The sequence below is a fragment of the Archocentrus centrarchus genome, chromosome 1 (genome assembly GCF_007364275.1).
Source record: "Archocentrus centrarchus isolate MPI-CPG fArcCen1 chromosome 1, fArcCen1, whole genome shotgun sequence".
NCBI lineage: Eukaryota > Metazoa > Chordata > Actinopteri > Cichliformes > Cichlidae > Archocentrus > Archocentrus centrarchus.
The window spans coordinates 4540429-4666178 of NC_044346.1; the positions used below are offsets into that span (position 1 = coordinate 4540429).

The following is a 125750-nucleotide window of genomic DNA, read 5'->3' on the forward strand; positions in this document are numbered from 1 at the left end:
GGTCTCTGGGTGAAAATGTCTTGTTGATGCCAGAGGTCAGAGGAGAATGGCCAGACTGCTCTGAGTTGATAGGAAGAAAACAGTAAGTCAAAAACTGCTATTTGCAGTGACATTTGGATGGAATTTGGCATAAACAACATGAAAGTACCTTTATAACCGCAGTGTACTCATCTTCTGATGCACCATGTCACAAAACTCAAATCATCAGCCTGTTGAACACAACAACGAGTTCGCTGTACTACAATGGCCTCCACAGTCTCCAGATCTCAATCCAATCGAGCATCTGTGGGATGTGCTGGACAAACAAGTCTGATCCATGGAGGTCCCACCTCACAGCTTACAGGACTTAAAGGATCTGTTGTTAACATCTTGGTGCAGATACCACAGCACACCTTCAGGGCTCTGGTGGAGTCCATGCCTCAATGGGTCAGGGCTGTTTTGGCAGCAAAAAGGAGACCAGCACAATATTAGGCAGGTGGTGACAATGTTACACCTGAGTGGTGTATATCTTTTATCATCGCATTTATCATCCTTAGTGGGTTTTAGGGTGTGTTCCTTTGCAGCCTTCCAGGTGTAAAACATGCACTTCATAAAGCAGCTGGCACGTGGGGTGTCTGATGCTGCGACATCCCACACTGCCCACTGAATTTTGATTAATGCTGTTTATACCAATCAGTACAGTTATGTGAAGTGTGCCGTTATCTCCGTTTGCACGACCCGCAGGTGGAGCGTCACCGATGTAGAGATCAGAAACTCATCCCACATTCACACATCATCACCACACCATTTATCAAACTGAGGGAGCGAGCACGTTGGTCCAAATCTCTCCTCCTCCTATGTTTTTCATCCAAATACACTCATACACGGGTGACTGGCTGAGGGATTTGCAGAATGTGAGCTCGGTTTCAACCACCTCATTTGTCTTTTCATCTGCGCACACGCCTGATGTTGACCTTGGCTCGGACCAGACCTGCTGCCATGTGCCCGGAGTGTCCTCACTTGCAAAGACCTTCCTGTCCAACTTAAAAGATCCCCTTACATTTCAGAGCATTGATGCTGAAAAGGAACAACAGAGGGAGGAAAGGGATGGCAGGGGGTAAACTGAGACGAGAGACATGAAAAGACAACATTTTAGCTTGTAGGCCGCAGGGAATGACAACAAACACGGGGGGCTGGAGTGAAACAGGATCTGATCCAGAGGGAAGGCAGATGCACTGCTTTCTGTCAGTCAGCTTAATTAGGACCACCTCCTGCAGAAAGAAGGTTACTCAAAGTGGAGAGGTGCGACGCATAATACAGAGTGTTTACTTATGTAATTTATTTTTTATTATTTATTTTATATTTTGTAATGTTTTTGTTGGCCCTTGATTAGTTCTTTGTAACAAAATTTCCCACAACTCAAAGATCATGAAATGGGTTCAGAAAATAATGTTAAATACACAGTTTAAACACAGGAATTCAAAACACCATTTGCATCTGTTTAGTATGAATTGGTCTATGTCTTGGTTCAGCGTGTGCCAAATTATGTGCACAAAATCAAATTAAGATTTTTACTTTATATTGTAAACATCCAGAACACTAACAATATATCAGCCCCCCCCCACCACCACCACCACCACCACCACCACCACCACATCTTTACAACCCCACTTCCAAAGAAGTTGGGACACTGCTTAAAAGACATAATGCAATGATTTCCCAGAGACAACATATCACATGGTAACACTGACAAATTTTCCACCCATCTTCTTCTGCTTATCCTTTTCAGGGTCGCGGGGGTGGGTGGGGGTCATTTGGAATTAAACTGTAGTGAGAGCAGCACACAGTAATGTGTCATTTTTTTTTCCCTCTTGGTGTGTGGGTGGGGCTAAGAAGACCAACTGCTTTGCTTTTGAAAGCACTGTTTTCCTGTTTATTGTTGTTCAAAAATACGGGGGCTCCTGGGCCATATTTTTGTGGAAGACAGGCAGGTCAGGTTAGCACCCAGGAGGTTTTACTGCAGAGCCATATTCTTAGAATACGTGCAGAATGCAATTCAGCATTGTCTTGCTATAATAAGGAAGGTCTTGTGTGATAAAGACGTCCTCTGGCTGGCAGCTTGTGTATTTTTCCCTCAGATCATGACACCATATCACCCATGCAATGCGCACTAATACACCCCATATCAAATTTTGATTACATTTAAGGTTTTATGTTCAGGAATTCCTACAATTAATGATTCTAAGCCAGTCCAAATATTCGCACCCAATTTATAAAATGCATTTATAAAACATCTAAGGTGCTGAAAATGCAAGCTTTAATTTCCAGCAACTGCATTTAGCTTCTGAATTATGTCCTGTTATCAGGCCAGATGGTCCCACTCCTCTTTAACAAGGGGAGACTTGACAATGAAGGTTCCCAGAAAAAAACAACAAAAAAAAAAAAATCTGATTTTGATTTGTGAGACCACAGAGAAGATTCCCACTTTACCACAGTCCATCATAAATGAACTCTGAAGAGGCATTTGGATCATGTCTATATATGGTTTTTCTTCACATGGTTGCAGGGCCTTGACTCGGGGCATGAAAATGTCAAGCAGCTAAAAGTCTCGTATCAAGCAAGACTTGGAAAAGTTTGCTTTCAAAAACTGCAGCAACTGTTTTCCTCGGGTCCGAAATGTGAGCGGAGTGCTGTGAAAGAGGTGAGAAACTGATGAAAGAGAAGAGGCTGAGGAAAAGCAAGACCAGTAGACACGTTAATAGTCCAGCGCTTGGCGAGCCAGCACCAAGAGAAGACCCTGCTTCTGCGAGGAGCTGCCTTAGCGAGTTTATTTACAAGTCACAAATACAGGTGTCGCTTTAAAACAGCGTGCAAGCATTTCACATTAGTGTTGTCATTTGACAAACCAACAGTTCCTCCCCTCTGTTGCTCTCAGTCTTTGGGTTCCCAACTTTGAAACTTGAGAAACAATCCGGCAATCATTGTTAAATACTCAGATACATAAGGTGTCTCTGCTCTTAAAATAATAAAGTTTTTCCTTTTGGCTACCTTTCAGGTGAGGACTTTGGACACTACAAAAATCTGCATTTTTACAGCGCAGTTTAAATTTGTATCATTCAGCATACAAGTTAGCCTCATGTTTGGAGCTTTAATTATCTATATTTATATATATTATTACAATTTCTTTTAGTTTTATGGCTTCAAAAAAACATTAAATCTGTATCTCTGTAGTAGTTGTGCGTTGGCTGTTTGGCGGCTAACTGAAGGCATGTGTTTGTAGCTAAATCAGTTTGTTTATTTTTCAAAGCTGCTTTTGTTGTCCTGAATATGATTTAAAAAACTGAAGTGATAGAAAGCTGTGTGGTTTATTAATAATAATAATAATAATAATAATAAAAAAAACTTAAGTCAAATATGCCTGCTTTAAAATGAACACTCTTACCTTATTTGTACTCTCTGTAGTAAAAATATGGTTTTCCATATCGCCACATTTGCGCTAATGAGGGAAAGTTCCAAAATCCTACTGGTGACAACAGGAGCCCAGTCTCATGGATCCAATTAAAAGCCATACAGATGGGCTTGGAAAAAGCACTTTGCTAGTGCAAAGATACTGAAGTGACAATATAAAGCTATCATGAAGCAAAAAGAAAAGACTTTTTAAACAGTTACTGAGTGAATTCATACTTTTTTCTGCCCTGATTTAGTTCATGTTACTGTTTGGGTCTCAACAGTGTTGAGACCAAATAAGCTCAATCACAAATGTTCTCCATAAAACTGAACTTACACACACACGCGCGCGCACACACACACACACGCGCGCGCACACTGCACGTTCCACTCAAATGCTAACTCTTCAATCCAAAACCATGTTTGTCTCTGTTGGTGTCTCTGTTTTTCTGAAACAGAGACACTAACTTACAGGCTGTGTGACAAAGAGGGTTCAGTAAAATTCAGGTGATCCCACATTGAAAACATTTGTGTTGCTTGCTTTGAGCTGAGCCCTACTGTCTATTTGACAGCACTGATTCAGTAACTCCACATTGTGCAACAAGAGGAAGTAACAACATTGCACAGTGCCTCCTTTAAAAGGAACTCTGTGGACATTTGAAAACAGAGGAAACCTTTGATACAGAGGAATCAAACCTCTGCGTCTTAGACCTCCAAACACTCCTCTGCCCAAATGCCCTACAGAGTTTCTAAAGGCACTGAACTATGAAGCTTGTTTTAAAAGTTTCTCTAACCGCTAATTTTCCTTTAGGTTTTAGGACCACAAAAACTGCGATCCCCTGTGGTCAGAAGGTGTAATGGCAGTAGCACTTTCAACTCAACACCCAAACTGTGCAGTTAGGAGATGGGTCTTATCTAAGCCACAGTGCAGTTCTTCAGTAACTTCACAACTATGAGGTTTAACTTGCTGAAATTTAAGGCCATTCAAGCATTTTCCCATCAGTGTCGGACTTTTCATCCTTTCAGGGGTATGCATAAAATGTTACAGTTCATACAAAGTTCATTTGAAGCGAGTATATAAACACCCTTGAACGAAAGCTCAAAGTCAGCACTTCAACCTGAGTCATTTTTTACTACATACATAAGAGGGTGGAGGGAGTGGGGACAAATTGAGATTTAATTTTACTGTTAGCAGTGCTTCCCACACACAGATTATTTGAGCAGGCTGCCAGGCTTATCTGGTGACTCTAGCATTTTATTTATTCATTCATTTCCTGATGGTGTGAGAGAACGCCATAATGGCCCCTCGCTCTTAATTAGGAAGTTTATTTTCGGCTAACTAGCTAGTCCTAGCCCCTTCTGTCTCACGTTTGTCCCATCAGCTACCTTGTTGGCCAAGTTACCATTGTGCTGGTTATCAGTATCTTTCAGCTGCTTCTTCAGGGACACTCTCATCCCATGGATGGATGGATGGATGGATGGACGCCACTTTACTGGTTTTGGACTGCAGCTGTCGGCTCCAAAGACCAGTCAGGGCTGAGTTGGATTTTGTCCGCAAGATGAGAGACTCACTGGCGATGCAGCTGATGCACAATAATTTGTGACATGAATTACTGGACAAGTAAAATGGTATCATTTTATAACTCATTGTGTAAGTGTGACTCCTTTTGCGGTGTACACATCCTCTGCCACAAAGAGAATCTGCATCTGTGGGAAACACTGGTTAGCCACAACAAATGATTTCCTTTTTGGAAGCCAATGCTGGGAGTTTGTCGTGTTAAACACTAAGAAAAAAAAAAAAAAGTTGGAACCAGAACTTCCTGTTATTTCAAGGCAATCTTCTTACAGATGGACACTTTGTCAATCCCTAATCTAATGACAGACTAGTTATGTTTGTTGTAAATCTTACCACCTGCTTTGAACTACAACAGATATCATAACTGATATCAGTAAACAAGATTATTGATTTTCTGCTCAAAGAATCAGAAAGACCTTTTTTAACCTTCAGATGTTTAGAAACCAGCACCAATACTGGTGTTCACTATGGTGGAATAAACCTTTGAGATGCTGATAGCCAGTCGTGTTTCCAGGTGTTCATTTGTCCCCATCCCGATCCCCATGCAGCCGTCTCTCATGCTGCCGCTTGGTGATGATGTATTTGAAGAACTCGTAGACGGACCAGCTGATGGCAGTAGAGGGCATCTGGTAGATGACGCGGGCTTGGACGCCCTTAAAAAAGGCTGGAATGCCTCCCATCCTGTACACCATCCGAAAAGCCTCACCCAGGCCAGAGATGTGGCGGCTGCCGGGGGCCGATGCAACTGCTCCAGCTGCCGTTGCTGCCTCCGCCTGGATCATATGCACAGCCTGAGCCTCCTGCGTGTTAAGCAGGGTCTTGCAGACGTCGAGGGGGCTAGTGGCAGCTGCAGCCAGGGCTCCAGCAAGAGCACCGGATACAACGTGGGAGGAAGGGTTGTATTGTCTGTGGGGGTTGAGGAGCTCCTGGAGGTACTCGTAGGTCATGAAGTGCAGCGCCTGGAAGGGCACGTTCATCGTCAGCTGGGTGGTGTAGCTGCGGTAGAAAGCAGCTGGGCCCTCGTGTCTCAGCAGAGAGCCCACACAGTCCAACACACCACGATAAGGTGAGTTAAACATCTGCATACGCTGCTTCACAACTAAAAGAAAAGACAGGAAACAGCTTCCTAATTAATCACATTCAGTAAAACCTGATCAAGCACAAGTTTTCTATGATGTATGACCATCTCCTATCACATTCTGCACAGAATTGCAAAAATATGTTTACCTTCTCAAGTAAACGCACATCTCAATGTAACTGTCATTACCAGACTGATGTTGTAAAAGCTATTTTGTGCGCAGCTCTGCCTCTAGTACAGCTGAGCCTGTAGCTCCACCAAGTGTCCTAATTACGGAAACACTGCACGTCTGTAACAGTCTGAAGTAGGTTGAGCTTCTTTAAATAGGCCAACACTAAATCTTTACTGTGCAGAATGTACCACATGTGACTGCATGCACATCACGTGAGCTGACGTAAGCAGAGAAGAGAAGGTGGCGGTTTTACCTTCCGCTGGGTTCATGATGGCATCGTGCAGCAGTGTGGCCACGCAGCCTGCCACTCCTGCACAACACAGACAAAAAAAATGAATAAGAATAAAGTTAAAGGTGCAACCACAACAGCCTCCCATCCTAGAAGCAAGGTAAAACACTTGCATCCCCGGGTATCATTTTCTTTCAAAAATTGTGATGAAACTGTCAGTAAACACAGTCAGGGTCACTTCCTTCTATCAATTTCTACTGTATTCATTTTCTATTCTATTCAAAAGGTCGAAGGGGAAGAAAAAAAACAAAAAAAAATGAAAATATAATCAAACTTCAGCACCATTAATACAACGTAAAGGTTTGCTGGTTGTGAGGCATCTTACCATTTGCAAAGTGGCTGTTGGTGCCGGGATGAATAGCGTCACTGAGTGAGAACTTGATCTTCTCGTAGCAAGCGAAGTAGAGAGCGTGGGCAGGCCCCGCGCCCACCGCCAGCACGTTCACGCCTCTGATCGGCCGCCACACCCCCTCCGTCTGCACAATCTGCCGCAGGGCGTCCATCACGTTCCTGTAGCGTGCGCCCGGCTCTGGGTGCAGGCTCTGCATGCGAGTCTGAGGTCATGTGGGAAAACACAAACAATACTGAATTAGACAATAATCCAAATAATCTTTATATAAAATTTTACCATGGGCTCAAGATTAATTCTGTCCAGGGTTTTTTGAAACAGTGAACTTTTTTTAAATTAATATTACAATAAGAACAAAACAAACTGTATCACACCTTTTATAGTTCCTGGTGGGCATAAGAAGAATTAAGTAGAATTTTTAAAATCAACACAAACTTGTGGCTGTTAGCGTTAACCCCACTATATATTATAAACACTATATACACTGGACATTGTGATATCTTTAGAATAAAGTACCCCCACCCCACCCCCACAGAGGTACAGAGTTCCTGAACAGCTAATTTCTGATAGATGGAGCAGTAGAAAGGCTTTGATGCAAATGATCAACTTTAGGTTTGTGTTCACTAAACAGTGTGCCTATTCTGTGTGTGTTTCTTATTGTAACACTTTGTACTGTCTGGTTTCATGCTGCAGTTCTCGATTCAACCTTTAAAAGAGGTTCTTGCATTTTGACAATTGCACTTTTTTTTTTTAAGTGTTGCAGCTGCAAGTGATGACAGTATAGGAAGCCTGTGGTAAGAAAAAAAATTTAACTCCTATTATAGTAAAGAATCGAGACAAAATGATCACAGATGACAAAGACAGGGAGCAGTTTCACTGCTGTATGTGTCATTTTGAACGCTTTTTCACTGGAAATCATCCAGTGTTTAAGTGCATAATATTGCACAAAATGTGACTAAATTAGAGTCATTAACCATAAACAAGAACTGAGTGCCAGGACACAGAGCCAGACAAAACAGTCTACCATTGGCTTTGCTCATACATAAGCAGTACAGTTCATTGGACAACAAACGCTAATGAATCATGCATGGCTGATCAAAGTAACAGACTACCAGAGCAAAAAGAAAGATTCTTAAACTCCAAAAGATGTCGGTGTCACAATCCCTAAAACTTTCCCAGCTGATTACAGCTGATTTACAAGAACAGCCGGGAACATAGCCTTCTCCTGGCAAAATGTTTACTTGGACTTTCCGGGTTCGTGCTTCTGGGAAATGATAACTCACATGGAATGTGCTCAGTCATCCACAATGTGAGCAAGACTGCAGTTTTCTTTTTGTTTTTGTTTTTTTTAAAGAGCATCCATGTTCCCAGCACTGAGACTGGATTCAGGTTTGGTGGGTGCCAAAATCTTTTATATGCAGGAATAACCCTGCACTTACTTTGAAAGCTTAGATGCTGCTAATCAGCTTATTCTAAAATGGGCTTTCATCATGTTTAAGCAAGCCCTGGATCATAAAGCTAAAAACAGGGTCTAAGGGAAAAAAATTGGAATGCATTTAAACTAGACGCTGTAATGGTCAGAAAACCAGGAAGTAAAAGAGCAACTTGAACATCTTAGTGTAAACATTTATCCCTCATGAAGAAAGATGTATTCAGGGTGCACTGAGCACACATTACGGTCATTCTGAGTTCAAACTTTCAACTTTTCATAATTTCTACCAAAAACAGATTCGTGACATTATGCTTTCTGCCTGCCTTCAAGCAATGAGGAAACAAGACACTGAAAACAGTGGAAAGAATGAATTGAAGCATAATTGTCAGTGTTACATAAAGATGTTGATCAGCTGCATGTGATGCCAGCAGGAAACTGATTATGAAAATAAAAACGCATTGGCATGAAAGGAATTTGTCTTTTACAATAAATTAAATCCAAACTGACTTCCTTCAGAAGAAAGACTTTCAACCACAAAGTTTTGTTATGCACTTCCTCCTCTTACTTCAGCAAGAGACAGTCTTGAGACAAGTAAGGGGAAAAAGGCTTTAAAATCTCTTAATGTCTTCTTTATAGATATAGACAGGATTCTACAGCAGCTGATTGCATCTTTAAACACTTAGTGAATAAGAATTTGAAATAACCACACATTTGTGAGTCATGGTTTGACTCTGATGCAAAACCTTGTAATGAAAACTGTTTCTAAAAACAAGAGGACGATCAAGTTTGAGGTTGTTTTTCCTAAATCTTCAACTTGGAATTTATGATGAATGAGAGCTTTGTTTGACTGACCTTTGCTACAAGAAACCACAGAATTGCTGCTTCTTTATCTCCTGATACTAAATACATTTGACTAGTCAGTTCTCATCCTAACATGTACTCAGCTGAACGTTTCCCGTTAAAGCACGGTGAATACTAGAATGTGCTGAATCTTTGCAACTGTTTGCACTGAGCACAGATATTGATATGACAGGAAGACGTGGTTGGGTAATCCTAAAATTACCCAGTTATGGCATTCACAGAAGCAAAAGGTGTTGTAAAGTGTAGTGTGGTGCCACACCTCCCTCCGTCCGCTTCATTTAACCAGTGTGTTGACTTTTGGTCTAGTGCCGAATGACCCATTTGAGTTGCTCAACTGCTACACATTGGACTTTCACCATGGCTCTTGGACAATTTCTCCACAGTAAAGAATCAGTGATGCAGCCTACAACCATAAACGTAGCTCCGACTAATGTAAAGGAATCGAGGAAACGACTGTCCCCAGTGTCACTTTTTCTTCTCCCTCTGTGTTCATTTCTTTGGTATTAGACTTTGACAATCTGTAAACTTAAAGATAATCCTCAAATCTCAGCTGTTTCCTTTTTTCGGGCTCATTTTTACCAGTACCATCTATAATTATTTACACCACAGAGCAATAGGAGGCTTTGGGCATAGCCACACAAATGGCCATGGGGTTAAGTGATGTGTGTCTTCAGTTCACTGAATCTGACCTGTGTAAAGGTGCAGCAAAGTGTAATATCTGCGATTCCACTTCAGATCGAAAAAGCTACAAGATAAATAAAGAAATAAAAATACGGGTTTATAAACCTGTCCATACAGGATGCATGCTTGCTAGAAACTTGACCTAACCGGCAAGTTAACAAAGCGGCAACTCAGTGAGCAACTATCAAGCCTAACAGATCACTTATCCAGCCAAATAGAAGCTGGGTGAAGATTAACATACACACTAATATTGAGCTTTTCATTGCAGCCAAGTGAGCACCTTGTGTTTTGTAGTTTTACGTTTATGTAACGTTAGTTGGTTAACTGACCTCTGTTAGCAAGGTTACCCCCGTTAGCTTGTAAGCTAGCGACAATCGAGCTCAGGCTTGTAAAGAGGCCTGCGTCAGGCTCAGCTTTGTGCAACCAGTTGCTGCGCTCAAAGATGGACAAACAGGGCCCGACACAGTTTAAAACTCGCAGTCTATTATATGCCATTGCTCTTATACCTTGACGCAGTCGATGGGATACATAAGGCAGTGCTCCATGATTCCAGCCACGGCACCAGCTAGCATGTGTGTGCTGGTGGCCATTCCTTGAGGTAGTCCCTCATAGTCTATTTCTGTCTCGAGAGAAGTCGAAATGTCCGAAGTACTGCGATGCGACACCGGTGCAAAGTCCTGTTCTCCTGTCATTCTGGGTGAGATATGAAATCCTCCCGTGGTTCCCAGCAGTCTGCCGCCCAGCCATCGAATCTCTGCCCCGGCTGCAGCGCCACCGACCCGGCTGTCGACGCCCGCTGCTTCCACGGACGTTCGCCGGGACATGAAACCGTCCGCTTCCATTCAGATAAATCACGTTAGCCCTTCAGGCACGGTCAGATCGGCAAACCCAACGACCTGCCCGTTGAAGCGTTCTTCCCGGTAGCCTGTGAATACAGACCGGGAACAGAAAGTGCGCGGCAGCCAGCTGCACAGAGACCGGGAACAGGGAGGAAGCACGGGTGGGATCTTGGTTGGCTGTCAGTGTGCCGCAGCAATAGATGAATTTGACTCGCTAGGTTAGCTGTCAGTCAGGGACAACTCGCTTCAATTAGCCAATTTGGTCTGGGCGGATGGGAAAGTGGGCGGAGTTTAAACCTCGTCTTTCGTAACATCTCGTTATGAAACGAGCGTGGGCCTACGGCAATGGGACATCCCAAAGTGTTAAGCATAAAGTTTGTATAAAACTTGAACTACACCCAAAGTTAGGGCATGTGGGCAATTCAGTTAATATTCTTTAATTACAAGTAGAGTGTATTAATGTTTTTTCAACATCACAAAGTTAACTGTCTTGTGATAATTTCTCTTTTTTGTCTCGAGGAAACACAATACCAACTCATCAAAATAAAAGATTATCTATTATTATTATTATTTCAACTTCTGTAAAAAAAAGAATTTCCCAGATTTGAAATAAATAAATTATTTCCCATCTCATCGTTGTGTCGTTCGCGTGCTTAGTACTGATTATTCCCACAGTACTTGAAGGTAGCATAGTAAACGCCCGGCTTTCGTGATGATGACGTAGCCAAATGGGCTAACCGGAAATTTTGTTGGAAATTTCGGTCATTTCCTTTTCTACTCGTCGCGGTCTCTAAACTAATCTACCGATAAAACAGTAAGAGAAGAAAGCGTTTTATCATCTTTTCTGTCGAAGAACAAACAAGTATTATTAATGTACGTTATTGCTATGGCGGAGAGGAGCCTTCTGTAAGTACGTATAAGAGCGACTGATAGCATACGGGTGCTGATGGTTATCAGTAGTGCGTAAACGTAGCCGGTTTGTAACTGAACAGTTATTATCAGTGATAGCAACATCTGTAGCCAACGTAGATACTGTATAAAGATGTTTTCCCCCCTGTTACTTGGTTTCAGTTACAGTTACTGTGTTTTATGTAACGGTTTTAGCTTATATAACGGGGAGGTAGGCTTGTTAAATTGGGCTGTGAAAAAAAGCAAAGGTTGTGCTAAAATGGAGCTCCCCTGTTTTACAGGAATGTCTCACAAATACAGAACGGGAGTTAAAAATATCACAGATTTGAAGCACAGTATGCTTATTGCTCAGACAAGTTAGAATAACTGGTTAATTTGTAAGTCAAACAAATAAATTATATTATTTTATTTCTAGAATTTTGGGTTGTAGTAAATAAAACTCAACAGTGTAGAGACTGCCTGCTGATTGGAATAAAGAATTTATTGTGTGGTACAAGTTTTATTAAGTTGGGGAAAATAATGTGTTATTTTCATCCAGCATTAACTGCAGAATAAACAGCATGGCGCTGTTTAAATGGCTGAGCCTTTTTTTTCCTTCTCATTCCCTTACAGCAGAAGAAAAGTCTAAACCCTTGACAACAGCATAAACAGCCTGCAGCCGCCATGAGGTGACAATTGTGACATTTTGTACCTTTGCTGACGTGGACACATGGCAAGGTAAGAAACTGATAACAGCTTCTGCTATGAGAATATTCCCGTGAAGCCCTGATGTTTGGCACTCTGACCTTTTTTTTTTTTTTACAGCCATGGGAAAACACAGGCGTTACTAATCACAATAATAAGGGCTTGGTGCATAACAGAACAGATCTTTAATGTAATTCAGTGTTTTTCTTTTTTTTCCCCTACATTGTAAATTAACACTGAAGTCATCCAGACTATGAAGGAACACTTAAGGAATCATGTAGTAAACTTCAAAGTGTTAAACAAACCAAAATATGTTTTAGATTTTAGATTCTTCAAAGTCGGCTCCTTTTGCTTTGATTACAGCTTTGTGCACTCTTGGCTTTCTCTCAATCGGCTTCATGAGGTAATCACCTGAAATGGTTTCCCAACAGTCTTGAAGGAGTTCCCAGAGGTGCTGAGCACTTGTTGGCTGCTTTTCCTTCACTCTGCTGTCCAACTCATCCCAAACCATCTCAGTTGGGTTTAGATCAGGTGATTGTGGAGGCCAGGTCATCTGACACAACACCCCATCAGCCTCTTTCTTGGTCAAACAGCCCTAACATAGCCTGGAGGTGTGTTTGGGGTCATTGTCCTGTTGAAAAACAAATGATGGTCTCACTAAGCGCACACCAGTTGGGATGGCATGTCGCTGCAGAATGCTGTGGTAGCCATGCTGGTTTAGTGCGCCTTGGATTTTGAATAAATCACCACCAGTGTCACCAGCAAAGCACCCCCATACCATCACACTTCCTCCTCCGTACTTCACGGTGGGAACTACACATGTAGGAACCATCCGCTCACCTTTTCTGTGTCTTATCCTGTGCAACAGAGGAAACTCTTGGTCTTCCTTTCCTGTGGCGGTCCTGATGAGAACCAGTTTCATCATAACGTCTGATGGTCTCTGCGACTGCACTTGAGGATATTTTCATAGTTCTTGAAATTTTTTCAGATTGGCTGACCTTCATTTCTTAAAGTAATGATGGACAGTCGTTTTTCTTTACTTAGTTGAGTAGTTCTTGCCATAATATGGATCAGAACATTACTCAAATAGGGCTATTCACTGTATACCAACTCTACCTCTTCACAACACAAATGTTGGTCTCAAACACATTAAGAGGGCAAGAACTTCAAGAAATTAACTCTTGACAGGCGCAGCTGTTACTGAAAGACATTCCAGGAGACTGCTTCATAAAGCTGACTGAGAAAATCCAAAGCTGTTATCAAAGTAAGAGGTGCTTACTTTGAAGAATATAAAATATAAAACATATTCTGGTTTGTTTAACACTTTTTTGTCTATTAAATAATTCCATATGTACTTCTTCATAGTTTGGATGGCTTTAGTATTAATCTACAATGCAGACAATTTTTAAATAATGAAAAACCACTGAATTAAAAGGTGAGTCCAAACTTTTGACTGGTACCCTATATAACAGCATCTGCTGTGTTTTCTTCTTCCATAGGATCACTTTGTCCTGCCTGCCAGCCTCCTGGTACTGCAGTGTGTCCCTGCTGTCTCTGGGCTGCGCCCCAAGACAGAGGCTTCTTCTCCTGCTGCTGCTGCTCATCACGTCTGCCTTCCTCCTTCTGGAAACCTACCAAAGGCAGCTCTGGGGCACACGGCGACGGCCCCAAGTTAACAAGTGAGTGGACAGATATAGAAATGAAACAAGGTTGACAAAGTGGGGGTCTTACAAATCTGAAAGCTTTTGGTAACATATTTTCCACTTATATTCCACTCTGATATTTTTTCTTGTTAGAAATTTTCATTTCTAAAGTTCTAAAAGCCAAATATTTTCCAGTCAATGCTGTAGAAGCTAAGCATGGTTCTTAGGAATCAGCACAGTGACGCAGCATGAAAACACTGGTAATCGAGCATGTCAGGTTACAGGATGGTGAGGAGATGTGCCAAAACATGCCTTAAATGTAGGTGCATTTCATAATCAGCCACCATTAATCTAATAATGCAAGTCGTCCTCTCTTTCAAGCATGCTGGAGTGGAAAGCTAATGTAAACAGCTTTGTGAGCGCTGTTCAAAGCACTCAGTATGTGGGACTGACTGCAGGTGTTCTCTCCGGTAAACAAGGGAAGCTCTCAAAATACAGATAATTTATAAAAAAAAATATAAATGCACTCTGTGGTTTCTTTGTATGAATATTTAGAACATTTGGTTCAAATAGATTAAAGGAAAGAGCATGCTGGTGGAGCTAAAAAAAGACAGAAATAGTCTGTGTTTTAAGATAAATAGACTGGTTCTCATGTAGCGCTTTTAGTAGAGCGCTCAAAGTGCTTCATACAACATGCCTCATTCAGCCATTCATACACGCACCCTTTTTCTACACCTAAGTGCTTTCTATCTAACATTCACACTCAAAATGAGTGCATTTGGGGTTCAGTATCTTGCCCACGGTTACTTTGGCATGTAGACTGTAGCAGCCAAGGATCAAACCACTAACCTTCCAATTAGTAGATGACCTGCTCTACCTCCTGATCTCCAGCCAACCCAAAAGAGCTTGACAGCTTTGTCTGGTACACAAATACTGTTTTCTGTGCAGGCGTATATTCTTCATCTCCTAATGTTTCTGTTGGCTCTCCTCCAGATACCTCTCCATCGCTGAGTCCATGGAGGCTACTGACATCCTCAACTCTGCTCTGAATTATGGCATCGTGGTTGACTGTGGCAGCAGCGGCTCTAGGGTCTTCGTGTACTACTGGCCCCCCCACAACGGGAACCCCCACACCCTACTGGACATCAGACAAATGAGGGACCGGGACCACAACACTGTCGTCAAAAAGATCAAACCTGGTGAGGAAGCAGGGCTCGCTCTCAGCCCAGTTTGTCGCAGTGTTTCTTTGTACCAGGTTCAAGCTTGCTGAGGACTCAGATCTCTGTATGCATGCACAACAGTGCAGTGCTATTTGATTAAGTAGTGAGGCACAGCAGTAACACGTGCACTTGCGTATAAAGATAGTTAAGTTGTTAAGACTTGAAAAGCACTGAATTAATGCTGGTTCATTACATCTTCGTCTCTGCCTGTCTGTCCATCTTCATCATCCTACATGTTCCTAACATCTCGCTGCTTTCCCTCTCGTGTCTCCTCTTTTCTCTCTCCGTGTAGGTTGCATGTTCTTTCTTATTCTCTGGTGTTGTAGATTAACACGCGAGTTAATAACCAGTTTTCTGAGCCGCTGATAATTTTAAGTATGCATTTAATCAGAGGGAAACCAGTTTGAGTTTTTCACAACACATTCCAGCAAATGTTTCACTATAAAAGCCTTTTTTTTTTAAGATATGAAAGGTTTCTGTATATTGAAATGCCAAAACATATACAGGAAATGATGAAGTTGTATAAATGATGTAATGCAATAACCTTAACAGAACAAATTCTACTCAATAAGGAGGGAGGAAAGACCGGTTATGCTCAGCAGTTGAGGTAAATAAAAGTGAGGCAGTATGAGATGAATTACAGTGTTGCTGTAAATGAATGAGCAATTAGAAGAAACATTGTTCCTAGTTTTGCTGAACTGTAACCGTTTTAGCCTTTTCATGTTTACTGGCTAATGTGCAGACCAGAAACAAAATGACTCGACTCGCTGTGCTGTTTAAAGGCAACCAGCTGCTGGCAACTTTTAGGGTGAAATGTTTTCTTGCATGTTACTCAGTGGATGAGTTGACATCTTGTATCAATCAGCACATCCTAAACGTGGAATATACTTCAGTGATGATTGAATTTCAGCCAGGTCTATACCTGAAATATATAAATACTCTGTTTTCTCGCTACAAGGATAAAAGAGTGTCGGAGCGTCTTTGCACCGGTGCTGCACATATACTCATATTTCCACCATCTCCGTATAAATAATGCTGTTCATTTGAGAATTGCAGGTTTATTATTTCTTGTGCGACATGAGAAAGAATGTGGAGCAGTTTTGTAGCAAAAGCTCAAGACAAAAGTAGCAATTCTGTGTTAATTAATTTCATTTCAGTACTTTAATCATATAAAACCCCAACTTGTACGAGAGAGATGAAAATCTGTGGCGATCAAGAATCACCACTTCTACAGAGATGTGATCAAACTCAGTCATAAGCCTGGTGGAAGGGTCCGTCTCATGTTTTTTGTTTGTTTGTTTTTTTTCTTTTGTTTGTTCTTTTGTTTTCGTGAACTGACTCGAATGGTGCCACTGAGGCAGATGAGAGGATGACTGTCTGCCCTTTGGCTCAAAGCCAAAAAAGTGAAAGTCAGAGCCTGTGAGACTGGAGCTGATAAAGTGGGCTCACTGATATATTATGGGTCAAGTCATGTCAGTTGTATGGAACCTGCATTATAGGTCATAAGTACAAGGTTATGAGTCATTTTATGACCCAAATTAACCCCCGTCCAACCTTGTCTTATCTTGACAGCATCATATTTGTGTTCTACTTGTCTCTAGCTGTACTTTTATAACTAGCTGGAAATCTGTGAGTTTTGGTCTGTTTTTAATACCTGACTGTACTCTCTCTGTGTTTGTGTGTGTGTGTGTTCTCTCAGGCATCTCCACTCTGGCAAACAAACCAACACAGGCCAGTGATTACCTCTATCCTCTCCTCAGCTTTGCTGCTGCTCATGTCCCAAAGAACAAACACAAAGAAACGCCGCTCTACATCCTCTGTACTGCTGGCATGCGGCTGCTGCCTGAGAGGTAGACAGAACAGCACGCAACAACAACTTGTGCATCAGTTTTTAACCCAATGATTATTTTAAGGGAGACCTGTTGTGGTCGTTTCCGGGTCTACTGTGAATCATTTGGATTCTACTTGCCCAAATGATTAACAGTGGATGATTTATTGTTCAAAATAATATCGGTTTGTCCTGTAGTGTTAAGGCCCTTCAGTTCACCCTCTGTTGGAGACAAGCTGATATAGCCTCCCTCATTGTGAGGTCACCTTGCTGTTAGTCACCTTTCTTCCGAGTGGCTGCACCTTGTAAACAGAGGTTTGAACAGCGGGTGGTACAGCTCAGGCTGACCTGATTTGTTTAAAGCAGATCTGTTATTCTGCTCATTTCCAGCTTCATACTTTTATTCTTGGAGTCTTCTGAGCAGCTTTACATGATTCACAGTTCAAAATAAAGCTTATTTATGCTATACTGGGCCTTGTGCAGCTCCAGAGTTTATCCACTGTCTGCAACAAGCTGTTTTAGCTCCCCTCACCATGCCTTTAAGCCAATTGGTTGCCCTTTGCGCACAATTGAACAGCTGGTGGGTGTAGTTTCACCCAGAGAAGTGTGGCTGAGTTTATCCTATTTAAGATATCATCTCCATTCGTATCATTCGTCAGGAGTAAAAAAACAAAGAAAGAAACAGGCAGTTCGATCAGTCTGAAGCCTAAGCTTTGGCTCACAAGGATTACTTGTACATACGTTTAATATGAGCATCTGCCATTGTAAAAGGATAAATATGACAAAGTAAGGAAAGGTGAACAGAAAAAAGTGTATTTTGCACTGTGATTATTTTTTATCTGTAGAGTCTTGAAGTGGCGATACGATTTTCAAATCATGATTTAAGTCTTGCGTCTTTGATCTTCATGCACTCTCTGTTTATCTGAACTGTGTCTTTATAGTCTCAGTTTGGAAGAAAATTTGTTAAACTATTTAATTAGACTTTTCTGTTCTCTGATTCTCTGTGTATTGTTGTGTTGTGTTGTGTTGCGACTGGTTAAAACCTCCCACGTCTTGCCGTACCTCTCTGCATGTAGCCAGCAGGCAGACATTTTGGAGGACCTGGTCACTGATGTCCCCCTGGAGTTTGATTTCCTGTTTTCCCGTTCCCACGTTGAAGTCATCTCTGGGAAACAGGAAGGTGAGCTCCCAGGCTTGTTTACCCTCCTGATAGTGGCTTCAGTCCTTAAGTACAGAAAAAATGGAATTACAGAGTCTCTACATAAGGGGTCACACTTTAAATCTAACTGCTCTGCCTGTTTTTTTGTGTCTTCCTACTATGAAATGACACGTTCCTGTTACTTTAAAGGCGTGTATGCATGGATCGGCATTAACTTTGTCTTGGGACGCTTCGATCATGCTGACGAGGGTAAGTGTGAAGGAGCCATGATGTCAACCAAACTCACACTAATGTTTGTTACGTGTGTATTTTATCCAGAATCACTAAATGTTTGTTTGTTTTGGGGTTTTTTAGAGGATGCCACAGTTGAGGTGACAACAGGGTCTCAGAGCCAGCAGCCAATCAGCAGACGGCGCACAGTGGGCATCATGGATATGGGTGGAGCTTCACTACAAATTGCCTATGAGGTGCCCAGTGCCATCACCTTCAACTCACCTCAAGAAGTAAGGAAGTGCACTGAGACATCAGTCACTGCAACTGTAACAGCATGATTACTGGCCTGTCCTGCCTGTGTAATAGTCTGGAAGGCTGGTCTCATCTGCATTAGCGTAACACCTCAGTGTGGTTTTCAGGAGGAGGCAGGGAAGAGCGTCCTCGCAGAGTTTAATCTGGGCTGCGATGTTGAGCACACGCAGCACGTTTACCGAGTGTACGTCACCACGTTCCTGGGCTTTGGAGGAAACATGGCCAGGCAGCGCTACGAGGACCAGCTCTTCAACAGCACATTCACCAAGAACAGGTTACTCACACAAGTGTTTTATTTTAATGTTTGAAGTCCTGTGTGAAACACCTGAAAATATCTACCTTTTCCTTAAAGTTGGCATAGACAGCTGCACTGCCGCCTCTCCCCCCTGTGCCACTACATCCAGATCAAGTGCAGGAGTTCTCTCCACTGAGTGAATATTAATCTGACGTTCACTCTTCTTGTAACTTTATTCTTCTCTACCTCTTCACCCCCTTTGCCTCCTCCAACAATAGAGCCCTTCATTTTACCAGAGGTTCAAGGCGGTTCAGTGTCCAATATTTCAGCTATCTGAGGGCAGCTGCATTACAGCACTGTCCCTGCAGTCGAGTCTCATTTTTCCTGGGGACGGAGCAACGTACGGAAATTGATGTGTAGAGGCAGTTGGTGTTATTATTCTGTAGCTACTACATTATGAAATCAACATTTACTTTACATTTCATTTAATGTAACTACTTTAAAATTAAGTTAAAGCCAAAAAAAAAAAAAAAAACTTGCCTTTTTCCCGGTTATATTACCATAAGAGACCAGCGTCTGGATGATCGGTACCCTCTCGTCTCCTGTCATGCCATTCTGTTATCCAAAGTCAAATTAGTATTTCCCACAGCTGTGGCTGTTGTCTCTGTTTGCTTCTTGCTGCATTTTAGGTTTTGCTAAACTTTGTAAAAATACTGTCATTTTTCTGTCAGGTGTTATCAGAAACCTAAAAACAGCGCCCTCTACCTGCCACACAAACACACATCTTTGAAATCTAATCGGGGCATGTGATGTAAAATATAATGTACATGCAAGTCAGGACTGGAAACCTTTTAATATAATAATTATATTAATGACTTAATTTGACAATGCTGAGTCAGTCTTTTAAACATGTCATAACTGATCCAATATTTCATTCTAGTTCAGTGATTTCTCTAAATTGAAGACTCATGTTGTAACTTCTAAACCTCTTTCTCATGTTCTTTCAGTTTCATGCAGCTCAGTAATTAAAGTAAATGTAATTAAAAATGTTTTTTTTCCAGACTTCTAACCACACAGACAGGCCTGAGTGAGGACAAGCCTTACTTGGACCCCTGCCTGCCAGTCGGAGTGTCGGACACAGCAGTCCGGGACAATCACACGTTGCACCTGAGGGGTCAGGGCGACTGGGCCAAGTGTCAGGAGGCCGTGCGACCTTTCCTGGGCCTCCACAATGGCACCATGTCACCAGGAGGTGTCTATCAGGTACAGACCTTTATGATAGTACTAAGGTTTTGTACTGTATTCATAATTTCACACTGAAATCACTGCTCAGGGAACAGCTTTGCCTTTATTTTTCATAAAGTAGACACGCAAAGAAAAATTGTCATATAATATTTTTTCAGGCTCCCATCAACTTCAGCAACAGTGAGTTCTACGGTTTCTCCGAGTTTTACTACTGCATGGAGGACGTGCTGAGGATAGGAGGGCAGTACAACAGTGAGAAATTCTCCAGAGCTCTGATGGTACCAGACACACAGCACCAGTCACTCCATGAGACAAAGAGACAAGATTTTACCCTCTGCTGTTGGTTCAGTGAAAGTTCACGTGTTTGTTTTGGGTTATTTAACAGGACTACTGCTCCACCAAATGGTCGACACTGAAACAGCGTCTGGATGACCAGCTTTTCTCCCAGCAGGCAGACATCAGCAGACTGAAGTAAGTTCATTTTTCTGGCTGTCTTCATGCTGACACAAAGTATCTCCTACAGTAATATATAAATAAAGTGCATTTTTCATGTATTTTACATGAAAACGTGTGCATACACACACACACGGCTGTGGCATCCTTTGCGGATGTTTCAGTTCTATGTGTGAGTTTTTTCATAAGATCCTGTATAAAGTGAGATGGGAGATGCTCGCGCAGTCTAGATAGCTTGGTTAGTGTATTTGTAGTCCACTGCAGTATTAAATGGGATGCTAAATTTGCCTAGCCAAAAAAAAAAGAAAACAGGCTTAAACCTCCTGTCACCCAAAGCAGCTGCGCTCTCATATTCCATAAACTGTAATGTAAAAATTAGTGAATTATATAAAAATGTAATCTCTCATACAGTTGTCGTGAAGGAGATTATCAGCTATGGAGTCATTCGAGGAACTGCAGTTTTTGGCCACTTCTGTGTTTGCTGTTTTTTGGGGTTTTTTTGTTTGTTTTTAAGCACCTGTCAGCGCGCACCGCTCATAGGAGAGAAAGCAAAAGTATAAACAGACTCTGAGGTTTTTTTCCATGTAGGGTTTTTGACACAGGTATGCATATTTGTCTGTCAACAAACCAAATTTCTAAAACTGGACTTAAATCGCGTAAATTTCCAAATATTTAATATACACAAATATTTATTCAGTCTAGCGAACAGTAATAAAGTGCAGATTTTCAGGGTGATTTTTAAAAAAAAAAATTTTTTATGAGGCTCTCTTGGAACTTCTACCCGTGAACAGCAGTGGATTATTTCAGTAACACCAGGAGCCGCAGACACACCCAGACATTTTAGTCACTGCTGGGGACGGTCTAGACAAGAAACCAAAGCAAATAAATGTGAACTGCTCACTTGTTCTCAGTTCTTTACTTCACTAACTCCAAATTGCACACTTGAAGATCTCACAGCAAAGTCAGAATTCAGCCAAACTGCACAAGTACTAGATTTACTAAAACATACATTATAAAATTTCAAACATACACAGAAATTTAACATGTAACTCTTTATTATCTGTGAAATTACATCCCTAACATCTACTGTGGGTGGCAAATTTGCAAAAGTTATTCCCTTTTTTGCCTGCAGGTGGTGCACATTTGCATAGCTCTGTCTGCAGCTGTTAGTCTAAATGGCTGCTTTGTTTCTTCCTGCCCACAGATGCTGCAGGTTTGCCTTGAACCACTAGAGGTGTAGTGCTGGTCATTTACATGTGTCAGTTTGGCCCCCTCTGACCCATTACTGTGCTCTTTTTTTTTTTTTACTCCAGGTATCAGTGCTTCAAGTCAGCCTGGATGTATGAAGTGCTGCACTCAGGTTTCCGTTTCCCTACCGATTACCCGAACCTGAAAACAGCCCAACTGGTTTATGACAAGGAGGTCCAGTGGACTTTGGGGGCCATCCTGTACAAAACCCGTTTCCTGCCTCTCAGGTAACTGCAGGATGATATATCACACTTTTCCTGCAGCAACATTAGCTGGCTGTTAGTTTCACTCAGTGGCTCCTGTTGTCCCTGCAAATGTTTCAGAGGAATATTCAGTTGCTTGCTGTGAAAAACACAGTTTACATCTTTATTCTGTCATGGTCTAAAATCAGCTGGATGGCATGTACATTTTAGTTCATTACAGGACTGAAATGAAACTTGCAAAGTTAAACCAAATGAATTAAAGTGAATGAAGAAGCACACGGCATTATATGAATACAATGTTGATTACCTGAAATGTTTTCAAAACAAATCCCCTTTACATCCCCAAACAACTGAAGAAATCTTATTTTGAAAGTTACAACTTGACCCCCCCCCCCCCCCCCCCCCCACACACACACACACACACACACACACACCAGTTAAACAGAATGCTGTTCCTGCTGCTCTGCTCATTAGTAAGGATTTGTTTTGGATTAAACATGTGCTTCCTCTGCCCCGCGTGTTTCTCCAGGGACCTGCAGCAGGAAGCACTGCGGCAGAACCACCCCAGCTGGCTGCGCTCCTCTTTCGTCTACAACCACCACCTGTTCTCACTCTGCATCCTGGTGGTGGTGCTGGCCATCCTGCTCTACATCCTGCGCCTGCGGAGGATCCACCAGCGGGAGCAGCGGCAGGCCGAGGTCCTGAACCTCCTCTGGGTGGAAGAGGGCGAGGCCCTCCTCCCCTAAGAAATACATCTGGAACGGGAGGCTCCACACTGATCACATACAGGGTCTTATGTGTGCCTGACTGTGTCTGAAGAATGTGAGTATGGAGGACAGCTAAGGAAGGTGGAAATTACTCAGTGTGACTTGGTAGATTATGATGTAATAGGAGAGCAGACAAAAACATCACAGCATGGAGACAGTTTAATGAGCCCCGAAATCACACACCTCCCTGTATATCGTTTGATCGCACAGAGCCCGCCTCAGACTGGAAAGACGTACTCTGGGCTCTCTTTCCTCTCTTCACCACCACTTTGGATGACAAGAATCACCCCAGATTTACAGGATCAAACCATTCCTTTTTTTCCTACCATTCCTTCTAAGATCTTATTTCTAGGTTAAAGGCAGTGTGGACAGCTAACCTGGATGTGGTGTCATTGTTAATATTTCCACTGCTGGGTGAGGGAAAAACATGGCAGAGAAAATTTAGCTATATTGGTTCACTGAAGGCTTTCAAGATTGTTCAGCATCTTTTTAAGGAAAAGTCACCTAAAGGCAGCAGCGGGAAACATCAAAGTTTGCCCACAACTTCAGCTCTTAAAGGGGACCTAACGAGTTTTTTTTCCCCCTTGTTTTGTCATATGTGTACTGTTAAAATGGTCAGTGTTCACTTCAAATGTTTCAAATAATGAGGTCAGTAAGTGGGCAAGTAATCTCTGTGAGCCAAAAGCTCAGACTGATCTAAACACTCAGTTTAACCTTGGTGCTTTCTATCCTTGTATGATGTCAGTGAGAGGGGATAGCCCTAATATGGTCATCTCAGGCACATTACTCTGACTGTGGGGACAGAAGCCCCCATTGGCTTAAAGGGAAGGTGCTTCTCATTAGATAGTAAAGGAACTGAGGAGCTCCACCAAGGCCCAGTATAAGATAAATAAGGATTACTTTGAACTATGAATCATGCAGAGTTACTCTAATAGAGTCCATGAATACAAATTTAGAGCTTAAAATGAGCGTACTGGGTCCAGGCAGCCTGGGCTGTACTGTAAGATTAATGCGAGCATAGCTGAGAGTAGGCAGAAGTCAGTGTTGTTGTCTGCAGGCTGAATGAGTGCCAGATGTTTATATGGACCACCCATCATGAGAAATGGGTTGTGTACATATATGACTGGATGGTATATGGTGTGTGTCATTATAGAGCGACTTCCATTTTAACGCAAATCCTGTTTACGTGTTGTTTACATTTGAATCCAGATATTGCATAAACACATTAGAGAACGTGTTCTGGTCACCCGTTTCAGCGGCTGCTACAGATGAGAAGAACCAGGAAAAATCTGCCGGGTCATCAGAAGTTGCTATGCAGGCTTTTGTAGGCTTTCACACGCATGATTGGTCATCATTTCTTTTTGTCCAGATCCACCCCGTTGTTACCTTTCCTTTAACCTGACTGTGTTATCTGTGAAATGCCGTCCCTAACACGAACAAATGAGGAAAGCAAAGGTGAACAGGCTGCCTCCCACCTGAGGAGCTGTTTTTGTTTTAACCTAAATCTTACCCTCATGTTACAGCAGAAATGCTCACTACCCCAAACCTGACATGCCATTGCAAATTAGTGCAGGCTGATGTAACAGCGTGCTGTCGTCATTTCTCCACCACCAAAGATAGGGTTTCACCCACATCTCTGTTTGTCTCCATGGGAAGATTTCCTTGAAAGCAGTCCTGGAGACTGATGATGTCAGCTGCATCACTTTGGCCTCAGATTGCGCTTTGATACTTGAATGCCAGTGCTGGCCTGCCAAGACCCCCGTCCAGCGTAGATTCTAATCAGAGGGAAGCCAGGGCCAAGAGGCTTTTTAGCTGAAATAAGCAGGGAGGCCTAATCAGAGTCTGGATGGAGGCAGTGAAAACAGACAAAGCCCCTGGAGGCCTGATTTAAGCAGATTCTGTCTGTCTTTTGAATGCAATAACTCTGAGAAAGGGTTAAAAAAAAAACTTGTGCCTCAGGCCTAGATGGATACTGGACATGAAAAAAATGTACAGCACAGCTCTGTGTCAGTGTACCTAATATTAAGATGACTTTAAAGCCATTTTTTTTAATGAGAAGAGCGTAATCCAAACAAAAAGTTTATTCCATTTTGTGTCTACTGTATTTCATAGCTGCAAACTGAAGCCACTGTTTTGTTTTCTAGTGAGTCTTGGTGTAGTGATATGTGCTGACAGACTGACAGAGCTGTGCAGCAAACCATGAAGACAAAAATATGGTTCTGAACCGCACCTGGTGAAACTTCCTGAGAAGTTATATAATGCATAGTTCCTACAGCTGATTTTTTTTTAAATATCCAAATGGCTCAGAGTTTCTCATACTGGTTTCAGTCAGGTGGTATTTCATGATTCATCCAGCTGAATGATGATGACTCCATTGTTTTTAAAGAAAATGGTCCTTTGTAAGCTGTAAGTGGTGCTAATGGGAATGTTTTAAGAGAGAGTGAAGCTGTTTGAGGGCTTTGCATCATTTCAAAAAGCTCAATATGTTCTCTTGTTTTCCCTTTTGTGTTTGTCCTGACCTGGATGAGTTCTGACTTGTCTTCATCAAATCGTCATTGTTCATTTGGAACATTTCTCTCATCTGTATTTCACACGTTCGCACTCTTAAATTCCTAATCATTGAGACCTGAGTGCCAGCAGAGCCAGTTCTTATTCTAGCTTGTATTACCTTGTGTAAAGAAAAAAAAAAAATTTAAAACCAATTTCTGATCCATCCTGATGAGGATTTTAAGATTTCTGCTGCTTCTGTGATTTTTTGACTCCTGACAGAGGACCAGTCATTGACTGTCATTCCAGAGTTGGGCATTGTGCAATGTTGAACAGTAATTCACTGAAAGGGAAACTTGATTTTTTTATGTTCTTAATTGTGGTACTTTTAACATAAATGTGAACTGAAACTATCCCAATAAATGGTTCCTTTGTAATTCAAATGATTTGACTCTTGTCTGTGTATTGTGCCAGGTGTACCAACTGTAGGGGTGTTTAAGCAAAGCTGTAAACACTGGATATGAAAAAAAAAAAGCCCAAGTGCCAAAAACAAACTTGAGGCTGGCTGAAAAGGCCAGTCAATCCAATCAATTCCCAAAGACTGTATATAAAAGATGGACACAGCTATGTCGCTTCAGTCACTGTTTCTGGGCTCTACGTTTGAGGCCTCAGTATTAGCTTTGCTGCTACCGTGTTGACCTGCCCAACCTTGGAATAACATCAATTCACAGGGCATCAAACATCAAACCACACTGAACATGGACCACAGACAGCTAAGCAGAGCACTGCCTCAGGACATATAAAAACAAGTATTGACAAGCATGTTAAAGATAAATGCTACAAGACCTTCTCCAAGCAGCTTGATGTTCCCGTGTCTACAGCTGCACATTATCCAGAGGTTTTCAGGTCCATGGGACTGTAGCCAGCCACCCTGCATGTGGCCGAAGGAGGAAAATTAATACAATATTAATATGAATGGTAACCAAAGAGCACAGAACAACTTGTAAAGAGGTTAGAGGTGAACTCCACAGTCAAAGTACATCAGTGTCAGATGGCACCCTCCGTCACTGTTTGAGCCAAAGTGGACTTCATGGACGACTGAGGAGGACACCACTGTTGAAAACAAATCATAAAAAAGCAAGACTGGGATTTTCCAAAATGCATATTGAGAAGCCATGAAGCTTCTGGAAAAAAAAAAAAAAAAGACCTTTGGACAGATGAGACAAAACTGGAGCATTTTGGCAAAGCACATCAGCTCTGTGTTCACAGACACAAACATGAAATTTTATTTAGCAGGATGTCTGCGCAATGGCCAACTAAGCTTGCTGGCTTTACCTGTAGCACTCCGGACACTCACCTGAATACAGATAACCATGACCCTAAAGCTGAAGTCAAAACCTCAAAATGTAAGGAAAACACCCTGTGATAGATTCTCTGCAGTCAAACGATGAACCTCATCTTTTGTAAAAAAGCGAGGTCTTTTATAAAAAGTAATATAGAAACTGAATAATATCACAATCCATAATAAGCTGCTATGGAGTTTTCATTAATTTGATGTCTTAGTCCAATATAGATGACATATGAGCAAGAAATGGTGCCAGACCTTTAGGTGAAATTGTTTCTCATAAACTAAATATTCCCTACTTCACTTATGATTTTATACTGCCATGTGTTGACATTTTTATCCATAAATATGCCAGTAAGCTTCAGCTAAAGTGCAGCTGAACAATCTGACAAGCTTCTCTCAGTGAGTGAAGCAGGCTTTGAAGATTTCTGTTAGGCACCTTTTTCATCTTTAATACATTTACTTACATAATGGAAAGCCTAGTTTTCAGTGTGCCTGTTCTGGCTAGTGGTACTTGGATACTGAAACCACCACATCACAAAATTTGATACCAAATGGCATTTATTATATGAAAGATAGCACAAGCAGACTTATTAAGAAGCTTGTGTTAGTTAAAAAAAAAATTGTCTAAAACAATGCAAAAATAAAGACACAAAAGAATTTAGACATCCAAAAATGACTTTGGAACATAAATGCTAAAAAATAAACAATATTTTAGTTTGCTAAACTAATTGAGAACTAAGCCTGAAACAAAAAAAATAGCAACCTCTCTGAATGCACAAGTGCCAAAAAGTGCAGTTCCTCTAGTCGCCACTAGAGGCCACATGTAATGTGAGTCAAGTTAATATATTAAAATAACCAGCTTAGCTGCATTACCTTAAAAAACAAAACAAACAAACAAACAAAACAGTGGGTGATTTTTTCCCCCCCCTATAACTCATCCATGTAGATACTGGCAAAGCTGTTATGTTTGTGTCTTTACTACACGATAATCTCTGAGGCTGAAACATTAAACCGGCACGGTAGCGACAAAAGCTTCAAGTCCTCAAATATGGCCTGATCTGTGATACAGACCATCCAAAAAGTATGTGCTCCAGTTTTGGTGAGTAAAATTGTGTTACTTTGTACATTGTACCTGATAACTTAGCAGCTCCACCCTTTCATCCATATAAGTGAGTGGCATTCTGTTAGGGCAAGCAAGGAAAGCAGTACTTGCCCAGTAAAATCTAAAAATAGACATCAATTATAGGCAAACTGAAAGTGAGCACTCTCTTTGCATCTCAAACAGCTTTCTGGCCAACAAGCTTGTCTTTGCCTGTTTGCATCCATCCTTATGGCCATCGTGGCTGCAGTGGGCTATCGTCTCTGAAAGGAGGCTTAGCTGCTTACCTCTGCTTCCACTGAACGCTCTGGTGTTTGTTGTTCATCATGGGCACATCCGTGTTTCATTAATAGTGGCTTCAGCTTGTCAAGCCGAGCGTGCAGCAGTTTTTTCTGGTTATTTGTACATGCACATTGTGGATAAACCTCTGGTCTCACTGCTCTGAGATCAGTTATGATCTGCACTTTGTGTGGAAACAGAGCTACGAGCAAAGGAGCCTCTGGGATTTATCATCTTAACAGCTAAGTTTCTTCTTACCAACCACCAACATGAGCGATGTGAGAAACTTTTAATAACTCCTTTAGCATGTTAGCAAGGAAAGCTTTGACGATGAGGAGGGCATGTCATATCCTGCTATGTCCAATTTAATAAAACGGGCAAGTTGAACAGGTGCTTTGCTAATACACCATCTTCATTTCTCATTAATGTTTTTAATCCCCTGTAGATATTGACAGCTAATCATGTTACACGCTGTTCAAGTCTTTCAGCTGTGATTTTTAACAATTTTTTTATTAATATATTTAATATACTTCAAAACCAAGGTGGTAGGCTTGTTTTTCTGAGCTCTTTAAATGCTCATTGAAATATTGTAAGGACAGTATAAAGCACTTTGAGGTGACTGTTGCGATTTCCTAGTATATAAATTGAATTGAAAAGCTGTTTTCTCAGAGAAATATGGTCCTCACAGGACAGTCACTCCACAGCCATATGATTTTATAGCATATGCTGCATTACCGTAGATTAAATAGAATATAAGCCATATAAACCTGACATCTTTTACATGCAGACTATAGAATGACCACATCTTATCTTAAATCCAAATTTCCTGTTTGTCTGGAAGTCTTCCAGTTGCCTTTTTTCCACTCAGTCTTTCTATGTAGGTTGATTTGGACTGCTCGTTCTGGGCATCTCCTTTTGCAAATGTAATGGCTTTTTTTTTTTTTTTTTTTGGCTTATGAATAGCTCCCAGTGCATCACTGTCCCTTGCTGATTATATCTCCAATGCTTTGTGGGCAGGCATGTAGCTGGTTATTTCTGCTCATCTTTGAGGTGTTGCTGTTTATCTAATAGGTATATGAGCCAGTCTACTGCTGGTCTGTGTCTGCTTCATGTTCTCATGAAGAATAAAAAAAAAATCAATTTTAATAACTGCTGCTGTAACACCGTGAGACCTGCTGGGGGTGCTGTTCAGCATTTGAGAACTGTTCTGAGTCCCTAAAGGGGAATGCAGATCCTGACAAGGGACACCTTAAATTGATAACACTGTCACCTCTGTAGCACTGAGAAGCGGTAAAACTGCAATGTGAATTGTTTCCAAAAAAAAAAAAAAAAAAGATAAAAAAAATTGTGTGAGAAAGTTTTGCCAAAGGCATCATCACCACGTGCTTGTTTTCTAATCTGATACAGTGTATAAACAAAGAACACTCATGTCTTATTTTAAAAATATACTTTAATACAACAGCTGCATATAAATATTAAAATATACATTATACAGGTGTACAGTACACTCACACAAAACAAAACAAAAAATATTAGGCTTCTATTTGTACGGCACTTCTTGTATTTTTATTGTCTTTTTTTTTGTATTATTTTCTTTAGGATTACTTACTGACTTACATAAAGATGTGTTAATGTGTTAACAGGTCCAAAGTATTACTGTAGTATGTGATTACTGGATTACTGAGAGACAGACAGAGGGGTGCAGGAGGGGGAGAGAAAGGGAAGAGAAGGAGACAGGGTTGCTGTACAGTATATGACATGTTATTGTGGAATGTTTGCTAGGTCTCTTAGTTTTCCTTCCTCCATCATTCAGTGTGTTTTTCAGACAGATTAAAGGACCAGCAGGATGTGATTATTCACTCTTTATTCTCTCCACAGGATTTCTCTCTTGAATACCGGAGTATCATTTTCATTTCTAATGAGACGTGTTTTTCTAACTGCTCACATCCACAACCCGGCCTTTGGCTTTGACTCATCATCGATCTGGACAGAAACGACTGAACTCGGTTTTGGTTTACTACGCCACGAGGTGTGTCTCAGCTGCCGTCAGGTATCATCATTACATCAGCTCTGCGGCTACCGTTGGTTCACGTATCGGATGCTACAACCAGGCAGGTTTTCAAAAACCACTAACAGTGTGAAAGGTTCAGTGAAAATAAATACGTCTGCATTTAGACTTTCAGGTTTTTTTGGTCACTGCGAGACATCAGCCACGTTTCCCCCGATGGTACAAAGTAAGAGCTTTTATTTTTTTTTAAAGAGAACTGAAAGATTCCTTCGGACCGTGTCCACTAAATCCCAACCTCTGGGGCTGAAAAAATGAGGCACCACAGATGTGGCAAAGGTTGCAGTTCCTCTAACTGCCACTTGAGGCTTGCTGCAAAGGCGAGTCAGTCTCATGGACCCCCCTGTTAAATGACTCACTTCAGCTATGAAATTAAGCCTGATACAAAAAACAGTTTTGGTCTCTACAGCTAATTTCAACATTTACAGTAACATCATTCACCCATTTGGATTTAGCTTAAGGTTAGGGGGGCCACGGCCAGTTTGACTGACGGGCAGCTGCAGGTAACCGGGTGCCTCCTAAGTCGACGTCCCGACCATATAGGTGGTGTTGGTGCCTTTCGGAGGATTTTTAATGGAATTATCAGACAAATAATATGGCTTTCCACCTGTGTGGATTTCGGGCCGCTGCCAAAATGCTAAAAGATTAGGATCTTTTAGATTGTGTAAAAAGATTAGGCAAATTAGTTAAGAATGACATAACGACTGCTGTTTCCACACAAGACCAAAACCTCACATGTAACCCACCCAGAGGGCAAGATTTACAATTAACCAATAGCATTCCCAAAAATACCTCTCAGTTCATTTAAGCCTTGAAGGGGTGGCTGCCTGAATTCTTTTTTTTTAATCATTAGTTTTGTTGTTCTCACTTGATGCTACTTGCTTGGAAGGCAGCGATCCCGTTTTGGCAGAACATGGTGTGCACAAGTAGGACCTTGTTAGTCACAGAAAGAAGCCGGTTCAGAGTCATGCCAGAGGTTCTAAAAACAGATGCTCGGATCTCTGTTTTAAATTTATTGACAACACACGAGGCACACCGACTGCCTCCAGCCTCATCTGGCTTCTTCCATCTTAGTTTGACTGAGAAGCAAACGCAATGTGGACCCGCAGGTCGAAACTGACGCCTTCTCCCCATCTGGCTTCCTTCCCAGATCAGCGACAATTGAGATGGGGGCGTCGAGATGCAGACCACTACAGCAGACGGCAGAGGCTCGACTGACGCCCTCCTCTGCAGATATCAGTGTGACAGCGGGCGGAGGTGGTGGTGGGGATTAAAAGGTTTCAAATAAACTACTCAGGGGTCCCTGACTAAGTGCCGTTTTCCCCCGGCCTCCTCTGCCCAGAGGCCCGTCCGCCTTTGAAACTCAAGAAGCCCAAGTGTCTCCAACAATGTGAGCAGTGGAGCAGAGAGGGGACGGGCACTCGGAGGTCAGCAGCGTCCCACCAGTGTAGTCTTACTGATGAGTCTATTCAACCCAGCAGGTCCACGAGGCCTAAACGCCACTGCAGCCACATAAACCCGGGGACCATTTCTGCCTCTCGACACTGCTTCTTCATGTATTTAACTTACACTTTACAAACATGGGCACACACAGAGCTTTAAACGCCGCTTTCTCAGGCAGCTATGAAATATCAGATCTTAAAAAAAAAAAATCACTTGATCAATGATTATTTAGTCCAGAAAATGTCTTTAAATAGTTAAAAAATAATAAAAACTGTTTCCGGACGATTTGAAAGCTACAGACTTTTAATTTACAATGAAATAAGATGAAAGAAAGACACAAAATCCCTGATCACAGAGGCCAGGAAAAGGGACGGTTAGGTACCTCTGGTTGTTAACATCACTTACTTTTGATCAGAATTGTTGTTAATTCATTTTGTCGTGTTTTGGTTGCAGTTCAAATTTCCCCTGGAAGCCCTTTCAAAGCAGAGCATCTCCACACAGTACATCCTTCATCAGCCTGTTTACAACATGAAATACAGTGTTTTTACTGCTTTATAAGCCTGCCGAGTACCTGCCCTTATCATCATCATATCGCACACCCCTTTTTTTTCCCCCATCTTTTTGTATCTGTGTATCCTTAACAGCATTTAATGCGTCGCTAAATATAAAATGAATAACAACAGTAAATGATACACGCTTTGAATTACATTCAAAAGTGAATTTCATTCTAAGAAAAATTAATAAAAAGATTAAAACCTTTCTGTCATTCATCCACTGGACCTTTCCACACTGGCAACAAATCAGTAACAGCCTGAGACTCGTGCCCTCTGTGTATCCCACACATGAAGGAGCTCTTAAGTTTCAAATTGTCACTATTCCCTAAACGGCTGAGGCGGATCCAGGGACCTTCCCTTTTTCTCCAAAATGTTCTAAAAAAAAAAAAAAAAAAAAGCCTACATGCACATGAGCGACAGGCAGGTTTCACAACCGTTTACTTCTCTCTGTCTCTGGCAGATGGTGACACCCGACGAGGAAGTAAGTCGGAGAAGAATCGTCGGGTTTTTCTGCAGAGTTTATGTCCACATCAGGACAAATCTGGACAAAACTGTCAGCCGAGACTCTTTGTTTTGTGTTTTCTAAACCCAAGCTGGGTTAGAGTCAGCTGACCCTGTTATGACCGTGAAGAGGTGAAAAGTGACCACACAGCTGGCATTTCTGGGTTAGCTCAGCTGTTTTTTTCCTTACAATATCTCGCCCCTCCTTCCAGGTGCACACAAACAGAAACTCTTCAGAGGAACTGATTCAGGAATGTGAGAAATAGAAACGAGTGGCCTTGCCAGGACCGGCCACTCCCCATTAAAGCTTTACAGTTAAAGGGATATTCCACAATACAAAAGAGGACAAATGCTACAGCATCAGTTTAAGGCCCTTATGCAAGCTCACTAATTGCGTAAAACCTGCTGTCTTGTTTGTTGTTTGGATCGGAGGCAGGAATTCACCGTGTTACAACCGTTCTCAGTTTTTGGCATATAGATGAATGTACGCAGCAGATGGTATGCCGTGTTATGTAACACTGTTCTGAAGGAAGGAAAATATCACCACAAACTTGTGCACTTTTTTTTCCAAACGCAAAGACCTCATCCTGCTCCTCTGACATGACAGATGGGTCGTACAGCATTTTAAAAACCTCAGCGATATGTGCAGTTGTTCTCCGCTCTTCCCTCTTGTTGTCTGTTGTTGCTGCACGAGCTGCTGCCAGCACAAGATCCCGTGACTCTGCTGGCAGCATCGGCAGATTCCCAGCACCCCGCCCCTCCAGGAGAAAGTGAGAGGAGGAAGGTTATGGGTGTAGTGCACACCTTTAGCTGCACTCGGTGACCTTGTCCAAGATCATGTGTATTCTCACGGATGATCACATGAAAGCCCGACCAGGTTTCTGTGGTAATACTAAAGACGCCTTATTGACATCACAGCCTCCTGCTCCTCCATCAGGCATCTTTATTAATTTCTACTTTTTTTTTTTCTCTCTCACAAAACCACAGACTATCTGTCTTTGGCATCAGAGCTTAAAAGCTCCGTTCACCAGCAGCAGAGCTCCACAAGGAAGCCATTCCAGCTGAGCGACAGGAATCCTCTGTTTACAGTACAGCTTTATACAACCACGAGCAACATTTCCCAGAACTAAGCAGATACAGAAAACTAAAAACAGGAGCAGAACCAAACGGCCCCATACTCTTTTAAAAACGACAACAAGCAAGACCTCCGAGAGGTGAAGAGTTTAACTGCTCCATTCCTGCATGAGACAGGAAATGTTTGTTTTTCCATAGGAGGGGAGCAGTGTGTTATAGAACAGCAGCTTTGGAATGCAGCCCAGATGGGAACTTGTCAAGGTTAAAAAACAAAAGGGAACTGCTCAGCGAAACAGCCGCTCCCTCTACGTATATTTCCCAGATACGATGTTCAGAGAAACCAGTGCTCGCTACTGTTTTCACAGATAGGTTTCCACGTATACGCGAAAACAGCATGTAGATGTATAGATTTAATCTGAGAGGAAGTATTTATCTTCACTTTTTTTTTTTTTTTTTGGTGACCCCAGATAAGCCTACTTAGAGTCAAGCGAGGCCAAGCTTGGAGCAGCGGTCACGAGTTCAGTTTTACCTTTTAATAGGTTTTAATAACACAGGTCCCTGTGGTTTTAAGCTCCAGGCACTTGAGAAAGGCGTCATTATGCAAACAAACTGCCTATTACAACAGCACGTCCTCGCAGGCCAAAACCCAGTCAGCAGTTACTGCCTCATGCCTCCATGCTGGTTTGCATTGCTTTCCTTTTATCATATAGTAGCACCATCCTGAAACAAACCGAAACCACCAGTTGGTCACAGAGCGCTGGGCACCCTCAAGTCTCTCAATCAATATCTGTCTTTAGAAAAAAGGTGCCAAGAGTCTTTTTTCTGGCTCTCTCTTTTGGAGGATTTGAAGCCCTCTTCAAAAGGTGCTTTGTTGCTCTTACCACAGTGCAATTCAAAGGTCTAACTTTTTTTTTTTTTTAATGTCCAACAACATTTACAGAGCGTGGACAGGTTGGCCTCCAGCTTTAGCAGAGACCACAGAAGGAAAAGGCTTTTTTTTTTTTTTTTTTTTTTTAAACTTTAAGACTGACACCCACTTTGTGGGCTGTGGCATCATCAAATAACAACAAAATCATATCAACAAAAACAAATTATTTGCTTTCTAGATCTACAAGTGTTTCTTTTTTTTTTTTTTCTCTCTCTCTTTCTCTATTTGTCATTGCAATTTAGGAAGTTGCGCTACATAATCAGGTCAGGCAGTTGAGGAGAGGGCTTGGGGGAGCATTGAGGACACTTCCCTTTGTGGGTTAAAAAAAAGAAAAGAAATCCACTGCAGATAAGCTAAAGGAGCACCAGGCTGCAGAGCTAAAAGGCTGACTGATCGACAAAGGTGTCGGTCAAGTCCTGCCCGCTACACCACGGCCTCTCGGGCCCGTGGTGGTAGTGCACTTATGCGATAAGAATCAAAATCCGCTGGGTGATAACCGTCTTTAAAGAACGCATGCAGGTAAACAAGACAAGAATTAAAGTATTTCAGTCACTTCACCCCCCTCTTTCTGCAGGACAGAATGGCGTGTTAATGGTCGGCAGCATCTGAAGCAGTGAGAGGTGCGCGAGTGGTTCAGCAGTATCACTTATCTTTGGTCAGTTTGAATTAAGGTGCAGTTTGCGCTTCCTTTTGATCTTTGCTTAACATTTTGATGGGGTGACGGGGGGGTGTCAGAGAGAGATGGATGACTATTAAAGCTCCAAGGACTGTTCCACAACAAACACGCTCTTGTTTCCATTAACAGCTGGTCTGGCATTGGGTCTCCATCGCTTGTGTGTCTCAACACTTACTGACATTTCAGATGCTGGTGCAATTCAAATGGTATGCAGTGCTTCTATAGGAGCCCAGCCAAACAAACAAACAAACAAAAACACACACACACACACACACACACATACACACCCTCCTCTTTGTTTTCCGTGCCTGGGCTCCTCCCACTTCCTTATTTTTAGAAACTTCCTCTATCCTCAAATGCCCCTTGCCCTCAGCTCACTACCGGTCCCCTGACGACAACTACGACCATCTACAAAACAGTGCAATGTCTATTCATAGGCACAATGGGGTACAAATACAGCACACAGAGGGAGAGAGGAACACTATACACGCTCATAAAGTATGTTACACGCACACACATACACACGCACACAGAGAGAACACACGATACAGAGACATCAGCAGCAGCAGCAGCAGCAGCAGCTCTGGCCTGGTGGTGGTTGTGGTGCAGCCTGCAGAGACAGAGCAGTGAAGACGGCTGCTGTTTGGAGGGCCAACAGGAGAGGACCAGGAGCAAGGTAGCAATTAACTACTGTTCTGTTTAGGCTACTCCTTCCTCTTCTTCCTCACCTCCTCTTCATTCCCAGCCTCTCCACTTTGCCATCTCTTAGCTTAAATCGGTACGACACGAGAGCGGAGGAGGTGCAGAGGAGCTTGGTCTCATCAGGATGGTGGTGCTGGGAGGGCAGGGGGTGGAACGAGGGGGTACGGAGAGAAACGGGGCTGTTGTGTGGGTTTTATCCCGCTGCCTCATCCCCTCCCTGTGGGGGCTCTTTGTGCTGGTTCTGACCGCCTGCACTGGCTGCCAAAATCCTCTGCACAAAGTCTTTGGTCCGCCCAGCAACTAAGGGACCTGAGGCAGCCATGGAAGTAAATTAGGAAGTGTGATGGAAAGAAAAGGACAAGTCACAAGCAGAATAAAACATGTTTTTATGGCACACGTTATCAAAGCTGCTTATTACTTGTTTGTGATATTAGCATGTGTCTCACCACTGGACTCTCTGAGGATGTCTTCAAGGCGCTGGGTCATCCCTCGCTCGTCTGTGTCCTCCTCCTCGCTGCTCTCCACCCGCAGTCTGATCACCTCCTTAATCCGCAGCAGAGCTCCCAACAGGTTTTCTGCACAACAAAAAGGGAAAAAGCAGCAACGCGAGTCAGAAAAGTGATGACAGAGGTGGAATCCTGTTTTTGAAAGTTGATGAATAATTCCACTGAGATCACTAAGCGCTGTGCAGTTTTTTTTTTTTCTTTACACAGAAGCCTAAGCCATGCTTTTTCAATAGCCTACTTAAGAAAAATTACAGTGTTTGATGCAGGGTCGTCAAACATATGATTCAAAGGGTGGCTAATCGGCCCAGTATGAGATAAATAAGGACTATTTTGAACTGTGAATCATGCAAAGCTACTCTAGTATTCCTCCAGAGCTTCACGGGATGGAGTGGATGTTTGTTTCAAAAAGCAGAAGAGAAAGTAGAGAGAAAAGAAAGGGAAAGAAAACATCAAGCTGAAACTAAAAGAGTGAAAGCAGTGTCCTAAAGGTCAGATGAGTGAGTCTGTGAGTCAACCCTCCCTCATTACTGAGACAAGATCACGAACCCCTAACTGTCCAAGTGGTCAAAAGAACCTGCACATGACCCCGACGGGGATCTGCTTATTAATATGCAGACTAGAGAAACAGGATTTTTGGTGAAAGAGTCCTTCTTGGGTCGGTCAGATAACAGCAGATAGGTTCCCAGAACAAGTGGCACTGAGAACCAGTTGGTTGGGCTCATGGAAAATTAGAAAATTCAGCATTGAAACTGGCTTGGAAAATGTAAGTTTATAGAAAAACATATTGTTATATTTTAACAGACTGTATTTTATTATTATTAATCCTATACATGTGGAGGTTCAGGGACAGTATGCAACAGACTCAGCCACTGGGTGGACGTGACTGGGGGAGGAGGCAATCTTAGTTTTTAACAGAAAAATAAAGGTATTGTTTTGCATCTATAATTAGCACAAGTGCTTGCAGAGCAAATTATTATATTAATTAACTTTACAAACTTATATTTGCCCCCGGTTTTCAGATAAATAATGTGCAGTGAGGACATTCGGGTGGTCTTTGACAAGATAACTCTGATTTCTTATTAAAATAAAAATGTGTTGCTGTCCGAGCCAACCAGTTAGTTTAGCTATGATACTGGTGGTGTGAATCATCAGCACCTCCTGTGCTTCTGGCTCCTCCCCTGGGAGGTCATGTGACCCGATGGTGCCATGACACCCCTTCTGTCTGTGTACATTATTCTCGCCTTGATGTGATTTCTCTTTTGTCCAGGGCTCATATCAGCGGGGAGTGTGTGTGTGGGCGAAGGACCACAGTGGGTCTGACCAGCTGCTCCCCAAGTCTCTATAACACACACACGCACACGCACGCACGCACACACACACACACACACACACACACACACACACACACACACACACACACACACACACACACACACACACACACAGCAAGTCCGGAGGCTTCCCAGCAATGGCATGGCGCCAAAATGCTCTTTGTTTAAAGTTTCCTGTTGAATCTGCAGCTAAGTATGTAAAGTGTGCTTTGTATAGATGCAAATAGCAATGGTAAGAAGCAAGTGAATGGAAGAGGAAAAAAATGACACAGGAGCAGGGAAGAGGAGGAAGAGGAGGGAAAAAGGAAGGAAGGGAATGTGTGAGGTTAAACCTGTGTATTTGGGCTTCCAGCCAGAAGGACAAAAAAAAAAAAAAACTGTGGAAGCCAAAACTAAAGCTTTTGAAGGGCAATGAATGAAATGTTAAGAGAAAATTAAGGAGAAAAAAATAAAGAAAGTTGGATGCTGGTAAGGTTGGACTTCAGTAAGGGCAAAAGAAAACCAGCCGAGGAGGAGGAGGAGGAGGAGGAGGAGGTGTAGGTGGGCAGAACTGGGCTGATAGATTTGGCAGAGTCGAGGTGTTGATTATCAGGAATGTGGTGAAGTCGCACTTCCAAGGGTTTTCCTGCTCCTCAGTGGTCTTGTTACTATCAGTTCTCTACATTAACCTGTTTTCTTAAACAGAGCATCTTCAATGTTATTTGAAAAGATGATTTCTCACTAATTTAGCTTGATCTGTTTTTCATTTTCATGATGAGGAAAATGTTCACTTTGCCGCTCTGCAGTTAGCACCACAGTGGACAACAGTAACTGATGCTACTGTGCAAAACAGACTAAATTAATCAATCAATTTAAATGATCGGGTTTCTCCTCATTTTCCATCTCATGTACAGTGTTAGGATGACAATTCACAATTTCCTGTTCTCCTTTTTTAACAGCAAACTCTCCGCTCTCTCCCACAGAGCCCGTTCTCCCACTGTCAGGATTTTCCACTACCAAAACACATCAAACTTACCTAAAGTGAAAAAGACTCCACAGTGTTTGCAAGTTCATTTTTGTATACACAAAACCGCTTTACTAGTTACACCTGTTTAATGGCTCAACAATTCCAATATTTGATCAACCAGTCACAGGGCAGGAACTCGGAGCACATGGGCATGGTTGAGATGAGCTGCTAAAGCGCAAACCAAGCATGGGAAGATAAAGTGATTTATGTGGCTTTGAGCTCAGCGTAGCTGTTGGTGCCAGACTGGCCTGTTTGAGTTTTTCAGAAACTGCTGATCTACTGAGATTTACATACACAACTACTCTAAGGTTTAGAGGAAGCTGTGATTCTCTCAGTGAAAATGCCTATTTGATAGCAGAGGTTAGCAGAAGAGTAGGAAGACTAGTGCAAGCTGATACTGAAGCAACAGCAACTCCATTAGCTACTTATTACAACCACGGCATGCAGAATAATGTTTCTGAACACCCGACATGTCGAACCAGTTGGGACTAGGTGTGGGAATGCAGACTGTATATAAAAGATGGACACATTCATGTGAAATCACCCACTGTGTTTCTGGACTTTGCATTTTGAAGCCTCACTGCTTGCATTTTGGTTTTTCAGAGTCAGAGGTGACCATATTTGGAGAAGGGGAGGAGATGCTAGGTTATTAGCTATTGCTAGCAAGCTCTGCTAGCAAGGTCCATCCATAAACTGTAGGCTGGAAAGCTGGGATTTTCAACATGGGAGTCTGTGAGGAATGAGCTTCATTTTTCACCCCGGGGGGTTTCTGCTTGGGTGGGAATCACAACGTAGGATACGAGAATATTACGATACATTGCCCATGATAATGATGGTATCACAATACAGTGACCATGTGATTTGCTTTCTCTTGCTGTCCTCCATTTAACTAATTTAACCAACTCACATTTGGAGCCATCATATAGATAATCATATCATGCTAAAAACCAGATATCATTATCTTTTGCCACACATAGCTAGGAGGGTCACTAGCTTGTTTTCCATAGAAAAAGAGAAAAATATAAAGAAAATAAAAATTCCAGATCCATTAATAGAATTTATAAAAGGAGGATGTGCTGTGTTTAATGCATTTTAAAATTTTTTTTTTACTGTACAATGGGGAATATCTTGGTATTTTGTCAGTAGTGGGAGGGACCTGAAACCCCATGAGTACTGACCATATTCCTGGTTGAGCCCCCACAATTTGATCTTGTTGGCTTCATGCTGGGCCTTCTTCTTCAGCCGACAGGCCCTGAAAACAGAGGAAAATAAAACATTGTCGTTCTTTAGAACAGGAAACTGTTCTAGCATTCCCATTCACCACACGATCCCGTTACTGAGTCAGCTGGCGCACGCTGGGACTAGCTGGAGAGTGATGAGTACAGACCGTATTTCCAAACCATGAGGGAGATTGAAAACCTCCTCAACCTCTCTGAAGGACCATTTGACACCACAAAGGGATAAGAGCAGTTTTGGTTTCAGAGTGTTGGAAAAAAGGGAGCTGAGAATAAAACAATCAATGCATGTTAAATATTAATGCATCTCATGGGGACTATTTTCTGCGTTGTGAAGAGAATTTCTCTTTTCCTGCAGCTGTGAGTCAGCTAAATGAAACTTGGGGAAAGAAAACACTTGCAGGTCAGTAGTGCTGGATAGAATTTTTCCTCAGTATTTCTCCACATGTTGATTTGAGGCTTGCCAGGTTTTTCTTTTTGTACCACAGTCCCTGCTGGTTTGAGGAGGATGTGGACGACCGTACAACAATTTAAATGTTCCTAATCACTGCGGGGATGGGACTTTACCAAGTGCTGAGCAGGTTCCAATATGTACCACAGGGTTTTACATTTGCAAATGTGATTACAGAGATGTCGAGTTTCTCTTCTTAATACAAATCCAAAAATAGCCCTTGAGAGATCTTGCTGTTTATTGTGATGGATTACCTACAGCTGCAAATTGATTTAAGTAATATACTGAATAAAAACCAGTGGCTGCCTGAAGGCAGGAAAAACATCCACTGAGTTCAAAGTTCCTGCTGCATGCATGTGTTTGGAAAAGGGCTGCAAAAAGTTGTCTTTAGGAAACCTGGAAGTGTATGCCAACCTGTGACCATCCACACTGTGGTGTTGTGGACACTTGATGATTCAGTTGGTGGTTCTCCAACTGATTATTTAATTCATACATCTTAGGAAACATGATTATTACCTGTCTTAATGGGAGTTGTTGCATTTGTAATGTCAGCAAAGATCACCAAAGTTGCAAAAGTTCTGGCAAGATTTACTTTGCTTCTGTGGGCAAATCCACAGATTAGAACAATTCCAAAGCAGCTACTGGATTTCAGCCTGGAATTCTGCTGCTATTAATCCTGGTGCCACTAATTCCTGGATAAAGCTGAACAAACAAAAAACTCCACTGATGCTGTTTTAGTGCATTCAGTAAGGAAACTGATTCATGGAGTGCTGGATTAGTTCAAAGGCGAACGGCCTCCACTAAAGAGCAAACTCTTCCATCCTCTTCAGAGTTCTTTGTTTGCATGTCAAATTCACAAATGAGCGTTTTCCGCGTAAACCGAGCAGAGCTTGAGCTAATTCATGTAAATTTGATGGCAACAGGTTCAAACTTTCCATCAGTTTGCAAACTAGGCTAAATAAAATCAGAGTCATTATGAAAGGAAATGCACAGAACTAAAAAAAAAACAAGATGGAGGTTGTCCTCTTCCTGCTCCCAAGGAGCCAATCAAAAGCTGAACTGGGAAACATATGAGCAGCTGTTTTTAGCTGTGTAGCGGCAGGCATATCTTTCTAGTTATAACAGAAAAGATGAAGGGAAGTGCTGTTATTATTTTTCCTGGCTTACTGTATCCATAATATGAATTAGCTTGGTATTTGCACCATATGCAGATGGATCTGAAGATCTGATTCGGCAGATTTTTACACCAGGTGCCCTTATTGATGCAGTCTTCCCAGGGATTTGCGTCTCCTCCCAGTCTCGAACCGTGTTTTTTCATGCAGGAGGCAAATGTGTTAAATCACTACACTATGGAGCCATTGAAGAAGGTAAACAATACTTTCTCAAATGATGGCGTATTCCTGCTGAGTCTAGTCAGCAGGATAGCATCCGGGACAGTTTTCATTGCTAAGCATGATTGTTGGAATGTCCAGTTAAGAACCAGGTGAGTGTTTTTCCTTTGCGCCGCCTGAATGCCCCGGGCAGGTTGTTTCAGACATGAGCGGGGAAAAGAATGAGAGGGAAGGTCTGAAGGCGGTCGGGATAATCCCACCGCTGACCCTGATCTGGACTCATGCAGCCGCAACTATGACAGAGTGAAAGAAGTGAATCTTCACATGAAATTCCTGCATACTAAAGAAAAACATGAACTCAGTGACTTTACAGTCACTCTTCCTTTGACAGTAAATTTCCTTCACTCCCCTCACGGCCTCAGTCTGTTTTTCAGCTTTACTTCTTTAAGTCCTTGCCAACTTTCTATTAGATAGCATGTTTGCGTTGTGTTTAAATGTATGTTTGGAATAACAAGATATTCCCAGAGTCCCAGGCTCCTTTAAACTGCCTGCGATAATGTCCTCAATTCTGAATTCTCCCCCTCCCTCCGTGCAAAGATGAACTTTATATGACCCATCTTTCCCTCTACATCTAACTCCTCGTCTGCCTCCTCAATCCTGCATGATCTCCTCCTATTCAGCTTTTCTTCCTGCTTCCCTCCATCTCCCCGCCTCTGTTGTTTTTCCTCTGCTTCCCTCCATCCTTCCTTCACTTATTCTGTCAATTTAATATCCAAGGTAAGCTTGTTACAAAGAGACAGGCAATGCAAAAATACACTTAAGACCAAGCTTTTCAACCCTCTGTGTTGCATATGTCATTCTTAGGGACATCCTGTGAAGTAAACTAAAGTCCATTTGAAATTTTACAGCAGTTTCTGTTAAGCTTTGCTTTCAAAGCTGATCTGCAGAGTTTTGTGACACGAAAGAATCATCACAGACAAAATTCAAAGCAATAAAAACAAGACCAACATCCCAAGATATTCTCATTTTCTACCAGATGAATGTAACTAGTGGCCTAAAATCCACACAGATATCTTGTCTCGATGTATTCTTCACCGTCCATGTCCTCCACAACCTGTATTTAGCAGGTCAACTATTAAATGCCGCACATATTTGAAAAGCAATCTTGACAGGGCTAAAGACGGCAGATACTAGACCACAGAGCCCTGCAGGCTTCTCTTTTCTGCCAACAAATTACAAACACTGAAACCCTCTTAAAATTCCCACTCAGGCCTCATAAATCAATACAGTACAATTCCAAGGCTCTCACTTAGTGCAGAGGATGTAGGAGGGCAGTAAAGAGCGTGTTGTACCTTGAGGCCAGCTTGTTTTTCTCCTTGCGTGAACGGGCTCGGGCCACAGCGGGCAGGTCGTTGACCGGACCCATGCCATCGATCGCTGCATTGAGCTTCTGCAGCTGCTCCCCGATGTTGTGGAGCTTCTGGGGGTTGGGCGTCAGGTCGCTGGCGTCTGTTTTGCGGGCTTTGCGTCGCCCTTTTTTCCCTGAATTAATGACAGTAAAATGAACTCAGTACATGCCTGCAAAATGTCACCAATCCTGTCTTCAGCAGTCCAAATTAATGCTGCACAGCTAAACATTGTGCAGATTTACCAAACCTGGCCTTCTTGTGAGGATCCCAAATCTCTAAAATCTAAACTCCGGCATGTTACAGGTTACAGGGTAATGTGGATTAACGGATATACAAGGCATGACTCTTATAGAGAAGTTTAAAATAACCATTACATGGACACCCCTCAGTTCATCCACTACCTGAAACAAGGCATTCTAGCTCTGCCATTAGCTCCTCCCCTTTAAGCCCTGCTATTATAACTGCTATTTAAACCAACTTTCTTCTGACTGGTTGCCCTCATAAACAGAAGACTTGGAAATCGTGTGGGTGGAGCTTCTGTGCTTTCAACAAGAGCTGGTTTTTTATTTATTTTTTTGGAAATGACCATATTATAGTTATCATACAGAGCCAAGAGTAGAAAAACTCTCACAGGGATGTCCCACAGGAATTACTGTACAATGGCTGACATCGTTATTTGAAGCTTTAACCAGACTGAAAATTCACAATCATGATTACTGCATCCAGTACTGCATTTGATAGAATTACACAGTATTTGCAGAAAGCATATATGGCAGTACTGACTCTTATTATTTGAGTGGCTGGACCGCACTAAGTTTAAAGGACTGTCACACTGGTTTGCATTACATAACACAGGCTGTCGCATTGCTGCAAAGCTACTGTTGAGCCTGACGTGAGATTCTCTTATGAGAGGAATGCTGAAAAATTCACATTTTGACATGAAAGTTGTATGTAGGACACACGCCTGTGGGTCCAGATCTGATTTGTGTCACAGGAGACAAAAGAAATGGGACGCTCCCAGCCGCTGTGTGCACGTCAGGTTAATGATTCCTGCTGCTAAACTTTCCGTTCAGCCCTGTGATTAGGGCTGAACTTATCAATCCGACAAGTATCTTTTTAATAATTAGGTCACCAGCATTTCAAATTTGTCTGCCCCAAAGAAGCAACCATATAAAAACAATTTTCACTTCATAATCTGGTAACTTTTCTGACTTAATTTTTTTTTTTTTTTAAAACGAAACAACCACAATTAAGGGGTTTTATTCAGTAGCACGGTGCAGTCGCGCTGTATTCTCACCCTCTCGGCGGTACAGTGTGCTGGGCAGAGTGCTGGAGCTCCAGGAGAGAGACCAGTGGACGTCACCGCCCAGTTTCTTCTTCGTGGCTGACTCCCGAGCTCGCCTGTACTCCCAGAAACAGCGACGCTTCGACGGTCGCTCGCCCGGCTGCCTGGCGGGCTCTGCTTCCACCTCTAGAGGTACAAATATGCAAAGAATTTTCTATTTAAGCGCTAATGTAGGAAAGACTTCACAGTTCACAGTCATTTCAACACCGTTTTCATGATGTTAATACAGGTAATGCTTTTTTTAAAGTAAGACAACAAACAACAGGGAAGAGAATGCCTGTAAATCATCAGAAACATAATCTTTGCAAGAAACATATTAAATGCATTGACAGACACTAGAACAATATATTTGATGAAAAATATGGGTGAGTGCGGAAAGCAGCCAAAAACAAAGTGCTTCATAAAAACTTAAATCTCCAAAAGGATCGGAAGCGCTTCTGTCGGTTCCTTGAATTCCCCCTGGTGCTGCATCCAAACAGACATATGCGTGGGTTAAAGTTCTGTGTAATCCTCTGACTTTTTGTGCCTGTCAGCACTGTGTCAAATGCAAGTTTCTGTTATGTTTTGTTTCTATTTATCTTGTGCAGTCTTATCTTCTGGCTGGATTCCACTGCACTAAATTACATGTAACTATAAATACAAGTGGCATAACTGCTGAACCATCAAAGGGTTTGTTTAAAGACAGACTGGCTCATGATAACACATTTTATGATATTTTCTAAAATAGTGGGCATCATTACTTTTTATATCCATCAAATGAAGCGCAGCAGGAATACTCTGGGGCAACTGTAATCACTTTGGCTCTCACATTTTCATAATTTGAGTCTGACAATTACAATTGTAGCACTACAAATAAGGAATATTTCCCTAACGTACTGTCTTTCATTAGTGAGCTACACTCACCAGCCACTGTATTAGGTACACCTGCTCAAATGAAGCTTATGCGTAAAGATCTGTGTTCACTCCTCTGTCTGCTTTCGTGGCTGTTTGGCTGCTAGTTTGTTCTTCACATCACTTCTGCTTTCACATGCTGTCAAACTCAAAGCTGACATCATTGTTCTAGTCCAATCATCTTTCTGCCCGCCTTCTTCAAGCCAATCAGCCTCCACTCTGCATACTGTAAATCTCACTGCTTACCTGTCATTCTTCCCTGCAGACTAATTCATGCAGCCCCCCCCCCATCCAAGCTTCCATCTTTATATTCACTCCGACCTGTGTCTAGACTCCTGGGGGTCCTGCCCTAATTCCTGTCACTGCTGGGACTCTGTTCTGCTTCCACAGGCCATCGGAGTCTAATTGCCAAATAGCTTAATTGAATTCTGTATGTCAATAAATCATGTTCAGTTCCTCTTAATGATCTCTCCTTACTGAACTGTTCATTGACATAAATATCTAATTAGCCAGAAATGGTCAAGATGACCTGCTGAAATTCAAAAGAAGAATCAGAATGGGGAAGAAAGGTGATTTTAGCAACTTTGACCATGTGTGATGGTTGTTGGTGCGAGGCGGGCTGGTCGGAGTATTGTTCCTGACAGCTTTTTGATGGCTATTTCCAGCAGACTCAGACGGACTGTCACAAAGCTCCAATCATCTCAAACTGGTTTCTTAAACACGAAAATTAGTTCACTGCACTCAAACGGCCTCCAGAGTCACCAGATCTCAATCCAGTAGAGCACCTTTGGGATGTGGTGGAGTAGGAGATTTATGTCCCGTGTGATGCTATCATGTCAATATGGAGCAAAATTTCTGAAGAATGTTTCCAGCACTGAAGGAAAAACCTGTGTAGGTATTTGCTTTTCAATTTTGCAATTCAAATGTTTTTTTTTCATATAAATATGGCAAATATCTACCGTGGGCATATGACACCACTATCACCGTGCTCCAGTTCACCTCAAACTTGCTAATTAGCCATATTGTAATCAAGAAATCCCATTGCATTCCCACTGCTCTCTGCACAGCAGCTGTATCCCCAAAGTCTGTGCACTGAGAACTGAGTAAGAGACCTTCTGCTGCTTCTAACTTTCTCTCTCAGTGATCATTTTACATGTTAATATAGCAGCAAATCACAGCACATGCATTATCTTTGACCAGATGATGCCCGAATAATAACATCAGACACCTTTTCAGTTCTTTGTTCCAGATAATGATGGGTTGTGTTATTTTTCAGCAGCAGTAACAATCATGCTTCAGTTCACCTCGCGGTTGCAAACTCAGTTAGTTTGTCACAAGATTCAGCGAGCATGCTAAATAAAACTGAAGCTCTTGCTGTAGCTCAGAGTGAGGCACACCTACTCGATAGCATTCAGCGAGCGGCAGAGCCTGTGTGAGAGCGGTTGTGTTGCCTCTGACTTTCTGAGTGTTCATAGAAGAGTCGCAGTTTAATTTATGAGTATAATTTTGTTAAATGACACTGCAGTTATAAAATACCCCCCACCCAATTCAATCATCCCATATATTGCCCTTCACATTCCTCATCCAAGTATGTATGGTCTTCTGGGAAAAAAAAACTGTTACTCAGGTCTAGCTTCATAACGGCTCCATAGAAATGTAGGAAATGCATTAAACCATAATAAAAACCTACAGCTGCTTCACGAGCCTCAGCTCACATTAGAAAATATTTTTTGCATCTTCAGAATGACTGGAAGAATTCCTGCTGGTTCCATGAATGCCTCAAAGCAGACACTGTTCCCTGTAGATCCGGTAAAATTAGCATTGAAAAAATTAAATTGTCATTATTTTTTATCTGGTTCAGATGTTGCAACAGAATCACTTGATGAAATAATCCAAATTCGGCATCAATGCTCCAGGCCACAGTATTCTGAAGAAAACTGAATCTCGGAGGTGGACCGCACTGACAGCCATACATGCAATATTTATTAGAAGAGAAATACCCAGCAAGTGAAATGACAGATGAGCCCCAATCATACCTGACAGCTATTCATGTTTATGTTTGGTTGGTATGAGCTCATGCTGAGAGCCCAAATCCAAAAAACACATGCTGTATGTTCTCATGACAAAGCCACCAGCAGCCAGAACTGTACACACGTATGCTGTTTCACACAAAGACGTCACAGAAGATTAGCCTCAAGCGTGCAGAGCCACGAATAATGGCATCATAAATAATACAGCGCGCAAAGCTCCAGCAGGACGAGGAGAGAAGAGATTCTTCTTCGAACCCGCCGCAGATCGGTTCAAAAAGGAAAGAACACACCGCCACAATGAACACAGCTGTTTCTACTGTGATTAAATCAGACTTGAACATGATAACCATGAAGTCCTACCCTTGCTTTTATTCAGGGGTGGACAGTCCACACACAGACACACACAGACACACACACACACACAGACAGCTTATGTAACATCATGGTGTCTGGTCCTGTCTGCAGATAACGCCATTGTCTGCACTCTCCTCTCAACTCTGCTCCATGGTTTTCTGCGGGCACACACACACACACACACACACACACACACACACACACACACACACACACACACACACACAGAATACACTCCTCAGCTTTTTGTCCAGTCTCCTAAACTCACTCAACCACCATCAACCTTTGTGAGTACATAGCACATTCTTCCAATCCATTATCCAATCTTTTGCCATCGCTGTGGGCTAATGGTAATAATAGCTCAACAGGGCAAACACACACAAACACACGCCACAGGAACAATGGGGAGAAACAATTGTGTCTCGCGACAGTCGAAATATGACCCGGACCACTCTTTGAGAGGGAGCCAGCGACCTCTCCATTACCTTGCAACAAGACGCCTGAGATTTGTTTATCTAACGCGAGGACGATCAGAGGAAAGAGCCTGGGAAAAGATGCTAATCTGAAGAGAAGTCAGTTTACATAGGTGTTATCAATATACGTGCTTATGTTTCACAGCCTGTAGTCTGGGCATAACAAGTCTTCTCACATTAAAGGGTTTAGATGATGCTCTGTGCTATCAGCAAACAGTGACTTCATCTGTTCATTACTGAGGGATTAGGCTGCTTTAATGTGCTTAATTGTTACGTTACAGCATTATATTAACTCTGCCAAGAAGCCTTCAATTCAGTCCTGTTAGTCTGAATGTTAATTAGCACAAAAATGAAAGTCATTAAGCTCTGAACGTCTGAATCCTTCACTTCCCTTCACAATATAACCTGACAGAATCTTTTACCTGCCAACACAAAAAGGTAACTGTTGAAAACACGTCATAGACCAAATCAAAGCACACATTTATTTAGCAAGCCCGTGATTCAGGCAACAACCGACTGCTTGTTGTGGCCAATCCAGGAATTCTGAGGGATATTTTTGGAATATTTTTGGGTACATAAAAAAAAAAAAAAAAAAATCCATGAATTAGTCCAATAATACGCTTATTTGTGCAAACCTAAGAGTTTGCCTATTTACTGTCTGGATTGTAAGCAGGATTTTGCAAGTCATGGTACCAGTTCATTTTGTGCAGCAGCAAGAATGAACAAATAATTTATATTGTGCCGACCTATTAAGACCTCCACGATTTTTTTCTCAAATTTCCACCAGCATAAACATCCCCACAACTGCATAAGAGATACTTGGGAGAGTTTTGAAATACAATAAAAGCTCCTTTCTTTATCAGTAAACCAGAGTGACATTTGAGAAGCTGACTTTCTTCACTTCCATCTAATCAAAACAGTCAGCTGCAGAGTAAATAACAGCCGTATAACATCAAGGCAATAAACAGTGAAGATATTGAAGCTGTTCTAAAAATTCTCACCAGTAAATCCACTGAAATTAGACTCAACAGCACTGCATCCATTTTAGTCACAGCCATGCAGCAAACCTAAAAACACGGCAGCAGATTGCATTTTATTAACATGTAGCATAGTCTCAATATGAAGGACCACCTATGGATCGCAGCAGTGATGATCCAGAAGTGAAAATCCCATTAATATTCTCCATAGGGATTTTGATTATGAGCCATAAAGTGGTAACCATCCAAAGTAGACTTACTACCAGCTACAACCCAGTGATAGCTTTGTAATTAAAAAAACAAACAAAACAAAACCAAAAAACAACATTTCATTTACAATGTTGCAAAAAATAACGACTCTACCCACAATCCTACCTTGAAACAGTGATGTCTCAGACTGCTGGAGGTCACTGTTACCATGGAAATCTGTAAACCCACCAATGTCAGGTCGCTTACTGAGCATGAAACTTCAGAAACCGCCAAAGCAGCGACTGCAGTCAGGGACAAACACTCAGTTGTGTATGGATAATTAGGCTATACTTTACTACACACACGCATGCACGCACGCACGCACACACAGACTACAAAATATAGTCAAAACTGTTATTATACAACAAGCAGCATGGTGGTGCAGTGGTTAGCAGTGTCACCTCACAGCAGGAAGGTTGAATCCACGGGCCAGCTGAGGCCTCCGTGTGGAGTTTGCGTGGTCGCCCTGTGCCTGCATCGGCTCTCTGGGTACTCCAGCCTCCTCTCACAGTCCAAAGACACGCATGGGTCGAGTTCATTAATGATTCTAAATTGGCCGTATAAAAATCCAAGTCAAATCTTTTTGTGGTCATGATTCACCCTGTAGCAGGTTGGTTTAGGGATTTACTGAAATTTCAGTAGAGGAAAATTCTGTTCCTAAATGGGAAACCTTAAAAAAGTTGGTGGGAACTGTTGCACTCTTCAGGACCAGCGCACTGTTCATATATTAACACAGCATGGAGGAAGCAAACACCAACACCAGTTTATGTGTTTTCACACCTGTTGCTCCAGCAGCTTTTGTTTCTTTGCAGCGTGGTTTAAGTACAAACTTTAGTGAACGCACTTGATGCTGAGTGAAAAGCTCAGTTTGACAGGACTTTCCCTGCCGGCTTCACTCTGTCTCTCATGTTATTTTAGGTTTGACACTTGCAAGGAAACTTTCACTGCATTTATGGTAACTAAACAGATTGTCCTTAAATAGAATAATATATTCTTCACATCGCCTGTCTACAGTCAGCTCCACAGTAAAGAAGAGAAACTAATGCAACCACAAATGACAGCAAAGTGCAGTAAAGACTCTCACACTGAGCTGAAATGAAGCAAGTGCACATAAATCAGATGACTAAAATAAATATATTATTCTTTTTTTATTGTCGAATTTAGCAAAAAGTTGCCGGACGACTCCGTACCAGACCAGCTCCCATCTGTCATCGACAGCGGAGCTAAAAATGGAAGTTGTAAATGAGGGAGAGAGGCAAAGCAAACAGATGACAGCAGTGCTAACCAGCTGTTCTGCATTACTTTGATATTTGAAAAAAAAAAGAGAGGTTGTATGTCGGCTTTGTCAGAATAAAGAGAAATATAACCAAGCAACCAAAGCAAGTGTAACCATATTTTGCACCAGGCTACTACGGCTAACACTGCTAACATTGGCCAAACAAAATATATAACATATAACAAAATATTTGTTTGGCCAATGTTCAGCTTGGTCCAGTTAAAGTAAGCACAGTTTTAAATGCCTTCTGATGGTTTTCTGTCTTTTAAATTGGTCAAATTTTTTTTCTCTCATTTAAAAAAAACTAGCAAATTAGTTGACCATCACCATTAATTGAAGATCCCAAGAAACAATATTGTGTATCCAATTCTGCTTATCCCTTTCAGGGTCGCGGGGGGGATTGGAGCCTATCCCAGCTGACATAAGGCGAGAAGCAGGGTACACCCTGTACAGGTCAGCAGCAGGTCTAACACAGAGAGACAGACAGCCATTCACACTCACATTCACATCTATGGGCAATTTAGAATCAGCAGTTAACCTAACCCCACTAACTGCATGTCTTTGGACTGTGGGAGGAAACCAGAGTACCCCGAGGAAACCCACACAAACACTCACAAAACTAAATAAAATCAGTTTAGAAATGTACAATAAGATCTGCCTGTAATGCAATACCTATTCTGAGTTTCTCAGATCTGTCCCTAACAAACACCCCCCATATTACTAAAAAAAACCTCATCCTGAACGCACAGTGAGTAAGGAGGTCAAAGGTCAAAGATGCAGCAAGAAAACAGCAAATGGTTCTTATATAGCACCTCTTGACTCTACTTGAGCACTCAAAGTGCTCTAGCAGCAATAACTCAATATAAAATGAATTTTATAAAATGCCAAATTTCCCAGAACCCAGTGCGACAGCTTCAAAGTGCTTGTTTTGTCCACCACTACAGTCCGAAAATCAAAGGTAACTATTTGTATTACATAAAACGGAGAAGCAGAAAATCTGCAGGAGTTTGGCATCTTCACAGTTAAACAATTCCAAAAACAGTTGCAGATTTAACTGATCAAGTGAGCTTTTGAGTTGTACTACGTACCTTTGATATTTGTGAATGAGAGATAAGTGGGCTGTAAAGAAATAATGAGGCAAGAAAAATGGTTTTTAATGAGCCACCAGCTGAATGCTGCAGTCAGTAGCCGGCATGTTTGTGTTGCTTTTGAAGCTGCTTAGAAATCCAGTTCTTCTTAATGGTTGTTTAACAATCTGTACCAACTTTCATACCCTATTTAACATGCTCAGCTAACCCCCCCCACCCCCGCCTCATCCTAAAGACGAAGCAGCGTGCCTGTTACAGATGGTATTTCAATACACAAAGACACTTCAGCCCTCAAAGCCATTTTATAACAGTAACACTGTAGCCACTGAAGCAGTGTGATGTCTGGGAATTACACCCGCAAAATTTTTGGTATCACATGCGCCGCTGCTCAGCCAACCAAGTCAGGCGAGACGGTTTGAGGTCTCGTCTGGACTGGAGACAGAACAAAATGGTTTATGTGTGGGCAGACAGGCTGCTGGCCGCGCTGCGATGAGCCGAGATGTCCTCGCCATCACGTACGCGCGCACGCACGGAGTCAAACTAAAGCCAGAACTCACCACATTCAGTTTCAGAGGAGCTCGAGATTTCAACTTCCACCACCGTCTCCTCTGTTCCCTCCTCTCCTTCTTCCTCTTCCTCTTCCTCATCCTCGTCCTCTTCTTCGTCCTGCTCCTCGTCCTCTTCCTCCAGCTTCAGTTCAGTCTGGGCCTGGCTTTCATCCCTGCCCCGCACTTCTTGCGGATTCTCTGCCACCTGCACCTCCTCTGTCTCGGAGTTGTGACCAGGTCCTGCGCCCAGCTCCCCTCCCTGGCTCAGGGAGTAGTTGTGCTCCTCACTGCAGTGCTCCAGAGCCAGTCCTACTGCAGCTGCCGCCGCTTCCTCTTCCTCCTGGGCCACCTGATACACCTCCACCGTACGCTCCCTTGACAACCCCTCATCCTGCCCTCCTCCAGTCGCTCTTCCTGAAACACATAACTCTGTTATCCTGGCAGCAGAGATACACCCTTCCTCCTTGTCTTCCTCCTTTCCTGCAGCAGTGTTCTGGACTTCCTGGGTGACGGGAGGGACCGCATGTTTGTTCCTCCTCCTCCTCTCCTCCTCCTCATCCTCCTCGTCCTCCTCGTCCTCATGGCTCCTCCCCCAGCAGCCCATCAGCACAGCCTCCTCAGAGCAGGGCAGCAGCTCTCCTCCGACCCCAAGGCCCAGCTTGGTGTAGCGGGCCATCTCATCCAGCGCAGACACATCCCAGCGCTCCGGGTGCAGGTCTTCGCCAAAGCCTCCGTCGTCCACCAGGTCGCTTAGCAACTCAAAGGGCCGTTTCCTTGGCAATGCTGGGGAGCCCAACATAAGGAGCACACTCTAAAAGGGGACAGAGATAAATGTCACTTAAATGGCTGATTTGTGACAAAAAAATAAACTCTAATTTTTAAATCATATTAGATTATTTATATTCTAGATCAAATGACAGCATATACTAGCAATTTTAATTACGAATGTGCTTCTGCTACTAAAACAGGTCAGAATGAGTTCTGTGGAAAAAAAAAAAACGCCTTTAGCAAAATTACCCACCCTCCCCCAGTGCGGTAATCCTGTCAGGATTATTTCACACCTGGCCCACATACACTGACTGCTGATAAATGAGACAGTACATGAAAGAAACCCAAGAACTCTGCGTTGTTTCCAAGTAAGACATGATTTTTGCACATTGCTGACTAAATATACTGTATAATGTATACAGTACCAGTCAAAAGTTTGGACACACCTTCTCATTCAATGTTGTTATGTTTTTCCTACATTGTAAATTAACACTGAAGTCATCCAGACTATGAAGGAACACATAAGGAATCATGTAGTAAACTTCAAAGTGTTAAACAATCCAAAATATGTTTTAGATTTTAGATTCTTCAAAGTCGGCTCCTTTTGCTTTGATTACAGCTTTGTGCACTCTTGGCTTTCTCTCAATCAGCTTCATTAGGTAATAACCTGAAATGGTTTTCCAACAGTCTTGAAGGAGTTCCCAGAGGTGCTGAGCACTTGTTGGCTGCTTTGCCTTCACTCTGTGGTCCAACTCATCCCAAACCATCTCAGTTGAGTTTAGATCAGGTGATTGTGGAGGCCAGGTCATCTGAAGCAGCACTCCATCACCCTCTTTCTTGGTCAAACAGCCCTAACATAGCCTGGAGGTGTGTTTGGGGTCATTGTCCTGTTGAAGAACAAATGATGGTCCCACTAAGTGCAAACCAGATGGGATGGCATGTGGCTGCAGAAGGCTGTGGTAGCCATGCTGGTTGAGTGTGCTTTTGAACCAAAAATCTCAAATTTGCACTCATCAGACCAAAGGACAGATTTCCTCTGTCCATTCCTTGTGTTCTTTGGTCCAAGCCATTCTCTTCCTCTTGTTGGTCTTCCTTAGAAGTGGCTTCTTTGCAGTAATTCGACCATAAAGTCCAGATTCACGCAGTCTTCTCCGAACAGTTGATGTTGAGATGTGTGTGTGGCTACTTGAACCCTGTGAAGCATTTAGGTGGGCTCTTATCTGGGGTGCTGTTAACTTGTGGTTTCTGAGGCCTCTAACTCTGATGAACTGATCCTGTGCAACTGAGGAAACTCTTGGTCTTCCTTTCCTGGGGCGGTCCTGATGAGATCCAGTTTCACCATAATGTTTGATGGTCTCTGCGACTGCACTTGAGGAGCCTTTCAAAGTTCTTGACATGTTTCAGATTGATTGACCTTCATTTCTTAAAGTAATGATGGATGGTTGTTTTTCTTTACTTAATTGAGTAGTTCTTACCATAATTTGGATCAGAACATAACTCAAATAGGGCTATTCACTGTATACCAACTCTACGTCTTCACAACACAAATGATGGTCTCAAACACATTAAGAGGGCAAGAAATTCAAGAAATTAACTCTTGACAGGCACAGCTGTTACTGAAAGCTGTTCCAGGTGACTGCCTCATAAAGCTGACTGAGGAAATGCCAAAGCTGTTATCAAAGTAAGAGGTGCCTACTTTGAAGGATCTAAAATATAAAATAGTTCCTGTTTTGCTTACAAACTAATTCCATATGTATTTCTTCATAGTTTGGATGACTTTAGCGTTAATCTACAACGCAGACAATTTTTAAATAATGAAAAACCACTGAATGAGACGGTGAGTCCAAACTTTTGACTGGTACTGTATGTATTATATATACATATATAAGTGATAGAGGTATAACGGTTTTGAAGCCGAGACCAAATGCAGAATACAAACATCAACGGTCTCGCGTGCCAATTACATCTTCCCGCTCCGCCACACTCTGACCACCTGACCTTCTGCCACTGCAGTTACTGCTGTTGAGCTTTCATTATATTCCTAATAGAGGCATGATAAGACATTAAAGAGAGGAGACATGCAGCAGCTTAATGAATCAACGCACACACAGACAGAGGAGGAGGATTATGTGACAGTCATGGCAGGAAAACGGAAGGATGACTTCATCACAGTAGATAACCTAATAATATGTTAGATAGGCTTTATCATAAAAATACAGTTTACCTGAGCATCTTTTTAACTACATTTATTTCTAAGCTTCTTAAAACGCATGTGTTTAAACACAGTTGAGAAATAGCTATAATGTGTGCATGTAATGAAATGCTAATTAGCCATGTGCTTATGTTGCTTATACTAGTTAGCAATGTGAATGCCCGGATAAAACACGCTGGTTTAATGAAAGCTGTAATAGTTAAAAAGCAAGTGAACTGGAAATATATCAAAATAATGTTTTTGATTTATTTTGTGGTTCATGATCCAATCATTATCAAGCCTGTGGTATTAATATTTATTTCCCCTTAAGAGAACAAAAAAAAAATAAAGGAGATATACACAAACCTTGAATTTAGAGATAATTTCACTCAAAAAATTCTGCTTTTAAAAAACAGCTGATGGTTTGTTATTCTTAAAAAAAAAAAAAAAAAAGAAAGAAATCATACATTTTAAGGACTTGTGCGTTTCCCAGATGTTTAGGTTCTATTTTGGCAGGGGTGGCTAATTTATAACCATGAAATCCAATGAGCTGCAGCTCCAGTGAGTCTCTTGTTTTATGGACAAAATCTGATTCCACTCTTTAGGAGCGGTGCGGGTGATGACAGTCCTTGCTCTGTTCTGCAGCCTCAGTGAGCTTGGCATAGCCACACATGAACCAGCTTTCCACCTGCTGCAGGTTCTGGTTAGAGTGACGCCTCCAGCTCATAGCAGATTTCCAGAGCAGAAGAAAGACTACTATGACCAAGTGCAGATGGTGGATCTGGAATCCATCTGACATCAGCATGAAATCTTCTCTGGGGAAGCAGCTGAAGCACGACTGCATTGACAGCAAGCTGGCCAGCAAGCCAGTCAATAACCTGAACTTTCAAAATAAGAGCAAGGGGGACTGTCCACTAATAAATCAATCATTGACAACATCATTCATTTCGCATGATAAATTAAAATTAAAATTGCTACAGTGAGTCACCAAATAAAATTAAGTGGCTATTAATATATCTGAGTGGCCTGCACACTTGCTAACCAAGGTGACGCTAAAAGCTCCGTGACTCTGGTCATTTGTGGCTCGGTCCACGTTGTGCTGTCTTACCTGGTCGTACTCTGTCCTGCCTCCCTGTGGCGACATGGCCAGAGGGTAGGGGCTCAGTAGACCCCTATGCCCTCCGTAGGCCTCGCCAAATGCAGGCTCCATCCCATTCATACCCGGCTGAAGAGGAGGTAAAACACACAGACACAGAGTAAGGTACAAATCCAGCAGAGTCAAGGAAGACGATAATTCGGAGGTGATGGGTGAGAGCGACTGTAGGTTTCCTGCTTTACCTGAGGCATGCCCGAGGCAGTAGGGTGTCAGGTCGCAGTCCCAACGTGAGTGTGAGTGAGTTCTGCTGCAAGAACACGACTGAGTTCAGGTCTGAGCATTGAGATGTCACCAGCGGAGACACAAGAGGGACAGAAGAGTTCATCACACAGACTGAAGTAAAGGAGGATAAAAGGAGGCAAAGAAATATGGAAGAAAGTACTTACCTGAGATTGAGTGGTCAGTGGGTCAAGGGGTTGAGCTCTTTTCACATGTCGCAGCTCACAATTTCTCAGCCTAAAGGAAAAAAACACAATAAAGACAGAAGCAAGTCAGCGTGACAATGAAACCTAGGGATGCAATACATAATACGAACAAAAAAAAAGTTGCATTGTTACATAACCCTTGGATTGTTTTATTGGCTTGATGCAGCACGCGTTGTTTGTTTGCCGCTACAGATTTTAGTTTGTTTGATCGGCACAATAGAAAGAGATGACAGCAGTACAGATGATAGAACGCAGGTTTTAAAATGTGTCATTTTAATAACAGATCTCTTAGACAAATGTGCTTCTCTGACAGGAAACATTTCACAGACGCAATCTGTGAAATTCAGTTTTGTTTGTTTATTGTGATGGTTTTTTTTTAATATATTTTGTGTTTGTGAAGCGAAACCTTAACGAGTTTGGAGCTCTTTATTGTCTGTTCAACAGTGGGAGCCATTGTTACTTACATTAGCTGGCTAGTTTTCTATTAATACATCCATTCATTTGACATGAAAAAAGAAAAACAAAAACACGCTGCTGCTGCAGAAATGTAGGACATTTCACTTCCTGAGAAAGCTCCGCCAACAATGAGCGTTTAAAACAGCAAATGCAAACGCTTTCATGCACTAGATAAAGGCTGAATTCTGTTGTGCAGCAAAGCATTCATGTGATTCTCCAGCACTTCTCATTTCACTGCTATGCGCACTAAAGGAAAGCTTTGATGTTCGCTTGGTAAATATTACTTGACCAGTACAGGATGAGGATCAATGAGCTGGAAAAGACAAGAGCTTAGATAGATAAGCTAAAGATTAGAGCGAATCATCTCTCAAAGGCAAAATTTCACTAGTTGGGTTAAAACTGTCAATAACCCAGTTTTCATGCTTTCTAATGCTGTGGGATCAAAGGCTGAAGTATGCAGGGCAGGAGGAAGCCAATATCCTAAACACTGAATATTAGCTCTTGTCCAGCTAATGGGAAAATGTGCAAAGCAAGCTAGTTTAGCTGAGCTGATGAGTTGAATTCAGATGTGTTAGCTTTTATCGTGACTGCCAAGGTCATGAACAAACAAAAAAAAAAAGGAGTCAGTACCCTTGAGCGCCTTATTAGAAACTGTTTTAAAGGATAAAATTAATGTTCCATCTTTTTTCATATATAGGATGAATATTCCATCTTTTTATACTCTCTTAACTACCTGACTGGTTCATTCCTTGTTATACTAATATCAATATTCAGAAAGAAGTTCAACAAAACCTCAATAGTATCCTCAATTACATAAGCACATTATTGGAAAAAAAAAATCCTATGTAACCTTTCAGCGTTTCACTGCTGAAGTGCTCTGATGCTGACAACAAATCACTCGTCTTTTCAAGCCAGACCAGGCAGTAAGTATAAAGTAGGTGTGGAGCCATCCAGCCTTTCTCCAGTTCCAATACCTTCCAGATACCTTGGGCTGGGCATCTGCACCTCCTCACACACATGTATCGAAACCCCTTCACTAAGACCATTTCTGCTGAGGCTTTGGTGAGCAGTAAACGGTCCTGTGTCAGGATTTTTTTCCTGTTTCTTAAGGACATGATTTTCAGATACAATTCATCTGCTGTAGGAAGTTTTTTTTAGGCCTGCCACTTCTTCTTTTGTCTGTCACTAAGCTGTCTGTTATGTGTAGACACAACACTGGTTTATTCCTTGTGTTAGATGCCTTTTATGCTTAAGTGAGTCACAGGTCAGTGTTTAAGTGGCTTAACATACAAAAAAAGGCATTCCTCTGATACAAAGACTGAAAATGAGTAAAAAAGCAGCCAATGACCAAAGAAAAACTTTGAAAGTCTTTCAGAAAGCCGGGAAAATATTTCTCAAGACCACTTTAAAAAAAACATACAAGAAATTCTGGCTCCAAATATGAAGACACGAGGGTTGGCTCAAGACATTTGCACAGCACTGTACAATAAAAAATGTTGACCCTTTGCTGTTAGTTTCCTTCATTTTTGGCCACAGCAGCTTTTTGTGACAGTGGAGAGAGACAGCAAATGGGGAAAGATACAGGGGTAGACACGCGGGCAAATTGGTGACGGGCTGGGACGCGAACCCGCGCTGTACGTACCGCAATGCGGCGTGTATGTGGTCGCCGGCCACTAAGCCACCCAGGGGCCCCAGTTTCCTTCATTTTACCAGCTAGCAACTGGTGCACCGCTGCAGACGGGTTAAACAGAATTGAATAAATCAGAACATTGGCACCAATATGTGGTGCAGCTTTTAGACTGGACAGACATCTAATCAGTGCAACTCAGGAAATAAAAAAGTCCATATAGACTCTGACCTGGGAGAGCGGGGTTCACATCCTGTATAAAGTCACAAGTCAGCATTGACCTATTTGTGGCCACATGAAGCATGTGTCAGGTACTCGTCTGTTTGGAGGGGCTTAGAATAGAAAGGGAAGAGAGACGAGAGGTGCAGGACAGGTGGGTGGCTTCTTTGCCTTTATAGATTTCTGCCTGCTCCAACAATAAACAGGAAGAAATAGTGCATTTGTTGAGGACTATTTTCAGCCACAGGGGTACACAGATTGCATGCATGATAAAATAAACTACACAGAGTATCTTCGGAATATTGAGGACGCACGTCTCAGTACAACAGTGTGACTCACTTATGTGTTTTTAATTGTTTATGAGCAACAGTGGCGCAGAGAAACACGGAAAAAGCCTTTCTAGGATTAGTTCATTGTTGGTTTGGTGCTTTCCCGTTCACAATAAGAACATTTAAAAATAAAGCCAGCCTTATCTTTTAACGTGGCGTACCGGTCCACTAAAGAACTGCTTCTTTAACGCCGGCTAATGCGGCTGAACCTGACCGCTGACCCTGCTTTCGGCTGCTGCGTTCATTAATGTCTGTGTAACCAAAACTCTGATTCTGCCTTAAAGGAGAAGAGAGGAGGCCACACTGCAAGCACTGAATACACCGGGCTCCTTTCAGATGGCAACATGATGAAACACCGAGCAACGTAAACACACACTGCAGGAACAATGCAGACCTACTGTTCAGTACCTGTGGAAAAGCCAGAGAAAGCAGCTCACACAGACCCGGTTCAGCGTTAGAGAACAATGCCATAATATGTTCTCTGTGGATTGACCTCAGGCACACAAGAATGAGGAAATGAGGATTGGCTGGGCGGTTATGACACTGCCTTGGCACCCCAAATGGAAAACTGGTATTTGGCACACGAGGCAAGCCAGCTACCAACATACTGTGTACACAAACACTTATCAGACACATACAGAGCTCTGATGCTGATAACCAACGGGTGGAACAAATATAATAATCCTGGCTTTCTGCAAATGAATAAGGGATACACGTGATTTATCACAAAGTTACAGCACTAAGAGCCTGTTTTAAATACGAAGCTCCAGGAGTTTGCGCTAAGGGTTAAAGCTGTGTAGATTATTAAGGAAGCGGTTCGCTTCTATCGACGACAGCGCTCTATTGTTGAACCAGTTTTAAACATCTCTGCACTTACTCAGAAAAAAAGAAAGAAGTAAAAGTGCTTTTGAATATGATAAATTAGAGTGACTTCTAGAAGGCCACTAAGCTACTTTCACTCTGTTGTTGGTAGAAACATTTGTGATATTTTGTCTTATAGTGCAAACAGGAGCAAACCACACACGCAAATTTGTTCCCTTCAATGGCGTAGTATTTACCATTTCCTTTAATCTTGTTTATGTGAACACAGTGCTCCTCTAACTATTTGCTGCCTCTACAAGGGAAATTTACACAATGAAACAGATACACCAAACAGACTGGTATTTATATTTGTTCACACTGCGGCTGATATAGGAGCCTTTGTGCAATAATAGCTAAGAAATCCTGTTGTGTGTGTGTGTTGGTTCAATATAGGGCATGGTCCAAAGGTCTCTTTGCTCATAAACACATTCACAGAGTTCACAGGGAGGCAACAGGAAAACAAAAAAATCAACACCAACCAATAACCATAGGCTTTACATCCAGCCAATGATGCATTTAGCCCTTTGTAAACAAGACTCCGCAAGGGAAGTGGATGCCAACACAAATGTGGCTTATGCAACAACACTGGACGCAAACTGACAAAGTAAATATATAGATGCTAACATGCACACTGCGGTAAGAAAATGGTTCATGTAGTGCAGGTTGTGCATGACGAAATTTACTTTTCCTCATTATGGCCCCCTCCGCCACAGAGGACCTTTAAATGCCTTCCCAACCTGCAGTAATTGCAGCCATTTCCAGCCTTATGTACACTTAGAGCTGACTTTTCTATTAGTCTATTATAAATGCACTGGAGCAATTATCCTGTGAACACTGTGTGGGCACAGAAAATGCAAAATAAAACTGAACCAATATCCTTGCAACAGCTTGTTATGTAACACGGGGCAGAGGATTCAGAAGAATGTGTGTCATGCCATAATGTACCCTACCAAAACACATCTACAGTACATTCAAGAGCTGCAACAGATTCATCTGAGTATTACTGATTCATCTGGCATTTGTTTATTCAACTGAATCCACTCCTGCATTCCAGAGTGACGCATTGTTTTCCCAACCCACAATAAAGAATGCAGATAGTCAATTTACTGTCATACAAATGGCATGCCGGGAAAATGACCCTGAGACTAAAAATAACATCAAAATTTAAAATGAGTTGTTGGTTATTTTCAGCTGATGAACTAGTTGATCAATTAATGAACTAACTAGTTTCAGCCCTACTGTATTCCCACAGTGCCAATAGTAAAATGGTACAACCCCGTTGTGGTTGTGGGGGTAAAGAGTATCACCATGACATCAGTGTTTCGGTTGCCATGTTTGTGTGTGTGTGTGTGTGGGGTCTCGTGACGTGAATGCCATCATCAGAGGGTTAATGAGGCTCTGGGCGGAAATCTGAGTGCCTGCCAATTTATCGCCAAAGAACACTTCCTTTTAATCACATTGTGGAGAAACTGGCTGCTATTAAGGTGAAGCTGCTGCTGCAGAAGGAGCTCAATGAAAAGGAACGAAAAGAAAAACAACCTATTTCATAATATACCAGCGATAATATGTCCAAACTGAAATAAAATTACATTTATGTCTTTTACTGTTTCTCACAAGGAATGCTAGCTAATGCATGCTGATTGGTCCGTTAAGGATTTATGGCAGAGTACACTCCCTTGACCATGTCTGTTTCCAAAAGATAACTAAAACAGACACGAGGAGCCTCCACGTGTCTGTAAGAAGCAGCAGGTTATGGTGGTTAAAAGTAACTGCTGCTTGGTGGCTACTGTTAAATTCTACTGCAAATAACTGCCCCTCCCTGAGCCTGGTACTGCTGGAGGTCACTTCCTGTCAAAAGGAGAGCTCTTCCTTCCCACTGTCACCAAATGCTGCTCACAGAGGAATGTCTGATTGTTGGTGTTTTCTCTGTAACCTTGTAAGGTCTTTACGTTACAATGTAAAGAACTGAGGTGGCCACTGCTGTGAATTAGTGCTATATATATTTATACTTAACTGAATGGCTCGCTTCATGCCTGAAATCAAAATGGCAGCTGCTGTAAAGAGTCTCATGCAAAACAAAAAGCAAAGACAAAAAAAAACAAACAAACAAAAACAAAACAACTAACAATGCCAGAAGAAAACCTCACAAAATGTCAATTTTTGGGCTCCTGCTCTATCGGGCTCTATTAATTTGGATTATCTCATCATGAAACTGAAAGTCCAGAGAGTGAGAGTTCTCGAGGACTCAGAAGTTCTTTAATGCTACACTACAATGCAACAACTAGGCAATCATCCTTAAAGCGGACGCCAAGCTAACTTGAACAAAGTACAACAGGAAGGACTTCTTATCCCTGCTGTGGCTGCTCTCTGCATGCCAGTCTGCAAGCAAGTATATAAGTATACGTCATGCTTCATGATTATGTTTTAGTAGTTTTCTAACAGTCCTGTAATTATTTATTGTTGTTGCATATACTATTATACTTTCTCCACAAAAATGTGTTTTAACACTTTCAAAATAAAAGTATTATAGTGGTAGCTGGTTATAACGCACAATTCTTATTAACCAAACACATGTGAGAGTGGAAGCAAGTCATCCTGACAGTGGACCATGAGGCAGATTTAGAGCAGTCTGACCAGACAATGAACCTTTAGCAGCTGGAGGCCTCTTCAAAAACAAACAGAAAAAAAAAAGCAACCCAAAAAACAAAACTCCAGGCTGATACCGGATTGCACAGATGAATGGAGGTTACGCACGAAGGGGAGAGCCTGGAAGTGAGAAAAAAGTAAATTAAAAAGAGGCTGTGATGGCAGAGAGTGTGGCCGAAAACAGCGAGGAGGAGGCGGGAGAGCGGGGAGGAGAGACGATCTGGCTGTCAGTCTGTCTGGGAAGCCAATTTGCCAAATTAAAGCTCCAAAAATCTGGGCGGCGGACAAAGCTCGGTCTCGCCTGGGAAATCTCCCTATCTCCAGTAATAAAATTAAATGAATAACTGCAAAGAAAAAAGAAAAAAAAAAAAAAAGAACAAACACCCAAAACGACCTGGATGCGCCCCCGCCTCTCCGTGTCCTTGGAGCTCCGTTTCCCGTAACGATGGAGAGCAAAAGTGGCCCCGTTTGCCGCCCCTCGCCTCTCTTCCCACTCCAACCAGTGCGCGTCCGCAATATTCCCGAATAAACCTTTCAATCAATCAGTGACCCGATCGGTGGAGTCGAACTGACGGGGCATAACGGTGCTGTGTGTCCGCACAGCTGGATACAACAACAGCAGCAGCACATAAAGAGCCAGAGCACGAAAGGGAAGGTGCCATGGTGGCAGCCAGCAGCGTGTCCCGCATGGCACGGCGAGCCGAAGAGCCGCGCTTCCACATCCAGCCTCTCTCTCTTCTCTTTCACAGCTCACAGTCACATCTCGTGCATTTTTTACTTTACTTTTTTTTTATTACAATATAAAAGCAAAAATTCCTACCTAAAGCAGCCACCACGCTTCGCGGAGTATCCAGCCGAGACAACAGGGATCCTTTCAGCGCACAGACAATAAAAATGGGGCGCAGCTGGCAGTGCCACCGGATGTCCAATATTAATTGTTAATACGGCCGATGTGGATCGGCTTCGGCGTTTTAACGGCCCCGGCAGCAGTCAGGTGGCTGCTTTCTGTCCACACCGACTCGGACTTTTGCTACATTAAAGTTGAGACGAAGAATAAATCTCAGAACAACTTTGGCTACTGTATGTCCACCTGCAGGTGCTGCTGCCGACTGATGGGGGTTGTTACAGGCCGAGGCAAGTTGTGCTCGCCATAAAATGAAGGGTTTGTCGCCGTGAAACTGTAAAGTTTCAACTATTAAAGAAAATAAACACCGGGAGCAATCCTGCGTGTCCGCGCGTATGGGAAATATAAGCAAAAAGGTATAAATGCATTATGGAGCGTGAAAAGAGTGTTGTAAAAGTGTAATTAGGTGCCAGTTGTTGTTGTTTTTATTATAAATCTATAGGCTAACTTGTTATGTATACCATACGGGAAAAAAATCCCATATTTCCAGATGTTTTTTTTAATGTGATCCACTGATTATTCCAAATTCAAAAGTATAGTTCTTTACCATGCAGCCACAGTGTGTAAATCCATGTGAAAGTAGCCATTTTTATCATACAAGACCATTAAAAGCCTTCATATTTTTCTATCTGTGTTTAAGTATTTGTCAATGAATTCTCGGTCGTCAAACTACGTAAACGCTTATGTATTTGCCCAAAGACACAAAGCTGCGAGACGGGCTTTACCTTAACGCGTGTCCTCGGATGTCCCCTCCGAGTTAATGCTCCTCCGGACCGGGGTAAAATGTCGGCCTCGGCCTCTCCAGATGATATTACTCCGCACCATCCACGGAGGGGGGAGAAAAGGCTCACGCATGGACAGCAGCGGTGGCCGCTCAGCCCAGAAATCCCGTTCAACCTACAGCCACATGCAGGAAGTTAGTTCACAGCAGTACCGAGCTGGCCTATATGGCGGATAAACGGGACAGAAGATGGTTGTAGGACTGTTAAACACCCCCTTCTCCACCACCACCCCGTCCTCCTCCTCCTCCTCCTCCTCCGCATGCCTCTCCCTCCCCTTCATTGGTGCAGAAACCTAACGTTTTTGGAGATGAGAGGGTGGGAGAACAGAAGCACTCAACTCTCCTCTGAAGCTAATTCCGTTTTTACTAAAGTTTTACGGGATCGTACAGCAGACCCCCCCCCCCCCCCCACCCCCCACCCAGCCACCTCCACCCCCTCTGTGTTTGACTTGGTGCCGTCCGTCAGACTCACAAAACAACACTGGAGGACACTTTTGGTGCCGGCTCCACGGGGTTAAAACCACTTTTACGGGCTCAGAGTGAAATATAAACACAAGGAGAGAGACAGAGGGCGTGGATCCGCGCGTCCTGTGGAAGTCCTGTTTGCTGTCACTGAGTAGCAGCGCTCTTGTTGCTGTTGGCTACCCTGCGGTTAGCTACAAGGTTCAGGGTTCAGCGCACCGTACAGGTAGAGAGAGGAGCTGGGAGTGACTGACCTGATCGAAATAGGAAGTGTGTCAGCTGTACAAACAGTTGCAGTTCTCATCGGCGGATTGGGGGGCACTTGAGTTTACGAATAATACCGAAGCCCGAGCGTCAGTGCCGAAACATTTGACTATCCCACTTCTGGCAGGGGCTTTCAAAATAAAAGTCGCGGCGAGGCGTAAGGTGCAAAATTTGTATTATTAACTTAGAGAATTTTTTATTTATTTATTTTTTACAGATATTCTTTTTCTTAATGCAACTTTTTGAAATAATAACTATCTCTTTATATTGACTGCATTTATAACATTTATAACTAAATGTGCAGGACAGCAATCATATTTGGGTTTGGCCACCTTTTTTTAATTTTTTTTTTTAAAGATAAACCGTACCATTTTTCTAATATTTTAATTTAATACTAATATTACAGGACTAATGCAGTCCAATATAATCTGGGATGCGCTTTTGATTGAGTCCCATCTGTTATGTTCAAGGATCGTATTTAGAATAGAACAAAATAGAATGCCTATATTTGTCATTATACAGAATGTACATTAGCCCTGTTAATAGCTTATTTTACAACCAGTTGCCCTCTCCTATCACATACCTCCTAACAGCTCAAAATTAGGTGCTTTCACACATAAATTTTAATTTTAAAGCATGTATTCTGTTGCATTTACACCCAGACGGTATGGTCAGTGTAACAAAACGTAAGACATTAAAGTAAACAAAAACTAAGGACATTTACATTCGTCCAAACATTTAAGCCAAAAACAATGAAAAAAAAATCCCCATTTTTTTTTTCCAGATTTTTTCATAAAAACGGTTTTATGAGAGTTTATTTCTGATTTGGATGAAAAACAAAATCACTTAGAAGTTATATATGTTAAGTTGTTTTGTCATGACAAACAAATGGCAAAAGCTGAAAAAGTTCAAAACATTTCATCAGGAGTTTGAAAACATCTTATGACAGCACTGATTTTTTGCTCAGCGTCCCGTGAGATCAGACTTTTATTATGAAAAACAGAGCAGCCGGTTTTGCGCTCGTTCGCTGTTTATAACTTGACTTACTAGTGAAAACGGATATAGCTTGATCTACGACACAGTGTCGTCACAGGGGCGTGGTCACACGACCCGTCTTTAAGGACACCGGGAGGACTGACGCTAGAACCCGCTGACCTCGGCGGGCCCCCGGGGCGGCTTCAGTGCTGAACCCCGCTTGAACCACTTCACCTCCATACAAAGGAGAAACAGAGGAGCAGACGGCTTTACTGTTACTGAGCCTCTCACTCCCTGGTGGTGGTATGCTCCTCACGCTTGGGTCCTCTGCCAGGGGCCTGGGAGTTTGAGGGGTCTGCGGAGACCTCTGATGTTGTGCCTGGAATCTGCGGGAGCCACTCTTCCAGTTTGGGGGTTACAGCTCCTAAGGCTTAGATATTTGCATTAATGACCAGTTAAAAAGGTGTACCTAACAAATTGACAGGAGAGTGAATATAGATATAACTGAGGTCAAATAAGTGAACTTTACAAAATGAGTTCAATAAACATAATCTGTTCAGTTACAGTTACAGTGATACATGTATTTGCTGTTCTTCAGTCTGAAGAGTCATTTCACACATAGACGTTATATCTGTGGCCACTTTGTAACTCGGTCAGTTCTTGAGACAAAATGGTTCTCGAGGCTGCTCATATTCGATATGTTCAATTATGACGATCTAGCAGCAAGGAGTAAATTTAACACAAAAATACATCATCGTTAATGAGTACATAGATTTATTTTGTAATAAGGACATACTTTTTACATTGTAATAGGAAGAAAGAACCATTTCTTGACATGTATGAAAGGGATGCGGCAGACTTCCATCACAAACATCACTACAACAAGGGTCAATAGATATTTGTAACTCTGTAAATACCTGCAAGGTAGACAGTGTGTTTATATGCTGATTATGTTTCTTTAAAAACATAATTTAATGAGCCTAATAAACATTCATTCACTTCAGGAGGAAAAGAGCATTAATAATTCTAAAATGACCGAAAAATAAAAACTACAAGATTGTTTGATTCCAGTTAGCACTTGAACAATAAATTATTGTGGATATACAAATCACAATTTCCAAAAACCAAAATGATGTGATGCTTTGTAAAATTTAAATATACCGAGCAATGGTTTATCTGATTATCTAAAATAGTAGCTCCAAACCCAGCAAGTTTGTTTCCATTCAGTTTTTTTAATTTATAGGTATAGTGTCAAATTACAACAAACAGTTGTCTCAAGGCACATTATATTGTAAGGTAAAGACCTTACAATAATTACAGTTACAATAATTACAGAGAAAACCCCAATAATCAAACAAAGCCCTGCGAGGAAGCACTTGGTGACAGTGGGAAGGAAAAACTCCCTTTAACAGGAAGAAACCTCCAGCAGAACCAGGCTCAGGGAGGGGCAGTCATCTGCTACGACTGGTTGGGGCTGAGGGGAGAGAGACAGGACAAAAGATATGCTGTGGAAGAGAGCCAGAGATTAATAATAACTAGCGATTAAATGCAAAGTGGGTATAAACAGAGTAAAAAGAGGTGAGTGAAGAAAAAAACACTCAGTGCATCATAGTACACCCCCCGAGGAGCCTAGGCCTATAGCAGCATAACTAAGGGATGGTTCAGGGTCACCTGATCCAGCCCTAATTATAAGCTTTATCATAAAGGAAAGGTTTAAGCCTAATCTTAAAAATAGAGAGGGTGTCTCTTTCCTGAATCCAAGCTGGGAGCTGGTTCCACAGAAGAGGGGCCTGAAAGCTGAAGGCTCTGCCTCCCATTCTACTCTTAAGTATCCTAGGAACCACAAGTAAGCCAGTAGTCTGAGAGTGAAGTGCTCTATTGGGGTGATATGGGACTATGAGGTCTTTGAGATAAGATGGGGCCTGATTATTCAAGACCTTGTATGTGAGGAGAAGGATTTTAAATTCTATTCTAGATTTAACAGGGAGCCAATGAAGAGAAGCCAATATGGGAGAAATCTGCTCTCTCTTTCTAGTCCCTGTCAGAACTCTAGCTGCAGCATTTTGGATCAGCTGAAGGCTTTTCAGGGAGCTTTTAGGACAGCCTGATAATAATGAATTACAATAGTCCAACCTAGAAGTAATAAATGCATGAATTAGCTTTTCAGCATCACTCTGAGAAAGGATGTTTCTAATTTTAGAAATACTGCACAAATGCAAAAAAGCGGTCCTACATATTTGTTTAATATGTGCATTGAAGGACATATCCTGCTCAAAAATGACTCCAAGATTTCTCACAGTGTTACTGGAAGCCAAAGTAATGCCATCCAGAGTAAGTATCTGGTTTGACACCATGTTTCTAAGATTTGTGGGGCCGAGTACAAGAATGTCAGTTTTATCTGAATTTAGAAGCAGGAAATTAGAGGTCATCCAGGCCTTAATGTCTTCGAGACATTCCTGCAGTTTAATTAATTAATGTGTGTCATATAATTTCATGGTTAGATAAAGCTGAGTATCATCTGCATAACAATGAAAATGTCTGAAATGTTTTCTAATATTACTGCCTAAGGGAAACATGTACAGTGTACCGTATTTTCCGGACTATAAGTCGCACTTTTTTTCATAGTTTGACCGGGGGTGCGACTTATACTCCGGAGCAACTTTTATGTGAAATTATTAACACATTAACCAAAATACTCAGACACTTGACATCTCCGTGAACCGGAGCGTTATGGCAGTCTTGCATAACCTGTGGGAGCAGTGGATGATGGATGGAGGAAGAATGCGCCACCCAACTTTCCTGGAAGTCATTGGATGGATCAACAAAGCATGGACTTCAGTGACAACTGAAACCATCCTGTCGGGATTCAGAAAGGCCGGAATAATTGGAACTGCAACTGAGGACAAGTCTGACGAAAGCAACACAGAAGAGGAAGCGGCGCTTTGTCTACCTAGTGTGTGGAGTTGTTTATAAGTGACACAGAGGATAAAGAATTCAATGGATTGATGGTTTGGTAAACTTGTTAGCATGTATGCTATGGTTATCTGAATAACTGTTAATGTTACGTTAATATACCAGACACGTACACAGTTCTTTGTGCGTCATGTAGCTGAATGTGTTACGTTAGCATACCGTAGGCGTAACCCTATTCGGCCTGTTCTTGGTCTCAGATTCTATCAAAATGCGACTTATAGTCCAGTGCGACTTATATATGTTTTTTTCTTCTTTATTATGCATTTTTTGGCTGGTGCGACTTATACTTTGGAGCGACTTTAGTCTGAAAAATACGGTAAATAAAATTGGTCCTAGAGTACTTTGTGAGAGTGAGAGTATGTGAGAGTACTTTGGGGCATAAGGCATGGATGACTTGCATGTGTGTAACCATTAATGCTGAATGATATAAACAATGCATCTATGCATGCATATACATGAACAAAATATGCTGCTGTCCAGATAACATCCTCATAACCAGGAAAGGCCTCATCTGCTAGTCACTGCATTCTGTTTGTTTAGTTTTTACACAGTGCTGCAGCCTTCTTGGAAACTGGGTTGTATACAGCAACTACTGATAACAAACCAGGTTTACTGTTATAATGTTGTTTTATTAATATGGATGCTTTTGTGTTTTAAACAAGTTTACCATGTTGCAGTCATTTAATAACCACATTTAATGGATCTTTATATTTACATTAATGGTTTATATATATATATATATATATATATATATGAAAATGATGAAAATATAAATCTTGCAGCTGCCTTATTTTAGAAATGGAGTCATACAGTTCAGCCAGCAATATATAGGTCAGCTATAGCTGCTTGTATAAACATAGTTAAATCTTAATGTACTCTCAGAGGAAAGTAGGTTGTCATGGTGCATGAGCACATTAAGCCACATTTTATGAATATTACAAAGGATAAGCTGTGTGGTGTTTGTGATTATCTGTGTCTGTCAGCTAAAGCCCATATGTGTTGCCCTCTCGGCTGTGTGTGTGAGCATGTCTGTATGTGCCCTTAAATAATATGTTGTAAATTGGCATGAACCTGTTTAAGCACTTAAGTGGGCCAAAGCTTGTATATATGTATCATACTTAATGGACAATATTAACATTTTTGCACATTTGACCAGCATACCACTGGATAGTATAAGCTATCAGGCCACTATGTTGCTTAATCATTTACCAAAATCAGGCCTGCATTTTCAGTATCGATTGTACGATTGTATTATTGTACAATGTTGCCCCACCATTAATTATTCGCAGATGAGAAGTATAAATTAATATTTTCTGTATTGCAGTGAAATATGGTCATAACTGAGCAAAACCATCTTAATTGTCCCTCCAAGTACACTGCTGTTTAGTAGTCCCTCAGTAATAAGGATTAATATTTGTCCACCTGCAAAACAAGATTTTATTTTGCTTTTTTATTTTAACTTGCTATCTCTGAATGCTTTCTTTTCAGCTCTCGCTCTGTTACAAATATTTTAAGCTACATTTCAAAATATAAAAGTTGTAATCATGTTTTTTTAATATTTATATGACTGTCATACTACTCAGTGTGATTCTGTGTCCCCTGATATGTCTCTATTGAGCTTGAGTTTATTTATACTACTTGTTTCAAATCAAATCAAAGTTTATTTGTCACATACATGGTCATACAGGGTACAGCTGGAAATGATTTGATGACTACCCTTACACTATAACACAAGATGAAGATCTTGATTGATTTTAAAGAGTGTAATCAAGAATATAACTCTATTTACTTTATTTATTAAATCTGAAAATATCAAGCCTGTTTTTTTATTCTGATAAAGATTTGTTAATTTATAGGTATAGTAAAATAATTAAAAGTATATTGTTATACAATGACAGGGTGTAAAATTTATATTGCATAATGGCAGCCTTTTGGTCACTGCTGCCCCCTATGGCTGAGAGCTGTGTCACAACAAGTGTGACACATGCACAGTGGTAGATAATTTTTTGGTGATTGTATTCAACACGCAGTAGTGTTTTCACTATGAACTGATTTTCTTCCAGTTATCAAAACTGGCAGTGTGTAAAGTACATAGGCCATAGCTACAGTGTTATTAGCGATCGACTACCTTGCTTAATTCAATGCAATCTCATACTGGATTCTAAACTTGGCATAAAAAGTAAGGAAATTTGTCTTTAGTTGATTATTATGTTGTTGCAATGATGCTTTTTGGCAATAAATCTTATATAATTGGAAAGCTTGTTTATTTCCCCTTAAATGGAGCCACATTTGGAAGGAAAATGCATTTGTGGGTTGAGCAGCAGAGTTGAGTACGTGGGTTCCACCCATGATCAACTTGCCAAATCTTCTCTGCCAATGCCAAACAGCTTATTCTGCTCACCCAACACTTAACACTGAACTTTTATATAATTTAAGAGGCTGGCCACGTGGAGTAGCTTGCCAACCAGTGTTCTAGCAATCTGCCAGATCACTTCTGCTTCTGCTTCTGTATTTCAACTTGGCTAGCTGAAACACTTGGCAGTGTTTTTGTAGTTTTGGAGAATGAATTTTTTAAATTTCATACTTATTTCTCTAAACTTCATTTGTAATTTGTGTTACTAATTAAAAGATATCCGTGAATGTGCCTCCAAACAGTCTATCGAAGTACCCTACTAACTAAAGTTGCTAGCATTAGCTGATAACTTAGCACTATAGTGGTGGCTCCAAAAACCAAGATGGTGGCTGCCACATTTGTAAAGTGGAAGTATTAAAGTGGAGGTTCACAAACCTTTGGGAGATGTCTTGGTGTCTACATTTATCTACATATATCTTTTATCCATCCATCCATCCATCCATTCATCCATTCATCTATCCATCATCTTTCGCTTATCCAAAGTTGGGTTGCTTGACAGCAGGGTATTGAGGCATTCCCATGCCAGAGGAGATATATAATCTCTCCATCAAGTTCTGGGGTCTCATCCTAGTTAGGTATGACTGGAAAAACTTCAAAGGGAGGGACCCAGGAGGCATCCTAACCAGAGCCCCAAATGACACAGATTTCTTTCAACATGCCAGAGCAGCGGCTGTATCCTGAGATCCCTCCGGATGTCTGAGCTCCTCATGACATCTCTCAGTCATTACCCAGATTTCATGACCATAAGTGAGGGCTGGTACATAGATGGACTACTAAATCGAAAGCTTCATCTTTCAGCTGAGCTCTCTCTTCACCTCAACAGTCTGGTACAGTGCCTGCAGTACTGCTGATGCCACACCAATCCGCTAGTCCAACTCATGCTTCACCTTCATATCATTTGTGAATAAGATCCTAAAATACACAAACTCCCTTGCCTCTCTCCCCAAACCAAGAAGGAGCATTACACTGTTTTCCAGCAGAGAACCAGACTTGGAGGTTCTGATTCTTATCCCAGCCATTTCATATTTAGATGAAAACTGTTCCAGTTCATGCTGAAAGTCATACTCCGATGAAACTAACAGAATTACATCAGCTACAAAATGCAGGGATGCTTTTCTGAGGTTCACAAAGTGGATACATTCCTCACTCTGGCTACACCTTGAGATCCTGTCCATCAAGTCAAAAATAGAATCGGCGACAAGAGGCAACTAGAAGAGTCCAACATCCACTGAAAATGTGCTTGACTTTATGCCAAGAACGCGAATGCAGCTCTCTTTGGTTTTACAAGGACGTGATGGCTTGTAGCAGCAGACCCAGAACCCCATTCTCATCTTCTCTGAGTCTACAAAACACATGTAGACTGGATGGCCCAACTCTCATGATCCCTCCAGAAGTCCTGCAAGGATGAAGATCTGTGCCACTGTTCCACAGCCAGGACAGAATCTGCAATGCTCCTCTTAAATGCAAGATTTGACGATTGGCTGGAGCCTCCATTCCAGCACCCTGAAATAAACTTTCCTTGGGAGGCTGAGCAGTGTAATACCCCAAAAGGTTTCCCCTTTTTGAAAATGGGAACCACCACTCCAGTCTGCCACCTCACAGATCCTGTCCCAGACCACCACCTGACATTAAAGATGTGTGCCAACCAAGACAACGCCACAATGTCCAGAGGTTTTAGCATCTCAGGGTAAATCTCACCCAAACCTGGTATCTTGTCATGAGGGGGCTTACCCTGACAGCAGCCACTGCTGGTAGAATAGGTCAGGCTTCCCCTGAGCCACATAGAACATTTTGACCAGGCTTAGAAATTCCTGAAATTGATCTTTCCAACAAATGACAATATCGCTAATCCAGGTCAGAGGTTCTCCTAAACCAAACATGGCCCGAATCAAGCCCTGCTTTCTCTTCCTGAATAGCTGGATGACTTGCCAGAACTTCTTTTGAGACCTGCTGAAAGTCCTCCTCTATGGCTTCCCCAAACTCCTCCCACACCTGAGGTTTTGTTTCTGCAACTGCTGAAGCCACAGCCTTTTTGGCTTTCTGCTGCATTGGGAGAAGCTTAAATCAACCAAGCTCAGAAAACCTCATTCTTGTGGCTACCCTTATCACTTACGTCCATCAGAGAATTCCATTGGGGAACCTTATAAGCACAGCTCCTGCCAGCCACCTCAGCAATGGAGGTCTTGAACATGGCCCATTTGCCAGATGTTTGTAGGCCGAACACGCACGTCCAATAATAAAAGTGCTCCTGGAGCAAAAATTTAATCCAAAAGGGCCTTCAAAGTTCCCAGTTCACCCTCACTGCTCATTTGGGTTTTCCAGGTATGTATGTTTGTATGTATGTATATTCCATTCATTCCAGCTCCTTCAACATTTCAATTAAAAAGAATTGATTTAATAAGTCCTTTAGTTCAACAGGTCTTTAGTGCCAAGCATTGCATGTTCTTGTTCAGCAACATGCTTTCACTTGATAGATGAGGTGAGTTAAATGAGTGTCTATGAATCATGCATGCTTGCCTAACTGTGCTGTTGTGACAGTCTTGCATAAGGGAGTCAACCTTGTCCCTGATTGCCAAGGCAACCTTAACTGACTCAGCCCTACAGCAGAGACCCCCTCCCTCTTAGAGACCGTGAAACAATATCAGTAGAGATGCAACAAAAAGGTCGACACCAGGAAGGTTAACACTTCAATCATATTTTTTATCCTTACACAAACACACATGGAACTCTAAATGATATAGTAGACCTCTTCTGTACAACTTCCCACCAGGTTTTCGAATCAGTGCATGTTGATGTGTGCATGTCTGTTTGTTACTGTATCCTTGTAAGATAAGATTAAAATTCTATACAAGTACAGGGACAACTTTTATTTTTGAAACACGGAGTCTCATTGAGAATTTCAACCCTCCAGTCAAATGCCCTTGTTTGGTGTGTATCAGTTGAAACAACATTAAAACCACATTTTTAAAAATCATTTGTAGATCCAAAACAACTCTGACTGGGACCTCTGGGGATGTTTGCTGGTGTCACTGAGAGGCTGGCAGTGGATCAGTTGGGTAGTTTGGTGGTGGGGTGTACCTCTCTATCTTGCAAATGCTTGGTTGGATTGGGATGTGGCAAATTTAAAAACTGGGACATCACCTTGGGTTCTTTTTTTGTGTTATCTGTGAACTGTTTCGCAATGGGGGTGGGGGTGGGGGGCAGGGGGTGGAGCTGCAACAAAATGTAGTTGGGTCTAAATGTTTACTCTGTTAAGTTTGCCTGTCAGTGGTTTTATGTTGTGCGTGATCAGCTCTGTTCTTGGTATGTCTGCAAATACTTCTTTCACAGCTGAAAGCCACTGCTCAGCAGGAACATCCTTTAAAGAGTGCAACTGGATCCTATGAGACATATTTCTTTATTAGGTATTTCACAAATAGTGCCAGTCACATACAAGCATTTACTTCACACTAATACAAGGTTACATACAGGGTCGCATCTCCATCAACAATTAGATTTGTGATTTATTGAATTTTTGTTACCATGGTGATTCTTAACACACTAAAAAAAAAAAATCCATCCCCATCTATGCTGCCAGGAACATTTAACAAATGAACAGTAGCCAGTTATCAAAAATGAGAAAAAGAAAGTCACAAGAATAGGAAAAGAAACTGATTATTCTAACATTTTTAAAGGTGCATTCATACTCAACATGTTTCATATGGGTTCTCTGAAGCCTCAGCTGTTCCCTCTTTTAGTCCAGCGTGGGTGAATAATGCCATTTAGTGCCCAGTGATGGACTGACTTTGCTCCTCTGCAAGCAAACTCTGGTTTGTTTTAGGATGAGTGGGATTGATGATGTAATTTAATCGGTTTGTTTCATATGGCAATCGTAACCACAGGAAACCAAACCAAACCAAAAGTGCACGGGTACAGCTGCATGAAAGTCAAACAGAATGAAACCGGAGTCTGGACTGATGCTCATATTCAGCTTTTCTTCACATGCTGTCAGCTAGGATAAAGATAAAACACTGCCAGAGTTACAGGACCTGGTTACAGATTTGTTTAATAATAGACTGCATATAAAAGATGGAGGTAGTCCTCAGGTCTGAAAAGAAAGATGGAAATGCCCTAAACCTGCATTCTTTCAACTGACCAGGAAGGGGTGCCTCCTGTAGCTGCAAAAAGAAATACAATAGGTTCTGTGAGAAAATTAGCCTACTTCTCACTGGATTTATGACCTCAGTAAACCTTCCTTATTATTATTCCTTATTATTAATTCTTTGGCCTTTTTTTTTTTTTAAAATACAGCATGTTCACTTTGCAAATGATGGTCCTATTTGGAGTAAAAGCCACTAAAGAAGGATACGAGCCAGCAGTTTCCCTTGCTTTCTCAGTCAGATCTGCCCCTCGCTCATCACGTCCAGTTTCAAAACACCAAGATGATGACACCCAGCTCAGTTTGAGCCTTCAAAAATGGGTTCACAAACCAGTGTGTGACGCCACAGTGGGCGCGCCCATCTTTTATATGCAGTTAGAGCCACTAAACCTTTGTCCAGTAATTGAGCTACTTGTGAGTCCATGTGATGTTTGTTTTCACACTCAGGTTTATTTGGAGTGAAACTAAATACCAACTATAACAAACTTTCCTGGCAAGGAAAGGCTACTTTGTCAGTGTAATCAAATATAACTGCAGTCCTCTGACACAAGTCTCTGCACGTGTAAATTACTGTAACGCACACACGGTTATATATCCAATCTTAGACACATGCCACCGCCACGATTACAGAAAAGGGCGAGGGGGAAAAAGACAGAACACAATTTGGTCTTTCTAAAAAGTAGCTGTATTTTGATTTTGATTCTTTTTGGCTGAAGCAAAGTGGTTTCAGAGAAGAGGACAGGGAAGGGCGAGTGACAGGGAGGGAAGGACGGGTGCTCAAGGTTTGGAGAGGGGAGGTGTAATTGTGGCAGTGGCTGGCAGCAGAGACTGAGAGCATCGGGAGGAGCCAGTTTGCTTGTATTAATAAAATGTTTGCTATGCTTGTGGGACTGCTGATAATGTGCAATAAGCTAATTTTTTAGGGGTGTGTTATTGTGCACATGCTTCTATGTGTCAAGTTTAGATTTACAACAATTGACTGGTGTCTATTATTACCCGCGCATGATTATAGGGACCGCAGAAGAAAATTAGACGTAGCTATATCTGATCCAAAACATATACTCAGCACTGTCCCTGCCAGATTAACTGAATAGATAAGATAAATAATCATCAAGTGCAATTAAAAGTCTTCATACAATAAAATGAATCCCCTGCACCTTTCATTATTTCCCCAAATATGAATTAATAGTGCAGCCATGCACAGGCATTGTTGGCCTTCGAATAAAAATCATATTCAGCCAATCAGAGGTTACAATGCTGCAGTTGCTTCTGAATCACAGCTACTGAAAATAATTCACATTTTATCTGAACAATGTACTTTTCACTGCTTTGTACTTGTTTTTTTTTTAAATCAAATGTAAAAATCTCCCAAGAGTCTGAATTCATTTGTTAACGTTTAAATGAGGAATAGAGTGAAAGATGCATTTAAAAACAGCAGATGTTAACACCGCATCTGTCAGCTCCAAAAACACGTCCCTACAGTACATCTGTACACGGGCAGGCGAGAATCGGGCAGGATTTCATCAAAAGGGGTCAAGTGAAGACGGACTGAATTGGGCGATGAGATCACCATGGCAACGAGGACCTCCGCGGTGCGGAGCACGAGGGGAATGTGGGAGGGAGTTTCACGCTGAAGTGCCCCAAAGTGGAGGGAATCGCTCTCCACTTTTTTTACGCTTTCAGGAGATTCTCGTGGCCGCGGTCCAAGCACCCACACTAATGAACTCTTCACACGCTCGCTCGCACGCGCGCTCACACTCACACACCATTACATCACGGATAATAACACTTACATAACAAGACCTTGTGGACACTGAGGTGATTACAAGAGGGTTACATCAGTGTCGGCAAGCCAGAATAAATACGCGCTGAAAATCATGTTCCCTGCTGATGATGGCAGCAACACAAAAAAGAAAATATGTAAACAGAGTCAAAACTAAAGAATTGCACATGTTGAAGAAGGGGCGATAACATCTACTGCTAGCCGATTGGTGCTGCTGCTTCGCGTTCCTCAGTTTGGTTTGCACTGGAGTCACAGGATGAATTGATTCTTATTATTCTTAATATTCCTCAAGGTTACAAAAAAAGGTGGCAAAAAGGAAATGGATCCACCCGTTCTGCAGATTTGTGTTTAAGGTTAGGAGTAATTCTGAAAACCGAAGACGACCAAACCAGACGATGGGAATGACGAGAGGCTTCACAGCACGCAGCCCTGCAACAGAAACACACAAAAAAACCAAACAAACATTTGAGCATAATCACAAATATTTCAAATTAAGGCATGAATAATAACAGCATGTTTGGTGCAGCCAACAATAACCTCCCACCCCCACTTCAGAAACTGTCAGTACTGCATGACCAAAAACATCAGGGGACTTGTGGCAAACATTCCCTCTGAAAATTCATAAAAGTGCCCTTATTTTCTATTTCACCCAGCTCATATTTCTGTGCAGTTGATAAATATTCACGCCTGAATGCCACCTCTGTCCCCAGGGGCTGTTTAGTGGTAAGCTTTTTTTTTTTTTTGGTTCCTTCTCCCCACTGTACTTAAAAGAAAAAAAATGGAGCTTTTTTTTTATTTGCAAAAACAAATAAGGGCGCAGAAACTGCTGGTACTGAGTGGAAGAAAAGGAAATGCAGAAAAAACAGAAAAGCTCTGTTTCTTCTCCATAATTTATTTTGCCTGTGGTAGTTTTTTTTTTTTTTTTTCTTGATACATAAGCAGTTCATGGGAGTGCAGCTAATGTTTATTTTGATTTATGACATTTAAAGTCATTTTCCCACAGTAAACATTTGAAATAGACAGTCTCACTGCTTTTACTCAGAAATGATCATTTTGGAGCAAAAAAATAGGCAGTGAGCTTTTGTTTTGAAGGGCGGTGTTCAGTGTGTGGGTGTAGTTAAAAATCTGATTCTGCAGTAACTGTAGAGGCTGTATTTAAGCTTTACTAGGGATGGGCTTTTCAAGCAAACTATATTAGTCACTGCTAACTATTTGAGCAGTCCTTAACTGCCACCTTCTGGTGACAGTAGGGCATTACATGCTACCAGTTGCCACTAAAATAGACAAAGGGAAATGACTATTTTAAGATGAGATAGTCACATAAACTATTTGAGATTTAATGTAAATAAAGGGAACCTATTAAGCTCATTTCTAGCTCCGCAGTTTTATTCTTGGACTGTACTAGAGGGGGTTGCGGGGGGGATGGAGGGATGGAGCCCATCCCAGGGGGAAAGGAGGGGTACAGCCTGGACAATCTGCCAGTGTATCATAGAAAGACAGACAACCAGCCATGCTCACATTCACACCTACGGCCAGTTTAAAATCCGCATTTAGCCTAACATGCATGTCTTTGGGAAAACTAGAGTACCTGGGGAGAACCCACACAGACACAAGGAAAAGATATAAACTCCACACAGAAAGTCCCCAGCTGGCTGGCGGATTCAAACCCAGGACCTTTTTCCTGTGAATTACTGCACTGCACAGCAGTGCTGGCCTTGGATAAGCGGAAGAACATGGATGGATGGATGGAATTTACTAGAGTAGCTTTGCATGTTTAACAGGTCAAATCTAATCCTTATCGATCTCATACTGGGTCTTAGTGCAGCCTCTCAGTGCATCCTCTGCCTGAACAAGCTGTTTGAGCGCTCCTCCACCTCCATTTAAGCCAACTTTCTTCTGACTGGCTGCCCCTCGTAAATAAAACATATGAGCAGCAGGTGAGTGGGGCTTCATACAGATCCAAGAGTGGAAAAAGCTGAGTCTCTTCAGCAGTCTTAAGACTGAACTTTTGTCTGTTAGGAATTACTTGTACCTGCACAGAACTCATTATTTAAATCTCTGGCAATTCACCATTATAATACTTAATACAAGACAAAATATGAAAAGGTGTAATAGCTCCCTTTGAATGACTACATGAAGATTTGAAAATGAAGACCTTTTCCTATCTGGCCATATTTTTAGGAGTTATTTGTAGCAGTTTATATTGGGTCCAGGCAAGTGGTGATAATGTCTTGTTCTTGGGTTGAACTGACATTCAGTAAGCCAGCTCCCCTCTCTGATTACATTCTGACCACCTCTGACGTCGTGCTCTACCAGACTTACCCTGTTTACTCCCAGAAGTAGCGCAGATACCATATAGTTTCATTCTTGAGCTGAGGCCCGAACAGAGGGTTGGTCTGGGCCAGAATGGCTATCAACCAACTGGACAGAGAGAGAAAGAGAGAGCGGAGGAATGAAAAAGGATTGTTAACGTGGTGAGCTCATATGCAAGCACACAGACACATGCTTTTGTTTTGTTTTTTTAAAGAAAAGATGTGGGTTTGAACATCCTGGGTTGTATCAAACACGCTCCACCCTGGAACCCGTTTTCAAATTGTGCCATTTTCAGGGACTCAAAACGCAGTTGTCATGTGGACATTTCTGCAGGTTTGAACATCTGCAAAGACTACAGTCAACAGCTGACTATTAAAACAAAGCCCATCAATGTCGGGGGTATCCTCCCACGATTAATGAAAATATAAAATAAATGTAGAAGTCAGGATAACATTACAGCCCCATTTCATAATCGCAGACTTCAGCAGATATCTGATTACCTTCTGCAAAACTATTTTGCCCTAATTTGGAGGCCTTGACCTTAAAATTTTATCCAAATATTTGCAGTCACCCCCCAGGTTAATAAATATATAATACATATTCCATGTTTTCAATATTAACAATACTCATTAAATCAAAACAATTTTAAGCACACTGTAAGAGACTGATATTCTGTGATAATCTCTACAAGTACTTTTTAGTAACCACATCCTAAAACAGACGTACAACATTTCCACGGTAACCAAATTATATAAAGTACATACTGCACTCTTATACAAGGGACTGTACTACATAATATCTTTCTATTTATATAATCTATAACAATAAGCCAGATACAACGCATACTTAAAAGGTATTCACATCCTGTTATACTCATGTGTGTACAGGAACATTACTACATAATTCACCCAGACTACACAATCTGCTGAAACATAATGCAACCATGCTGTTTATATCTGAGCAGTGTTGCTGAGCAGTAGGTATGGCTTTAATATTGCTCTATGATGAGTCACAGTGTCATGGTCCTGGGCCGGTGGCCCAGTGTTTTGTGTTTTTGTATGGTTCTGTTTTGTTGTGGGGTCTCTGTTCCTGTTCTCCCTCTGTGTCAGTATCTCTGGGTGTCAAGCCGGTGTGTACCATGTTAGGTTATTTCCTGTTTATTTTGGTAGGTCTTTTGGTTGTTGTGCTTTGGGTTTAGTTTTGCTTCCTGTGTGTCCCTCCCAGCTGTTTCCCATTTGCCCATTACCTGCTCTGTGTATATATATCGTCAGTGTTTTTACTTTGTCGTCGTCGCGTCATTGGTTGTTGTCCGCTGTTCTGCATGCTTGTCTGAGTTAGTCAAGTCTTGTTAGCTTCACGTCTCTCCCCGTTGAGTGTATGCCAAGAAGAGTTCATGTTGTTGCTGATACCATTTGGTGTAAATAAAACGTGTGTGAATTACACCTGCCCTGAGTCTGCAAATTGGCGTCCTCCTTCCTGCCTGCGCAGCGGCCAGCTGTGACACACAGTCTGTACTATTTATGGCCATGAGTCCTCCCTGGCCAACAATGCTCAGCCAGTCAGAAATTGGCAACAAAGGCTAATCAATAAGGCTGCAGCCCAGAACTGATGTTACTACAAACAGACGACTCTTCACCTACAAATCTGGGATTCCCAGTTTCTCACTATCAGCTACTGCCAGCTGTTCAGTGACCTAGGTTGGCTTCTAGATATGGGGAATCCCCACTTTGTCAATTTTAGTAGGTATAACCAATCACAAAGCACAATATGATCACATGACCAGGCTAAGCCAATCAGGCATGAGAAAGAGGCTGCATCTCATTAGCATACACTATCATGGCATTAGCAGCCTAAAATCCTCCCTGTTGTTTACTCTCCACTTCAGATAAATACAGCCAAAATGCACAAAGGATACTAAACATCCAGGAATATGAATATCATGCTGCACATCTTTGAACAGTAAAGAACACATCTGCCAAATTTTATGGCTCGGGGGGGGGGGGACTGTCCACACCACAAATAAGTTCTGTGTGATTATTTCAATCGTTTCAGTAAAAAATAAGAAAAAGAAACAAGCAATTAAAAAAACATTTTGGCTGGAGTTTCTATTTGTAGGCAGTATTTTCTTTAGTATTGTTGAAGTTTTGCCAGAGGCAAAAAACTGTGTAATAAATTAGCTGCAGTCACTTGCAGAATACAGCCTGTAGGCTGACCGAAACGAGGGTGTAATTAATGCATATAAACACAAAATGGATGGTAAAATAATGTTTCCTCATTTGTTCACTGTGATTTTAGTGACCCAGTTAAAACCTTTTTTCCCATAAGGCGATCTGTCCACGTTTATAAAAGTGCTTCACAAACAAAGTCATTATTATTTTTGTAAAACCACACAGACACTCACAAACAGAGCATAATTTCTGGAACAGAGCTCTACAGCTTATCCAGGTACATCATTTAGAGGCATAAACTGTGCCAATAGTATACTTTTACAGTATGAATGCTGTTGCCTGTCTTTGTGTTGGTGGAGGTACACCCCGAGGGAGCTGGGCTTCCGCTATTGGTGGAATGATAATCCTATTTGTGCACATCCTACCTCTCCTAGCTGCCCCACTTTTATCCAACAAAATGCACAGTAAGAGACTTTCCTGAAAATTATTATTAATTACAATGTTATTCTCTGTGTATATGGCAGACTGTTGTTTGACCCTGGAAGAACACGCTCTAACACACATAGATCTTAATGGGGAGCACGTGGAGCCTTAGAGACTCTATTCACCAAATCAATTTAAAAGCAAAAGGCTAAGTAAGAATCAGGAATAAGAAATGCTAAAATCATAATAAACCACTGAGAATACTGTCACCTTCTGTGAATGGCATTATTACTGTAAGAACTAAGCCATTTAAGATTTTTAGTAGCTGTATCTATGGCGTCAATTTGAAAATCCTAGGTGACATTATCGCGTTGACAAGATTTTTAGAAAACTTGACCTCTGACCTTAGGTCAATGTCACTGAGATTCAAACTGGTCCAAGATTTTTAGAACATGCATCTAAAGTGTGAATTTAAACATCGTAGATCATATATTTCTCGAATCATTGTGTTCACAAAATTGAAAGTTGGTTGCTCGCCCGGGCGGGTGACGGCAATAACCCATCAGCCTTTGTAGGCTTTGAGGTAAAAAGCACATGCGGCCAATATACAGACACATAAGGCCAAATGACAGCGTGACTAGATATACACGCAGACACAAGACATTTATCTTTTGTCTCCACAGGAATTAAATTGCTATAAAACTGTGGGCTCTGTGCTTCATGTTGAAACAGTTTTTTTTTTTAACTGCTGAGTTTTCAGCCAAAAAGCAATCACAGTACATAGACCGTTTCTTTATATTTAGATTTCATATTTTTTTTATACAGTTTGGTCTGTTTTGTGCTATTCCAGGAAAATGAGCCCGGTCAGTTTTCTCAGCTATATGACTGTTTGGTTTTTCTCTTTCAGCATCTTCCCACTTTATCCTTTCTTTGCTCTACTGCAGTGAAGAAAAACCTCCTCTCTCAGCTGGAACTAAGCCTGTCAGGTGGAAAATGTTTTAGAGGTTTTGTTATCAGTGTGCAATTACAAATCAGAAGGCTCTGCAACACAGACGGGGCATTGTTCACCCAGAATATCCTTTTAGTAAAATTTAAGACAGGTGTACCCTCGGGGATAATTAATGCTTTTGAGAGAAAGAAAGGAAGAAAGCATCATTTTGTGTTACTGTAGGGTCTTTACCTTACAACATAAAGCGCCTTGAAGTGACCGATGTTGTGATTTGGTGCTATATAAATAAAATGTAATTGAATTGACACAGTAAGGCCATGTCAGCTAGATCCCATTCCCATGAAAGCAGCATGGAGCTGTTACTGTAGCTGACTGAAGTGATTTTAATACAGTGTCGTTATGTTGACTGCACTGTAACAGTCCTTTGTTCTGTTAAGAGCAGGATATTAGTGCCAGATCCTGACTGATAACAACCCATTCTTGCATAATCAATGATTGGAGTTTGTCAGAATTTGTGGGCTTCAATCTTGAATCAACCTTTTGAGGCTTAAGGTCTGGGGAGTTTCCTGGTCATGGACCCTTACTTCTAATGTTTTGTTCCCCGAGCCACTTAGTTATCACTTTTGCCTTATGGCACTGTGCTCCATCATGCTGGCAAAGTCATCGTTCTTCACCAAACTGTTCTTGGATGGTTGGGAGAAGTAGCTCTCAGAGGATGTTTTGGTACCATTCTTTATTCATGGCTGTGCTCTTAGGCAAAGCTGTGAGTAAACCAACTCCCTTGGAGGAGAAGCAGATGCCCCAAACAATCAGGAAGTGGCTTCATCAGAGAAAATGACTTCACCCCAGTCCTCAGCAGCCCAATCCCTGTACTTGTTGTAGATTATCAGTCTGTGCTTGATGATTTTCCTGGAGAGAAGTGTCTTCTTTACTGCCCTTCTTGAAACCCGGCCATCCTCCAAAAGTATTCTCCTCCCTGCATGTGCAGATGCATTCACACCTGCCTGCTGCCATTCCTGAGCAAGCTCTGCACTGGTGGTGCCCCGATCCCACAGCCGAATCCAGTTTAGGAGATGGTCCTGGAGCATGCTGGATGTTCTTAGGCACCCTGAAGCCTTCTTCACAAACAACTGAAGCTCTCTCCTTGAAGTTCTTGATGATCCAATAGATGGCTGATTTAGGTGTAATCTTACTAGCAGGAATACCCATGCCTGTGAAGCCCTTTTTATGCAAAGCAATGATGACTGCATGAAACCATAGCAAAAAGAGGAAGAACAATGATTTTTAAGAACCATCCTCCTTTTAAGGAATCTGCTATTCAAACTCAACCATCATGACACAGGGATCTCTAGCCTTGTCCCCATCAGCATCAGCACTCAGTTCATACTAAGGGGCCCAAAGTGTGCCGAGAAAATACTCCCCACACCGTTACACCACTGCTACGCTGAACTGTTGATCCAAGGCAGGATGGATCCATGCTTTCATGTTGTTTATGCCAAATTCTGACCTTCCAGCTGAATGCTGCAACACAAATTTAGACTCATCAGACAAGGCAACATTTTCCAGTCTTCTGTTGTCCAATTTTGGTGAGCTTGTGCAAATTATAGCATCAATTTCCTTTTCTTAGCCGACAGTGGGTATTGATTTACTGTTGCCTTCCTATCAGCTCGAAGCTGTCTGGCCATTCTCTTCTGATCTCTGGCATCAACAAGGCATTTTGGCCCAGAGAACAGCTGCTCTCTGAATATTTAGATCAGCAGTTTCTGGCATTCTCAGACCAGCTTGTCTGGCACCAACAGCCACGTCACATCCAAAGTCACTTAAATCACCTTTCTTCTCCCTTCTGATGCTCAGTTTGAACTTCGGCAGGTAGCCTTGAACATGTCTACATGTCTAAATTCTTTGAGTTGCTTCCATGTGATTGGCTGATATTTGCATTAATAAGCACTTAAACAGGTGTACCTAACAAAGTGGTCAACATGGAAAAATGACAGCAGCTTCACACCAAAGAAGAGTAAGCAAATATGTACTTACAACAAGTAGCAACAGATCGCTGTGAGGATCAGACTGGTGACAATCACACTGTCAAAGAGAACAGAGGAGTCAGTCTCACATCTGTACAGTTTTACTATTAAAACATTCAAATTAGAATTACAGCCTGAGTCATATATTGGGTAATACTGCTCCTTTTTTTTTTTTTTAATAAAACGGAACATAATGCAGAGAAAGGTGCCTGGCCAATTTAGAAAAAGTGTAATTACACGGTTTTTCAAGGAGAGAAGCTCCATTGTTTACAAACCTCCCAGAATTCTCTGCAGCGCAAGCTTTTTACAATTAAAATAAAGTATGCATTAAAATGACGTTTGTTCAGCCGAACCCACATCATCCCTTCATGCTGTCCTCTGCTGACTGGACCCTTTCAGTAACTGTTAGAGGGAATGTATGCGTGTGTGTGTCTGGATGTAGGGAGGGATGGATGGCTGTTTCCTCGGATGACGCAGGGCCTCCATCACAAGAGCAGGAGCACGCTCACGCGCTCATATGTTTAAAAATGCTATCCAATTAATACAGCGAATATACTAACAGTAGGGAAAATAAACAAACATTTAATTTATAATGCTAGTATATAAAATTAAAGGAAACGCAAAATGATGCCGTTAACTGTACCCAATGAACAGCAGTTACAACGCTTACCCCCTATTGGGTCCTTTGGGCACTAAAAACGGGGCTACGACCCCCACCAACGCCCATAACGTGGTGAAGCAGATCATCGGCAGGGCGAGAGAATGAGACACCATGGCTTCAGTCCGCAGGAACCCGCAGGTATACAAAAATGAATCTCGGTTTGTCCTATCGGAGATAAAGATGTATCAATGGCCGCTGAGCCAGCCCGTCGCTTCTGCTATGTTCCCTCCCAATTCAGTCCATGCGGTCAATGATTGGGCCAGAGACTAGCAACAGCGATAGCTGATTGGTGTAGCCAGCTGTCGGTCAGTATTACAGCACGGGGTATTGGATGGATGTTTCTGCCAGCATATTTGAGGCAGGTGATTTTTTTTCCTTCTACACAGACCACAAAAAGTAAGGAAATTTGCGCTTTTTTCATTATTTCTTTGTTGTAACAATGCTTCTTGGCTATAAATCTTATACAGGTGGATAGCCCATTTGTAAGGAAAATGCATTTGTGGGTTGGGCAGCACCTGGGGTACCAGAAGCTCAAAACAAGAGTCAGTAGCAGAATAAGCTGTTTGGCATTGACAGACAAAATTTGGCAGCTTTTTTTTCATGGGTGCAACCCACATACTCAACTCTGCTGCTCAAACCACAAATGCATTTTCCTTACATACGTGGCACAATTTAAGGGGAAATAAACAGGCTTTCCAACGGTATAAGATTTATTGCCAAGAAGCATTGTTACAGCAAAGAAGTAATCGACCAAACAGGAATTTCCTTACTTTTTGTGCCTTATTTTCAGCAGGAATTTGTTGAACGCAGACAATAAATTAAATACAAATATCAATTTATTATAGCACACCTTAATGGTTGTCTATCTCTGTGTTAGCCCTGCCACCGGCTGGCAGCCTGTCCAGGGTGTACCCTGCCTATCATCCTATGACAGCTGGAATAGACCCCATCGTATATAAATATTTTATACAAATCCTACTATTGTATATGTTTGTATTTGCCAGCTCAGAGGATGGAATATAATGTCAAATTAGAATGATGTGTCACAATATAATGTATCATAGCATCGCACTATAATGATCGTAGTGTATGTGCATGATTTTATGTTCCTCTGAGTTTGCTAGTAAAATAAATTGATCTACCATAACGTAAGCAAAACAAAATTATTGTATACAAAATATTAAATATAAGGCACAAGACAGAATGTGTAGTTCTGAGATTTAGTGACCTTTAATTTTAATGTTATTTCCAACATTTTATTTTTTTTTTTTTTTGCTGTCTAAATCTTGCAAAATTTGATGTCAAACCTTTTGGAAAGTTATGAATAATATTTTTAACGTTCGTGTGGTTTTATTTTGATGGGTGTGGTGAGGAAGCATTGCAAGTCTTCCTGTTTTATTGTTGAAAGCCATAACCGGAAAGCAGCTGCGGCACCGGCAGTCTGCTTGATGGTGACTGGACAGTCAGAGGTACATCAGCGGAGCATATCTCATACGAGCCGGTTTTCTCGCCGGCGAGCTGTCGGCGCTAAATGAAGGGTGGAAGCGTGTGATTTTTACAGGCTGACAGCTGGGAGTTTATCCTGAGTGTGGGCCGCTAATGTTTGGACGGTAAAACCTGATGAAGTTCACCAGAGATCTCTGCCGGTTGCTGGGCTTAGGAGGCGGTGAGTAATGCTGCCAGTCAGCCGCTACCAACTTCTGGCTCTTCAGAGAATGAACTAAGTGGTGACACTGGCGGGCTGCTATGCGGAGTTTATCTCTGATTTCCTGGCTGTGGTAGCACTAACAGCGAATACATTTCGCATAATATTCTTATTATATGTTAGAAACATGCATAAAACATAAGTATGGCTTTTTGGGGGGTTATAAGAAAAAAATTGTATTTTTAACGTAATAGAAGTTCAAGCCAAAAAGTGATCTCCGATCTCTATGTGTTTTTTTTTTTTAATGTGTAATGTCTTTGCTCATATTGGTAAACAGACTGCAGTCAACAGGAGTTATGAAGGGTTCATATATAAAATGAAGCAATGACAAGTTTTGCAAGTATCTTTATGACTGCGTTTTTGTACAATTAATCACAGCCAAAAAGTGATTGTAACTTCTGCCTTATGACAGGAGTGTTGTCTCTAGCTCAAAATGACTTGATATCATTCATGAGAAATATGCTTGACATATGGTTCAGAAATGTTAAACCAAAAAGTCATTTACAGCAGTTTAAATACAGCCAGCCATTTTTTGGCAAAAAACAGACGATCACTTTTTGGCAGAACAGGTGCTTGTCAAATGCACAGTTAGTGTTTCAGTTAATAGCGCCTGCAATCTTAATTCTTTGTGTAATACATCGAATTATATTTACGTAATAGACATTATTATGTGTAATACATATTATTTCACAGTGAGGTCTCACTGGACCTAACTTACATGAGAGCCCATTAAAGAGCTCATTAAAGTAAATTTTTGGGGGAGACACTGGATTTTTGTAACTGTTATTGGTAGTTTTATATGATACACGCACCGTGGAGGCAACCACAGCACAACCACAGTAATAGCAACTGTCCATGTACAGCTTTATTGGATTTGAAACAGGTTATTGCTGGAGCTGGCACCTGTTTCCCCTTTAACCTGAAACAGGTGCCAGTTCCATGCCACATTCATGCAGGATAGGTATTTGTGCAATCCCATTAAAATCCCATCCGGTGTCAGCTATGACAATAACTGATTCACAATAATGATAGTATTTTTCATTGATTGCATATATTTCATTGTTATTGCCAGCTGATCACTGTTAGCTATGTGTGACTAATGGGCCAGTAGCAGCCAACAGTAATCCCCAGCTTATATAGAAATCATTCAAATCACTTCATTGGATTGATTTTGTGGCATTTTAACTTTTTAAATATTATAAATAAAGGACAAAGAGTGCTCGGTCTGGCACAGGGTTGGTGCTTTGTGTTGGCAGAGATCCTGAGGTACTGGCTGATAGGATTGGTGCATCACTAATTTAGGTAACATGAAAATGAGGATAGTGAACAGTTCCTGTTGTGGAAAGAGCACACCTGAACATGTGGTGGCTATGTGCCCACTTTTTTTTTTTATACTTTAGCTACAGTTAAATAGTTTTACTACAATCTGAGCTTTAAAGTAGCAGCTGAGAAACAAATTTTAATCACCATTCATAAAGTGTGTGTTTCTCACAGTGCATTTGTACCAAGTGCTCTCTTGAGTGCCACAGTACATATTTAAACCCTTTATTTTTTACCAAAATTTTAATTCAGGACTTTTCTAATGATGACTTCCATTTCCATTTACAAATATAATTAGATCTAATCTGACCTGTTTGGATGTTTACTAATTTTAGACTCAGCTGGAAACGCATTATAAACACAACCAAAAATATTTGACTGACAAATGAGCTGTGCACCAGCGCCACAAGAATGTACAGGAACTGGTTTGACCACAACTGTAGGCTTTAAGTCCATGGTCAGCCTCGACTGGCAGTAACTCCCTTTATGCAATGAAGGCTGAATAAAAGCTTAATTAGTATCACAGATCGAGCAAATGTTAAACATTAACATGAATGGATTAAATCTTTTTGTTTTTTATTTAAATGAGGGATTTATTTTATTGCACAGCAGATACATTTTTGTTTATCGACTGTTCAGAAATAACAATTGTAGACATGAGGAGGACCAAAACACCGCTGACCGCTGTTTCTGTTAAAAATACCTTGGTGTTCAGGCTGGCAGTAAACTGTCTGTGGTGGCCAGTGCCATCCTCTATGCTGTGGTGTACTGGGGCAGCAGACTGAGGGTAGCGAATACCAGCAGACTAAATAAACTCACCCGCGAGTGGAGCTTGACTTTTTGACAGAGGTTTCAGAAAGAGGAGGATGCGGCCCAAGTTACGGCGACCCTTCGCACCCTGTTCATCTCATGCTGGACAGCCACACTCAGCAAAACACTCCACAGGAAATCATTCCTACCTGTGGCCATAAAAAATTTACAGCTTGTCTTTATGACAGCTGGACCAGTTTCACTTGTAATATCTCGTTTATCTTAGTATTATTTAACCTTGGGATATTTAATGTTGCACTTTGCAGGCCTTAGTTTCACTTATTTGCACTTATATTTTTTAGGTTTTCTGTCTTTCACATTTATGTTTTAATTGAGCGTCTGTAACAAAATTTCCATCTGGGATTAATGTTCTGATTCTCATTTTGAAAATATGTAGACTTCTGTTAAGCAATATAACACAGACTCGTATATGTGGGTCAGTTGGTTTTACCTGCCCTAACCCCCAAAGGCAGGAAAACCCCTGACTGATTATTACTAAGACACACACAGTAATGATCTGTCCACTTTTATTATTCTGGGTAAAATTCTGTATTGGTATCTGTGTATATATATATACAAAACTGCCAAACAGTGTCACTTTAGTATTATTTATCCATCAGAAAGTAGTGAGTATGAATGAAAATGAAAGAAGCTGATCCGAGCTGGAATAGTTTCTGTATGACATGGCCTTTAGCCACAACGACATGGTTGGTTGCTAGTGGAGACTCCAGGCTCTGTTTGCATAGCTAACCCTCTAAAATTAACCGTGGGCCTGCCCACTTAGTGCCACTATTTTTGAGTTGAATTTCAGCTGAATTTCAGTGACATTCAGTGGTCTGTGGTTGGGAAATCACTGAAACTCCCGTTCCATGTGGATGCCCCCCACCCACCCATGCTGTTAATCAAATTTTTATCTCAATCACAATTTTAGCTTCCCACAATTAAATGAACACGATTGCGCAATATTTAAAATGCATGCTCGGCCATTTAAAATGCGAAGCATGATGATGTGCCTGCATGTGCCCATCGCAGCTGTTCCTTGCGCTGCGGAGCTCGAAGGTTGCTGCACCGGGCTGGATGAGTAACACTGAAACATACAGCAGACAGACATGCAACAATATTGAATTGTCTGGCACAGCAGAAGGCTTCAGGAAAATGAAGCACATACTGGACAAAAGACGTGTTGTCCCCTCACACAGTTGGTTTCCATAGTGGCAGCACAGGCACTGTATGCAAAACGCTGGAAGGGAAACAGGGTTTTCACAGGTGTTGAGTACTTTGATATGTTTTATTCACGTCCATCAAGCAGCTCAAACTGAGTGAAAGAGGTTTGTCCTTAAAGTTTCATTAACAGGACTGTAGCACAATGTAAATGTCAAGGCAGGAGTTGGACCCAAAATGCAAGACAGGATGTAAACACTAAAGGCAGATTTATTGCTAAACTCTTGACAAGATACAAAATAAAGTCAGGAAGGGGTAATCTGAAACTATGACTCTTCTAGGAGAACACGCAACAAGGAGGGACACAGCCATGAGGGAGAACGTGACAAAGGGAGACGGAGACAATAAATACGAACACAGGATAACGAGAGGATGGGAAATAGATAAGATAATCACTGGGAAGAGGTTAGACTAGACACAAGATACAGTGTGTGTAGTTTACCAAAATAAAACAGGAATTGAGTCACAACTGAAGGAGGAGACAAGATTAACCCGACCAAAACACATTCTGACACACAACAAAAACTATTTTTTTCTTTTTCTCTAAAGCACAGGGTTAGGATGAGGGTCATCACCAGTGATGATTTAAGTGGCGTCCACACAGGATGCAGCTTGCAGTGACATGGCAGCCACACCCCAGGGAAAATGAATGACATTCATCGGGCAGAATAACTGCTGGATACAGAAACAGGGAAGGTCTTGAGTTCAGCTGTTCTCAGTTTGAAGGTGGGCCATTGGAGGTAGTACTACTGAGAACCTAGGAGACTGCTGACACACACGATAACATCAAACTGTTATCATACAAGTATATAAACAGATGATGTACTTCAAAATCATCATATTCCTTCAACAAAGTAATAAGAAGTCAGCAGGCATCAGCAGGGTTATTAGACTCGACTCAAGTCACATCCTTCATCAGGCTGTATCATCCGTAAAAGCAGTGAAAATTATCTTTCAAGTTCTGACCTTTGCTGTGTGAATCAGCTGGAGATATTTCATTTCATAAACAAACGCCTACACCATTAACACAGTGTTTCTGCCATCTATAACCTCAAGACATAAATGAGATTTATTTATTTCATGAGCCATTGAGTCCCCGCTAGGGGTTAATAAATATCTTGGCTCCCCATCACTATTTAAAACTGAAGAAGCCTGACAGGTGGGAAGTCTAGTTACCTTCAAATCTGTCAGTGAAGTACCAGCATGGATGGGCTGGGCCCACAGTCAGGACTAAAGGAAAGTTTTCACAGGACTCTTTGAGGTCCTCTATGAAAGCAGAAGCAGACGTTTTGGCATGTTGCTGGTCTGGTGTGTTAACACAATGCCACAGGAGGGTCTCACACGAGTGGATGTCTCAGCAAATTCACCCCCAGGTCAGACTGTGCAATGCTCAGAGAAGCCAAGAGCTCCATCTCAGACTCTAAAGTTCATCAGAAATACACACATTTTGTGAGTTTGTGTGATTCCATCACAGATCTTGTTTGAGCACGTGTGGATGTGTCACAGTGAGAGCATGTCCTGCATCCATCTGTCATTCTTATATTTGTTTACAAACCTGGGTGTGTCTGTGTAGGTGATTAACCTTGGCACTCATTAGCCTAAAGATTACACTGATAAAGAGAGCGAACCACCCTTTTTAAATTTACTGGAGACTTGTCAGCAAACTTGAGAGTTCAGTGTAAAAATATTTTCTATTTAAGTTGATAATGGTTAATAATTTAAAAATGGAAGCCAGTTTCACTGCTCTGTGAACAGCCTCAAGAATCAACTCCAGATCTTTTTATTTGTCATCGAATAAATGAGTGAACTTTACTCAGCTGGCTGTGAAACTGTTTGTCAGGCAGTTGTCTGCTTATCTTTGATCTTCTGGACCTAACTGTATAGAGCTGCCAAATTTGAGACTAAATTCAAGGTGATGAAATAATGAAGGTAGGCAGTTATTCTGAAACCATCCATCCATCCTCTTCAGAGTCCCAGCTGTCATAGGGCGAGAGGCAGGGTACACCCTGTACAGGTTGCCAGCCTGTTGCAGCCATGGGCAATTTAGAAACACCAATTAACCTAACCCCAGGAACTGCATGTCTCTGGACTGTCGGGGGAAACCGGAGTACCCGGTGGAAACCCATGCAGACTCCACACAGAGAGGCCAAGGTGGATTCAAACCCAGACCTTCTAGCTGTGAGGCAGCAGTGCTAACCACCACGCCACCGTGCTGCGAAACATCATCTAAATTAAGTTGAAGTCAAATCTGATAGAAACTGCTTAAAAGTTTGCAGATTTTTTTTTTTTCCTAAAGTAAAGTTTAAAAAAAACTTCCCACCTGGAAGTTCAGGAGTGCCCACCCAGGGAGCGACTGACAGCAGGTGGCAGAAAGTCAGTGACCTTCAGTGACTTTGAGTGACAGTGGGTGATATAACCACTGGTGTTGTGAAGTGGGCGGGTCCTGATTTAAATGTCTTTCAGCTTTGAGGTGAGCGACTGAAATGACTACCAATGAGAGCAAAGAACACTGATGAGTAAGATATGAGGGGAGGGGGGTAAATGCTTTCGTGGGTTACCTAGGCAACTGGAGTCTGAATTGGTCTACCAGTGGCCAATAGCTGCAAAGTAGCGGGCAGCTTCCTGTATGGACGATACTTTGGACTTTTACCACCGTCTTTGCTGTTGTGGGTTTCAGCATTCTTTGAGTCTCTCTCTTAGAATGTGTCTGATATTTCTTATTATCCATCAACAATTATTTGAATTGATTATTATTGAAAAATGGAGCTCAGCTTTGCTGCATTGTTAACACAGTGTACTGGTAAAAACAGCCTTGGAAAGCCATCATCTACGGGAAAAATGAACAGAAATGTGACTAAGTGGGAGGATCTCGGTAGCTTCGGTGGAATGTTGGCAAAGACTACTTTTTTCTCTGTTTTTGAAGTCTATCTGTATATCTGAGTCAGAAGCCTCTCTGTGTTCTGCAGTACTGATGTTTGTTTTTAGAGCAAGGTCAGGATGTATTTATCACATTAAAACCCTTCCAGCAGTCCGGGGGGTGGAATTCCTTCATTTTCCTGGAAAATTTCTACCGTGAAACAGTCACAGAACGTGCTGAGTTTCTGCTGCAGTCAGCACCAAATTGGAAACAGTCTGTGAGAACAGTGAGTATCTTAGAAAGATAACCACAGAGCGCTTAATGGTGTGTGGCTCTGCTGTTGTGTAGCCTCACTTTGGGACTAGCCTTTGTTTGTATTGACTGCCACTGAGAATGCGTTTATCTTTGGAACAACATAGATAACAGTTTTTCTGGTTTCATGTGAACGTACCGTCACGACCCACTTTCATTTCTTTGGATTCTGATGAAATGGTTTTTCACTCATTCCTGTGAGCCGCTCTTGAATAAACTGCAGAAGAATCCTGAACTTTCTTTACACCAATCTCATCTATTTTCCTGCACATAAAAACAGAGGATAAATACACTGATGCTAAGAGAGTGTACATGTTAATGTGGGTGTGTGTTTATGATGGAAGGACCCTGTTATGGCTCTTGCCTCGTGTGCCTGGAGGGTTTCAATCACTTATCCGGTTTTGCAGTGTAGACTCAACCTGCTGCCCCGTTTCTGCAGGACTTTGTAAAGCAGTGCCTGTTAACATTTTGCAGGTTACACAGGAGCTCACGTGCATCGACACGCTGCATCTTCTGTATGTAGCAGGTAGCTTAATGTTGCCTTTCATGGCTGATCTGAAAGCTCCCATGGTGCTTAATCTGCTGAGTAAATATTACAGATCTGGGCTGAATAGAAACCAGTCATAGCTCGCTGAATCATCCTGACATGCTTGCTCATCAGACTAGTCAGTGTTAAGAAATGTTGTCAGAGCAGTAACAGTAACGTTTAATCTAAATACAGCATTAGAAACAAAATATGTCTGAATTCTATTGGTGGCTGTGGTGCAGTATTAAAATAAATATGTTTATGAGATAGGAATTCTGGCTGTGGTCCAGAGCTGTATATATGAATGTGAATGTTGAACATGTAACTGAGGTTGCATGTTGTTTTCCAGATGCTTCGAGTGGTCTTTTCTCATGCTCCCAGACTGACTGAATGCAAAGACAGTTCTAGATGCACTTCTAGATGTCTGGTGCAGAACGTTTTAAACTGAGCATCACAAACCTGTATGATCTTACTGAGTAAATGTGTCTGGAGGAAAGTTACACAAACAAACTTGTCCAAGACAAAATAAGCAACACCAAATTCTGTGTTTCCTCCGTTGGGATGCTCACCAGGTCAGTGCAGTAGGTGTTTGTTTGTGAGTCTCTTTGCCTTCTACTTGTCTTCAGAAACAGAACAGCATGCTCTATTGAGGTGAGATCAGCTGACTGACTTGGCCCTCGAAGAATATCCTATTTCTTTGCCTTTGAGAAACTTTGCAGTATGCTTTGGGTCGTTATTCAGTAGCACTGAAGTGCTGTCTGATCAGTTTCTGAACAGAGGCTATAGCCCTGTACCCTTTGCAATTTGTCCTGCTGCTTCTATCACTCTGTCTGTAGTCACATCATCAATAAACACTAGTGGCCCGTTTCCACTGGCAGCCACACATACCCGTACCATAACATTTCTTCCACCATGTTTGACAGATAATGTTGTATGCTTCAGATCGTGAGCTGGTTCTCTCCTCCATACTTTCCCCATCATTCTAGTTCAAGTTCAAGCCTGTTAATCACAATCAAAGAGTCAGTGCAAACATAAGCTGGTAAATAATTAGGACACACAGCCTGTGATTACATGTGATTATCAAGCTTACTTAGTAGCTAGCTTAAATAGCATGGCCTCCAGGATAACTCGTTTTCTCATAACATTGTTGGACATAAAAATGAAGACTTGCACATTGTGCTTTGTTCTACAGTACTTAGCATTAGCCACACAATGCTGTATCACTGAGGCATTACACTCACTAGTGAAGCAAGAAGGGAGTCTCCCTCTGAGCAGTATGTCAGTGTCTGCAGAGGACTTTTAACTCAGATTCAACACAACAAATGGAAGGAGGTGCCACCTTTTTGCATTAATGGCATTTTTTTCTTTGCTTTGAGTACAGTTCTGTAGAAGGGAAGCCCAATATATTATCATAGTGTACGCAAAATATAGTTCTTTTACATGTGTCAATTTAAGCACTTAAGAATAATGTGTATACTAAATGAAATGCCATCTATCCATTTTTTTCACTTATCCAATTCAGGGTTTCATGGGTGGGGGCTGGAGCTTATCTGCCATAGGGTGAGAGGCGGAGTACACCCGGGACAGGTTGCTGCAGGGCTAACACAGAGAGACGGACAGCCATTCACACCTTTGGGCAATTTACCAATTAACCTGACCCCACTATCTGCATGTCTTTGGACTGTGAGAGGAAGCTGGAGTACCCAGAGGCACAGGGGGAGAACATGCAGACTCCACACAGAAAGGCCGCAGCCAGATGGTGGATTCAATTCCAGGACCTTCTAGCTGTGAGGCAACAGTGCTAACCACTGCGCCACCGTGCTTCCCGCACTTCAACATCCAGCTGTTGCAGAGAGTCCAGTTGCAAAATGCTGTTTTTACAGTTATGTAATGATACCAACGTTTTAACCACTGCAGTCTCTGAGAGTTTCATCATAAGATGGGAGCTCAAATTTCACTTGTGTAGTAAAATATTTTTAGAATAAATATAAATGGAAGCTATGCAGACTGCCTCGAACCGGTGGAATTCAAAAGCTGGGTCACTGACTGCGCTCTACTAACGTACTCACTAACATAACTTAAAGCATATATGGAGATCAGCCTCAGCAGAAAACACAGGGTAAGATAGCTGTCTATAGGCTGTCTTCATGTAAGTGGCGTTTGTGTTGCGGTGATGTGGTTTCAAACCTGTCATTTGACATTGGCCAAGTGTAGATAATTGAAAACAAGCCGGTTACACCCTCGCAAGCATCTTTCTTTCTTTCCCACTCTTTTTATACTTTTGCCTGTCTTTGGTGCCACTCAGTCAGGTGGTGCTGTTTCTGATTGCTTCTGATCAGGCAGTCTGTTCCAGGACAGTTTTCTCCCCTCAGCAGCAGTCAGCATGTTGTTTTTGAGGGGTAAAAATATTGGGCAGACACCATAAAGTATACTCTTTCCAGTTACCTTTAATCTTGAAGCCTGTTTGTTTTTTTTTAAGAAGCAGTTTTCGCTTATGAAAGCAGTACAACTTGAAGTAAAAAAAAAAAAAACCCAAACCAAACCAAAAAAATAAAACCTAAATTTTTGGCGCTTAATCACTGTAACTTCAGAATGACAAAAAAGACTCTAAAGGAGGATTTTTCACAGCCTAATATGGTACTAAAATAGTCTAAACTTATGTGTGTGTAAAACTGCTACAGAAGTAGATGATCTTATTAGTCAACACGAGAAATCACAGAAAAATCTGTATCAGTGTTTGTTTAGCACCAACGATAAGGACAAAACCAAATAAGGCACGTTTCCCAGTCATTTTCTTATCAAGTAATGCAAATGAGCAGGTAGTATAAGATAAGACCTTCTGGCGTCCTGCTATATCGTCAGATATTTCAAAAGGTTTGCTTCATACCAGAAAGAAATAGTTGAGGCAAACACGTGGCTACATGCCAGGGATGTACATCCTTAACCTTAGACTCAAGGCTTAAAATTTCCCACCTCGAGAACTCAGATGTTTTGTGCAGCGGGCTGAAAACATATTTCATGTAATGGACTTGTTCTCCAGCGTGCTCCCTGACTGAACTCCTGACTCTTTTATTGCTCCAAGGGCAGGAGAACGTGTTTGTTTCCAGACTGTTCAGAAACAGCTGAGTGCAGCCCGCAGGGAAGCTCTGCGACAGAAAATTAGTCTCATTGACTCAGAATATGATTCTTAATGATTTTATGCTTCTTCTTTCTCTGCGGCACAAGTCAAAATTAGTGTGTTTGTATTTGCAAGATGATGACCAACAAAAAGTAGTAGAAAAAATCTTACTTTACATTATGTATGCAGCCAGATAAACCAAGTGTAGCCATTTGAAATGCTGCGGCTCTCTCTGCTTCTAATTTAAGGTTAACTCAGCGAGTAATGTTCAGCTGAAATTTAAACATGATATTTATAGAATGCTTCTGGCTTCTTGAGCACTATTTCTGTCCAGAGGGTCTCAGATATTTAAGGCACAGTGATCTGTGTTATGAGGGGAGGATGGATTCCCTTCTTTTGACAACATACACCTGCTCGGGGGGGCATATTAACATCCACCAGTGTTTCCCCTTCCACTGCCTTGACAGTATTTACTTAAGTAATGTGCCCTTGTTTCACTTCAGCACAGTGTGAGAGTCTCTGCTGCATTTTGCAGATGTTTATGGTCGTGTGATGAGAGGGAAGAGCAGAGCATGAGTCCAGCAGCAGAGGAGGAAGAACACAGGTGAAGGAGTTAATCCGAACTCCTCAGCATGCAAAAGAGGTTCCCAACTAATGTGAACTTGTTGAGATATTTAAGAACCTGCTCAGCAACTGACAGTTTTTAATCAGCTTTAAAGACCTGCTTATTTTAGTCAAGTCTGAGGTTCCTCATGGTCTGGTCGAGCTTTCTATTTGCTCTTTTATTTGACTGTTTTGTCATTGTTTTTAACCATTGTTAGAATTTAGTTATTATCTTTGTCACGCTGTCTTTTTTGTTGTGCTCCATGCTTTGTGATTGGATTCTTGGAGACCTGGATTGCAAATAAATGTGCCTGTAAAGCAGCTTTGGTCAATTTCTGTTGCTTTTAAAATGTGCTATACACAGTACCACTCAAATGTTTGGACACACCTTCTCATTCAGTGGTTTTTTTCCTTATTTAAAAATTGTCTGCATTGTAGATTAATACTAAAGCCATCCAAACTATGAAGAAATACATATGCAGTTATTTAGTAAACAAAAAAGTGTTAAATCAGAATATATTTGGAACTAATTTCAACTTCCAGCAACCACTCACCAGTCTAGAGGGTTGTGCGACTGGGACTTGTGAGGTGGTCTCTGATTGGTCTCCAGATCTGTGTGGCTGGGGCCTAAGTTGTGGATGGTTGTGATACCTCCTAACTGCTCTGACTGCTTACATAAAAATGCTTTCTTTACATTTAACAACTTGCATTTCCAACGTCAGCATTTTTTGAAATTTCAGTGAAATACTATAGAGTGTGATCCTAAATTGCCCATGGGTGTGAATGTGAGTGTGAATGGACTGAATCAACCCTCAGTTGGATACGCGTAAGAAAATAGATGGATACGGATAGTGCAAAACTGTTGTTTACACTTTGTCTAAGTGTTATATATAAAATCATATTTTAGTTTTAATCATGAGTCAAATGTCCTGCAAAAGACTGATGCCACAAAAAAACGTACAAAATGTGACTTTTGTGCAAATCACAAACTACCTTCAGTTGCAATGACTTTGCGTTACATTTTTGTTGTTATGTAGGCTGGAGGTAGGTCATGAGATACTCATAGGAAAATTGTTGTGTTCTTTTGACTGGTGTATATAAACCACACTGATGCTATGAGCAGAAAAAATATTTATTTGCATGTTTTTCAGTTTAAACAAATGGCTAACTTGACACTGGCATATTTGTTGTTCTTTGAGTTTTACATAGTGTTGGTAAAGCGACTGTTGCTCTGATTTGGCTCTTTATAAATATAATTGAAATGAATTGAAAAGTTTGAGCTAAAAATGCTGAAAACATTTTCATTTTGACCTATCTGGGCTCCTGCGTTGTGCATTTATTACCATTCTGTAAAAATACTGTTATATAAAGGGCAGTATTTGACTATGTTAGTAGTGATTGTGTTTATTGTCGCTCTGCATGAAGCTGAAACAGAAGGGGAAACATGAGAACACATAAGGAGTTGCATTTATTTGTTTCCTCTTTTCACCTCATCCAATGAGAAGCTGCCACACGATCACCTGCGCAGTTTTGCAAGTAAAATCGTCAGTCGGACGTCTGAATTGAGCACAAACTCTGACCGGCTATAGACAAACAGAAACATAGTCAAATGTCTGTCAGTTAATCTGATAGCAAAGCTGGTGTTTGTGTTTCTGTCATGCTTTTGTGTCCTGTCCCTTTGCATGAATGCATCCCTGCAATGAAAATATTGTTGTTTGTGTTTAGGTGGGCCTGGAGAGGAGCAGATGGAGGCTCAGAATGGATCCTGTGATCCATCAGTGAGGGGAAGAGATCAAAATTCATCACAGGTACACTCAAAGATTATAAACTCATTTGGGCAGCTGGTATTTAAAGCCAGTTAAAGAATGACTTAATTTCCTGAAAGAAATGCACCAGTTACCTTATAATGTGTGTGTGTGTGTGTGTGTGTGTGTGTGTGTGTGTGTGTGTGTGTGTGTGTGTGTGTGTGTGTGTGTGTGTGTGTGTGTGGAGCAGACCATGCTGAACAATGAAGAAGGTTTGGATGATGAGGAGAAAATAAGGAGGAGAGCTGAAAGGAGGCGAGCCAAGAAGAAAGTAAGTAAAATAGTCATAACAGCTTAAAATGGAAATATACAGCACTGTACTAAAGTCTCGAGCCACTCTTCAGGTCTTTATGTTTGGTTTGAAAAATGGGAAGTAGGTGCAGCAATTTATTGAAACGTGTAAACATGGTTGTTTGAAATGACCACCAGGCTGAGTTCTTCAATGCAGTCCGAACTCTCTTAGGTGAGCTTTTTTGTCATTTCTTTAAGTATTATTTAGTTCTCCAGGTTTTTGAAGGACATTCAAAGCTCTTTGTGACAGCGGGATGTGGACTGTGGCTCTGCTGTAGGAGGAAGAGGTGGGGCAGGATGGCTGAGGGCACGCTGCCAGTGGGGAGGGCGACCCACCTGATGTGTGGTGACTAATCGAGCTCTCTCCCATATAGCAGTGGCAGGGTTGTTTTGGCAAGTGACCCAAGAGACCAGAGAGAGAAGCTGGGCTATCTGAAAAGACAGTGGAGCTCTAACCAGGCAAAGTGATGGAGCTGTTTTGAGTTGTAATTAGTGTAAATAAAGCACAGTGTGTGGGAAAAGACCACTGCTATCTGTGGTCACTAAGGAGGACTTGCTACAGGCTTCTTTGGATGTTGGCTGACTTTTGTTCTGTACTCTGTCTAGATGATCCCACAGTGCTTCAGTACAGGTCTGACCTCTGGGGAGGCCAATCCGTGACTGATAGTATTCCATTGCATGTTTGGGATCATTCTTACGCTGAAAATGAAACCGTTGTCAATCAAACACTTTCCAGATGACACTGCACGGTGGATCAAAATCTGTGGGTGTTTTTCTGTGTTCATTCACTGGCTGAAATGCAGCCCCTAACCATGACAGGGCCTCCACCGTGTTTTACAGATGGTTGTAGGCACTCACTGCCAAACACTGCTCTCCTGACCTCCTCTGTGCATATTTATAATGGTTTCAAATTTGGATTTATCACTTCAAAAGACCTGTTGTCACTGATTTTTCAATCCAGTTCTTGTGTCATTTGGCATACCTCTGTTCCCCATCTTTAAGAAAGAAATCTTGACAGCCACCCTTCAACTGAGACCATTCTAGTAGATGGATCAACTAAAGGGTAAGGGTCATCTCTCAGGTCCAAAAGTATTCACTCACTCATCCAAATCATTGAATTCAGGTGTTCCAATCACTTCCATGGCCATGGGTATATAAACCAATCACCTAGTCATGCAGACTGCTTCTACAAGCATTTGTGAAAGAATGGGTCCCTCTCAGGAGCTCAGTGAATTCCAGTGTGGTACCGTTACAGGATGCAACCTGTGCAACAAGTCCTATTGTTAAATTTTCTTGCTACTAGATATCCAAAGTGGAAGCGATTGGGAATGACAGCAACTCAGCTATGAAGTGGTAGGCCATGCAAAATCACAGAGTGGGGTCAGCAGATGCTGAGGTCATCAACTTTCTGCAGAGTCAATCACTGCAGATCTCCAAACTTCATGTGGCCTTCAAATTAGCTCAAGAACAGTGTGCAGAGAGCTTCCTGGAATCAGTTTCAATGGCTGAGCAGCTGCATCCAAGCCTTACATCACCAAGCACAATGCAAAGCGTTGGATGCAGTGGTGTAAAGTATGTCAATGGACTCTAGAGCAGTGGAGACGTGTTCTCTGGTGTGATGAATCACACTTTTCCACCTGGCAATCCAACGGACGAGTCTGGGTTTGGCAGTTGCCAGGGGAACGATACTTGTCTGGCTACATTGTGCCAAGTGTAAAATTTGGTGAAGGGGGGGGGGTTGTGGTGTGGGGGTGTTTCTCAGCAGTTGGGCTCGGCCCCTTAGTTCCAGTGAAAGAAACTCTTAAAGCTTCAGCATACAAAGACATTTTGGACAATTTCATGCTCCCAACTTTGTGGGAACAGTTTGGGGACGGCCCCTTCCTGTTCCCACATGACTGCACACCAGTGCACAAAGCAGGTCCATAAAGACATGGATGAGTGAGTTTGGTGTGGAAGAACTTGACTGGCCTGAACTCAACCTGAACACCTTTGTAATGAATTATAGTGGAGACTGTGAGCCAGGCCTTCTCGTCCAACATCAGTGTCTGACTTCACAAATGTGCTTCTGGAAGAATGATCAAAAATCCCCATAAACACTCCTAAACCTTGTGGAAAGCCTTCGCAGAAGAGTTGAAGCTGTTATAGCTGCAAAGGATGGGCCGCCATCATATTAAACTCTATGCATTGAGAATGAGATGTCACTCAATTTCATTGAGGTTGGTGCCATTTTTCCTAAATGATTCATAAGTCAGTATTAAGAAGCTGAAAACGATCAGGTAGAAGAACTGGACTGAAAATGAGTGAAAAAGCAGACTTTGAAACACTTTCAGAAAGCTGGAGAAAAATTAAATGAAACTCTGGCTCCTTGGAAGCAAAATACAAAATGAGAGGTGGCTCAAGACTTTTGCACAGCACTATAAGAATACCTGCAGCTTATATACTGTAGTATGCTGCCTGTGTTGAAACCTGCATTCTAACTGAAATGACTGCTGCATTATCATACATGTTACCACTCCTCATATTACCTGGTGCGCCACCTGTCCCCACACATTGTCCAACCTCTTCTGTCTTTTTTTGGTACACCTGACCGACTACACCTGTGCTTCCCCGCTTGTGTCCATGCATGCCTCTTTATCATCCCGTAGCCGTCATATCCATGCTCTCAATTTCAGAGGCAGAAAGAACGGAAGAAACTAGAGCGAAAGGAGAGGATGGAGGACACTTCAGAGCAGGTGCAAAGCTAATATTCATGTTTGTCTTTCTTCAGGACAAAGTTCAATTTTTTTATATAGAAAAGCATATGTGTGTGTACGTTTATCTTGTTTATTGGGTTCTCTTGCTGTTTGAATATCACATACTGTATACAAAATGCTCCACACCTAATCCCAAGGAAAAATCCAGCTCATTGGAAGCTCAAGGTTTTGGGTTGCTCAATTCCTGCTCTGCAGGAGGGCCAGTGTATGTGTGACCTCACCGTTTCTGCTTATTTTCCAGTTGTTCTGTAATGTTGCTTTTAACTTGTAACAGGAAGAAGAAGCAGCTGGAGTGTTGTCAGATAGTGACAGCGAAGAGGAGATGAGAGGGGAAGAGCAGTGGACTGCGGTTCATCCCAGAGCCAAATGCAGCCCTGAATCAGTGAGTACCCTTGTGATGACGGAGAGCAAGAGGAACCGCCAGCTGTCCCACAGGATGTCAGACGAGGTGGGCTGAGTGTCTGGTGAATGTGTATTTTTTCACCCAGCAAAGCTAAAGAGAAAACATTGCTCTCTACTCTGCTCACTTACCTTCTAAGTACAGGTTTTAGTACAAGACTGGTGTCCCTATGGTCATAAACCAAAATGTCATAATGAAAATATATCAGCCACATCTGCAGTGTTCATTATTAAGAATGGACTCAATTTGCACTCTGATTTCTCAGATTTGTTTCAGTACTATTTCAAGAATAGGCAAACCATGATTTATGGATAATCTTTGACTTAGACAACTGCTGTGAGACCTGAGAGATCTGTGCAATACACACAGTGGAACCTCTAAAACAACTAGACCTACAGTGCTGTAGGTCTGGATCAATTACACAGCTCATACTGTAAAGACCACCCAATCTGATGTATGTGTGTAAAGCCCAGAGCAGGTTTTTGTCAGTATATAATATTGAATATTTTGTGTTATTTCCTGCGGTCCAGGAGCCAGAGTGGGATATCAGCAGTGCGTTTGTGGCCAATGCTGCAAACAACATTAAACTGAAAGGCCTGATGAACAGAGCAATGCAGATCTCCAGAGAGAACAAGGAGAATGAGGCCGGGAGCAGCCAGGTACACACACACACATACACAGAGTGCAAATGTAGAAGCTAACCTATGGATGAGCTGATATGAACCAGTGAAATGACTGTAGTGACCCTCTGCGGTGATTCCAGGAGGAGAACACAGAAGAAATGAGGAGGATGGGGGAGTCCCTGACATGTGAGTCTGCATGTTTGTTCTTCTTTAGTTGGATCCTGTAGCCTTGTAATAACTTCACTGACAAAGATACCACCAGCCTGAAAGGCAGTTTGGTACTGTTTATGAAAGAAAGATGGGACCTCCCTACTCCCAAGCATAAAGGTGTAAATGTGTGTGAACATTCTCCAGTGCAGGGCATTGAGATGTTCGAGAAAGCCCAGTACAGGAAGGCGGTGGACATGTTTACAGAAGCCATCTTCTGTGACCCCAAGGATCACAGGTGAGCTGATTTCTGTGCTCAGACTCCAGCTTTTTTTTACATCTACTTTGCTTTATTCAAACCTCTTCCTGGCTCACTTCTGTGTATCTCTTCTCGTGTTTCAGGTTATATGGAAATCGGTCTTACTGTTACTGGTTTCTGGAGCAGTTTTCCTCAGCCCTGGCCGATGCTCGAAGGTCCATCTGTCTGGCTCCTGATTGGCCAAAGGGATACTTTCGCAAGGGGTGTGCTCTGGTGGGGTTAAAGGTCAGTGAGTTCCACATAACAAATAATACATTTCAGCGCCGAGCCTTTCGGTCTTTTAATATAATTGATCATAAAGTGTAGCTGATCTTTTTTATTAACTTAAAAGTGCTACAACACTTTATCATTTTATTTCCTCCATTTCTAACCACTCTCGCTGTCTGTGTAAATGACAGCGGTACGGTGAGGCGGAGAAGGCCCTGGAGCAGGTGCTGAAGTTGGATCAGAATTGTAAGGAAGCTTCCAAAAAACTCTTCAACTGCCGGGTCCTTCAGCTCATGGTGAGGAACTCCTCAAAAGCTATTAAACATCTTAAACTCCATTTGGATGGCTCACAACTGCATTTACTAACATTGCTGCTAGAACCTTTGCCCAGTCTACACATATAATGTAGTAAATTTGTGTGTGTGTTTAATGCTCTTTCAGGCTGTATAAGAAAAGGTTAAGAGTAAGGAAGAGTAGGCTGATTGCATTAGATACCTTTATGGTTGTAGATAATTACTACCCAGTTGCCTCAGCTCGGGGGTGTTTTTCCTTGCAGTAAATTGGTGGAACTCATTAAAGTGCTCGTGATGGTGATGAAGGCTTTGGTCACTTGGCTGCTCGTTAGTCTGCAGAAACGGGAAAATGTGACTAACTGTGAACACCGGTTACTGTTGGTGCTTAGAAATGCTGACAAACCAAAGTCAGCTGGATGCTGCAGGTGTTTAGCTCTTTGGTGGCTGCATATGCAGTTGTGTACATCCCGTTCTGTAGTATATATTGTACTGTAATATTCATTTTCTGACATCTCCTACCTGAAAAGATTATGTAGGCAGAAGACAAATTTGTTTCCACCAAAATTCCTGTTTCCTGACTGAAGGGGTTGGAACAGAGGACAATGGGAGGTCACTGATGAACACATTTGGACATCGTTCTTAAATATTTTGATAAGTGTGGGAGATTCTTTTCTAAAATGAACAGACTGGTTCTTATTTAGCTCTTTTCCACTTGAGCACTCAAAGTGCTTTTATACAACATGCCTCATTCACCGTTCATACAAGCACTTTCTGCTATACAGAAGTGTTTTCTATCTAATATTCACATTGATAAATGCATCAGGAGCAGCTCAGGGTTCAGTATCTTGCCCAAGGATACTTTGGCATGTAGAGTGGAGCAGCCAGGGATTGATCCACCAACCTCCCAGTTAGTAGGTGACCTGCTCGAGCTTCAGCCAAGCCAAGGTTGAAAGACAAATCTGTGTTTATTAAAGCAAAGTCAGCGTGCATTACTTCATCTCACTGAGTGTTCTTGTGACTACTGTGGTCATTTTGAAAATGAGAAAAAAATGATTTTACTGTCTTACATTGAGCATCTTTGTCCTTGCAGGAGATGGGTTTGGATGAGGAGCAGAGTAAACAGCTTCTTGAGAAGTTCACCACTGTGCAGGCAGCCGTCAACTCGTCTGACGCCAAAAGTAAGAACCACCTGCAATGCTGCCTTTGTCCACTGTGAGGCAGCACTGTTGCAATTGCAGAATAATGCTAGTACTGTATATAAGAACTATTACTCATTACACAGACAGTATATTATTAAACTAAAAGAACAGTTTTAAATGTGTTGCACTGACGCTTTCTTTACACAGTGTTTGTTTCTGTGTCTTGTAGCTCTGAAGCTTTTTTCTCAGCAGGACAGCAGTGGGTAGGTTATTACCACAGCATCAGCACATCTGTCAGAGACACAGAGCATATTTCAGGGAAATCATTTTTGTGATTTCAATGAAACACATGAAGTTTCTCATAGATGTAGAAAGCATTTACGCATCTTTTTCATCTATTAACAGTGAGCAAATAATCACATTTTTCTTTCCTCTGTGATCTTTCTCTCCTCTCTTCTCCTCCTCCTCCTCCTCCTCCTCCTCCTCCTCCGCTCTTTCAGAAACTGTCGCTCTCTGTGGGTTGGCAACATTACACAGGAAGTTACAGAGAAGGACCTCTGTGATCTCTTCAAAATGTAAAGACACTGTGTATGTGTGTGTGTGTGTGTGTGTGTGTGTGTGTGTATGTGTGTGTGTGTGTGTGTGTGTGTGTGTGTGTGTGTGTGTGTATTTTAACAGTTAATAACTGTTATCAGGTTGATATTCAGGGTTGATTTATTGCTCGGGTTCTTTGTTTCTGTAATGATGTGCTTCATAAAGTATCCAGCAGGATAATATTAGTGCCAAACTGCCACTGTGACAGTATGATAGAAGGTTTATTAAAGCACTGTAATGATTATATTGACAGTATTAGTCAGCACTGAATATACAGCACCGTCATTGAGCTGCACACTGCTTTGCTGTAAAACAGAGGCTTTCTGTTTCTGTAGCAACAACTTTGGTGAGATCGAAAGCATCAAAGTTCTTCATGAACGCTTCTGTGCCTTTGTCAACTTCAAGAACGGCAACGTGGCAGCCAAAGCCCTGGAGAAGCTGCAGGTGGGTGACGGGCTCATTTTCAGCTGACTGAAAATCAAACTGTTTCCCATCGTGAACTTCAGCACTGTGTTCTCCTGTCCAGGGGGTGGAATTTGGGGGCAACAAGCTGGTGATGAGGTATCCAGATCGTTGGATGCAGAGGACCATGCCCTCTGTGCAAAGAAACAACACCAGCTTCAGCTCCAACACTGCAGGAAGTCAGTCAAGTTCAGCTGCCATCAGGTACGAAGTGACTCATTAATGTGTATCTGTGTGCTTTCCAGGGGGGTCCCTGACAACCTGAGGGCCTTTTAACCATTTAACTGTAATGCTGGACGTATGCAGTGGGACACAAAAACATTTTTAGCTGTTGCTGAGAGAGCATGTGAGTTTTCTCACTGATTGGGCCTCCTCTGGTTCTGTCCTCCCAGGTCTCGATGGAGGACACCTTTAAATGGAGACGAGTGCTTCTACTGGCGGACCACAGGCTGTTTCTATGGCGACAAGTGCCGCTTCAAACACATACCAGACCAGCAAGGTCGAGACAAGAGGCCTTGACAGCCATGAGGTCTCTCATCGTTCCATCTCCTGCATGCAAGGCACATTAAGGAAGGAGAAGGAGGAGGAACAAGAAGAGCAGCGATCAGAGGAGGACCCTGAGAACACTGACAGCTGAATGTGTGTGAAGGAGGTTCAGACACGGTTCATGTGTGCAGCATCACGTGGATTTTAGATTTTAACACCTGCAGGAGCTCCTGGACATACGTCAGAAAGATTTATGGTCCAAATGTTTGGTTGAACCATGACGCTGGGACAGATTTTAAAATTAAGTTATTTTCATATCAGTAAAATACAAATTGCATATAAAATGTATAAATATTTGCACAAAACAATAAAAACTGATATATGAGACCTTTTTATTTTTCCCTGAATGGCCTCCAGCTGCCGGCACTTGTTCTGCTCAGCAGTTCTCTGGTTTAGGAGCGATGGTTTGATCTTCATATCGACTCTGTGTTATTAAAACAGAAGTCAGAGCTACAGAAGGAATCATTGTGTGTGTTCATACATAATAAAGTTTATAAAGGTTTTATTTTTCAGTAATGTGAGGCAGGAGAAAGCAGTCTCACTCTGAGCGGTCTGATTTATTGTTGAGGACTTGGCCAACCACAATCCAAACAGAAGCGTTTTGTCAGAGACCACATCCTCCTGAAGCACAGCTCTCTGTATGCTGTCTAATGGAGGCTGCCCTGTGCACAGCGTGCTCGCAGACGGGTTTGAATAGAAATGAAAGGAGCAGCTACGGGTTTGTCAGCAGCACTGAGAGGATTTTTCATCTCTCTGTCAGGTATTGTATATCTGAGCTTCAGAGGAGAGCTGCTTTCTTCAGACCTTTTAACCATCTGCAGATGGTTGTTATTATTCTGAAATGCTGGTTGGGTGGACTGATGGATGGTGGCAGCAAGTGAAGTGGGCTAAACAGTGCTAGCTATCTACTGTTGGCAAAATGTGTGCGACTGAACCAGAGCTGCCCTCATTCTGGGCCACTGCTGTCATCCGCCTCACGCCTCACACTTTTATCCAGCTCTGATGCATGTGGCGTGATGGCACTTGGGTGGTTGCGCCTATTTTTCAGTTGTGAGCAAAAAGCGAGCCTCACAGTGAGACCTCAACTGAGAATGAATGAACCTGAAGACAGCAGTGTTTCTGGATCATCTTCACGTACGGCTTCTTCTTTGCATGACGGAGCTTTAACCTGATCTTGTGGAGGGCGCAGCGAACACACAGTGGTGTCTGGAAGTGTTCCTGATCCCATGCACCGATTTCCATGACAGGATCGTGCCTGTTTTTAATGCAGTGCTGCACGAAGGCTTGAAGATCACAGCCTTCCAGTACTGATTTTCTGCCTTGTCACTGCACACAGAGATGTGATGATATCATGTACTGTAGATGATGAGATATTCAGTCTTTCTAAATTTACACTGAGGAACATTATTCTGAAATTGCGTCACAGTTTTTACAGATCAGTGAACCCCTGCCCATCTTTACCTCTGAGACACTGCCTCTCTAAAATACTGGAGGGAAAAAAGATACTTTTGATTTAATTTGGAGGATATGATAAGCCTGTGAAATAAGCAGACGGAGAGCAGGATTCACAAGAGTCTGGTTGCAGTTGCAGAGAGAGAGAGAGAAAGAAGAGCCAGTCTAGGACTGATAAAACCCAGCGAACATGATCTGAACACAGCAGACACATAACATACATAAAGAGTGTAACAGGCTCATAAAACAAGCAGTAATCTAAGGCTTGATTTGCCTTTCTGTCGTTTTCCTTTTGGGTGGACCGAACTTTGGGAAAACAACAGATAATCAGGTCGCAAACATTTAACATAATGAAATGTTCACTGCCTGGCCAAAACAAAAAGTCACCACCTGGATTATGATCCGGGGTTGCTGCAGTTGGTCAGGTCTAGGTTCAGCAACATTATGTGCTCAAAGAATGAGGTCAACTGACTACCTGAACATACTGAATGACCAGGTTATTCCATCAATGGATTTTTTCTTCCCTGATGGCACGAGCATATTCCAAGATAACAATGGCAGGAGTCATTGGGCTCCAATTGTGAAAGAGTGGTTCTGGGAGCGAGAGACATCATTTTCACACATGGATTGGCCACCACAGAGTCCAGACCTCAACCCCAATGAGAATCTTTGGGATGTGTTGGAGAAGGCTTTGCACAGTGGTCAGAATCTGCCATCGTCACTGCAAGATGTTGGTGAAAAATTAATGCAACACTTAAATCTTGTGACATTGCAGAAGCTCATCAAAACAATGCAACAGTGAATGCATGCTGCAATCAAAGCTAAAGGCGGTCCAATGAAACATGTGTGACCTTTTTTTTGGTGGCGACTTTTTGTTTTGGCCACGCAGTGTACTTTTTAAACTACTAATTATCATTGATTCATGTCTGTGTGGAATTATATTTATGTAACAACGTAAAACAACTGTAACAACAGACAGACAGCGCTGTGAAGGAGGAAGACCTGCTGTGAAGTCCAGACAGGCTGGAGACTCCTTCATCAAAGAAAGAAGTCAACACCCAAATTCATAACAGTGAAAAACATTTCACACTAATTTAGTTTTTTCTCCACATGCTGACGAACCGAAGGGAGGAGCGACCTGAAGTCGCACAGGAGAGGCTGCGGACGCCAAAATTATCCAAAGTATTATAAACTTAACATCTCCCCGTGGAGGCAGTTACATTATTTAAAATAAAAGAAGCTTTTGTAACTGTTGTGAATGCTTCTGAGATTCTATGGTGGAGATTTCTCCTGGTGTCTATGGTGCAGAAGGATGGCACAGCAATACCGGACTTGCTCTTACTCAGCACTCCCTCTTTAATCTGGTACAAAAATCACAGCACACAGTCACAGACATCAGTGTGGTCATGCAACCGCAACATTCAGCTCTCCAGCTTGGGATCGTTTTCCTTTTGCTTTTGCTTTCAACAAAAGACATTACAACAAACATGTAATCGTATAGTGGCATTCATTTTTCATACAGTACTTGAGAGTAAGAGCCATTATTTTCACTTCTTTAGGCTAACAATAACAAATCAACATCTTACAATTTTGCTCATATAAAACAAACAAAGCCTACCTGGTACAAAAATCACAGCACACAGTCACAGACATCAGTGTGGTCATGCAACCGCAACATTCAGCTCTGTTAACAGAAATCAGAACAATCACAGTCTTGTACTGCTATACAGCTTTAGAGCCAGGGGCAGCCTGAAAGCTGCTGACTGGCTAACTGGTATTAGCTTAGCATGCTAACAAAAATGCAGATCGTGAATAAAGTTACTATTTGTTAACCAAAACACCTGTAACTTCCAGGTTACATGTCAGCAGTGCTTACGATAGAAATACATATTAACATTTACTGCTGAGAGAATGTTTTCACTATTAAACAAACAAAAATAACTATAGCATTGCTCACACGCACCCACCTCCAGCTTGGGATCGTTTTCCTTTGCTGAGGCACGTACACTGCAGCAATGCGGAACCTTGCAGTTGCATTATTTATCCACCAGGTGGCTCCAACTATTCACATGCAATAAGTACATTAATTTTGAAGAAATTCATAATATAGGTTATTTTAACTCTGTTACACTTTGCAGATGTTTTATATTTAATCCCATTTACTTATGTGTTTAGTAGGGTGATCATTAGCTATGGCTTATGGGGCCATACATCCCAAACCACAGCAGTCAGCAAACGTGACGCTCCAAGGAAGCTCCACGTCTGCCTTTTTGTGACAGATTTCTGTTTTAGTTCACATCACTGGTGAAGAATTCCACGTTTTCAGTGCTGCATATGTCACTACATGTGTGAGGAAACCCGTGTTTGCCTCTGTGAGTGCTATCCATTTATTGCCTTGTGGAATTTGTATATGATTTTTAGATGTATATGAGTTTTTACTGATATGATGGAGTTTTTGGAATGTAAAACCTTCCTTGCTGCACATACGTGCTGTTTGTGTTCTTCCTGTTTAGACTTTGGAGAAGGCCTCCATCAGCCACAAAAGAAAAAAAAACACACTTTTATTCATGATCTCACATTTATCTCATAAATTTGTTCATGTAGAAAATCTATAAGCTGCCGTATTGTTTACTTAATTTATGCAGCTCACCTCTGAAATAAAACTAACCTGTAATTTCTTTGGAGTTTGTGTTAAATCTGCCCTTTCACTGAGTGTAGCTGCTGCAAACCCTTTTGTATGATGTCTTTGTTCTGCTCAGCTGTGCACAGGAATACTAGTTCTTTTCTTTTGATTTAGGTTAGTGACATTTTCCCTCATTTCGCAGTACTTTTGGCAGCCAGTTAAACAACTACGGTAAGTTCTTGTCAACCCAAAGCTCCCTGTAGCTGCATGTCTGTTAGTAACTGGCTGGTTTTCTTTTAAATAAACGAGTCTGTGGCTTCGCCTCGCTCTTTTTCTGTTAAGCTTAGTAAAGAAATGTTCCACTTTCTCTTCCAGATTTCAAGATTTTAAGATTTCAGCGTTCCTCTCCTGCTGCTGTAGCAGTTTTCTGTTGCTCAAATACTTCATTTACCTGTTTCTGCACATTGTCTTCTTTCTCCTTGAGCACAGCCATCTCGTAGGTCCCAACTTCACTGAGGGGGGGGGGGAAACAGGCAGAGCGAGAGGACACACAAAAATCACTTGTGAAACTTTGATGAAGGAAATAATCAGAGCATCCACAGCATGAAGCAGGTGCCTTGTCAAAGCTCTACTTCACCCAGGAGAAAATCAGACACCTTAAACTGGATTATAAATACTGTTAAAGAATGAATTTTTCTTTTTTGTTTTGGATTATGAATATTTCTGTGTTAAGATGATCAGCTGCAGCAGGAGGGGCATCACTACAATCTTTGCCTTCACTCCAGATTCAGCAGTATGTCTGTTTTGTTAAAGGTCTGAATAAATCCAGCTGCACTGATATCTGTGACTGTGTGCGGTGGTTTGATTTCATTTGAGTCAAGAAGCAGAAGCTCTGAGAGGACTCATTTAATAATGGCCACACTGAGGCCTTTCATGCACTGATATATTAACAGGGATGAACCGCATGTTAAAGTCATGTGATCATTTCTGGCTAAAGTATGTCTGCTGCACTGCAGTGCATCATTATGAACACAAGAGGACACTCAGACTCAAGAAACGCAGAGCTAGCTGCTTCGTGTGTGTGTTTAGGTCACGCTCACTGCACTCTAAACACAAAGCTTTCCAAGATCAGAAGAAATCATTGCTGTGATAAAGGATTCAGCAAGATATTAAATACAAGATTAATCTTAAATTTTAGCCAAAAACATTATTCAGCATGTGAAGAATAGAATAATGGGTCATTTCCACCTACACTGTCTGACAAGTAATGACACCCTTTAATGAATGGAGAGGTCGCTCTGTTGATGACATGTACACATAGGTGTGATCAGCACGTCGCTCTGTGTAATGTTATAAAATGAGCACTGCCAACTGTAACAGTCTAACACCCTGGAGAGGATTGTGAAACAAAACCCATTCAAAAATGTGGGGGAGATTCACAAAGAGTGGACCGCAGCTGGAGTCAGTGCTTCAAGAACCACCACGCACAGACGTATGCAGACATGGGTTTCAGCTGTCGCAGTCCTCGTGTCAAGACACTCTTGAACGAGAAGGCGTCAGAAGCGTCTCACCTGGTCTAAAGACAAAAAGGACTGGACTGCTGCTGAGTGCTCCAAAGTTATGTTCTCTGATCAAAGTCAATGTTGCATTTCTTTTGGAAGTCAAGGTCCCAGAGTCTGAAGGAAGAGAGGAGAGGCACAGAATCCACGTTATTTGAGGTCCAGTGTAAAGTTTCCACAGTCAGTGATGGTTTGGGGCGCCATGTCATCTGCTGGTGTTGGTCCACTGTGTTTTCTGAGGTCCAAGGTCAACGCAGCCGTCTACCAGGAAGTTTTAGAGCACTTCATGCTCCCTGCTGCTGACCAACTTTATGGAGATGCAGATTTCATTTTCCAACAGGACGTGGCACCTGCACACAGTGCCAAAGCTACCAGTACCTGCTTTAAGGACCATGGTATAAGGCAGGGATACTCAAGTCCAGGCCTCGTGGCTCAGTGTCTTGCAGGTTTTAGACGTGTCCCTGATCCAACACACCTGAATTAAATGGCTGAATTACCTCCTCAGTATGCAGTCAAGTTCTCCAGAGTCCTGCTAATGACTTCTATATTTGACTCAGGTGTGTTGAAGCAGAGACACATCTAAAACCTGCAGGACACCGGACCGCGAGGCCTGGACTTGAGGATCCCTGGTATAAGGTATAAACTTCACTTTTTGAATGGAATTACTGAAATAATTTAACTTTTTCATGATATTCTAATTTTATGACCAGCACTTGTATCTATTTATAAAATGTGTTGGTAGCTCCAGTTTACCTGCTGCAGCAGCTTCTGTGCTGCTAAACTGTGCTGTGATGGTCATTACTGACATGTTTGATCCGTGAAAACAGTCAAAGTCATCATTGTCACACTCTCTGTGGGTTGGCAACATTACACAGGAAGTTACAGAGAAGGACCTCTGTGATCTCTTCAAAATGTAAAGACACTGTCTATGTGTGTGTGTGTGTGTGTGTGTGTGTGTGTGTGTGTGTGTGTGTGTGTGAAAATGGGGTTTTGGAGACTTTTGAAATGGTAAGTTTGACCAGGTTCACATGGAGACAGGCAGGTCTTAGAATGGTCATGAACAGAGGAGGTGGATTACGTCACCAACTTTCCCCCGCTTACAGTGCTGTCCTGAGCTCCCTTCCCAGACGTCTCAACCCCCATTCACACCTTTGTTCCAGTGACCTCAATAGGCCACAGGAAACAATGGAGCGGAGTCCTAAATTGGTTTCAACTGAAACCACTGATTAAATATGACCCACGCCCCCTTCACACCTGGGCACATGTGTTCACGCACATGATCAATAGAGGGTCATAACCACCTCCAGGGGACTACGCCCACAGGGGTTTAAATACCTGGGTCTCTCCACCATTTGGTTGAGAACTGAAGAAGCCTTTCGGATGAGAGGTGAAACGTCTTCAAGAAACAAAAAGAAGTCCAGTCGCCTTTTTCAAGCTCCAGAGATTTTAACTGTTTCCTTATAAAATGAACTGGAAATCTATAAATTCAGTCTCTGAGGTGCTCTGCGATTTCTCTCAGGGTAACGTCTGCCAGAATGGCCAGAGTTCATAGTACGCTGTGTGGAAGGTTCGGCTGTTTGGGCATCAGTGGTTTCACCTAAACCCTGAACCTCAGGAGGTGTTGCGAAGATAAACTCTTCTGAATCCTGAGATGTGGATGTGCTCTCAGGCTGCCTTGGAACCATGTGGGTTTCTGCATCTACAATCTGATCAACATGTCGCCGCCAGATTAAGTTGTCTCCAACATTAATGTTGTATGTCAGAGGTCCAGTCTGTGACAGAATCATGCCAGACTGCCATTTCTGATTTGGGCCTCTATAGTCTTTGGCAAGAACTTTTTGTCCAATGTCAAATGATCTGGTTTGGTTCTTTGTTGTTTCCACCAAAGAAGATTGTTTGCCCTGGACATTCTTGCGGATGTCTGGTTTTAACAGATCCGAACGTGATCTCAGATTTCGTCCCATGAAAAGCATTGCAGGTGTGTGTCCAGTAGTTGCATGAGTGGTGTTTCTGTAAGCCAATAAGAAGCTGTCGATTTTGTGTTGCATTGGCTTTCCCTCCAATCGGCTGGCTTTCATTGACCGCTTGAAGGACTGAATGAACCGTTCAGCTTGTCCATTTGTTGCTGGATGATGAGGAGCTGAAGTGATATGTCGTACACCGTTGTTCTTGAGGAAACTCTGAAACTCCTCTTCAGTAAACTGATGGCCATTGTCACTTACAAGCTGTTGTGGCAAACCTGTGCGTGCAAAGAGTGATCGAAGGATGCTGACTGTGCTGGCAGCTGTTGCTTGCTTCACAGGAAAAATTTCTGGCCACTTTGAGTGAGCATCAACCACAATCAGGAACATTTGGTCCACAAATGGTCCAGCATAGTCTATATGAATGCGTTGCCATGGAGTGGATGGCCACTCCCATGTGTGTACAGGTGCTGGTTGAGGCTGGCGCAGTGTCTGCTGGCAACCAGTGCAGGATTTAGCCACGTTCTCTATTTCACAGTCTATGCCTGGCCACCAAACATAGCTCCTAGCAAGACTCTTCATCTTAACAACACCCAGATGTCCATTGTGTAGTGAGTCTAGTACCCTTGTACGTAGTTTGGGTGGAAGGATGACACGGGTTCCCCACAAGACACATCCTTGGCAAACAGATAGCTGGTCTTTGTGGGTAGAATACACAGATAATTGAGTGTCACTGGAGGATGGCCAGCCATTCACAGTAAAATCATACACTTTGGATAAGATTGTGTCTCGGCTTGTTTCTCTTTTCACCTGAGCACTGGTGACAGGTAGAGGTTCCATCTGTGCCACGTGAAACACAGTTGCTGGGTCAGTGGTTTCTTCAGTGGTTTGCATTTGTGGAAGGCGTGAAAGTCCATCTGCATTCCCATGCAGTTTTGTCCCTTTAAATTTAAATTCGTCAGTATCCCCACCTCTATTGTCAGGCATCATTGTTTAAATGGCGCCAACAGGAACTAACGAAATGACCTTTGTGGCCACAATAAAAGCACTCACCAGCCGCCTGTCTCCTCCGTCACTCCCATGGGCTGGGGCACATACCTTCTAGCTGCATCGGCTGTTCTCCTTCGTGTTCCTGTTGTTCTTCTAGGGTCTCCACTGGGGTGATTCCACCGGAAGCCAAGCTGGACCTTAGTAAGGCATCATGGGAATTGTAGTCCCCAGGATGCTGGTGCGCTCAGAGATGATCATCTAGACCAGGGCTCTTCAACTCCAGGCCTCGAGAGCCGGTGTCCTGCAGGTTTTAGATGTGTCTCTGCTTCAACACACCTGAGTCAAATATAGAAGTCAATAGCAGGACTCTGGAGAACTTGACTGCAGACTGAGGAGGTAATTCAGCCATTTGACTCAGGTGTGTTGGATCAGGGAGTTGAAGAGGTTTAGACGGATACACAGGTTAACTAGAGGATCAAGAGTCTGAGGCAGGTCTCTGGTTGCCAACTCACGCTTAAGGTTTTCCAACAGACCATTAAGGAAAACCACCCTCAAGGCTTTCTCCTCCCAGCCTGCTTCTGCAGCCAAGATCCGAAACTTGATTGAGTAATCTGCGACGCTATGTCTGCCTTGACAAAGGCTGATTAGCCTCTGTGCTCCTATTTCAGGATTTGATCCTTTATCAAAAACAGACTTGGAGGAGCGAACAATGTAATCAAAAGACAGATTAGGCTGTCCCCGCAATACCGCATGAGTCCACCGGCAAAAACTTGAGGGTTGGGAAGCGCTCTTTCCAGAATTTCTTGCAGAGGCTGAGGTGGCGGTGAGGTGGAAACAAATTGGGAAGAGAGTTATGATTGTGATTGAATGTGCTTTTTACTTGTTATTAATTTATTATTTATGTATTACATATGTTATTATTAGGGGTGGGACTTTAACACGTTAATTTCGATTAATTAATTACGGGGAAATTAACGAATTAAAAATTTTAACGCATTTTAATTGCACTTTGCACCGTGGAACGTTTCTCAGTGCACGAGTTCCCAGCATACAGATTATATCAACGCACAATGTCCAAATTCAGCGGCCGCATCCTGCGAAGGACCTGGCCCACGTAGTTTGCAGCCCACGAAGACCTCAAAGGCCGGAAGTGAGCGGCTAGCCTTCATATCAGCATCACCTGCCCTCACCTCTCCGTAGCTCATGTCGCCTAGCAACCGTGAGTGCGAAGCACAGCTATGTAAGAGCAGCTGGTTAAACGGAGAACGAACTTTTTCTCCTTTTTGTGTTTTAATTTAAGTCTTTAATTCAAAATAAGTTGTTAAAAAAAGCATAACACATTTCATGATCAAGGAATACAGCTGAGAGAATGATTAATTTCCAACTATATTAAGTGAGACATTAATGTTGAATAAAACTATCCAGTTATGATGCTTAACTTTAATTTCAGGAGTTTGCTTATCACAGGAGCACTTCCACCCTTCATTGGTCTGTGTAGTAGACTGGTGGGAAAATAAACAAAATTTTGAAGTTTAAGCTTGTGTATATTGATTCATTCATCAACCAAACTTAAATTAATATTTATCATGTTAAATATTTAAATGTGATTAAAATGCGATTAATTTCGATTAATTAATTACAAAGCTTCTAATTAATTCGATTAATTTTTTTAATCGAGTCCCACCCCTAGTTATTATAAAAAATCCGTTCAAAACGTTTCCAGACACTGGAAAAGCTCATCTTTCTCGCTGGCTTCATTGCAAAAAATGTGAGTGTTTGGGGGGGGGGGGTATTAGCTGTGTTTTGCTGCCCCCTATATTTATTGCAGCCTAAACCCGTGAATCAGCCACATGGTACGGCCAGCTGCAAAGCTTAGCAAAAATCTCTGGATTCACTGTTGCCAACTTTGTTGTCAGATTTATCAACTTTCCAGACCCCCCCCCTAGCAATATATATTTCTTTCTTTCCAAAAGGGCATTTAGCTGCTTCAGACACCGAAGCCCCCCCCCCGGGACGATTTTTGGACTTCTCGTGACTTTTTAAGACAATCCCAGCAAACTCTTCGCCGGATTACTCGGCACACGCTTCGAAGCCTCGACACAGAGAGACACACATCACCAAGAAACAGCTGGAAGCATTTTAGATTTGTTGTGGCTGCACCTTAACCTAAGAGCCCACAGCCATTTCTCTTTGACAGAAAATTTATTCAGAATTTAAAATAAAAATGAAATAAAAAAATTTTCCAGAACATGTGAAACTGTGTCACAGTGGGTTCTTATGGAAAGTGATCATGGTCCAGGATTTGTTGGTTCACATCAGGATATGACCCCTGGATGATTTTTTTTTTTAATTATTAATAAAACTGCAGTTAATTCATCTGGGCCTGGAGTTTTAACATACTAGTAGATACTTAAGTGTACAGTATAGTACTGTACAGTACAGTAACAGTACAGTGACCTGACAGAAACATAGTTCACTTCCTTTAATCACTCCTTGAAGGACAGCTGCAGTTCTGTGTTGCTCTAAAGCTCCTCTACATGGTTTCACTTTGACTTTGTTGTATTAGTTTTAATTTTGCTGGACACTTGATGACTCATTTCTAGTGATTATTTTGTTTTGTTTTGTTTCCTTTTTATCTTTTATTTTCACTTTCACTAAGCCAGACACACTTTTGTGGCTCCAATAATCCTGTCTATTTGTTTTTTGGGTTCATCTGGAAGAGTTTGTCACTGTTCTGCAGTCAGCTGTATTTTTATTTGTATATATTATATATATATATATATTTATTGTTTAAAATTCTGCTGAGTTGTATTCAGTGCCAAAGTGCCAGATGTTCTTAATCTGTCTGTCTGGTTAAATAAAGGTTTAAATTAAAAAACATTTTTAATTAAATTAACCAGGATCCATCTCCTGTTTGCCTTTTCACACCAGTATTATTAATGTTTGTGTCATGGTTCTGGGCCGTATGCTCAGTATTTTGTGTTTAGTTCTGTTTTCACTGGGTTTTGTTATTTTCTAGTTTTGTTTTGGTCTTCCTTATTCATCTTAGTTCTGGCCTTATCAGTTGTGGTTTTCTAGTTCCCTTTGTTCCTGTCTCCCCTGTGTCTGTGTTTCTGTCTTTTTCCCTGTTCCTTGGTCCATGTTTAGTTTTCCTCTGTGCCAACCCCGTGTTAACCCCTTTCTTACTGAAGACTTAGGCCTGACTGTATACACCACCTAACCAGTATAACCCTTACAAGTGGTCCTTCGAGCCGGATGTATACAGGCGGCGCTATGGCTACACCCAGAGAATTTGATGATGGACAGCAAGCACGTAGTCTCCGTCCCAGCCGGGTGCGACGCATTCCGGGACATCTGGAGAACTACGAACTCAGCTACCCACATCATCCGCTTCCTAATCCAGCAGTAGGTGCGGCATCTCCACCAAGACCAACTTAGGTGGTTCCATCCAGCCACCACCGAATCCTGAATGATCCTGTAGCAAGTCAGTATGCTATTAGGAGTCCGGAGGACAGATGGCAGCAGTTGGAAGCCCGTTGGCAGATGATGCAGCAGCAGATGAAAGAACTGGAAGTGGAAATGGATCAGGTGAAATTGTCTTCACAGGCACAGAGTGCTCCCCCCTACTATCCCCAGTACCAGCCTGCTACACTCCAACCTCATTATAGCAGTCTTCCTCACTTCGAACGGGGGTACCCTGCGCATCCTCCCTGTCTTAGAGCAGCCACAAGGGATCCATCTTCTCCTCATCATCAGACCTCGCCTGCAGCATTGCCCCTAGATGCACCATGGGGGCCAGCTGATGCCCCTGTTTCAGCTACATCACTGACACCTGCAGTGGGGCTGCGGCAGACCGCTGTAGCTTCTACTCCATTGGATCTCTCGCCTCCGCCCGTGGACTCGCCTCCTGCGTCACAGGCATCACCCCCTTCTGCAGTGACCTCTCCACCGGGCTCTCCTGCTACACAGCTACCTAGGCTGCCTGGGGCTCTGGAGCCTCGTGATATGCCATCACAGCCTGTGTCTGCCCAGCAACACCAACAGTACAGTGTACCCCCCTCGTACTGGCAGCCCACTCCACCTTCTTTTCCTGCTCAGTACCCTCTGCCTCCGCCACGACCACCTTCTCCTCCAGGCAACTTCTTTGCAGACCATCGCCAGACAGAGGGCGCCCATCTCCCCAGTATGCTGGAGATGGCAATAGCCTCCTCGTTCGGCATCCCTAAGCCCAAACTGGCTGTGTTCAGCTCCGGGAAAGAAAGTGATTTTCTCATGCTCCGAAAAGGTTTGGACAGCTTACTTGGTCCCCACAGGCATTTAAGTGAGGATTACAAGATCAGATTCTCCTTGACCATCTCGCCTTCCCTTCTGCACTGCAAGTGGCGAAGCGGTACGTCAATAGTCCGACTCCATATACCAGCGCCATGCAAGCCCTCACACAGAGATACGGCCAGCCCAGACAGCTTGTGCAGGGAGAACTCAAGACTATCCTGAACTCCCCAGCGGTTAGGCCTGGTGATTACCAAGGATTTGAGGACTTTGCTACTGCGGTAGGAACATTGGTGGGAATGTTGAGTACGATGGACGGCCCGTCATCTGCGGAGCTGAGGTGTGGGTCTCATGTGGACACCCTACTCACCAAGTTGCCCTTGCTCTATCGAGATGCCTTCGCGGAACATTGTTTCAGCCGGGGGATTATCCAGAGTGGCAGCGGTCGTACATACACTCTCCCAGACCTTGCTGATTGGCTCGAGAGAAAGGTGCAGACTATGCAAGTGTCCGTCAGATAACAGCAGCACTTCCATCCGTACCGGCCCATATTGACAGCAAGGAACAGAGGGCCGTAAAGCAGTCAAGAGCTAAACCTGCCACTATTCTGCTTGGTAGTCAGCAGGGAGCTAAGGTCCCTAAGCCTGCGGCCGGTCCTGATCCGACACCCCAGACTAAGAAGCGAGACCGGTTCAAACCTTTCTGCCCTTATTGTAATACTCAGGAGCACTACCTCAACACCTGTGTGGACTTCGCAAAGCTCAACAGTACTGCTAGCGCCAGTTGGATAAAGGACAAGAAACGATGTTGGAAATGCGGGAGAGGACATTCGCCTGACAACTGCACTTTGAAAAAGCCCTGTGCTACATGTGGAGGGCAACATCTACTCATACTGCACGACGTAGTCCCACCCGAGAGTAGTCAAGCCGTCAATACAACTGCCAGCATGGTATTCCTGGGCCAAGCTAGTCACTCAGCGAGGGTGATGCTTAAGGTGGTCCCGGTTCGACTCCAAAATGGGGAGAAAACACATACGCAGTCTTGGATGACGGCTCAGAATGAACAATCATCCTCCCCACTGCTGCTCGTCATCTCGGCCTTGTAGGAACTGAGGAGGTTCTGTCACTGAGAACCATTAGGCAAGAAATAGTGCACCTGCGAGGAGCCTCTGTATCCTTCAGGGTGTCCGCCTTGATGAGGGGAGGAGCGAAGTATAATATACAGCAGGCTTTTACTGCCGAGGAACTAACCCTGGCAGAGCAGTCATGTGCAGCCGAACCCCTAGTCAAGCGATATAGATACTTGAGAGGCATCCCACTGAGATCCTTTCATAACGTCAGGCCCACGGTACTTATCGGGTCTGACAATGCTCACCTGATAATACCCACTCGGCCCATACTGGTTGGTCCCAGCGGGGGCCCGGTAGCGGTTCGTACGGCATTGGGCTGGACCTTACAGGGACCAGTCAACCTCCTGCCACCACCCTCTGGTGAGAATATCTGCCTACACTTGGCGACGCTCTCGCCTTTGGAAGAACTGCAGCAAAACGTTCAGAGACTCTGGCAGCTCGACATCCTACCCTTCCGTAACAGTAAGGAGGTGACCCGATCAGGAGAGGATAAAGCTGCCCTAGAGTTACTGGAACAGAAAACTGTTCGCATCACCGTTGATGGGGTGTCCCGTTATGCCACTCCACTCTTACGGAGGAAGAATGCTCCCCCTCTTCGTGCACCCCTCACTGCTGTGATGCCGCTCCTCCGAGCTACGGAGCGTCGCCTATACAGTAACCCAGAGCAATTTGCTGTGTACAATGAGGAGATTCACAAATTAGAGAGAGCAGGCTACGCCATGAAGGTCAGTGAAGAAGAAGTGAGCCGTTCAGGTGAATCGTGGTTCATCCCTCACCATATGGTGTACCACAACAATAAGGCCAGAGTTGTTTTCAACTGCTCTTTCAACTACAGGCAGATATCCCTGAACCATGGTTTGCTGCCTGGGCCTGTCCTCGGCTCCACCCTGCTCGGAGTGTTGTTGCGATTCCAAGAACATGCTGTCGCTATCAGTGGGGATATACGCGGCATGTTCCACCAGGTGCGGCTCCTCCCGCAAGATTGCCCCTTGCTGCGTTTCCTGTGGCGTGACAGGGAATGGGAGCGCCGCCCAGATGTGTATGAGTGGCGAGTACTGCCATTCGGAACCACGTGCAGCCCATGCTGTGCCACTTACACCTTACAGCGTCATGTGAAGGACCACAGCGTGGGTAATGAAGAAGAACTATACTCTGTGCTGCACGCGTTCTATGTGGATAACTGTTTACAGTCTCTGCAGTCTCAAGACCAGGCGCAACAGCTGATAGACAAGATGCGGGACCTCCTGGCCCGCGGAGGCTTTGACATGAGGCAGTGGGCGAGCAATGTACCAGCGGTCATTGCTCACCTGCCCACTGAAGCCAGATCGGCAGGTTGTGAGTTATGGCTAACTGCTAGCAAGACTGAACCCCAGGAGTCCTCCCTTGGCCTCCTGTGGCGCTACGGCCCAGACATACTGGGCTACAGGTACCGCGCTATCCCAGCTGGTGAGCCCACGCTGAGATATGTGTACAGGGTACTGGCGAGTCAGTATGACCCGCTAGGTTACATCATCCCCTTCACCACGTGAGCCAAAATCCTTGTTCAGGCACTCTGGCAAAGGAATCAGGGATGGGACGAGCCAATCCCAGATGAGCTCCGTCCAGCTTGGTTAGCTTGGGAAAGGGAGTTGCCACTTTTACCCACCATCAGCTTGCCTAGGTGTTATGCACCCCCGGTCTCAACAGCAACATCTGTTGATCTGCACATCTTCTCCGATGCCTCGGAGAGGGCCTACGGCGCTGTGGCCTATTTGAGAATGCTAACTGATGATGATGAGGTTCTTGTGGACTTTGTGATGGCCCGCTCTCGCGTGGCACCGAAGCGACAGCTCTCCATTCCTCGTTTAGAGTTATGTGCTGCCTTAGCCAGAGCACAGTTGGCTAACGTCCTGCGTACAGAGCTGACTCTGCCGCTGCGGGAAACAATCCTATGGACTGATTTGACTACCGTCTTGCAGTGGATTCAGTCAGAATCTCAGCAATACAAGGTGTTCGTAGGGACACGAATTGCAGAGATCCAAGAGCTTGTTGGAGCTGATAGCTGGAGGTATGTCCCTTCTGAAGAGAATCCAGCCGATGATATCACCCGGGGGAGGTCCCTGGGGGAGTTGACCAGCTCAGACCACTGGTCCAACGGCCCAGCGTTCCTTCACCAGCCTCCAGCTAGTTGGCCTGTCTGCCCTCTTTTGCACTCTACTCGAACAGAGGAGACTCGCAGCACGGTCTTCTGTGGTAACCTTTCTGCAGATGACCCCCCTGAGCTAGATCTGACTCAGTTCAGCTCGTGGTCTGAATTGGTGCAGGCTACCTGCCAGGATCTGCACGGGGCGGCCGACACCCCTCCAACTGCTTCAGAGCGAATCGAAGCAGAGCTGGCCCTCTTGAAGCGGTCCCAAAGAGAGAGCTTTCCGACAGAGGTGACAGCATTGCAGGCAGGGAAACCGGTTCACTCGAACAGCCGATTGCTGCAGCTGTCACCGATGTTGGATAATGCTGTCGGGTTGATCAGGGTAGGAGATAGACTGCGTAAGGCAGCTAATCTGGAGGGGGATGCAATCGACCCCATTGTCCTAGCACCAGACCATCCTGTCACGAAGCTGATAGTGCAGGATTACGATAATCGTCTGCTACATGCCGGTCCTGACCGCATATTTGCTGAAATAAGAAGGACATATTGGATACTACGAGGACGACAGGCTGTCAAAAAACACCAGCAGAGCTGCGTGGAGTGCCGGAAGTGGCGCAGCAAGCCGATTGTTCCTCCGATGGCAGACTTGCCTATGGCATGGTTGCGTATCAACCAACCGCCCTACTGGTCTACAGGGGTTGACTGTTTCGGCCCATACACCATAAAGGTCGGCCGCAGACACGAGAAGAGATGGGGAATCATATTTAAGTGTCTCACCACTAAATGTGTACACTTAGACCTTTTGGGTGGCATGGACACTGATTCATTCTTGCTTGCCTTGTGACGTTTTGTCGCCAGAAGAGGGAAACCCTTTGAGATCCTGTGTGACCGGGGCACAAACTTCAGAGGGGGAGACAAGGAGTCCCAGCAGGTCTTTGCGGCGATGGAGCCAGAGCTGCAAAGACAACTTGCCGCCCAGAGCATCGATTTCAAATTCAACCCACCACTAGCTCCCCACTTTGGGGGTACGTGGGAGAGGGAGATTAAATGTGTCAAATCTGCCCTGCAAGTGGTCTTTAGGGACCAAATTGTCTCAGGAGAGGTCCTGCTGACTATGCTCGTAGAGGTGGAGAGTATTCTCAACTCCAAACCTCTCGGCTATGCAACCTCGGACATCGCAGACCCTGACCCCATAACTCCG

At 42.5% G+C, this 125750-nt stretch overlaps 5 protein-coding genes across 19 annotated transcripts; 2 read left to right on the top strand and 3 right to left on the bottom strand.

Annotated features, from left to right (window-relative positions):
• Nucleotides 1–2734: 2734 nt before the first annotated feature.
• Nucleotides 2735–10947, bottom strand: LOC115780784 (mitoferrin-2-like). Of its 2 annotated transcripts, none has more exons than XM_030730197.1 (4): nt 10371–10947; nt 6867–7095; nt 6517–6562; nt 2735–6019 (listed from the first exon to the last, which is right to left on the bottom strand). In XM_030730197.1, the coding sequence occupies exons 1-4, from the start codon at nt 10704–10706 to the stop codon at nt 5521–5523; spliced, it is 1110 nt and encodes a 369-aa protein (XP_030586057.1). In that variant the 5' UTR covers nt 10707–10947; the 3' UTR covers nt 2735–5520. The 2 variants fall into 2 exon arrangements, with proteins under 2 accessions (XP_030586057.1, XP_030586049.1); XM_030730189.1 differs by having other exon boundaries at nt 2735–6101; nt 6506–6562; nt 10371–10945.
• A 475-nt stretch (nt 10948–11422) lies between these two features.
• On the top strand, nt 11423–25752 carry LOC115780625 (ectonucleoside triphosphate diphosphohydrolase 7-like). 5 transcript variants are annotated; one of them, XM_030729942.1, is made up of 14 exons: nt 11423–11517; nt 12225–12329; nt 13796–13975; nt 14933–15138; nt 16859–17009; nt 18064–18167; nt 18336–18395; nt 18501–18649; nt 18779–18945; nt 19968–20169; nt 20310–20429; nt 20537–20622; nt 21918–22079; nt 22585–25752. In XM_030729942.1, exons 2-14 carry the CDS (start codon nt 12322–12324, stop codon nt 22799–22801), a joined length of 1812 nt encoding a protein of 603 aa, XP_030585802.1. In that variant the 5' UTR covers nt 11423–11517; nt 12225–12321; the 3' UTR covers nt 22802–25752. The 5 variants fall into 5 exon arrangements, with proteins under 5 accessions (XP_030585802.1, XP_030585777.1, XP_030585793.1 ...); XM_030729917.1 differs by having other exon boundaries at nt 11441–11613; XM_030729933.1 differs by having other exon boundaries at nt 11441–11613; nt 12228–12329.
• Nucleotides 25753–29467: 3715 nt separating this feature from the next.
• Nucleotides 29468–65692, bottom strand: LOC115780661 (CREB3 regulatory factor-like). Of its 7 annotated transcripts, none has more exons than XM_030730020.1 (11): nt 65558–65692; nt 64786–64957; nt 56980–57049; nt 56776–56840; nt 56546–56662; nt 52488–53289; nt 44545–44718; nt 43191–43380; nt 40000–40073; nt 36425–36553; nt 29468–36287 (listed from the first exon to the last, which is right to left on the bottom strand). In XM_030730020.1, exons 4-11 carry the CDS (start codon nt 56782–56784, stop codon nt 36172–36174), a joined length of 1611 nt encoding a protein of 536 aa, XP_030585880.1. In that variant the 5' UTR covers nt 56785–56840; nt 56980–57049; nt 64786–64957; nt 65558–65692; the 3' UTR covers nt 29468–36171. The 7 variants fall into 7 exon arrangements, with proteins under 7 accessions (XP_030585880.1, XP_030585835.1, XP_030585852.1 ...); XM_030729975.1 differs by having other exon boundaries at nt 56776–56866; XM_030729992.1 differs by lacking the exon at nt 65558–65692 and adding an exon at nt 65314–65416 and having other exon boundaries at nt 56776–56866.
• Nucleotides 65693–75306: 9614 nt separating this feature from the next.
• On the bottom strand, nt 75307–86605 carry atpv0e2 (ATPase H+ transporting V0 subunit e2). The gene is made up of 4 exons (XM_030730265.1): nt 86397–86605; nt 85737–85784; nt 80172–80270; nt 75307–78278 (listed from the first exon to the last, which is right to left on the bottom strand). Exons 1-3 carry the CDS (start codon nt 86498–86500, stop codon nt 80177–80179), a joined length of 246 nt encoding a protein of 81 aa, XP_030586125.1. The 5' UTR covers nt 86501–86605; the 3' UTR covers nt 75307–78278; nt 80172–80176.
• Nucleotides 86606–87814: 1209 nt separating this feature from the next.
• Nucleotides 87815–108731, top strand: LOC115780736 (hsp70-Hsp90 organizing protein 3-like). 4 transcript variants are annotated; one of them, XM_030730116.1, is made up of 16 exons: nt 87815–88053; nt 100585–100667; nt 100855–100935; nt 103601–103687; nt 103983–104156; nt 104639–104767; nt 104872–104917; nt 105086–105176; nt 105281–105422; nt 105596–105700; nt 106788–106875; nt 107066–107099; nt 107337–107411; nt 107766–107874; nt 107957–108096; nt 108285–108731. In XM_030730116.1, the coding sequence occupies exons 1-16, from the start codon at nt 88008–88010 to the stop codon at nt 108409–108411; spliced, it is 1557 nt and encodes a 518-aa protein (XP_030585976.1). In that variant the 5' UTR covers nt 87815–88007; the 3' UTR covers nt 108412–108731. The 4 variants fall into 4 exon arrangements, with proteins under 4 accessions (XP_030585976.1, XP_030585993.1, XP_030585984.1 ...); XM_030730133.1 differs by having other exon boundaries at nt 103983–104090; XM_030730124.1 differs by having other exon boundaries at nt 103628–103687.
• Nucleotides 108732–125750: the final 17019 nt, after the last annotated feature.

Bases quoted from the DNA above. Each gene is read 5' to 3' on its own strand.
- LOC115780784 (XM_030730189.1), bottom strand. From the start codon at position 10,706: ATGGAAGCGGACGGTTTCATGTCCCGGCGAACGTCCGTGGAAGCAGCG. The intron at 7,096-10,370 runs GTATAAGAGCAA...ACATGACCTCAG, and splicing joins ATCCCATCGACTGCGTCAAG to ACTCGCATGCAGAGCCTGCA. The intron at 6,563-6,866 runs GTAAGATGCCTC...TGTGTTGTGCAG, and splicing joins CAACAGCCACTTTGCAAATG to GAGTGGCAGGCTGCGTGGCC.
- LOC115780625 (XM_030729942.1), top strand. The intron at 18,650-18,778 runs GTAAGGAAGTGC...TGTGGTTTTCAG, and splicing joins CCTTCAACTCACCTCAAGAA to GAGGAGGCAGGGAAGAGCGT. The intron at 18,946-19,967 runs GTTACTCACACA...TTTTTTTTCCAG, and splicing joins AGCACATTCACCAAGAACAG to ACTTCTAACCACACAGACAG.
- LOC115780661 (XM_030730020.1), bottom strand. The intron at 40,074-43,190 runs GTACAACACGCT...CTCTGTTTTCAG, and splicing joins AAAAACAAGCTGGCCTCAAG to GGCCTGTCGGCTGAAGAAGA. The intron at 36,554-39,999 runs GTCAGTACTCAT...TTTGTTGTGCAG, and splicing joins GGGGCTCAACCAGGAATATG to AAAACCTGTTGGGAGCTCTG.
- atpv0e2 (XM_030730265.1), bottom strand. From the start codon at position 86,500: ATGGTGTCTCATTCTCTCGCCCTGCCGATGATCTGCTTCACCACGTTA. The intron at 85,785-86,396 runs GTAAGCGTTGTA...TCTCTTTGACAG, and splicing joins CCCAAAGGACCCAATAGGGG to TGTGATTGTCACCAGTCTGA. The intron at 80,271-85,736 runs GTAAGTACATAT...CTCTCTGTCCAG, and splicing joins GCGATCTGTTGCTACTTGTT to TTGGTTGATAGCCATTCTGG.
- LOC115780736 (XM_030730116.1), top strand. From the start codon at position 88,008: ATGAAGTTCACCAGAGATCTCTGCCGGTTGCTGGGCTTAGGAGGCG. The intron at 88,054-100,584 runs GTGAGTAATGCT...GTTTGTGTTTAG, and splicing joins GTTGCTGGGCTTAGGAGGCG to GTGGGCCTGGAGAGGAGCAG. The intron at 108,097-108,284 runs GTACGAAGTGAC...CTGTCCTCCCAG, and splicing joins TCAAGTTCAGCTGCCATCAG to GTCTCGATGGAGGACACCTT.